The 144,179-nt window shown below is 46.0% G+C and overlaps 1 protein-coding gene across 1 annotated transcript; it reads right to left on the bottom strand.

The window, feature by feature from the left end:
* Positions 1-65,639: 65,639 nt before the first annotated feature.
* LOC308467630 (E3 ubiquitin-protein ligase LRSAM1-like) lies at positions 65,640-133,420 on the bottom strand. Its single transcript, XM_080989366.1, has 14 exons — positions 133,334-133,420; positions 132,873-132,981; positions 122,553-122,643; positions 115,619-115,754; positions 114,749-114,793; positions 103,098-103,168; positions 102,173-102,272; positions 100,904-100,991; positions 86,843-86,917; positions 70,248-70,328; positions 68,155-68,208; positions 67,709-67,807; positions 67,442-67,527; positions 65,640-65,989 (listed from the first exon to the last, which is right to left on the bottom strand). Exons 2-14 carry the CDS (start codon positions 132,915-132,917, stop codon positions 65,785-65,787), a joined length of 1,176 nt encoding a protein of 391 aa, XP_080845492.1. The 5' UTR covers positions 132,918-132,981; positions 133,334-133,420; the 3' UTR covers positions 65,640-65,784.
* Positions 133,421-144,179: the final 10,759 nt, after the last annotated feature.

The following is a 144,179-nucleotide window of genomic DNA, read 5'->3' as shown; positions in this document are numbered from 1 at the left end:
TTGGTTTGCATCTGAAAAAAAGGTGAAGTCTTTTTCCATTGGATTTCTAATTCTCCATATATCTGACAAATCAAATTTATCAGTTAGGTCAAAAAAAGTCTTAGGTAATCTGCCAGAATTCAATACCTTTGATCTCTGAGTCAAAGTAGATGCAACTCCATTCAAGTCCCCCATCAATATTAATTTATAATCCATATATTCAAAAAGACTTGTTTCCAGGTTCTTAAAGAATTCCGCTTTGCCACCATTAGGTGCATAGATTCCTAGTAAAAAATATTTTTCGCCTTGTGCTGTAATTTCAACTGCTTTTTGTCTTCCTTCCTCATCTTTAAAAGCCAATTTTGGATTCCATTTTTCCTTAATAAAGAAAACCACTCCTCTTTTTTTAACTTTGTCAGAAGAAATAAATTCTTGTCCCAATCTTTCGTTTATTAGCATTTTTCTATGTAATCTTGTAATGTGGGTTTCCTGTAAACAAATTATATCCAAATTCTGTGTTTCCAAAACATGATAAACTTGTCTCCTTTTTTGAGGAGAGTTCAAGCCATTTACATTCCATGAATAAATTCTCAGCGCCATAATGTCAAATTAAGAGGATGCTGCCTCCGGTCCCGACAGCTGTGAGCTTTGTAATCCAAGTTCCACTGAGTGCTTTTGCAGAAATCTGTCCTTGTCTCCAACAGTCTTTTTCTTTTGCTTTCTTCAGCCATTTTATTTCTCTTAGATTTATCATTCAATCCATTCACATTCCAAGATAACAATTTCAAAGTCATTTTAAAAAAAAAACAGTCAACTTATAAATTTGGTTTAAATTCGGGTAGTTTTGTCATCTGAGTCCTCTTCCTCTTCTGCCTCTTCTTCTTCCTCGTCCTCTGCTTCTTCCTCTTCTCCTTCCTTTTCTTCCTTCTCTTCTTTGTTTCTTTCCTTTCTCTTCTTTTTCTTTCTCTCTTCTTCTAGATCAAGCTCCATTCCTGCAAGTCTGGGATCCACTTGATTTCCTTCCAGCTTTCCTAACTCCTTCTCATATCTTCTTGAGAACTTCTTCACCTCTTGGATATCAGTTAGTCTAAATCTTTTGTCTTTGTAGTAAAAAGAAATCCCTTCAGGAAATTCCCACCTATGTTGGATCCCATTTCTCTTCAGCAGACCCACCAGTTGTTTGTATCCATCTCTTTTTCGTAAAAATCTGGTAGGGATTTCTTGCAGGGCAGCAGCTGAAGAAGGAGCAAAAAGGGTTTTCTTGTGTGTGTGTTTCTTTGTGGCTGATTAACTGCTCTCCCTGTGCAAAGGTCAGAGGGGGCAGGGTTTCTGTTGAGGCAGGTGATTAGCTGTGGGAGGAGCTTATCAGAGCTTGCAGGGCAGCTGTTGATGAAGGAGCAAAAAGGGTTTTCTTGTGTGTGTGTGTTTCTTTGTGGCTGATTAGCTGCTCTCCCTGTGCAAAGGTCAGAGGGGGGCAGGGTTTCTGTTGATGCAGGTGATTAGCTGTGGGAGGAGCTTATCAGAGCTTGCAGGGCAGCAGCTGAAGAAGGAGCAAAAAGGGTTTTCTTGTGTGTGTGTTTCTTTGTGGCTGATTAACTGCTCTCCCTGTGCAAAGGTCAGAGGGGGCAGGGTTTCTGTTGAGGCAGGTGATTAGCTGTGGGAGGAGCTTATCAGAGCTTGCAGGGCAGCAGCTGAAGAAGGAGCAAAAAGGGTTTTCTTGTGTGTGTGTGGGAGGAGCTTATCAGAGCTTGCAGGGCAGCGGCGTGCGCAGTTTGATTCATCTTTTAGATTTAGGGGAGCTAGTCTCAAACGTTTGTTGGGGGAAACCTAGGGGGGGGGTTGGGTTTTTTTGGGGGGGAGTTATTTGTCCTGTCTTCACGCTTTTTATGATGGAGGACCCCTGTAGCCACCCCCAATGACACGTTCTCAAGATGGAGGGGGAGGGAACAGCTGCAGTCGCCTGCGGTTCCTGCGCAATGTTTGCCATCTTGCCAAAGGTTGCAGGCAGCTTTACCTGCAGCAATTGCATGTTGATTGCCCTCTTAGAAGACAAAGTCCAGCAACTGGAGGAACGTGTAGCTACGCTCCAAAGAATTAGAGCGCTGGAGCTCTTCTTGGAAGCAACAGAGCACACCGTCTCCACCAAGGAGGAGACAGGGGACTCCCCTGAGAAGGAGGCTAGTTCACCAACACAGGAGCCAGATATATGGAGAAACGTGACTCAAAGAAGTAGGAGGCCCAGGGTTTGCTCTGATTGTTTAGAAATACACAATCGCTTTGAGGTCCTCTCCCCTAGCATGGAAGACGAAGAGCAGACTCCATTTGAGGATCTCTCCCTCATTACAGTCAATCAGGTATATGAAGACGAGCAGCAAAGTCAGTCCTCAGGGAATGTGCAGGCGACCTTGGAACGGACAGCTCACGGAAGAACCCCGACCAAACCTAAGAGGAGGCGTGTAGTGGTGATAGGGGATTCCCTACTGAAGGGAACAGAAGCAGTGATCTGTGGGCCTGACAAGATGTCTCAGGAAGTGTGCTGTCTCCCCGGGGCTAAGATCCAAGATGTAACTGAACGACTGCAAGGAATCATAAAACCCACTGACAAATACCCCTTCCTCTTGGTTCATGTGGGAACCAATGACACTGCAAGCCATAGCCTCTAGAAGATCAAAAGAGACTACGAGGCTCTGGGCAGGAAATTGAAGCAATTAAATGCACAAATTGTCATCTCATCTGTCCTCCCAGTTGAACGACGTGGCCCAGGGAGAGAGGGGAAAATAGTGGAAGTGAACAGCTGGCTTCGCAAATGGTGTAAACAGGAACGGTTTGGATTCTTAGATCACGGACTGCAGTTTCTTGAAGATGGACTTCTAGCAAGCGATGGGCTGCACCTCACAACGGTTGGGAGGAATGTTTTTGCCAAAAATCTCAGAAACCTCATCAGGAGGGCTTTAAACTGACTAATGTGGGGGAGGGAGACAGTGCTCCTGAAGGTAGGAGTCTATCAATTGATGAAGATGATCATCCAAATGTCATAGACCAAATGGAGCAAACAGCACGCAGACCTAGTGGTGGGAGGAAAAAATCCTTAAATAAGAGACACGGGGGAATGATTAATGGACTTCAATGTCTGTACACTAATGCGCAAAGCATGGGAAATAAACAAGATGAGCTTGAGCTCTTGGTACAGCAAACTAAATATGACATAATAGGCATCACTGAAACCTGGTGGGATAAGTCCCACGATTGGAATGTAATAATGGAGGGATACAATCTATTTCAGAGAAACAGACCAGACAAGAAAGGAGGAGGAGTGGCATTATATGTCAGGGATGTGTATACCTCTGAAGAGATCCAAGATTTAGAACCTCAAAGGCAAAGTGAGAGCATTTGGGTCAAAATTAAGGGAGAGAAGAATAACAGTGACCTCATTGTGGGAGTTTACTACAGATCCCCAAGCCAAACAGAGGACATAGATGATGCCTTCCTGGAACAGATGGCCAAGCATGCAAAAGGAAGGGAGATAGTAGTAATGGGGGACTTCAATTACCCGGATATTTGTTGGATGTCAAACTCAGCCAAGAGCATAAGGTCAAACAGATTCCTCACTGGCCTTGCAGACAACTTCATTGTCCAGAAAGTGGGAGAAGCAACAAGAGGAACAGCCATTTTAGATCTGGTCCTAACCAATGTTGATGACCTGGTTAGTGGGGTAGAAGTGGAAGGATCATTAGGCGCGAGTGATCATGCTCTTCTGAAGTTTACTATACAGCGGAAAGGAGCCGCCAAGCATACTAGGACTCAATTTCTTGACTTTAAGAAAGCTGACTTCATAAAACTTAGGGAAGTGCTGGGTGAGATCCCATGGACAGTAATAGTAAAAGGAAAGGGAGTTCATGATGGCTGGGAGTTTGTTAAGAGGGAGATAGTAAAAGCACAACGTCAGGCAATACCAATGAGACAGAAACATGGAAGGTGCCTAAAGAAGCCAGGGTGGCTATCTAAAGAACTTTTAACTGAGTTAAGATTAAAAAAGGATGTGTACAAAAAATGGAAAAGGGGGGAAACCACCAAAGAGGAATTCAAACAAATAGCCAGCACGTGTAGACACAAAGTCAGAAAAGCTAAAGCACAGAATGAACTCAGGCTTGCTAGAGAGGTTAAAAGCAACAAAAAAAGGCTTTTATGGGTATGTCCGTAGCAAAAGGAAGAACAAAGAAACAGTGGGGTCACTCAGAGGAGAAGATGGTGAAATGCAAACAGGGGACACAGAAAGAGCTGAACTCCTCAATGCCTTCTTTGCCTCAGTCTTCTCCGATAAAGAAAACAATACCCGACCTGAAGAATTTGGAGCAAATGATTCAGCAAAGGAAACACAGCTCAGAATAACTAAGGAGATAGTACAAGAATACTTGGCTAGTTTAGATGTATTCAAGTCTCCAGGGCCAGATGAACTGCATCCAAGAGTATTAAAAGAACTGGCAGATGTGATCTCAGAACCACTGGCAGTCATCTTTGAGAATTCCTGGAGAACAGGCGAAGTCCCGGCAGACTGGAGGAGGGCAAATGTTGTCCCTATTTTCAAAAAGGGGAAAAGAGAGGACCCAAATAATTACCGCCCAGTCAGTCTGACATCAATACCAGGGAAGATTCTGGAGCAGATCATTAAGCAAACAGTCTGTGAGCACCTAGAAAGGAATGCTGTGATCACCAATAGTCAGCATGGATTTCTGAAAAATAAGTCATGTCAGACTAACCTGATCTCGTTTTTTGACAGAATTACAAGCCTGGTAGATGAAGGGAACGCAGTGGATGTAGCCTACCTTGATTTCAGCAAGGCATTTGACAAGGTGCCCCATGATATTCTTGTAAAGAAGCTGGTAAAATGCGGTCTTGACTATGCTACCACTCAGTGGATTTGTAACTGGCTGACTGACCGAACCCAAAGGGTGCTCATCAATGGTTCCTCTTCATCCTGGAGAAGAGTGACTAGTGGGGTGCCACAGGGTTCTGTCTTGGGCCCGGTCTTATTCAACATCTTTATCAACGACTTGGATGATGGCCTCAAGGGCATCCTGATCAAATTTGCAGATGACACCAAACTGGGAGGGGTGGCTAACACCCCAGAGGACAGGATCACACTTCAAAACGACCTTGACAGATTAGAGAACTGGGCAAAAACAAACAAGATGAATTTTAACAGGGAGAAATGTAAGGTATTGCACTTGGGCAAAAAAAATGAGAGGCACAAATACAAGATGGGTGACACCTGGCTTGAGAGCAGTACATGTGAAAAGGAACCAAGAGTCTTGGTTGACCACAAGCTTGACATGAGCCAACAGTGTGACGCGGCAGCTAAAAAAGCCAATGCAATTCTGGGCTGCATCAATAGGAGTATAGCACCTAGATCAAGGGAAGTAATAGTGCCACTGTATTGTGCTCTGGTCAGACCTCACCTGGAGTACTGTGTCCAGTTGTGGGCACCACAGTTCAAGAAGGACACTGACAAACTGGAACGTGTCCAGAGGAGGGCAACCAAAATGGTCAAAGGCCTGGAAACGATGCTATAATGGTATGGGGTTGCTCGTGCGTAAGTTGCCGCCTCTCCTGGCTATGTTGCCTTGTTAAACATTTCTGTCTGGACAGCCCTTCAATTCGTGGCTGCCTCAGTCGCTAGCAGAATCCGTCAGTGGGCGTTTCTTAAACCTTTTCCAACATAAAAGTTGTTTGACACCCAGTCTCCTCCTACTTTCTCTGCGCGGAAGTCTCCTGCGCAGGGAGGGCATGGGTAGAGGAGGACCAGTGCTCTCCCCGGTGGTGTCCGGTGAAGAGTCTGGGAGCCCTCTCTCCGATTCCCCCATCTGCCCCTCCTTATTCCTGGTGTTGCACTGAATTGCTTCCCCATCTGCTGAGCTGCCTCTCTCCCTGCTGGGCCCTTCTCCAGCATCATTAGAGAGCCTCCCCTCCACCTCTAGCTCCGATGTCAGTTCCCTGACATCCACCTCCCCCCCAGGACCCCCTCCACCCCCGGCCCAACCTGTTGATCCAACTTCGTCCCTTTCTTCAGCCGACGATGCGGGGAACCCCCGGAAGGAGCTGTCGTCATCCTCAGAGCATTTGAAGCCCGCTTCCCACCCGTTCTGATCCCTTCCCACGGGGTGGGCCTCCCAGTCTGATTCTTCTTCCTCCGAAACCTCTCCTCCCTCCTCCTCGGAGGCAGGAAAACCCACAAAATCCTCTTCATCGTCTGTGGTTCCAAATTGCTCCTCCCAGAATCTCGCCAGTGGTTTGGGTTTGCCCGGGAACAGGCGGTGGAATTCCTCCACCAGATACCCATCATCGATTGCCTCTGCGGGAACCCACTTGTTTTCCGACCCGGGTTCTCCCTCCCAAGCTACCAAGTACTCCACCTTGCATCCTCGCCACCTTGAATCAAGTATTTCCGTGGCCAAGTGGTGGTGCTCCCTCTCTTCTACCTGCGGGTGTGTGGTGACTTCTCCCTCTTGCCCCGGGAATTCCCGCCCCTCCCTGTACGGTGAGAGTAGGGACCTATGGAACACCGGGTGTATTTTCATGCTGTCAGGCAACTTGAGCTTGAATGCCACGGGGTTCACCTGCTGTGTTACTTCAAACGGTCCCAGCCGCCTGGGCTGCAACTTCTTGCACCCCCCCTTAAAGGGTAACCCTTGGGTTGACAACCACACTCTGTCCCCCACCCGTATGGTTTCCCCTTCCCTATGGTGCTTGTCTGCCTGCCTCTTATAAATTTCCTTGGCCCGCTCCAAGTTCATCTTAAGTTGCTGGTGCAGGGCCTCCATTTCTTCCACAAACTGCTCTGCCGCAGGCACGCTCCAGTTTCCCTCCCCACTCCCCGGGAAGGCCCTGGGGCGACACCCATAATTGGCCATGAACGGGCTCATTCCCGTGGACACATGTTCAGCGTTATTGTACGCAAATTCAGCCAGCGCTAGTTTCTCCACCCAATCGTTCTGCCTCTCGCTGACGTAACAGCGTAGGTATTGCTGGAGTATACTGTTCACTCTTTCTGCTTGCCCGTTGGTTTCCGGGTGTCTCGCCGTCGAGAAGCCCACTTCGACCTGTAGCAAGCTCATGAGCTTCCTCCAGAACCGGGAAGTAAATTGTTTCCCGCGGTTGGAGATAACCCTCGAGGGAGCCCCATGCAACCTGAAGATGTGATCTACAAACAACCTGGCTGTTTCCTCTGCCGTAACTGCATGTGAGCAGGCTATAAAATGGCACATTTTTGTCAGTAAGTCAACCACTACCATGACTGCTGTCTTTCCCCGGGACTTGGGCAAATCGGTCATAAAATCAATGGACACCACCTCCCAGGGTTTTCCCGGCGTGGGTAAGGGTTCCAGTAATCCTGCGGGGGCAGCCCGCTCCCCCTTTGCCCTTTGGCAGCGGTCACAACCCCATACATATTCCCGTACATCCTCCCTCACCCTGGGCCACCAGAACTGCCTGGTGACAAGCATCATGGTTTTGTGCTGTCCAAAGTGTCCAGCTGTGGGATTGTCTAGCTCCGATGTCAGTTCCCTGACAGTACCCAAGTTGAAACCAGTCAAAGTTGGTGATCAGCAATAGCGCTGAATTCTGTGAACAAACTGGTTGGAAATGTTTGCACGCTAATCCAGACATGCTTTCACAGCCGTTCTATGACTCAGACGTTGAGGAGGAAGAGGAATTTGTTGCTGGGGACCGTGGTCCAGAGCAACAGGGTCCACCACAGGGACAGAGTCCAAGGCAGGGACAGTTCAGGATCCCTCAGAGGGGGGAACCTAGAACCCCTTCTCAGGCAGTTGTCAAGTCTGAGCCAAAGAGTGAGCCTTCCTCACCTGCTGGACCAGCTGTAAGGCCCAAGAGGCGCAGCAGGTCAGAGGGGGAAGACACTGAAGTTGAGGATGATTTAGCTGGACCCAGTGAGACAGAAGGGACACCACGGTTCACACTGAGAAGATCAGCGAGGACAAGGAGGCCTCCTGATCGGTATGATGCTTCAGACGTCTGGGTAGGTGCAGCCAGATGTGAACCTGAATCCTTCGAGGATATTCAGAGTTTACCTCAGGAAGAAGCAAATAAGTGGCACAAGGCAATGGACAAAGAGATGAGGTCCATGGAAGACCTAGGTGTGTTCTCGCTCACAGAGTTGCCACCGGGCAAACAGGCTGTGAGTTGCAGGTGGGTTTACCGTCTTAAACCTACTGACGCTGGAGAACAACAGTATAAAGCTAGATTAGTTGCTCGTGGATTCACTCAGAGAAAGGGAATACACTTCACTGAGGTGTATTCGCCAACCTCACGAGCGGAGACTCTGAGGACGCTTTTAGCTGTTGCTGCACAGAGAGGCTGGAAGGTAAACCACTTTGATATGGATGTTGCCTACCTGAACTCAGATCTCCAGGAGGAGGTGTACATGCTTCCTCCTCCGGGGTTTGAGATCTTGAGGCAGGGTGTTGTGTGGAGATTGCACAAATCCATCTATGGATTACGTCAATCAGCCAGAAACTGGAACATATGCCTAAATGAAGCCTTAGAAGAGCTAGGTTTCAGAAGAAGTGTTGCTGATAGTTGCCTCTATTTGAGAGGATCAGGTGCAACACAAGAGTACTTGCAGATTTATGTTGATGATGTATTATTCTTTTCAGAGACAGATAAACAGGCAGAGAGGTTTGCCAGGGAGCTAGGTAAACGGTTCAAGCTCAAGCAGCTTGAAGCTGTCAAGACTTATTTAGGTGTGGATGTTGTCAAAGCACAAGATGGAAGCTTCTTGCTCAGCCAAAGAGGCAAAATTGAGCAACTGCTTCAGAAATTCAGGATGAGCGATTGTGCGGGAGTGAGAAGTCCTATGGAGATTAGTTTTGTGAAGGACAGTCAGCAAGTAGAACACGCTGTGTTCGAAAATGCTGAAGTGTTTCAGTCAGCCCTAGGGAGTTTGCTGTACTTGTCCCAGTGGAGCAGACCAGATATAGCGTTTGCTGTCAATCTGCTCAGCAGGGAGGCTTCAAATCCTAGTGTGCAAGCCTGGAATGGAATCAAGAGAGTTCTGAGGTATTTGCAGGAAACCAAATACTTTTGGCTTGCAAAAAATTATCATTTGTCCGACAATAAATGTTGGAAATGTAATGAGACTGAAGGTACATTTTTTCACCTTTGGTGGACATGCCCAAAGATTAAGACATTCTGGGAGATGATCTATAACGAAATGAAAAAGGTATTTAAATATACCTTTCTGAAGAAACCAGAGGCCTTTCTCCTGGGCATGGTTGGCCAATTGGTGTCAAAGAAGGATAGAATTTTTTTTATGTATGCAACAACAACAGCAAGAATACTCATTGCAAAGTATTGGAAGACACAAGATTTACCCACCCGGGAAGAATGGCAGATGAAGTTGATGGACTATATGGAATTGGCGGAAATGACTGGCAGAATCCGAGACCAGGGAGAAGAGTCGGTGGAAGAAGACTGGAAAAAGTTTAAAGACTATTTACAGAAATACTGTAAAATAAATGAATGTTAGGAAAATGTTGGAATGAAGTTATATGGCTTTAGTAGAAATGTTATAAGGAATTAAGTATAAATAGATTAATAGAGTATTAAAGGGAAAAATAAGGTTAGAATGTGTTAAGATAGTTAAAGGATAGAAAGCAGAGGAAGATGGAAAGGAATTGCTGAAACAATTAACAGAAGTGGAATACAAAAAGGGAGGTGTGAGGAGGTCATTGAAATAAGTGAATGAAAGATAAGATATTGAAACTGTTTGATGTGTTTTAAACTGTTTTTGTTTTGTTTTGTTAGTTTAATGTGTTAGTGTTCTGTATTGTTTTTGTATTGTATTGTATTGTTTATTTTTTTTTGTAGTGTTTAAATTGCTGGAAAAGTAATAAATATTATTTTTTTAAAAAAAAGAAACCAAAGACTTTTGTCTTAGGTTGCCAGTGCAAGGTGAAGTCAAACTGACTTGTTTTGTGGACTCGGACTGGGCTAATCTTCAGGATCGCAAGTCAGTGTCTGGCCTAGTGGTGAAGTTTGGGAACTCAGTAGTTGGATGGAGGTCCAAGAAGCAGAGTCTTATAGCGCTCTCATCCACTGAAGCTGAGTTCAGTGCTCTTTCAGAGGTGTGCAGAGAGGTAGAGTTCTACGCTTGTTTAGTCCAGGAACTCTGCGGAGAAAATTGTCTGCCGATACTTGTCTTCGAAGACAATCAGCCATGCCTTCGTTTGGCCGAGACGGGTCAATTCAAGGCCAGGACCAAACACCTAGACATTCGCTTTCAGAATGTGTGTCAGAGTGTTCAGAAGGGGTTAGTTGCGTTGAAGTACTGTCGCTCCTCCAAGAACCTCGCTGATGGGTTCACAAAGCCACTCCCCTTCCAAAGACATGGGGAGTTAGAAGGTTAAATACCTGGGGATTAACATGACAGCAAAAAATGGGAACTTATTTAAAGATAACTATGAAAAATGTTGGGCTGAAGTGAAAAAAGATTTAGAAATTTGGTCAAATTTGAAGCTTTCATTGCTGGGCCGTATTGCTGCGATAAAAATGAATGTATTGCCTAGAATGTTGTTTTTGTTTCAAACTTTGCAAATTGTGGACAGAATGGATTGTTTCAAGAGGTGGCAGAAAGATATTTCTAGATTTGTCTGGCAGGGCAAGAAGCCCAGAATAAAATTTAAAATACTAACGGATGCAAAGGAAAGAGGTGGATTTGCCCTGCCAGACCTTAAACTTTACTATGAATCAGCAGCTTTTTGCTGGCTGAAAGAATGGCTACTTCTTGAAAACACTGACATTTTGGACCTAGAAGGTTTTAACAATGTATTTGGATGGCATGCATATCTATGGTATGACAAGGTCAAAGCACATAAAGCATTTAAAAACCACATTGTCAGGAAAGAGCTGTTTAATGTTTGGATAAGATATAAGGATTTGTTAGAAAACAAAACCCCAAGGTGGCTGTCACCAATGGAAGCGAAAGCCTTGAAAAAGGTCAATATGGAGGTCAAATGGCCGAAATATTGGGAAATTTTGGAACAAGATGGAGATAGACTGAAATTGCAGAGTTTTGAAAAATTAAAAAACAAAGTGCGAGACTGGCTTCATTATTTTCAGATAATGGAGGCATTTAAATTGGACAAGAAAATTGGCTTCCAGGTGGAAAGATCAAAATTAGAAACTGAACTGTTAGAACCCAAAACTAAGAATTTGTCAAGAATGTATAACTTGCTGCTGAAATGGAACACTCAGGATGAAACGGTAAAATCGGCTATGATTAAATGGGCACAAGACGTTGGACATAACATTATGTTTGCTTACTGGGAACAGTTGTGGACCACAGGTATGAAATTTGCGGCATGTAATGCCTTAAGAGAGAATATTATGAAAATGATATACAGGTGGTACATAACCCCAGTCAAGCTTGCAAAAATCTATCATTTGCCCGATAATAAATGCTGGAAATGTAAAGAAACTGAAGGTACATTTTTTCACCTTTGGTGGACGTGCCCAAAGATTAAGGCTTTCTGGGAAATGATATATAATGAATTAAAAAAGGTATTCAAATATACCTTCCCCAAGAAACCAGAGGCCTTTCTCCTGGGCATAGTCGGCCAAATGGTGTTAAAAAAGGATAGAACTTTCTTTATGTATGCAACAACAGCAGCAAGAATACTCATCGCAAAGTATTGGAAGACACAAGAACTTCCCACGCTGGAGGAATGGCAGATGAAACTGATGGACTATATGGAACTGGCGGAAATGACTGGCAGAATCCGTGACCAGGGAGAAGAGTCGGTGGAGGAAGATTGGAAGAAACTCAAAGATTATCTACAGAAACACTGCAAAATTAAAGAATGTTAGAGTGATGTTGGATTGAAAATAAGTGGTTTCCAGCTGTACAGGATAAAGTTATAGATAGACTAAGATTAAAGATTAGGATTAAAGAAGTTTAAGGAAATGGAAATTGTGTACTTAATAGGTAAAATTTTAATGCTATATTACATTAAGATTAAAGATTGGGATTAAAAAAGTGGAAAAGAAACTGCTGGACAAACAATTTGGCCGAGACGGGTCAATTCAAGGCCAGGACCAAACACCTAGACATTCGCTTTCAGAATGTGTGACAGAGTGTTCAGAAGGGGTTAGTTGCGTTGAAGTACTGTCGCTCCTCCAAGAACCTCGCTGACGAGGAGGTGAAGGACGTTATGACTAAGTGGGCAATAGACATCGGCTATAACATCGATTTTGAGAGATGGCTAGAATTATGGAATACTAACATGAAGTTCACGGCATGTATGGCATTAAGGGAAAATATGTGGAAAATGATATTTAGGTGGTACCTCACACCAGTGAAACTGGCTAAGATCTATAGGTTAAAGAACAAAAGATGTTGGAAATGTGGAGAAGTAGATGGTGACTTCTACCATATGTGGTGGTTATGCAGCAAAGTGAAAGGCTTTTGGGAATCGATTTATAACGAGCTTAAAAAAAATTTTAAATACACGTTTCCCAAAAACCCCGAAGCCTTTCTGCTAGGAATGACAGGTAAAGAAATCAAAAAAGAAGATAAGGTACTATTTTTATATGCCACAACAGCCGCAAGAATCATGTTAGTACAAAATTGGAAAACGGACGCCATACCTAATGTAAGTGATTGGCAGATTAAATTAACAAATTATGCCGAGCTCGCTAGAATAACAGGAAGAATAAGAGATCAAGATGAACAGAAATTTCATGATAACTGGATTAAATATTGGATATATATTGGGACTAAACTTTAAACGACACTGGCGGGATTGGAATAACTCTAACAGTAAAAGGTTATTATGTAAAAGAGATAAAATACGTGAATATAAAGTCTATTTGATACTTACCAAAGGAGTGGAAGAAAGTTCAAGGCTTGGCAGAGCCTAAAATAAATGTATTTATGATTTATGGAATGAATATATTATGTGTAATTTAAGTATTGGACTTTGTATAAGTTTATATGTATATATGTATAATACCAATAAAAATTTATAAGTAAAAAAAAAAAAAAAAAAGAACCTCGCTGATGGGTTCACAAAGCCACTCCCCTTCCAAAGACATGGGGAGTTTTGCGAAGGTCTGGGTTTGGGGTGACCAAGGGTCAATATTCCCCCTCAGGCGCGAGACAAGAGGGGGTGTTGGGTGTAGTGAAGGGTTAACCTTCTATGTCTCGAGCTTGAGGGGAAGGGCTTACAAAGGAAGTAAGCCAGGACGTTACGTCAGCAGCTTGTTATGCTGTGAAAGAGTGCTTTCGTTTTTGAGTTGGAGTGCGGCTTCCAGCCGAGAAAGATGTCTGAATTCTCTGGTGGAGTATTTGACTGTTTGGCACGTAAATAAAAAGCTTCTAGATTAGAAGAAACGTCTGGACTGATTTACTGTCCTTCTCACATTTCGCTGTGCATTCTGCTTCGTTTGCTTTCTCCCATGATTACGCTGAAAACAGAAGCTGGCAGACGTTTGCAGCGGGAGCGTAACTGGATGGAGAAGCAATAAATCTTCAGAACATATAGCACCATCTGTGTGCAAGGGGGAGCCTTCCAATTATTCAGCCGCCATGGCTAGAGACATAATGCACCTAGAAGCGATGTCCACCACTACTGGAACCCACAAAATACCTGAGTAAAATGGCAGGTTTTGTTCTTGTTTTTAATTTATTATTATTGTTCTTGTTGTTATTAATATAATTTGCAATCAAAAGATTTGGGCTAAGGACAGAACCAGCCAACCTAACTGCACACAAATACTAAAGCTGCAAAAGAGGAATAGCAGTTAGCACACATCCTTAATATGGGCTCCTGCTATAAAGAACGGGGGGAGGAGTGTGAACATGACCGCCATGCGGCCTGACATAACCCCCCCCAACCAGACAACTGAAAGCCATGCTTCTAAGATTTTTCAGTGGGTGGCTGACATGCGGCCTACCACCAGGGCGCCCTACACCCTCTTGGGCCCGGCGAGGGCCCCCCTCCCCGGTGCCGCTGCCAAATGAAAAGCCCCCCCAAGCAGCCTGTTGTCAAAGGAACCCGTGGCCCTCTCGGGCCTGATGAGGCACCTCCCACGGTACGGTTGGCAGCAGGGGAGCTATGCCATACCCCCACCAGCAAAACAAGCAGGTTGGCCCTTTAGGCCATGGCGGCGGCTGTAGAGGAACAATGCCCCCCCCCCCCGCCGCCGCCAAAGCAAACACAAAAGGCAAGGAGGCCACCACCGCAGCCTAGTCAGGCTCGCGCAGCCCACCCGGGCCGGCGGCAGCACCCCGGGCCAGTGGCTGGCAGAGGCAGGGGGCAACACCACCACCATTGCGCGCTAACGGCCCAGCTGGGGCCCGCAATGGGGGCTAGGCTGGCAGCGGCAGAGGAATGCCCTGCCGCCGCAAAAGGCAAACAGGCCGCGTTTGCGGCCTAGTCGGGCCCACGCCGCCTGCCCAGGTCAGCAGGCTCCCCAGACCGGCGGGAGGCTCAACGGGGAGCAATTCCCCCATCGCTGCAAAAGGAAGCCGGCCACGCAAACCCACCCGCTCGGGTCAGCAGAGCCCTGGACCGGTGGCAGGGGAGCAATGCCTCCCCCCCCACTGCCACAAAAAGGCGAGCAGGCCGCACTAGCGGCCCCGCCAGGGGCCGTGCCACCCGTTCAGGCCAGCAGCACCCCGGCCAGTGGCCGAGGAGCAAAGCTCCCTCCCACGCTGGCGACAAAAACCGAAAAGGCTGCAACATGCCCAACCAAGCACGCCAAAACTGCAGCCTAGTCTGGTGGAGGGGTTCAAATCCCCCCCCCATCCAGGCAAAGCAAAGAAGGCCGGCAACTTACCTCAATCTGGCCGCCTAGACACGCTCTTGATCCTGATCCTGGAAGGAAGAACAGCAAAAGAGGCTTGAACCAAGGAGTCAGCCTCTTTTCTTTTGGCCTTAGGCCCACTCCCAGCCAGCCAGCCATTGTCCTCCCTGACTGGGGGCAGGTCAAAGGCTGGCTCAAGCAGGTGGGTGGCACCCGCCAAGGTGAGCCCCGTTTGGTGCCGCAAACCCCGCCCACCTGTGGGGAAGGGAGGGCGGATATTCTGTTTTAGACTGCCTTTTCTGTGATGTAGTTATGATGTATCTGGGGGGTGGTCTTAGGTTACACCCCTTCTGTGACGTATGTATGATGTATGGAGTGGTGGTCTTGAGCTCCAGGGCAGGGAATTTAAAATGTCTATATAAGGCCTTGCATGCCATTCTTCTGGGTTCCTCTTCCCAGAACAATGCTTGTGAGGGGAGCATCCTGTTGCAACAGATCAATATCCATGGATCAGAGCACGCCAGGCACTCCTGTCTTCCACTGCCTCCCGCAGTTTGGTCAAACTCATGCTGGTAGCTTCAACAACACTGTCCAACCATCTCGTCCTCTGTCGTCCCTTTCTCCTTGTGCCCTCCATCTTTCCCAACATCAGGGTCTTTTGCAGGGAGTCTTCTCTTCTCATGAGGTGGCCAAAGTATTGGAGTCTCAGCTTCAGGATCTGTCCTTCCAGTGAGCACGCAGGGCTGATTTCCTTAAGAATGGAGAGGTTTGATCTTCTTGCAGTCCATGGGACTCTCAAGAGTCTCCTCCAGCACCATAATTCAAAAGCATCAATTCTTCGGCGATCAGCCTTCTTTATGGTCCAGCTCTCACTTCCATACATCACTACTGGGAAAACCATAGCTTTAATTCTACGGACCTTTGTTGGCAAGGTGATGTCTCTGCTTTTTAAGATGCTGTCTAGGTTTGTCATTGCTTTTCTCCCAAGAAGCAGGCGTCTTTTAATTTCGTGGCTGCTGTCACCATCTGCAGTGATCATGGAGCCCAATAAAGTAAAATCTCTCACTGCCTCCATTTCTTCCCCTTCTATTTGCCAGGAGGTGATGGGACCAGTGGCCATGATCTTTGTTTTTTTGACGTTGAGCTTCAAACCATATTTTGCACTCTCCTCATTCACCCTCAATAAAAGTTTCTTTAATTCCTCCTCACTTTCTGCCATCAAGGTTGTGTCGTCTGCATATCTGAGGTTGTTGATATTTCTTCCGGCGATCTTAATTCCGGCTAGGGATTCATCCAGCCCAGCCTTTCGCATGATGAATTCTGCATATAAGTTAAATAAGCAGGGAGACAATATACAGCCTTGTTGTACTCCTTTCCCAATTTTGAACCAATCAGTTGTTCCATATCCAGTTCTAACTGTAGCTTCTTGTCTCACATAGAGATTTCTCAGGAGACAGATGAGGTGATCAGGCACTCCCATTTCTTTAAGAACTTGCCATAGTTTGCTGTGGTCGACACAGTCAAAGGCTTTTGCATTGTCAATGAAGCAGAAGGAGATGTCTTTCTGGAACTCTCTAGCTTTCTCCATAATCCAGCACATGTTTGCAATTTGGTCTCTGGTTCCTCTGCCTCTTCGAAATCCAGCTTGCACTGCTGGGAGTTCTCTGTCCACATACTGCTTGAGCCTACCTTCTAGAATTTTAAGCATAACCTTGCTAGCGTGTGAAATGAGTGCAATTGTGCGGTAGTTGGTGCATTCTTTGGCACTGCCCTTCTTTGGGATTGGGATGTAGACTGATCTTCTCCAATCCTTTGGCCAATGCTGAGTTTTCCAAACTTGCTGGCATATTGAGTGTAGCACCTTCACAGCATCATCTTTTAACATTTTAAATAGTTCAGCTGGAATACCATCACTTTCACTGGCCTTGTTTTTTTGTGTTTTTTTTAAATGATATTTATTGGAAAAAAATTTTTTAAAGTTACAAAAGAAAACAAAGTAGAAAAAGAGAAAAAAAAAGAACAAAGAAAAAAAGCAAACCACATCCAACAATACAAATTCCAAAAAAAAAAAATACACCACAAACATTTAAAAACATTTAAAAACAAATCCATTATTCTCAAATCCTCAACTGTCATTACCTTCTTTCTTTGACCTCCTCCTCCCTTTTTTTGTTTCCTAGTTGTTAATTGTCGCAGCAAATCCTTTCCATATTTCATAATATTCTGTCATTACATTACCTTAAACTATTTTAATCTTATCTTACTATAAAAAACCTTGAAACTTAAAACTTAAATCTTATTTTTACCAACTTCTCATAACCATAATATTCTTACATAATTCTTTAAACATTTTTACTAAAGCCAAGTAATTTCATTCCAACATTTTTCTAACATTCATCAATTTTATAGAACAATCCTAGTAGTAAAAAAGGAAATAAAAACAATCCAATCTTCATCCAGCGTCCCTTCCTCCTGGTCCCGGGTTTTGTCAGTCCTTATTATCCCATCGATCTAGCGCATTAACCTGGTAACCTTATATCCGAGGCCCTTAAGTCTCTTCCATGTCGCTTCCGCAGCTCTTCTTCATATTTGTAACTGTATTTTCCCTTGTCTCCTGCTCGTTTCACTCGTGGGAACTCCAGCTTAACAATATTTTTGACCCTTCTCGACAGATCAGCCCCTTTTCCATAATTGACACTAAATTCCATGTGGTATTTAAAAACATGTTTCAAAATCCCTCCAAAATTAGGAGCCCCCACAATCCCAAACATCTCACGGCCCATTGCCAGACTTGAAAAGTCCAAACATCCCTGCATAGGGGGGTCTATCCAGCCCCCCATTTCCAAACCAAACCAAACTTTTTCTTTCCAAATCTGGCTTTTTCCAAGTTCATTTGTCAAATCCGAAAGCTCATATTCCTGTTGGGCCTGTTCTGTCAGGGCACACTCCTGATTTAATTCCTGGGTGGGCTCCACATATTTTCCCACTGCCTGTTCAAAATTTCCCACTTCCTGTTCAAAATTTCTAATCGAATCAGCCATCAAATTCGTCTTCTCATGTAGCTGTTCCAGTAGGGCATTTGTTTTATAGAAAGCACACAACAGAGCTTCTGAATACATTGTCCTGCAAGGTCAGATGTCTATTCCCACGATTGTAATCTGTAACAGCTGCCAGCTCCCCGGAGTTGGTTACAGTTTCACAGTCTCCCTCTAGGGGGAAAACTTCTATTTGTTCTTTCTTTTAAAGACAAGTCTAGCAACAAAGTTTCCTTTTTCAGATATTTTGTCAATATTTGTTCCTTTAAGAAGCGAAGGGGAACAATGGAGTCAATGTTTCTCTTCTTATAGCTATCTGTCAAAAACATTGTCTCTGGTCAATGAGGTTCAAAAAACGTCAGTCCTAACACCCCGCTCCAGGATCAGGACGGTGGAAAGTTACTTTACTTTAAACTCACTTCTGCAGGTTTAAACAGTCCGAAAAAATCCCCCCTCTTCTCCTGCTTCCGAAGGGGGTTCAACAATTTTAAATGATGAAAGTTAATCTTTTACAGGCGATTTTCTGAGCTCTAGTTTGCCATGTCTTTGCTTTAATCTATCTACAAAGAAACGGAAGGCTGACTTCCTGTTTAGACCTTCCCGTTTCAGCGCCAAATTAAGGTAAACTTTTAAGTCCAATTTTCCTTTCTGCTCACAAGTCCTTATTTAGAGTCCAATTGTCCGAATTTAGGTACTCACGGGTGATTATTTTAGAAGCCAGATTGTCCCAGGAAAAAGGCAGCGCTCTCCGGCAACGGCTGTGCGGCTTCGCTCCACGGAAGAAGCAGTTGACTCTCAGCACCGCGCCACTTCCCCCTCTTCGCTCCGGAGCCCATTAATGGGTTCTTTTGCGGGTTGGGGGGCGCTAAGGGTGCCCACCGAGTCCCATGGTCACAGGCTTCATCTGCCTGTGATTTTTGAATGGGTCCCTGCTTCGCCGTAGCGGAAAAGACCCGATTCCCATGGAGCTGGTCCCTCCAGTTCAGAGGGAATCCGCCATTGCCGATGGCGCCACCCCGGAAGACTTCCACTGGCCTTGTTATTTGCAGTACTTTCTAAGGCCCATTTGACTTCACTCTCCAGGATGTCTGGCTCAAGGTCAGCAACCACACTACCTGGGGTGTACGAGCCATCCACATCTTTCTGGTATAATTCCTCTGCGTATTCTTGCCACCTCATAGAATCATAGAATCATAGAGTTGGAAGAGACCACAAGGCCCATCGAGTCCAACCCCCTGCCAAGCAGGAAACACCATCAGAGCACTCCTGACATATGGTTGTCAAGCCTCTGCTTAAAGACCTCCAAAGAAGGAGACTCCACCACACTCCTTGGCAACAAATTCCACTATCGAACAGCTCTTACTGTCAGGAAGTTCTTCCTAATGTTTAGGTGGAATCTTCTTTCTTGTAGTTTGGATCCATTGCTCCATGTCCGCTTCTCTGGAGCAGCAGAAAACAACCTTTCTCCCTCCTCTATGTGACATCCTTTTATATATTTGAACATGGCTATCATATCACCCCTTAAACTCCTCTTCTCCAGGCTAAACATGCCCTTCCTCATAAGGCATCTGTCAGGGAACTGACATCGGAGCTAGAGGTGGAGGGGAGGCTCTCTAATGATGCTGGAGAAGGGCCCAGCAGGGAGAGAGGCAGCTCAGCAGATGGGGAAGCAATTCAGTGCAACACCAGGAATAAGGAGGGGCAGATGGGGGAATCGGAGAGAGGGCTCCCAGACTCTTCACCGGACACCAGTGGGGAGAGCACTGGTCCTCCGCTACCCACGCCCTCCCTGCGCAGGAGACTTCCGCGCAGAGAAAGTAGGAGGAGACTGGGTGTCAAACAACTTTTATGTTGGAAAAGGTTTAAGAAACGCCCACTGACGGATTCTGCTAGTGACTGAGGCAGCCACGAATTGAAGGGCTGTCCAGACAGAAAGGTTTAACAAGGCAACATAGCCAGGAGAGGCGGCAACTTACGCACGAGCAACCCCATACCATTATAGGTACGCAAACCGCCAGGCCTTGGAGCCAGGCTCATACCCTACAAAGATCATTCTTTTGGATCTTGGCTCACCTTTCTTCCATAGAGCCTTTGGAATTAGAACCCAGGCCTCACAGCCAAACACACGAAGGTAGTGCACCTTGGGTTTCTTTCCATGCAGCAAGAAATAGGGCGTGTTCCCTACACTTGAGTTGTACACTCTATTCTGCATATGCACCACATACCGCCAGGGTTCCGACCAGTACTTCTGGGGTAGCCCTGCATCCCACAGTACAGACAATACCGCTTCCTGTATCGTCCTGTTCCGCCTCTCCGCGATTCCATTTTGCTGTGGAGAGTAAGGAGTGGTCAATCGGTGGCTAATCCCCTTGTCCCTAAAGAAATCCTGCAAAGAAGAACCAGTGAACTCCGAACCCCTGTCACTTTGAAAACCACGCACTTTGGTGGAGAAGGTTACCTCAACTGCGGTGATCCAATCCCTCATCAGCTTAGCCGCCTCCCCTTTAGAGCGTAAAGCAAATATCCACGCATTTTTCGAGAAATCATCGATCAAAAGCAGAGAGAACTTTAATCCCCCCAGTGACTCAACTGACATGGGGCCACACAAATCTGGATGAATTAACTCAAAGGGTTGAGTGGTCTGTCTCTCTGACTTTGGATAAAAGCATGTGACAATCTTGGCTTGTTTACAAGCATTACAATCCAAGAATCTGTCACAAGCCTTGAATTTGCACCCCTGTGTCAGTTCAGGTGCCTTCTGGACAAATCCCCAATTCAGATGGGCAAATCTCCTGTGCCAGATATGTGGACAACCATCGTGGGGCGCTACATTCGCACATTGCCCCTTTGCATCTTCGGTGTCATCCTCAGTAGAAATAGGCAACTCTACAAGAAATAAATTGCCTTTGGACTGCACTGTGTACAAGTGCTTCCCATTCTTGGAAAACTCACATTGGGTACCTGCAAAAGACACACGAAAACCATCAGCAAGTAAATCATGCACACCTAACAAACAATTGGCTAAGCCTGGCACCGCATAAGCTTTGACCTCATGTTTAAGAAAGGAACAGTAAAAATATCCTGATTGTGTCAGCCTTCTTTTACTTCCATCAGCAAGAGTGACATATTTGTCAGTTTTTACTGTCCTGCAGTTCCTCAAAGGACCAGCAGATGGAACTAAAGTGTTTGTAGCTCCAATGTCAATGACGACAGTCAGAGTCTCTGGTTGTTGCCATTCCTGAAGAATTGCCATAGCAACACTCCCCTTGCTGCCCCCCTCATTGGGGCCTCTGCAGATGTCCTCTCTGGTTGTCACAGCAACAGGCTCCCCCCACCAGGGAGACTTGCCCACGGCCTTCACAGCTTCCGTAGATGCAACTCTCTCAGTTGCCTTGGAGACTGGACTTCTCCCGGCGTTCTCACGCTTCTCCGAAGCTCTTATCTGTGGTTGCTGCAGATGGCTGGCCTTGAAGCCTCTAGGAGCACTCAGCTTCCCATGGCTAGGCTCTGGCTCACGGCGTAAACAACACTTGGCAGCTTTTGGAGAAAGAGGCTTCTCTGAGCTTTCACTGCTCACTGCCCCCCCTCACAGGGCTTCCAGGACCTTTACCTGCACCCCCTCTGATGGGTACGGGGCTCCCGACTCTTAGCCTCTCTCCTGGCTCCTCACACAGACGCGTTGCAGCAGCCAAACTGCTCTTGGGCACAGCAAAAGCACCAGCAGCAACACCAGCAACAGTCCCTTCACCCCCCCGTGGGGGCTCAAGGCTCCTCCTAGCTTTCGATGAGCTCTCAAGAATCTGGCCAGTGCCATCTTGGCTCTCCCCCTCTGGTGCAGCCACCTCTTGGCCCTTGCTTCCCACCCCAGCTTCACAAGCTTTCTGGAGGGATTCCCAAGCGACCCTTGGCTGTCTGGCACCCTGTAGGACTGGCACAAGATAAGCTTCCACACTTTAAGCCAGAATTCTGAGCACACGTTGCTCCAATTCACTTTGAACTGCAGCCTTCTTCCCCTGTGCTTGCACAGCAACAGGCTGTGGGGGTTGCACTAAGTGCCATAGCTGCTCTCCCACCAGCAAGTATTCCATTACAAAAGACCATTCCAGCCAATTTTGGCTACTCAGTCTGTGACACGGCATATTAAACTCAAAGCCATGTCCCTGGGGCTTTGCCATGCTTTCCCTTTCCCTTCTGTGGCTAGAGTACTCACTCATTCTTGCCAAACGGGCATTCCGGAAAGTCTTGGCTCCGATGCTCCCTCTCCATCAGCCTCCTCCGATCTGCCCTCTGATCTCTTTGGCAGTCGATCAAGCTGACGTTCAGTCCTTTTAAAGCCTTTCAAGTCCTTTCTCACACTTTTGTCGTTGATCCATAACCTGTTCTGAAGATTTATTGCTTCTCCATCCAGTTACGCTCCCGCTGCGAACGTCTGCCAGCTTCTGTTTTCAGCGTAATCACGGGAGAAAGCAAATGAAGCAGAATGCACAGCGAAATGTGAGAAGGACAGTAAATCAGTCCAGACGTTTCTTCTAATCTAGAAGCTTTTTATTTACATGCCAAACAGTCAAATACTCCACCAGAGAATTCAGACATCTTTCTCGGCTGGAAGCCGCACTCCAACTCAAAAACGAAAGCACTCTTTCACAGCATAACAAGCTGCTGACGTAACGTCCTGGCTTACTTCCTTTGTAAGCCCTTCCCCTCAAGCTCGAGACATAGAAGGTTAACCCTTCACTACACCCAACACTATAGCGGGGGGCACTCCAAGAACCGCAGCAAAGGGCACCCCTAGCAATGCCGTAAAGGCAGCCAACAGAATTAAGAAAAGGGCCTTGTCTTCCGGCCGGAAGGTCCCACCTATGAAGTTAATAATCTCTAAGAAAAAAGTGAGGGATGATGGCCCCTCCACCTCTGATGCCAGGCCCATGAGGGCCCTCCCTAAGAAGAAAAAGCATGTATACCCGGAGGAGCTCTCTGCTGAGAGCGATTCTTCACAGTCCAGTGAGGACAATGTGCAGGAATTACTGCGTCAGAACCGCAGCCTGCAGCGTTGCTTGGCTCGGGCTGAGGAGCACTTAGATAAGTCTAAGTCACCTCGTCGGCGCTCTCGCAAGGGTAGGCGTAGGCATAGGTCACCTGTTTTGAGTTCATCGAACAGCTCCTCCAGCCCTGATTCGTGCAGAACACAACGCAGGAAAAAGAGGTTTTGCAGATCAAGGAAGCATGGGCGTTACTGCAAGAGGGACACTTCGGATTCTTCAGAGCTTTCAGGTACGTGTGATTCCTCCTGTGGTGAGTCGAAAGAACGATGCAAAGGGTACTGGGTTATTACCCACAAGGCCCCTGGCCTGCCTAGTTGGATTTGGGAACGTCGCCAAGGAGCCAAGTGGGGAGGATGGGCTTGATGCGAAAGGGAGGGTGCGGGCGTCAAACGTCAAGACCACGGATCAGCCTCCCGGCATCCGGCTTAAAAAGAATATTTGCAATCGCATTCTAAATGGGGAATTTGTGGATATGTTTTCACTGCTCTCCCCGGCTTTCGACAATTGGCTAACTGCTTTCACCTCTTATATGGGATTGGTGGCCGCTGCTTACCCCGATAGGGCTTGACACTTGGGTAACTATCTGGGCATCATCTTAAAAGCCAGAAAAATGGCAGGGGACTCAGCGGCTTTAGCATATAATGAGCTGTTCTGTGATAGGGCTGCTGAAGAACCCAAGGCGTGTTGGGACATCAAGGACAATGATCTTTGGTCCAAAGTAGTGGCTTCGGATCAAACTTCCAAAAAAGGGCTTTTGGGGAGAAGTCAGGAAAAAACCCCTCCAAAGTGCAAAGGGTGGCTACGTCAACATGTTGGGAGTTTAATAATGGGTTGTGCAGCAGGGACCGATGCCGTTTCGACCATGCTTGCGAGCGCTGCAGCGGTCCTCACTCACGGACTAAGTCTTTTCAGGCTAAGCCCCCTTTTTGCAGTTTTCGATAAACAGGATTGGGGAGTGGAGCCAAGGGTGCCAAGGGAGACTCAGGAGCCTCTACCTCTGGAGCCCAGCAAGCCAAGGCTGCCTCCCAAAAATGAGTTTTTTTTCCGCCCTAGCCCCAACGCCTGTCCGCCTCTCCGTGATGTTACCTTTGTTACAGGCTTATCCCAACAGGACAGCAGCCAACTACTTGGAGGCAGGGTTCTGTTATGGCTTCTGCATCCCTGTCTCCAGTTCACCGGTATCCAGAACCCCTTCCAATCAAAAGTCAGTAAGGGAAATGCCCCTTGTTGCATTTAACAAAATTGAAAAAGAGCGGCCTTGGGCAGGGTGGCCGGCCCTTTCCCGGCCCCACCTTTCAAAAAGTTTATAGTTTCCCCTCTTGGCATAGTGCCCAAAAGACTTCCTGGTGAGTTCCGCATGATACACAACCTGTCTTATCCTAGGGGTGGGTCTGTAAATGACGCCATACCGCGGGAGCATTGTTCAGTTAAATACGCATCCTTGGATGCAGCCATCAAAATAATCAGAGAATTGGGCCCTGGGGCCTTATTGGCAAAATGTGACATCGAGTCAGCCTTTTGGCTGCTCCCAGTTCATCCTGAAGATTTTTGGCTCCTAGGATTCAAATTCAGGGATAGCTGGTATTTTGACAAGGCTATGCCCATGGGTTGCTCTGTGGCCTGCGTGGCCTTTGAAACCTTCAGCAAATTTATTAAATGGGCCTTCAAAACCACATCTGGTTCCCCTTTTGTGACCCATTACCTAGATGACTTTCTTACTATGGCGGCCCCAGACTCCCTCAACTGCGCCCTATCCCTGGCTACATTCATGCGCCTTGCAGCTGACTTTGGCATACCTCTGTCTGCTGACAAGACTGAGGGCTCTTCTACTATCCTTTCCTACTTGGGTATTGAATTGGACACAATTCGGCAGTCATCGCACCTTCCGCAGACCAAGCTGGAATCCTTGAAAGCGTTGCTGGAGGCATTGCTTGGGGTTAAAAAGACCACCCTTCGCCAGGTGCAATTCCTATTGGGTCATCTTAATTTTGCATGTAGGGTAGTGGCACCGGGCTGTGCCTTTTGTGCTCGTCTGGCACGGCTCATGGCCAGGGGGGAGTAACCCCCCACCATCACATCAGGGTGACAAAGCAGATAAAGGACAATCTGAGGGTTTGGCTTGCATTCCTGCAGGATTATAATGGGGTTTCATTTTGACAGAAGAGCCTTAACCCTGGGGTGGAGTTCCAGGTTCATTCTGATGCTTCTGGCCACTTTGGCGTGTTCTTCAGGGGGCATTGGTGCGCCCGGCCGTGGCCATCTTCTTGGCACGCAGCAGGCATCACTCAGGATTTAAACTTTCTGGAGTTTTTTCCTATTCTAGTCGCCATTCAAATCTGGGGAACCCTCTTCTCGAATTCAAGGGTCTGTTTCTGGTCCAACAATCAAGCAGTGCTAAGAGTTATATCTAGGCAGTGAGCAAAGTCCCAGAGGGTCATAAGGGTCCTGCACCTGTTTGTGCTGGAGTGCCTGCGGCACAATATTTTTTTCACTGCCCGCTTTATACCTGGCCTTAACAATAACATTGCTGACGCACTGTCTCGTTTCCAGATGGAGCTTTTCTGCGAGCTGGCACCAGGAGCAGCCCAGTCCCCAGACGCCTTCCCAGACGATCTGTGGGAGATTGGAAGCGAGAAGTAAACCAGGGAGTATTGTCAGCATTAGCACTCTCCACTAGACGTTCTTATTACAGGGCCTGGGATGCCTTTGGGCCTTTTCGTGGCTCCACGACACTGTGCGCATCTGAAGAGGAGGTGCTTCAGTTCTTGGTGCTCCTAAAGTGCAAGGGCCTTCCCATAAAAACTTTAATGCTTTACAGGGCAGCTATTTCTTACTTTTGTAAATTCCATTGTTGGCCAGACCCCTGTGACAAGGGCCCTTTCTTCATTCACTCAAACACGCGCCCGTTGACGCGAACACAATTCACAGCAGTCTTACGCAAAGCCTTATCGGCTTGTGGCCTTAGTCTCCAGGAATATTCAGGGCACTCCTTCCGTATCGGGGCTGCCACTTCAGTGGCGGTACAGGGTTGGGACCCCGCCCACATCAAGGCACTGGGGTGCTGACACTCGGCAGGCTACAAAAGCTACATTCATCCCGGCGGCTCCTCCTTATCGCTTGCAATTTAATTGTCTTACAGGTTTGCCCACCATGAAGATCTGGGTTGTAGGGCACAGCATTGTCCATTGGGCAGTGGATTATGCATGGTCTCACAATCGTGGCCATAACCTTAACATCCACCCCAAGGTACGCATTTATTGGATGGCCCAGCGGGGCATGCGTTGGCAGAGCTTGATGCCCATGCTGCGTAGTGCCGCATCGGCACATGGCCCTCCAAGGGTCTTGATTATACATGTGGGGGAGAACGATCTAGTGGAACAAAAAGGCATTGCCCTGCCCCTTGCTGCAAGGGCAGATATAAAAAGCCTGCATGCCTTGTACCCATCAATGACTATCGGCTGTTCCAATCTCCTACCCCGTCTTCACTGGAGGGGGGCTTCCAATCCCTCTCACATCAATTATGCGTTGGGTAAAATTAACAGGGCCATGCGCAACACCATGCGGCAAATTGGTGGGTTCTCTATCCTGCATCCCACCATCACAGCAGATAGAGTTGACCTATTCAGGGGGGATGGAGTGCGCCTGACCCCACTGGGTAATGACTTCTGGCTCCATGACTTGCGACGAGCCCTTGGGGACTGGATAGACTTCAGGGTTTGATTGGTCCCCGGTTGTGGGACTTGGCGGCGAGGCCCCTTAGGGCCTCGGGTGGCGGTTTTTAGGCCTTGGCAAGGTAGCCTTTAGTCTAACATCAAGTCGGGGGGATGCATTCATGCTCCCTCCCCATGTGGTTTTGCTTGCAGGGCCTGTTAAAGGGCAAAAACCGGGAGTTCCTGGCCCTAGAGCGGCAGCATGTAGGTCAAACTCCCGGGACAAGGTCGGTGGAAGGGCATGCTGTGTAAGTTTGCGCTTTGCAGTCCCCTCTCACTGGACCTCATCTGCCTGCATATCCTCAGCCAGGCGGGCTGAGAGGGTTACCTGCCAAGGCCTGTGCCAAGTTTCCCACTTCGTAAGTACAATAAAGTTGTGGCCAGTTTGAACCCATACTCTGGTCTCTTGTGTTATCATTTGGGGTAAAGGGGTAGGCACCACAGACAGGGTTTAGCACGTGTGCCTGCAATATCCGCCCTCCCTTCCCCACAGGTGGGCGGGGTTTGCGGCACCAAGCGAGGCTCACCTGGGCGGGTGCCACCCACCTGCTTGAGCTGGCCTTTGACCCGCCCTCGGCCAGGGAGGACAATGGACGGCTGGCCGGGGGTGGGCCTAAGGCCAAAAGAAAAGAGGCTGACCCCTGAGCTCAAGCCTCTTTTGCCGTTCTTCCTTCTGGGATCACCCACCCACCCTCCCTCAATTAATATTTCTTGCCTTTTAATTTCAGCTTAGGTCGGCGTTCTTCAATTTAACAATTTCTTCTTTATAGGCTAATATTTTGTGTTCCAGGTCAGCGGGCGCTGCTGCGGTCGTAAGATGGTTGCTGTATTCAGAACCGGGAAGGAATTTTCCCTGCATTGGCAGGTTTCGCCTTCCCCGTAGCAATTTCGTCACAACTTCGGCGGTTTTAGTCCTTGGCAAGGTAGCCTTTAGTCTAACATCAAGTGGGGGGGGTGCATTCATGCTCCCTCCCCATGCGGCGGCGCGTGCAGGGCCCGTTAAAGGGCAAACCGGGAGTCCCTGGCCCTAGAGCAGCGGCATGTAGGTCAAGCTCCCCGGACGAGGTCAGTGGAAGGGCATGCTGTGTAAGTTTGCGCTTTGCAGTCCCCTCTCACTGGGCCTCAACTGCCTGCATATCCTCAGCCAGGCGGGCTGAGAGGGTTACCTGCCAAGGCCTGTGCCAAGTTTCCCACTTCTGAAGTTCAATAAAGTTGTGGCCAATTTGAACCCATACTCTGGTCTCTTGTGTTATCATTTGGGAAAGGGGGTAGGCACCACAGACAGGGTTTAGCGCGTGTGCCCGCAAATTTGAATGTTGTTTTTCTCCTGTCATTGTTTATCTCCTGTCTGGCAGGTTACTTGATTGGATTGCCTGGGGAGCCTGGGCAGTCTTTTGTAATGATAAATACTTAGTTCCTGGGCCAGGTCACAGGCTCACACCCTATTCATATCTTAAATGTGCCCTTAAGACAGGATTTGTGAAAGAAAAAACAATGGGGAGGATTTTCCATTTTCCTTTGACCTTGCAGAGAAAACATTTGCTCAGTTTAGGAATCAAAATGGTTTCAGGTCAGTCTTCCTGTGCTGATCTATGTACGTGCTTGGTTGGTACACTTATGAACATTTAACATATATCTAAGACCTCAAAATTCCTATCACATTATGTCTTGAATCTGTTGACATTTGGCTTTATTGGGTGCCTACTACTTCTAGTATTATGAGACAGAGAGAAAAGTTTTGTCACCTCTTAATTGCCTTTTCTCTACATGAATAACTTGCAAATGCTGCAACTTTTAATGGCAGTTTCCAGTTCTTGCCTTCAGCTGTTCATTAGGGCTTGCAAACCCTGGTGCCATACATATACCTAGACAGATGGTCAGATAGCTATAGGTCAAGAGATCATGGCAGGGATGAAACGGCCTCTCCTATCAAATGCTGCCATAGGCTATACTCAACCTGGGCTTGTCACATCCCCTCTGTGACCAAGCTCATCTCTGCCGCTCTTGCACCCTGGGCAGGAGTTGCTTGATTATAAAGCCGGTTCCCTCTGCTGCTGCTTAGAATCTGGACCCAGATCACCTTTTCTTGTTGGCTATGCTGTATCTTGGAATTGGGGCCAGCCCAATACATTTTGGCATCTGAAACGAACCACAAATAGTGCCACCCCCTGGCCAGGGAAGAAGGGGTGAGTGAAGTTCTGCATCAGGAATAAGAAGTGGAACAGGAAAGAGACACTTTCTGAATCACGTTGGCTGGGTGCAGAATGCAGGAGACCCCAGAGAGCAGGAAGGAGTGAGCCACAGCTGTTGCTCTCACCACAGCAGCAGCAGTGGGAGATGCATTCCTTGAAGGATGAATCTGCTGCCTCTGTGGATCCTGATGCCCTAAGCGGTTGCCTCACTTTGCCTCATGGGCAAACCAGCACTGCTTGGAATGTCTGGGATTATGATGCTGCCGATCCACTCAATATTTTCCCTCAATAGCCTTTGCTTCTTGGTAGATGAAAGCAAAGCACTTTGGAAGCCAGCTGGGCTCTTTACAATATGCCTTGCGTGACCCATGCAGCTAGATCGAAGCTGGGTTTGCTGGCAGTACCTTGGTGCCATTGCAAAGAAAGTCTGCAATCCTAAGCATACTGACAGCACCTAATGCATGGTAAACCAACAGGGCTCGTTTTGAGTAAAACCATTAGAGATGGGGCTGCTGGATAAAACTTCTCTAAACCTCCAAGTAAGTCCAAACCACTATCCTGAGAAAGCATTGGATTAAAAAAAGAAATGTTGCTGGAAAGCTGCATACAGATGCCTAAATTACTATTTTTATTTTTACTAATTAAATGTATCCCTCTCCTTTTGGCAACTCAGAGCAGCTTAGAAAATGCCTTGAATAAAAACCCTATACGTACGTGTAATGAGTATGAGTTACTCGTGCGTAAACTGGTGCCTCTCTAGGCTGATTTGCCTTGTTAAACCTTTCTGACTGCACAGCCCTTTCTGATCATGACTGCCTCAGTCACTGGCAGAATCCGTCAGTGGGCGTTTCTTGAATCTCTTCCAACAGAAGAGTTGTTTGACACCCAATCTCCTCCGCCTCTCACTGCGCGGGAGCCTTCTGCGCAGGGTGGGCGTGGGTAGCGGGGGACCTGTCCCCTCCTCACTGAGTTCCAGTGAAGAGTCCGTGAGCCCTCTCTCCGATTTTCCCATCTGCTCACTTTTGTTCTTGGTGTTGCGCTTAAATGCTTCCCCCTCCACTGAGTCGCCTCTCCCCCTGCTGCTGGGTCCTTCTCCAGCATCATCCAGGAGCCTCCCCTTCGCCTCCCGCTCTGATGTCAGTTCCCTGACAGTACGTTAAAACCAGGGGGGAAAGAAAAATACAGTACATTAAACCATTGAGCCATTGATAGTTAAAAGCCAAAGGCCTGGTTAAAAAGGAACGATTTTGCCTGGCACCTGAAGAGATGAAAATATGGTACCATGCAGGAATCTCTGGGGAGAATTGTCTCTGTGTACTAAGACCCACAAAGTGCCTCTTCCTCTTGGCAGAGAACATGTCTTCCCCAGGCTGCCTTCCCAGCCTCCCTACTTGAAGAAGACCAGCGCAAAGAAGACTGAGACAATGAGGAGAATGATGGTCACAGAGAAGCAAAGCCTCAAGTTCTGCACAGACGCAGGAGCCTCAGAGTCTTGGGAGGAGGCTCTGTGGGGAAGCTCCACCAAGACAGGGTTCTGTACTTCCTGCACATGGAACCAACTCCGGAAGCTCGGCCCTGAATGGAAACCCGTTGCTGAATACACTGGCACAATGCCACTGACAGTGAAGACAGGAGAGCCGGTCTGGTAGTTTAACTCCACGTCCAGAGTCAGGACTGAGTCACTGAGAGGCAGGTCCAAGGCACCCCGGGGAGTCTTTGCTGCCTCCCGGTTCCTCTCTGTCCTCCAGCTTTGGCTCTTTCTGGGGAGCCATCTCACACAGAAGGGCTTCATCGTTCCTCAAGGCCTGGAGCCCCGCTTCCGGCACAAGGGTCACCATGCAGCAAAATAGAGAAGGCCGTGTTCTGGCAAACCAATTTCCTCAGGCAGGCCAGGCAGAGTGAGGGGCAGCACCACAGCAACTTCGGCACTCGCCCACTCGAAGCCTCCTTGTAGGCCTCGTAGCAAATCCCACATTCTGCCATGCGGCCATCTGGCCGCAAATCAATGGCGGGAAGCAAAAGCACCTCTCCTCTCTTTTTTACTGCCTTTGAGATGGTTTCTTTGGCAGCTCCCCTGCTTTGGGATTCTGACTGAGAACCCCCATACCACAAAGCCAGAGACCCCTTAGACTGAGGAGCCCTCTGCCTATCAGCTCAAATAGTTCGGAACCTAGGGACAGACTCCTTCCAGGTGGCTTTCAAAGACTTCTGACCCAGCTAAATACCAAGGGCAGCGCCCCAGTGTGCTAATTGAGGGCTGCTGGCTGGCAGATAAGGGTGGGATCTTTGTATTCCAAAGCCACACCAAAGCTGAACTTTAATCCTTAATTGATGACTTGTTAACAGAAGCCGGCTTGTTTTGTTTGTTTCCATGGGGCTGGGGTGGGGTCAGTGCTGGGAACTGGCTGTGAGGCATGCCAGCCTAGGAATATCATTCATTGCTTCGCAGATTAAAAAACCAAACCAGAGCATGCTAATGCTTACAACCACATGCTCTCCAACATTTATTCGATGAAAATAGGGACTTCCCATTCCATAATGATAGTTGTACTATTCATACCCCACACATCTTACTGGGTTGCCCCAGCCACTCTTGGCAGCTTCCAACATACATAAAAACATCATAAAACATTAAACAAACTTCCCTATAGAGGATTGCCTTCAGATGGCTCAGGGGTCGGATAACTCCATCCCCTCCAACATTTCTTCAGTGAAAATAAGGGCGTCCTAAGGAAAAGTGTGACACTCCAAGATCAAATCAGAAACCAGGACGGCTTCTTTAAATCAGGAACGTTCTGTGGGATGTGAAACACATAGTCAAGTACAACATTCCTAGAATGGACATGCTAGGGGATGATTTGTACCAGTCAGGAGAAAACTTCCTGTTTCCTCCTGAGCTGGGACAAACTTCCTCTGCATGTGACTAGAGGTGAGCATGGCCTAACCTGGACAGAGGAGCACACCTCCTTCTGTTGCTTCTTCTCCATTTTTGTTTCTTTACGTGCGAGCAAAAGTGACTGCGTGTTCGCAGTCACTTGGGACTAACTCCCTTATGGGATAGTTCCACACACGCGCGCACACACACACATATATATATACTTTTGTAACCTAAGTCTGCCTTCAGGGATCCAACTGTGAACTGAATGAAGTGAATAAACTACTTTTATATTGACTTTAATAATATTGTTGTGTCTATTCTTTTTAAGAGGGTCAATAAGGGATCTTACCAGGAATCTTAAATAGAGAGGCTCAGACGAGCCTGCAGTAAGCAAACTGCTGTGCGTTTAAAGTGGAATGTTTAAACTCTGCTAAAATATAGAACTTGCTAACGCAAGTTAGGAAGGATATCATTAAACAATATATCCTCTTCTACTTCCCTGAACATTCCCACACATTCCTGGTAAATATGGACACTTGGAGGTTCTGCAACCAGTGCTATTTTTCTAGAAAAAGATGTGCCAGAACTCACCAGGAACACCAGGAACTTAGAATGGCAATGGTGCCCAGAGGCAGAGCTAGCTGCTCTGGCACCTGGAGCAATGCACTTGCTGTGCACCCTGGGGCAGGGCTAGCTGCCCACAGGGATGGGGCGAGCGTCCCAGGGAGGCGGCGCAGCAATGTCACCCCCCCCTCAGGGATGACACCCGGGGCAAGCCGCACCCCCCTTCCTCCACCAGTGATGGCGCCCACCTGAGACGTGCCAGAACTGAGTTCCAGAAAGTTCCAGCTGAAAAAAGCCCTGCTTCCAACATTATAATTATTGTACCAAAGAGCTTCAAAGCTTCTCTCTCTCTCTCTTTCACACACCCCACCTGTCACACACTCCAAACTTACATATTAGCAAAGGCTATTCACCAGGGTTGCCAGTTCAGACCCTTCCATTTCAGGTGTAACAGGGAGTCCTTGGAGCACCCCACAATCACCTAACCTTGACTCCCATAGGTTCAGGTCAAGCGTCACAAGAAAGAGACTTTAGCCAGGAGATAGAAACAAAACAGCAGCCAGTAGACCTGATCTTTCATGTTGCAACAAGACTTCCCACTGCCACAAAGACAAAGCAGCCAGAAGCCCCGATCAATGGTTACATCTGTATTTTAAAGTTTCCCATAATACATCTCAGAGTGCATCATCAAGACATCATAGATATGTCACAGTGTGGTCTCAGGTAGAACCTGAGATCCAGGCATACCCCTGTCACGCAAATATAGTCTTTCACACTTACTCCCATCCCAGTACAAAGGAAAGTATTTACAGTTCCTTGGTCCCTGAGTCAAATCAAATACACCCCTCTGTCTTGTCTGGCTTCTTCCCACTATGGGGTGGATAGGCATTGTGATTGAGGTGGTTATCTGTCTGACACTCTTGGGGCAGGATATCACTGGTCATGACTCCTTGGGAAGGCCCTGCAGATGTGACTGTACATATCAGGGATTATGGTGGGCTCACTCACCCCTCCCCTTATACCTCACTTCCCTGGGTCCTAAATGCCATTGGAACTGAGAAGATTGATACAATGAGTGATTTACTACGAATTTCAAAAGTTTTCCCAATGAGCCAGTGCATAAATACATTTATCATTGAATCGCTACATTTGGTATTGATACTTTTCCTGTTTTCCTTTGTTGGAGACCTGGGGCTCAGCGGGGAGTCACAGATGCCAGAGCTGAGCTTCCCTTACAGATGCAATGCCTTTGCAGATATGTTGCTGTTGTTTTTTCTTGTGTGATAGGAATTTTGAGGTCTAAGATATATGATTCATAAGTGTACCAACCAAGCACATACATAGATCAGCACAGGAAGACCTACCTGAAACCATTTTGATTCCCAAACTGACCAAATGTTTTCCCTGCAAGGGGGGGGGGGGTCAGGGAGCCTTCCCATTGTCTCAGGAATTGAGTGATCAACATTTTAATGAGTGACAGACTATCAGGAAAGGCAATCAGATAACCTGGCAAACAGGAAAAACAACATTCAAATTTTCTGTTTTAGACCGCCTTTTCTGTGATGTAGGTATGATGTATCTGGGGTGGTGGTCTTGAGCTACCCCCCTTCTGTGATGTATGTATGCTGTTTCTGGGGGTGGTCTTGATCTACAGGGTGGCAATTTTAAAAGTCTTTATAAAGCCTTGCACACCATTTTTCTGGGTTCCTCCTCCTTTCCTGCAGGTGAGGGGAGCACCCTGTTGCAACAGATCAATAAAGATCAAGCTTACTAGCTGCTTTGCTTCTCAATATTCTCTGGGTGGCCTCTGTTATTTTCTCCTGCCAATAGGGAACCTACGTAAGGACTCTATATGGGCTCTTGGATACCCCATAAGGGAAAAGGGCAATTTTTGTTTACAACACTTGACACTAGAGGATTTGGTTTGACAGGTGAAAAGGCAGAGAAATACCTCTTGTGTGGTATGTGTGTGAGTGAATTGTTTGCTGGTGTGCAGCGGAGACTCTTTATCTTTGTCTCACAGTGTGGCAAGGCAAGGCTTGTGAAGGGTGGGAGGTATCTCACCCCCCTTCCAATTTCCCAGTAACACAGGGCCCGAACCTGAGATGCAAAGACAGTCCCTGGTGATGTCTTGAGGTGTGCCCTGGAGATGGAGGCCAATTGAGGGAGGAGAGCAGAGGAAGGTAGGTAGGGACAGACTGAGAGCAGGCTGAGGTTGGTGGGGCAGTGTGCCATTCGGCCTGATGAACCAGTTTCAACTGCTGGAAAGTTAAATCACATCAATTGGGCACAAGCAACAAGGAGGATTCCAGGCAAAATAAGACACACCCCTTAAAGTCAGCATTAATTTTATAATGAATGATTTTAGAGTGTTGTTTGTGCTGTACTTTTGTACTGTTTTATTGTTGTTAGCCGCCCTGAGCCCGGCTTCGGCTGGGGAGGGCAGGATATAAATAAAATTTATTATTATTATTATTATTATTATTATTATTATTATTATTATTATTCTTTTGTGACTGACAGCATGGAGGGGAGGACCTTTCCCAGCTGCAACTGCTGCACCCCCTAAAACTCAGTGGCTTGGCTGGAAGACAACTTTAGCATCTTCGTGTAAACAGCAGTGAGGACCTGAGGCAAAGGGCAGTTGGTCGTGCATGGCACCTGAAAAAAGAGGACAGTCCAGCTTCCCAACCAAGCGTGAAAAACTGGGAGAATGCGGTCAAGCAACTTTGAAGCAGCTTCCCAACCCCTTCTTTCCTGCTCCCAAGAGCTGGGACTCATGATTTAACAGCTTTTAAATGGAATTATGTATTGACAAGACACAGGCTTTTTCTGCCATCTATTAATTCCAACTCTGGGGAGTCCAACTCTCCCTCCCTCCCTCCCTCCCTCCCTCCCACCCACCCCACACTTTTTCAGATGTCATGCTGGAGGAATATTTTGACTTGATTGATATTTTGGGAAATGGTTTGCCCATTTGCCCTCTATACAATTGGACAACTCTCCATCTATAATACCAAACTTGGCATGAGGGTTCCCAGGGTGGGGCGGCAGACCTTATTGCTGTTTGTATGTTGGGTGCCATTTTGATTCAAGATGGCAGACTGAAATCTCAGTTTGGCACGACTTTACCCGTTTTGTGGCATATGTTCAGCCTCAAGTAGAGATATGATCGCTAGATTCAGCTCAAGAGTGCTCAAGGTGTGTGTGTGTGGGGGGTCTTCATTGATGTTTGGATGTTGGGTGCCATTTTGAATCCTGGACAGTGCCTGTGTGTGTGTTATTAGTGTATGAGGTGTTAGGGGAGAGGTAGTACCTTTGGTGGAGGACACACCATGCTCCTTCTGTGGTAGTTTGTTCTCAGGGAGCCAGCCAGCAAGAAATCATATGGAGTAAGTGAAGTTAACTCTTTATTAGAAGAAAAAAGGCCTACTTGGGATGCCAGGCCTAATGAGCACAGCAACTCTTCTCAATAGGTCATGCCTCTATGAGGCAGTGGAGGAGCCTGAAGGTCCCCCACCTTCCCACAGCTGCCTAAATTTCTTCCTTCCCTGGATTCTTTTAAAGCAATCTGAGACTTTGCTGACATGCCTGTGTCTGCTCCTCCTCCTTCATACCTCTTCTGGTTCTGGTGGACCAGGGAGGTGGGAAGGGGAGCTAGTTCCTCAGCCCTGAAATAAATATATATTTTTTTCTTTTTTACAAGATGAAACTATTTATTCATTTAGGGTTCAGCCTAACTATCAATCTCATGGATTATCCCATAAAATGCTGCAGCTCTGAGCCAAGGGTTCCCAAACTGGGGTCCATGAAATTCATTCAGTTGGCCCATAAAACACAGGATGAATTCGAATTGAAATGCAATAAAATACAATGCAAAAAACAAAAGGAGCAATATAAATACAACAAAAAAATGCAACAAAAAAAGTACAGCACCATGCATTACAGCTGCTACAGCAGGCAGGAAGACCATTAAGTGGTCCACTGAGACTGTCAGCACTTTTCAAGTGGTCCACAGGGGGAAAGTTTGGGAACCACTTCAAACACACCTCTTTCTGCAGTTGCATCCAATGTAGCACTAGGTTCAGCTAGCACAAGGTTTCATGCATGTTCAAGAACTTGTCCCCCTCCCCTTGCCCAGTGTGTCCCCTAAATCTGTTCCGGGGTTCTGCCAACCATTGGTTACCTGCCCATCTGTCTACCCTAAGGGAACAGAAAGAGACAATGCAGTTTGAGTTTCATACCCAGTTTTTATTTCTCTGCTGGATACATGTGAGACAATCACATAAAAACAGACCAACACTGGGGGAAACAGAGATTCGTGCAAGACGTGCAATGATGGCAAAGGGGTCGTTGCTCCAGCTAAGCCGCTGCCTGAGTCCCTGGCAGAGGCCAATGATCCTTTCTACCAAGGGCAAAGCAAAAGTGGGCCATAGGCCTATATCTGATTTACATGTACAGTGGTACCTCAGTTTAAGAACAGTCTGGTTTACAAACTCTGCAAAACCGGAAATAGTGTCTTGGTTTGAGAACTTTAACTCAGTCTAAGAACTGAATCCGAACGGTGGAAGGGCATCGGCGGCAGGAAGCCTCATTAGGGAAAGCGTGCCTCGGTTTAATAATGGTTTCGGTTTAATAATGGACTTCCGTAACGGATTAAGTTCGTAAACCGAGGTACCACTGTAATGGTGTCTTCTTCCCCCAGGGCACCTCTGCAAATTTTGGCTCTGTGAGTGGGTGGAGGGTGAAGGAGAGCCTCTTTGCACCCACCGAAAGGAGCAACAGTGTGCAAGATTCTTTGGGAGAAAGTGAAGGTCCCAGCATAGGCAACCTGAACTTGTGAGTAGAGGGATTCGAACTCAGGCCTCAGGGTCGGTTCCTGCTGGGAAGGGAAGGTGATTTTGAAGCACCGACCCATTGACTGGCTCACCTGACATGGAGCTGGGGAACCTTTGGCCCTCTAGAGTGCATTGCACTATAATTCCCATCATCCCTTGCTGTTGGCTCTGCTGGCTAGGGCTGATGAGGGTAGGAGTCCAGAAACAGCTTAAGGGACCACAGGCTCCTCACACCCCATGGCCTACCACTTGCAATCCCACAAAACTAGACCCCAAGGCACAAGACTGAGAAACCCTCCCTGGAGGCCTTGCTGTGCTCCTCACCCCACAGCAAATGCCCAGGCAGTGACCCATCTCCCCTCCACTGCTTTGGGAGGGCCCAGACCCCCATCTAATCTGTGCTGCCCACACTGCACACCAACTGCCACACAGGTCTGTCTGGCCTTGCCCCTGATTTCCCAGCGGAGTTCTTCGGAGGATGTGGTGGCAATGGGAGCACAGCAGCAAGTGAGAGACGGGTGAAGCCAGCACAATCCCATGATGCAGCCCAGGAACATCAAACTAGAGTTGGGAAACCTGGTGGTGGGGAACTTTTGGCCCTCCATATACTGCTGAATGAGGTATGGTTGAGGGAGCTGGGTACATTTAGCCTGGAAGAGACTGAGAGGAGAAGGACTTCCAGTTTACTGCGGAGGCAATGGCGGAGAGCTTTGTGTCGTCGGAATAAAGGACGACACAAGTCCGGCAATTTAGGGGTTGAGGATGCAGCCAGGGCTCGGCGCCCCCCGAAACCCCCCCCCCATGGAAGAGTGGGGACCCTAAGGCTCCAGCAGAGCAGAGAAAACTCCCCCCCCAACTTTTCCCGGCTGCTGCTGTGCGCGGGGGGGGCGGGGAGGGGAAGAGGAAGAGGCTTGAGTTCACTCTCGGCTTCACCGTACCCTATTGCCGAAGCCACGAACTGCCACCTGAAGCAGTAGATCTTCCAATCAGAGGTAAAAGTCAAATACAACATTTTGAACTTTAAATTAGAGTCTAAAATCTCAATTTGGTGAAACAGAAGCAAAACAGGAAGTCAGCTTCTGATTTCTGCGGGTGAGCTCTGCAAAGGAATGTTTTTGTGAATGGGATACAGAGACTGACTACAGCACTGGAGAACTGATACATTTAACTTTCACTAGCTGAATGGTTATATTCAGAGGGAAATATACAGTAACCACATCAAGTTATCTGCTGGATTACAAAGTAGAAAATCCTACTGACAGCTGGAGGGACTGGAGCAGACGTTTAAAAAGAGGCAGAGCTGAAAAGGAAAAGGGGAAAGAAAGGAAACAAAGGAAGCTAGCAGTGAACTCTTAGCACATCTGGGGAACCCCCCCCCCCCAAAAAAAAGTGGGAAAGAGCCTGGAACAGCTTCCAAATTGATTTCAATACCCCAGTGACTGAAAGAGCCTGCCTAGAAAGAATTGTCGGTTGAAACTCCAGCACTTTGGGGAATTAAACAATAAGATAACTTGCCATGGAATTACAAACAGGGAATAACATGGAGATATAAACTTTGGAACTACTGCAAGCCAATACTTTTTGTGACATCCACAAAGGCAAAAAAAAACAAGCAGGTAAGTACAAACTGAAGAGCATCTTAGCCTCTTAAAGACATCAATTTGGAGCCAAATGGACCTAACTTTTCCTTTCTTCTGCATCCTGGATTTTTAAATTATTTTTTACCTTCTTCTCCCCCCCCCTTTACTTTTTGCCCTTTTAACTGTATATTTTATGTCGCCTCTCTTACTGGAATTTTTTATTTTTTATTTTGTATTATTATTCTTTTATTTTTCCTTTTTTTATTTCTGCCTTTCTTTTTGTAATATGAGTGTATGATTTGTTGTTGTTGGGAGGGAGGAAGCAGACAAGAGGGAAAGTGAAACAGTAGGAACTCTGGGGGGGGGGACTCTTATGCTTGGAGAGAATTGGATTCACAGGAGTGACCTTGAACACTTCAAATAATACTGGGAACCAACTGATAAGACATGGCGGGCAAGGAGGGAACAGTAACAACAAGGAGGGGAGTAGCCACAGCCGCGGCAGCTGTTAGAAGGCCACTAGTCCACTAGGACAAGCAGAGATAGGAGACAAAGGGGAGAAAGAGCAGACAGATCTTCTGGCACTGCAACTTTCTGAATTTAGGAGAGAAATGGTTCAGTCAATGCAGGATTTTAATAAATCTAACCAAACACTGATTGAACAAGTACGTAAGGATATAGAAAATTCAAACAGAGTTCTGAAAGAGCAATTTGGGATGCTGGGAGACAAAGTTAATAAATTGAAAACCAAGGTGGACAAACTGGAAAAAGTCAAAGAGGAGGTGGTTGAAATGAGAGAGGAACAAAAAGGGATGAAGGGAATTGTGGAAGGGGTTCAAGGGAAACAGGAAGAACTGGAGGACCAGATCCTCCTTTTGCAGCTAAAAGAAAAAGACAGGACATTACGCATAAGGGGATTGCCAGAATCCGACACACAGGCTAACTTGGAAACATACATTTTAGAGACAATTTTGGAGTGGATGGGGGAAAGGAAAGATTGGTTGGAGGGACTTTCAGAGAGCTGTTTCAGACTTTGGACACACAAAGGTAAAGAGAAAGGGCGGCCAGGAGATGTCTTACTAACATTAGTATATAAAAAAAATGAAGGATGTAATTCTTCAAAAGAGCTTTGAAGACAATCTCTTGGTTGCTGGACAGAAGGTGGACATTTTTTGAGAAAATCCACTAAAATTGAGGCTTAGAAGGACCGGATACAGGTTTTTAACGACAGCACTTAGGAGAGTAGACATCAGATATAAATGGGAATTCCCAGAAGGTATATCCTTCACATTCATGAAAAAGAGATATAGATTAACATCAGAATTCCAAGCCAGAGAGTTCTTTCAGAAACACAAAACAGGACAGAGGAGACCCAGTAGCAGAACAGAGAGCTGCTTTGGAGCGGCTGTCACTGGAAGGGGCAACACCCAAAACAGATATTGTAACTGACTCTGACAATGGACAATCTTAAAATTTTGAGCTGGAACATGAATGGTTTGAAAGGTAAATGCAATCGAATTGGACACGTAATAGCTAAACAAAAGTTTGTCTTCAAGAGACACACATTGCAAAAAAACACAAGAGGGTCTTAATTAACAAAAAACTAGGTATGGACTTCATCTCATCAGATAAAACAAAAAAGAGAGGAATAGTTGTGAGGTTTGGTGGTTATAGGGTTAACCTCTATGTGTCCTGCATCTGGAGAGGAGCTTCCCACATCCGGGAGCCGAGTTCTTTGTCTGTGTAATACTTTCACTTCTGACCAGAGAAGAGTCAGAGATGCACACTATGGTACCAGTCTCTGACGGAATTGTTTGTTTTATCTGTCTGATGTAAATAAAAGCTGTTTAGTTAGCAAGAAACAGCATATGGACTTTTCTCTTCACTCGCACATCAAGCACACGGGGCCGCTCTGCTGCTGACCCTGGGAATTTTGGTGCAGGGGAAACGTGCAGGACCCAGGCAGTTATTCAACAGGTTATGGAAGGCCCAGGCCACGTTGGTGCTGAGTGTGAGAAGGGAACAAAGAAGAGTCCAGCTCTGAGATCCTGCCTGCTGTTGTGAAGGGGCAGAGGCAGTCATGATTTCGCTGGTGAAAGCAGAGCTTGCTGCAGGAAGTATCTTTGAAGCAACCAGCTGGCAGAAGCGTGAGTAAGCTATAGCCCTGGGAAGATGGCGCAGCAGCAATCACAATCGCATGAGACTTTTAATGTTCCTTTTGAGTGATTGAATGGCCACAATTGGGAGGATTGGTCCAGGTGGATCAAATATTGGCTGATGGGCAAACAGCTCTGGGAGTGCATGCAAACCCCACTGATCCAGGCAGCAAATGGAGCTACTGAGGCAGACGTAGCTGCTGCTCTGAAGAAGGACCAGCGTGTGCTGAGCATGCTGAAGCAAAGCGTGGACGCTTTGCTGCTGCCCCATCTTGAGGGTCTCAAGACGGCCAAGGTCGCTTGGCAGGCACTGGAGAGGGTTTGCAAGCCCACAGTGGGAGCCAAGGGCTGAGAGGGAGCTGAGGGCCCGGTGGGGGCTGAAGGCCATGTTCCTGGAAGCTGTTTCTATGCTTCGACACATCTATGTGATGAACAGGAAAAGAGGCAGAGAGCTAGTGGAAAAGCAGACGCAGGCTGTTCTTTTGGAAGCTGTGCACCCAGAAACGGGGGTGCAGGGAGAAGCAATGAGTACTCTGTAAAGACTTTTGCTATGAAACGCTGTTACCGATGTGGCTCCCCCTCCCATCTTGTGAGAGACTGTCCGACAGAGGCTCAGGAATCCAGCGAGGCGTGGGAAGATACCCAAAGGTTCCATGCAAGCTGAAAGCAAAGAAAAGCCTTCTCAGTATCATCTTGCAGCTTCCATGGCAACGGTTAAAGACTGTTAACAGGAAGCTGTGCTGACTTTCGTCGTGGACAGTGAAGCCACCCACTCTTTAGTTCCATCTGCTGGGCTTCTTCGGAATTGCAAGGCTGTAAAAGGTGGACAATCTGTCTCGCTGGCAGATGGAAGCAGATGCTCCCTGACAATGTCTGGGACTTTGTACTGTCCATTCTTGGAGCATGAGATTCAAGCTTATGTGGTTCCAGAAATGTCCAGTTGTCTTTTGTCTGTCTCTGCATTAGTAGCTGACGGTTTCAGAGTTCGTTTTGAAAATAACATGTGTTCTTTTTCCAGGGGTGGGAGACGACTGTTCAGTGTTGAATGCAAGAACAGGCTGTTCGTGGTTGAAATACCTATTGCAGATGATGGTCCCACTGAGGTAACACAGGTGCAGTGTGCAAATGTCCCACCACATGATGGGTGTGCCCACTTATGGCACAGACGATTGGCACATCTGAATTGGAATTATTGTTGAATTGTTTCTTTAAATGTAAAGGTTCATCATTGTTCCACCCGATGTGTATGTCTTTAAGGGGCCAGAGCAAGGGCCAGAGCAAGATAACGAGACCCAGCTTTACAGCTGTGAAACATAGCAGGTGCTGCTGAGTTGTATTGATTAAGCTATGTTGGTAATTGGGTGTAGTATATAAGGAGCAGCACCTAGCTCTCCCATTACCCTGGGGGATGGGTTGGTGGATGGGTCTGGTTTGTTGTTGTTGTTGTTGTTGTTGTTGTTGTTGTTGTATTTAGTGTATAAGGAGTTTTTGTTTTTGTAATTAAAACCTTATTTAAGTTATTTTTGAGTCCCTTTTTAATGCATGGTCTCCCCAGCAAGCTCTCTGCAGCGCTACCATACTGCAAATAGCCAACATCTTTGGTTATGGGCCCAGCTGCTGAGTGGATGACTGCATATTTTTGGACTCTGAGAAAGGTTTGAAAACTCCTTCTCCTGTTAGCGTAGTTTTTGTGGGTCTGGAAGAGTTCCAAAATGGTTGACCGGGTTCCAGAAGCTGAGAAGGCTCTGGTCTTCCCACAGCTAACAGATGAGAACTATAGTTTATGGTCTTTTCGGGTGGAGGCGCTTTTGACCTCTAGAGAAGTATGGACCTATGTAACCGATGACCCTCCTAACCCTGTAACTAATGCTTGGTCGAAAGGAGATGCAAAAGCCAGGGCGATAATTAATTTAGCAGTCAGCGACTAGCAAGTAGTCTATATAAGGAATAAGAAAACTGCCAAAGAAATGTGGGGCAGTCTTGCAGCAGTGCATATTAGAAAAGAGACGGCGTCTGCATTGACGTTTTTCAAGCAGCTGTACCAGACGAAGTTGCAGCCTGGTGGTGATTTGGCAGCACACTTAAGACGTCTGGAGGCGATACGCGGCGAATTAATTCGAAGGGACATGGAGATACCTGATATTCAGTATGTTTTTATCATTCTTTGTTCCCTTAACGAGGACTTTGATGGTGTAGCTAGCCAGATATCTGCCGTTCCACCAGCACAATTAACTGTGGAAGGGGTAACGGCAAGATTAATGGGCGAGTTGAACAGAAGGGAGGCTTGTGCCATAAGCACTCCTGTTTCCAGAAAGAATGAGGAACGCCATATGCAAACTTGTGGTGATACAACTGCATTTAAAGATGCAAAGCGTTGTTGGTTCTGCAATAAGCAAGGACATTTTGCAAAGGACTGCCGAGCCAAAAGAAAGCAAAGAACTCCCAAGACTGTTTCTGTTCGACAGTCACGGTCGTCAGCTCAGCAGCCGGCATCATATAGTAGAGACAGAAACGAGCCCCGAGCTTTTCATGCTCGGATAACAGATTGTAAAAGAATTAAAGGTGCCAAGTGGAATTCTTTTATTGTGGACTCAGGAGCATCTCAGCACATTTGCAAAGATCGAAGCTTGTTTATTTCTTTCGAAGAGGAAATTGGTAATGTACATTTAGCCAATTCACAAGTCTTGCAGTCGCTTGGCAGGGGTACTGTTAAACTTGACTCTTTAAACATTACTATAGCGAACTGCATTTACTGCCCGTCAGTGGACAATTTATTGTCAGTAAGGTGTTTTGCTCGTCAAGGCATAACTGTGCGTTTCTTAAAGTCAATGTGTGAGTTTTTCGAAGGGAACAAACGTCTATTGTATGCCCGGGAATCTGATGGTTTATACAGACTGTATTTTTGCACCTACTCCCAATCGCCTATAAACTGCAGAGCAGCACAGTCAAGCCAGGGGTTGAGGAATGTAAGGCCACATTCTGGGTGTGTCCATGAGGCGCACAGAATTCTGGGACATCTGAATTTTGCGGATGTAATTAAGACAAAGAATATTGTTAATGGCCTCAACTTAAAACCATGTAAATTCTTTATGCAATGTCTATCCTGTTGCAAGAATAAGATTTAGGTTGCACGCAAGGGTAGGTGCTCAGATAGGAAAGTAACTGAGCCATTTGAGCGTGTACATTGTGATTTAGTTGGGCCACTCCCACCATCCTTAGGAGGTTCTAAATACTGGCTTACCCTGATAGACCAGTATAGTAGATATTGTTGGACTTACGCAATAGCTGAGAAGTCCCAAGCATTTGAGAAGTACAAGGTTTTTTGCAACTGGGTAAAAACGCACTTTAACAAACCTATTAAGAACCTGTTTTCTGACCGGGGCGGGGAATTTGTTTCTGAAGATTTTGAGAAATTCCTGGAAGCGCAGGGGACCACTCATGAGTTATCTTGCCCCCGAAGTCCCTGGCAAAATGGGCTTATTGAAGTTGTGCAGCGTGACCTGCAGGCAGGGGTTAAAACTTATCTGCACGATGCTAATCTGCCCAAAGCGTTTTGGGCTGAAGCACTCCATGCATTTTGTTATGTTAGAAATCGCAGTTATCATTCTGGTTTAGATGTCACCCCCTATGAGAAGTTGTTTAAAAAACGCCCTAATCTGAAATACCTACGCATTTGGGGTTCAGATGTAATTATGCATTATCCCGCTAAGCAGAAATTGGGTGAGCGTAGTGTTCAGGGAAAATGAATGGGCTACCAGCAGGGGGCGTACAGAATTTACATACCAGCAACTGGCAAATTTCATATTACCAGAAGCATGATACAAACTGTAAATTGGAATGGAGTTGCTGTTTGCCAAGATACTGATGGCATAGATAATACTGAGGAAGAAGAGGAAGAAGCAGCCGCAGCAGCAGCAGCAGCAGCAGGAAATGGTGCTTCTGAATTAATGGAAAAAAGACAAAAAGCCTGTTGAATCTGATAATTTGTTTGATGATTTAAAGTCACAGCCACCCGAGGGGAGGTTAGATTCTCTTGAGTTTTCTGACCGTGAGCTTAGCCTACAGGCATCTCTTCAGTCTGACAATGGTGATTTACAACCTGAAACTAGTAGTTCACTTAGTCCCATTAAGTCTGAGGAGTCTGACTCTCCTTCCGGACTGAGACGTTCAGATAGAAAGAGACAGAAGCCACAACGTTTTGCAGATGAACATTTTAATACTGTGTATGCCAATAAGGCGGTTTTTGAACCAAAAAGCTACAGTGACGTTCAGAATTTACCTAAGCACCAAGCTGTAAATTGGTATAAAGCTATGAACTCTGAAATAGCTTCTTTAAAAGAGCATAACACTTGGTCTCTTGTACCACAAACCCCAGATATGAGACTTATTGATTCAAAATGGTTTATAGAGTTAAAATGAATGACAAAAATGAAGTTGTAAGGTACAAGGCTGGATTAATCGCTAGGGGTTTTCAACAAATTCCAGGTGAAGATTATGATTTGTGTTATTCACCAAGTGTAAAATATGAAACAGTTAAACTTTTGTTAAAAGATGCATCAATTTGTGGAAAAGCCCACTACGCAATGTTTCTCTGCTCTTAAGAGAGTGGTAATGTACCTTAAACATACCAAACATTATAGGTTGCAGTTTACAACAAGTATTGACAAAGGTTTTGAAAGTTTCTGCGATGCATCTCATGCAGTGGAACAAAATAATTGCAGGGGTGTGTCTGGTATGGTGTTTTGTTATAACGGTTGTCCATTTGAATGGAAGTCCCAGACACAAACCATTATTTGTCTCTCCACAACAGAGAGTGAATTATGTGCATGCGTTCAGGCTACTTGTGATGTGGAATGGTATCTGCAAATATTTGCAGACCTACAGATGCAAGTAACACTACCAGTAAAAGTTTACCTTGATTCCCAGAGCGGACTCGCTATCCTGTGTTCAGAGACTAATACGCAGCGCACTAGAGTCTTAAGATTACGTTTACAGTTTGTAAAGAAACTAATTGCTGATGAAATGGTTGTATTTGAATATGTTCCAGGTGACAATCAAATTGCAGACATTTTTACTAAAGCTCTTCCAAAGGTTACACATGAAAGACATGTACAAAATATGCTTTGTTTTTGTTCCACAATGGTGAACCGCAGGGGAAATGTTGAATTGTTTCTTTAAATGTAAAGGTTCATCATTGTTCCACCCGATGTGTATGTCTTTAAGGGGCCAGAGCAAGGGCCAGAGCAAGATAACGAGACCCAGCTTTACAGCTGTGAAACATAGCAGGTGCTGCTGAGTTGTATTGATTAAGCTGTGTTGGTAATTGCGTGTAGTATATAAGGAGCAGCACCTAGCTCTCCCATTACCCTGGGGGATGGGTTGGTGGATGGGTCTGGTTTGTTGTTGATGTATTTAGTGTATAAGGAGTTTTTGTTTTTGTAATTAAAACCTTATTTAAGTTATTTTTGAGTCCCTTTTTAATGCATGGTCTCCCCAGCAAGCTCTCTGCAGCGCTACCATACTGCAAATAGCCAACAATTATGTCAAGAAGGTCCTGGGGTGCACAGAGGGGTGTGATAAGTTTTTAGATTGCAGAGACTGTAAGCAATCCAAGGTGAAAACGTGCACATACCCCAAGTCTGGCAGAGAAACAACCAGGCCCTTTGAGCTGGTGCATGCAGACTTGTGTGGCTCTATGCCAGTAGCCAGTCTGGGTGGGGCTAAATATATTTTGCTTCTTTTGGATGATTTTTCTAAGAACTCTTGGGTCTTCTCGATTAAACACAAAGGGGAAGCTGCTGCATTGATAAGACTGGATCGCAGCTGTAGAATTGAAAGTCTTTGCAAAAGTCAGAAACTTTCAGAGTGATAGAGGGGCGGAGTTTACTGGGTCTGTGCTGCAGAATTTCTTCCGCCAGAAGGGGATAAGTCACAGGCTGACAGCACCACACAGTCCTCAGCAGAATGGTGTTGCTGAACGCAAGAACAGAACACTGCAAGAGGCTGTGGCTGCTATGCTGTTTGATTCTGGGCTCCCACAACGCTTTGGGGCTGAAGCCTGGCACTCAGCTTCATTTGTGCAGAATCGCGTGTACAGTTCTGTTGTAGGGGACACACCCTATTTTCTGCTTCACGGTAAGAAGCCCAAGGTTCATTTCTTCCATGTTTTTGGCTGTGAGGCTTGGGTTCTTATACCAAAGGCCAAACACAGAAAGGGTGGCCCTAGGTCCAGGAAGATGATCTTCGTTGGGTATGAACCAGGGACCAAGGGGTGGAGATTTGCCTATCCTGATGGCAACCAGTCCCGGCTGCTTGTACGCAGCAGTGGTGAGTCCTGTGAGGTCCAGCTGTAAGGTTCAAAAGACGCAGCAGGTCAGAGGGGGAGCTCTCTGATGCTGGGGATGGTCTAGCTGGCCCTAGTGGGTCAGAGGGGGTACCGGAGCTCACACTGAGGAGATCAACCCGAACCATGAAGGGTATGTCGGGATCTCCACTCGGCCAAGCTGATAAAGCTCATCTTCCTCTGGCCGAGCCTTCGGAATCGCCTCCCAATGAATAATTAACGACCTGAGCCTTTGATGAGGCCTCAGGCACATTCCCGTTCAGCAGAGAATCAAAGCAGCAGAAGTGATGAGATTTATGGCTACATTGCTATGCTTTATTTCTAAGCTACACAGGAAGCAAAGAAATATACACCCTCTCTCTATGAAAGCAGAGAGCAACTGGAACAAAGGAACAGGAAACCATTAACGTCACATCCCGTCTCCCGTGAGACTTCCAATAGCCTGGAATGTCTCTGGAATGTAAACAGAGTCCTGTGACTCTAAGCAGCTGCTCAGTGGCAAAACAGAAACTAACATTCTCCCCCTTTCTGTGAACACCACTGGGCAGTGTGTCAGTACAATCTCAGTACAAACCCAATTTCTGTACATAGGTACAGTGTTGATCCTTTGGAACAACCTTGGATAATAAATCAGCAGAAATTTCTGAAAACATTCTCTAGCATGTTGCAGCTTCAATTGCAAGTGCTTTGTGCTTTGCTTACAACCTTCAGAAGTCAGCAAAGCCAAACATGCTTTGTTGTCCTGATAAACCTGGATTGGACACTTTACAGGAATTCTCATGTCTTTACACAATTGGAGCAACCATTCACAATCCACAAGTGAATAAGACAGTGCATTCAGTTCAGCTTCACAAGAACTTAAACCTACTGTTGTTTCCTTCTTGCACAACCAATCAAATGGACCCTGGTTGTACATGTAGCAAACTCCAGAGGTACTTTTCCTGTCTGTAGTGCCACTTCCAAAACTCGCATCAGCAAATATCTCAAGGCTACCAGACTTCTGAATGATAAATTTCAGTCTGTAATGCATAGTGTCTTTCAAATAGCGTGCTATGCGTTTCAGAACTTTCCAATCCTTAACAGTAGGATTGTTGACTTGTCTGCTTAGCAAGTTACGGCTAACTGCAATGTCAGGTCTTGAACATCTGACAATGAAGTTTAGTTTGCCTAGCACACTTCTGTACAGTGTAGTGTCAGAAAATGCTCCTTCAGTGTCATCTACCTGATAACCTGTTATCATTGGTGTGTCTACAGGGTTAGCATCCATCAAGTTTAGTTTGGTTAACACATCAGCAATTTTCTGTGACTGGTGTACTAAAATATTACCATCTTGGTCTCTCTCTATTTCCAGAGATAGGTAGTTGGTTACCTCACCAAGATCTTTCATGTCAAAGTGCTCCTTCAGTTGAGCTAGGGCGCTATTGTACATCTTGACATCCTTCCAAAAGTAAAGAATATCATCAACATAAAACAAGCAATACAGCTTCTTTTGCCCTTCCTCTTTGACAAATAAACATGGATCAGCTTTACCTTGCTGAAAACCTAGAGAAAACAACACTTCAGTGAGTTTAGAGTGCCAGCATCGTGCACTTTGCTTGAGACCATATAGGGACTTCTTCGGAGAACAAACAAATCCCTGTTTTACCTGTACGCCATCAGGTGGAAGCACCTAAGTGATTCACCTAAGGTTCCGTACAAAAATGCTGTATTCACATCGTGATGAGAGACATGTAGATTCTCTTCTGCAGCAAATTTGAGCATAAGCCTAATGCTCTCATATCTCACGGTGGGTGAGTAGGTCTCGTGATAGTCTTCACCTGGTACCTGTGAAAAACCTCTGGCTACCAATCTGGCTTTGTGTCTGACTATCTTGCCATTTTGATCTGTCTTTGCTTTGAATACCCATTTGCTGTCAAGCAGTTTCATTCCTGGAACAGTTGGAACTAGCTCCCATGTTTTGTTCCTCTCTAAGGAATCAAGCTCAGCCTTCATGGCAGTTAACCATGGCTCAGCATCCTTCGAGTTCAAAGCCTGGATCTCTTGGAAGCTTGAAGGTTCAAATACCTTCTTGGAGCTATTAACAGCAGTTACAGCTTTAGCTGCTTTAGCAAATTCATCAGCAAATCTCTTTGGAGGTTTACCTTTCGCGGCTCTTTCAGACCTGTGAATTAGACGTACGTCTTCAATGCTCTCCTCTTCTTTCTTAGGAGAAAAGTGACCTATAATGAACAGTGGTTCCTCCAATTCTCTGTCAGAGCCTTCAGAGGGTCACAGAGAGGCCTTAGCACTCTTGAAATCCTCTGAACCATCTGATTCAGATTCAGATTCAGAATCAGAACCTTCATCAGTGGGTATGGGGTTTTGTTGCTGTTTATCCTCAGACTCTTCACTGTCATCAGGATAACATTGGAAAATTCCCACAATCTCCCCCCACTTGGCATTGTACTCAACACTTCTAGTGAGTCTAACTGTATTAGTGTCAGTCATCATCACTCAGTAAGAACCTTTCTGATATCCTAGAAAGATACCACACAAACCACGTTTGCCTAACTTGGAGCTTTGTGGTGTGTGAACCCACATGTCAGAACCAAAAATTCTCATGTGCTTGATGAATGGTTTCTTGCCAAACATCTTTCCCTAGAGGGTACAACCAATGGGTGATGATAATCTGCGATTATAAGTATAAACAAAACAGCCGAGTGGTTCTGCCCAATAACTCTCTGGAAGATTGGCATCATGCAGCAAGTTTTTCAAGCCTTGAAGCAATGTTTGGCTTGCCCTTTCACAAAGTCCATTCATCCAAGAAGACCATGGACTTGAAAGGTCATGTTGAATTCCTTTCTCAGTCAGAAAAGCTTCAAACTGCTGAGAAGTGAAGTCTCCCCCTCGATCTGTAAACAAACATTTCACTTGCTTACCATGCACATTTTTCAACCAAGCACAGAATTCCTTGAACCTAGGAAATGCTTCTGATTTCTGCTTGAGACTGAACACATGAATATACCTGGAAAATGAATCTATGAGAACCATGGAGTATTTGGCTCCACCCAAAGAGGGTGTTAGAGGACCAACAAGATCAGCATGCACTACCTGGTATGGTTCTGTAGCTTGTCTACTAGACACCTTACCTTTTGCAGCCATTTTGACCTTGTTTGCGGCGCATGCCTTATTTCTTGGTGATGGTGCACTTCCTCTTCTTGAAGGAAACGTCTATGTCCTGTTAGTCAGCTGCGAGACGCTCAGTAGGTTGTGTGCATCATCTGGAACAAAAAGAACATTACGTATCGATGCATCCAAGCTGTGAAGAACAACCGTTCCATAGCCTTGACTGGAGATCGTGTGGTCATCCGCTTGATGAATTGCACCTTCCTGCGGAGTAAAGGACACAAACAGGTGTTTGTCTCGGCAGATGTGCCGGGTCGCTCCCGAGTTGACAATGAAGAAAGATCTAGACGTCTTCTGGACCTTTGGAGTGTAGCGTGAGACCATTACCTTGTATTGCGTTGTCCTGGACTTCTGACCTTTGCCTTTGCCTTTTCCATGCTTTGAGCTTTCGCTGCGCTGCTCTGTTGCCTTGGCCTTGGGATGTTTGCAATCCCTCTTTACGTGGCCTAGACGTCCACATGAGTAGCGTTTCACTGTCTTCAAAGCTTTGGCGCCATCTGGTGGTTGCACTGCATTCTGGGATGACGTATGTGAGGACTCCCACTTAGTGATGCAGCTAGCACTACGCCGATCCACTTCATTTAACACCACAGCAGTAACATGCACTACCGTTAGCTGAGCAGTAAGCGTAACAGCAAGCTGGCTGGCAATCGCTTCCCAACTTGAACCCAAAGAATGTAGAATCATGAAGGAATGCACAGCCTCTGGAAAGGTGATTCCACGCTGTTGCAACTCATGCCTGAGATTCTGCATTTCCATGAGGTGAGCATGTACGTCTGCTCCATCAACAAGTGCCATATCATGCAACTTTGCTTAAAAGAACAAAGAAGCACCTGCCTCCGTTCTTAAATGTGACTGTTGGAGACTGTCCCACATCTGTCTGGCTGAGGCCTTGTCACGCAAAAGACATAACTCTTCAGGGGACACAATAAGCATCAGAGTTCCCCTTGATTTGGAATCCTTAGCCTCCCATTCTTGGGTAACTGGAGCTGGGGGCTCGCGTCTGATATCACATTAAACAGACCCTCTTTTCTTAGCAGAGCTTCTGCATACTGCACCCAGTCCAAATAATTCCCTTTTGTGAGCTTTGGAATTCCCATCGCGAATTCAAGGGGTTCTGTTACTCTTGCACTAGGTATCTTGTGTCATTAAAACAGACTCTGTCTGTTTACAGGCAGCTGCGTTCCAAAAGCACCCTTCTTGAGGTCTCTGCATTACGCTGAACTTCTGCTGTAAACAGAGTCCTGTGCCTCTAAGCAGCTGCTCAGTGGCAAAACAGAAACTAACAGGGTAAACTGCCTGACAGGTTTGAGGCCACAGGTGTGTGGTTTGGGGTGGCTCAGTGTGAACCTGAAAGTTTTGAGGATGTTCAGAAATTGCCTCAAGAAGCAGCCAGCAAATGGCAAGAGTCAATGCAGAAGGAGATTAGCTCAATGGAGTCTCTAGGTGTGTTCTCCCTCACAACGTTGCCGGCTGGCAAACAGGCTGTGAGCAGCAGGTGGGTTTATCACCTTAAACCCACAGAATCTGGAGAACCACAGTACAAGGCTAGGTCAGTAGCCAGAGGGTTCACGCAGAGGAAGGGGCTGCATTACACAGAGGTGTATGCTCCTACCTCCAGAAGTGAAACTCTGCACATGCTCTTAGCCATTGCTGCACAAAGGGGTTGGAAGGTGCATCACTTTGATGTGGATGTAGCCTACTTGAACTCAGACCTCCAGGAAGAGTTATACATGCTTCCTCCTCCAGGGTTTGAGGTCAAGGGGCAAGGCATCGTTTGACAATTGCATAAATCCATCTATGGGTTGAAGCAATCAGCCAGAAATTGGAATGAAGCCTTAGAGAAGCTAGGTTTCAAGAGAAGTCTTGCTCATAGCTGCCTGTACCTTAAAGGCTCAGGTGAGTCACAGGAGATGCTTTTGATCTTTGTTGATGATATAGTCCTTGTCTCAAAGACATGTACACAGGTGGAGAAGTTTGCCAAAGAGCTTGGATAACGGTTCAAGCTCAAGAACCTGGGTGCAGTAAAGATATACCTGGGCGTGGAGATAGCTAGAACTGAGGATGGTAGTTTCTTGCTCAGTCAGAAAGGCAAGCTTGAGCAACTGCTTGAGAAGTTCAGAATGTCTGAATGTGCAGGGGTCAGGACACCCATGGAGACCAGCTACGTGAAAGACAGTCAGCAAGTAGAACGCGCAGTGTTCGAAAATGCTGAGCTCTTTCAGTTAGCTCTGGGTAATCTGTTGTATCTATCCCAGTGGAGCAGACCTGACATAGTGTTTGCTACCAATCTGCTCAGCTGGGAAGCTGCAAACCCTAGCATACAAGCCTGGAATGGTCTCAAACGTATGCTGTGTTACCTGCAAGATACCAAAGACTTTTGCCTCAAGCTGTCAGCCAAGGGCGACGTCAAGTTGACATGCTGGGTAGACAGCGATTGGGCGAATCTGGCGGACAGGAAGCCTGTGCCAATCTTGGAGATCGGAAGTCTGTATCCGGCCTAGTGGTGAAGTTTGGGGACTCTGTGTGCTGGTCCCGGGGGGGGGGTTACCGTGAGGCGTGGTCAGAGTCTGGTCCTGGGCAGAGGGTCTGGAGACTGTCCACCAAGGGGGAAGCAGGGTCCAAAGCAAGAAGCCGGGCGTGGTCGGGAACTCTGGAAAAACAGGTCTGGGTGCTGGCAGAAACAGGTTTCCAATGTCATTGCTCCCGCAACCTGGGACTGGGCTGACTGGCCTTTATCTCCTCTGGGGCCTAGGGCGGTCCCGGACCACAGGTGACTTGCCTCTCCTGGCCTTAAGGCGAGCACTCCTCCTGAGAGAACCTAGTTCCCTCCGCCTCTCTGCCCTGAGCCTCTGCAGCTCAGGAGAGGCTGGAGGGTTACTGAACCCAGAGGCAGCCTCACCTTCTCCTGACAGAGCTGGGAGAGGAGCACCTGCAGGCAATGGGTCCTCAATCACCCCCGGAGCCAGAGTGGATTCATCTGGTGTCTGCTCCTGAGGATCCGGCACAGGTGCAGGCCCTTCAGATTCAAGCCCCTGCCCCGACTCAGCCGGCCCTGGAGGCGGGGACTCCTGTGCAGTCTGGGATTCCTCCGGTTCAGCCTCTGAATCAGATTCCCAGGCCATCACACTTTGGTTGAGTGGAAGTCCCAGAAGCAAAGTCTCATAGCGCTCTCCTCTACTGAGGCTGAGTTCAGTGCGCTGTCTGAGATTTGTAGGGAATTGGAGTTCTATGTGTGCTTGGTTCAAGAGATCTGCAGAGAGGGTTGTTTGCCCGTCACTGTTTGGGAAGACAACCAACCCTGTCTGAAGTTGGCAGAGTCTGGGCAGTTTAAGGCCAGGACCAAACACCTAGACATTCGGTTCCAGAATGGGTGCCAGAGTGTTCGGTCGGGATTAGTACAACTGAAATACTGTCCCAGTGCAAAGAACCTCGCTGATGGTTTCACGAAACCATTGACCTTCCAGCGTCATGGGGAGTTCTGTGAAGGTCTGTTTTTGGGGTAAGTGGTTATGCTTACATTCCCCCAGATACAGGGCAAGAGGGGGTGTGAGGTTTGGTGGTTATAGGGTTAACCTCTATGTGTCCTGCATCTGGGGAGGAGCTTCCCACACCCGGGAGCTGAGTTCTTTGTCTGTGTGATACTTTCACTTCTGACCGGAGAAGAGTCAGAGATGCACGCTATGGCGCCAGTCTCTGACGGAATTGTTTGTTTTTTCTGTCCGATGTAAATAAAAGCTGTTTAGTTAGCAAGAAACAGTGTATGGACTTTTCTCTTCACTCACACATCAAGCACACGCTGCCGCTCTGCTGCTGACCCTGGGAATTCTGGCACAGGGGAAACATGCCGGACCCGGGCAGTTATTCAACAGTAGTTTTCTACATTAATCCTGCACTTGAACCCAAACTGATTCAAAAGGATGAGAAAGGTAGACTCTTAATACAAACTAAAATTCAGGGAGAGAAAGTGATACTGGTTGGCATTTATGCACCCAATGATAAAAAAGCAAATTTTTAAAAAAAATTAGAAACAGAATTACTTGAATTTGCAGACCAAAAAATGATCTTAATGGGAGACTTAAATGGAGTTCCTTTGTTAGAGAAAGATAGAGCTGCAAGGAAAAAAGAGACAAAAGAAGGTAAGCTACCAAAAACTTTTTTTGACATGGCTCAAAATTTAAATTTGATAGATATATGGAGTACAAAACATCTGTTTGAGAAAGAGTTCACTTATTACAGTCACGTACATGACAGCAGTTCGAGAATAGACTCTTTATGGATTTCCAAAGAATTGGAGACAAGAGTCAAAAAAATTGAAATTAATCCCAGAACCTTTTCAGATCATAATTCCTTGATTATGGAATTACAAAAGGAAAGCCAAATTTCTTTTAGATGGAGATTAAATGATGATTTACTAGATTATCTATTTTTTTTGGAGAAAACAAAAAAGGCCCTGACTGATTATTTTGAAGGACAGACAAAATTACATACGGTCTGGGATGCAAGTAAGGCAGTTATAAGAGGACTCTTTATACAACAAAAGTCATATAAAAGGAAATTAAGAGAGAAAAAGTAAAAAGAGATATTAGCAGAAATTACAGAAAAGGAGAAGCAGCTGTCAAAAAAAGCAAACAAAGAGGCAGTGAAACAGGCAATTAAAACCTTACAAACTCAATAGTCAATGATAGTTAATGAGGAAATTAGTTGGAAAATAAAAAGAGTGAAACAAAAATATTTTGAGCACGCAAACAAACCAGGAAAATTGCTAGCTTGGCAGTTAAAAAAAACGAACGAAGGAACTCCATAAATAAAATTAATCTAAATGGAAAGATCAAAGATAAGTCGAAAGAAATAAGGGTAGGATTCATAAAATATTTTTTAGATTTATATAGGAAAGGGAAAGAAAATCTCTCTAAAATGGAAGAATATATTAGAAGTAGTAATATATCACATATATAGGAGATGAACAAAGGATGATTCTTAACACCCAGATAACAGGTCAAGAACTCTTAGAGGCAATAAAAAGCTCTACGAATGGCAAGTCACCAGGTCCGGATGGACTCATGGCAAAATATTATAAAAAATTGAATTAACAATTAATTAACCCTCTGAAAGAGTTCATGAATGAAATATTGAACACAGGCGAAATTCCAGGAACATGGAAAGAGGCTTATATTACAGTAATCCCAAAACAAGATACAGATTTGCTGCAAATTAAAAATTATAGGCCTATCTCTCTTCTAAACAATGATTACAAATTGTTTGCAAATATATTAGCTAACAATATACTGAATGAGTATATACATCAAGATCAGGCAGGATTCCTCCCAGGTAGACAAATGAAGGAAAATATAAGGAACATTTTGAATATAATAGAGTACCTGGAGGTTAAAAATGAAAAGAAAGCTGCAATGATGTTCATTGATGCTGAAAAAGCTTTTGACAATGTTTCTTGGAAATTCATGACAAAGTTATTAGAGGAAATTAAATGTGGGCCTAAATTTTTAAAAGGACTATCAGCAATTTACTCAGAGCAAAAAGCAAAATTAATAATAAATCAGGCAATAACGGATGAATGCAAGATCCAAAAAGGAACTAGACAAGGCTGTCCATTATCACCATTGCTGTTCATTCTTGTATTAGAAGTTCTTGCCAAAAACATAAGAGTAGACAAAGAGATTAAAGGTAAAGGTACCCCTGCCCGTACGGGCCAGTCTTGCCAGACTCTAGGGTTGTGCACTCATCTCACTCTATAGGCCGGGAGCCAGTGCTGTCCGCAGACACTTCTGGGTCACGTGGCCAGCGTGACAAGCTGCATCTGGTGAGCCAGCGCAGCACACGGAATGCCGTTTACCTTCCCGCTGGTAAGCGGTCCCTATTTATCTACTTGCACCCGAGGGTGCTTTCGAACTGCTAGGTTGGCAGGCGCTGGGACCGAACGATGGGAACGCACCCCGCCGCAGGGATTCGAACCGCCGACCATGTGATCGGCAAGTCCTAGGCGCTGAGGTTTTACCCACAGCGCCACCCGCGTCCAAAGATACAAAGAGATTACAGGTGTTAAAACAGGGGGAAGTGAGTTTAAACTAAAAGCTTATGCTGATGACTTAGTGATAACAGTGGAAGACCCAAAAAATTCACTCCCTAAAGTAATAGAAAAGATTCAAGAATTTGGGGAAGTGGCAGGATTTAAGTTAAACAGGAATAAAACTAAACTATTAGTTAAAAATCTAAAAGAAGAGGGGGGGAAAGAATTAGAGCAAAGTACCAAGATAGAAGTCCATAAAAAGGTTAAGTATCTAGGGATTTGGTTAACATCAAGGAATATAAACTTATTCAAAAACAACTATGAAAAAATCTGGCTTGAGGTTAAAAGAAATTTAGATATATGGAGCAGAATGGATCTATCATTGTTAGGGAAAATAGCAGCGATAAAAATGAATGTGCTACCAAAAATGTTATTTCTATTCCAGTCAATTCCAATAATTCTAAAAGATGAACGCTTCAAAAAATGGCAGAAGGAGATCTCTAAATTTATCGGGGGGGGGGGGAGAGGCCAAGAATAAAATATAAGATAATGACAGATGTAAGGGACAGAGGCAGCTTTGCCCTCCCAGACCTTAAATTATATTATGAAGCTGCTTCTCTTGTATGGATCAGAGACTGGATGAAGTTAGAGAAACAGGAAGCATTGTAATTGGAAGGACACGATAATAGATTTGGTTGGCACGCATATTTATGGTATGGGAAAGCGAAGATACACAGAGGCTTTTACAATCATATAATTAGGAAATCATTAATGAGAGTATGGGAGAGATATAAAGATTTATTGGAACAAAAGACCCCTTGGTGGCTTTCACCACATGAAGCTTTGCTGCTCAAACCACTCGGAAAGAAAGGAAAGTGGCTCACATTTACTGATTTGTTATGGATCAAGATGGGAAATGGAAATTAAGAGATTATGAAGAAATAAAGGACCATTTTCAGAGTTGGTTACATTACCGACAATTATATGAAACATAAAGAAGACAATAAGAAAGGGTTTAGCTATACGACATCCAGATTTCAAAAAGAAGTGGTAGAAAGGAAAGTAAAATTGCTGAAAGGGGCATACAGTATCCTGTTAGAATGGGAGACGAAAGATGAAGAGGTGAAAGCAGTAATGATTAAATGGGCACAAGATGTAGGTCATAACATCATGATTGAAGATTGGGAAAGGTTATGGAAAATTGACTTAAAATTTACAGATTGTTATTTACTGAAAGAAAATTACATGAAAATGATGTATAGATGGTATATAACACCAGTACAGTTAGGGAAAATGTATAAAACTGGCTCAAATTTGTGTTGGAAATGTAAGGAAAAAGAAGGGACGTTTTACCATATGTGGTGGGATTGCAGTAAAATCAAAATGTTTTGGGAAATGATATACAATGAGCTAAAGAAAATGTTCCATTTAACATTTGTGAAAAAGCCTGAAGCTTTCTTATTAGGGATAGTGGGAAAAGACCAGCCAAAGAAACTAAAAAATATTTTTATGTATGCCACAACGGCGGCAAGGATGGAAGAATGAGGAAATCCCGATGAAAGAAATGAGGCAAGAAAAACTGATGGATTATGCGGAATTGGCAAAACTGACACACAAACTACGTGATAAGGATAACTGTGATTTCAAAGACGAATGGGAACCTTTTATGAAATATTTGAAGAAGCAACAAAATGAACTAGACTTTTTGGAAGGTTTTGAATAAACATTCACAAACTGTTTATTGTAATATATAGATAGACAACTTGAGGATCTTTACAATTTTATAACATGCAGATAGAAATATGTGTTGAGAAACCAGAGAAAGGAGCTGAGGGAAGTCCAGGGGTGGGGTGGGAGGTTGGGCTTTTTTTGTTTAGGGGGGAGGGGGAAAATAGAGGGGGAAAATAATAATAATGTGGATGATGTATTTTTGATAAAACCATTGTGTTGAAATTTTCAATTAAAACAATTTATATAAAAAAGAGAGACTGAGAGGAGATACTATAGCCATCTGCAAACTGCAAAAGCCACCGGAGATTAGCAGACAAACCTAACAAATGCACATTCTTGCTAGTTAGTATGAGAAGTGGTTAATACTACAGAGGTGTATTACTGAAAGGCAGATACTCAGATCATAGAAATATAATTGGCTGTGTGGTATTGTTTCCGCTCCTCTCCTGGATAGGAAGAAGCATATAGTACTTCATGTAGCTCTCACTCTCCCTTTGACTAGCGATGGATGCAGACATGCTTCTGCTAGCTTGAGTTTTAGGCACATGCATGAAGCCGGTTATACTGAAACTATACCATATTTTGCCTGCATGGTTTTTACTGCTACTGTTGCTGTGAACCTATGCATGATTATAAAGTAAGTAAATCTTACTTTACAAGTTGCTGCCTGTTTTTTTGTTTAAGTGGGGTAAGAAGGGGGAAGCCAGCTTACTTTGTTAGCTGGACTTGCTCAAAACAAAGTTTTATAGACTAATTCCTATGCTTTATTTTGTTTCAGCCCACAAACATGGGTGTGTGAAGGGATAAATTGCAATTAATATATCCTCTGCTACCTATTAAAACCCAGCCCACACAAATATCAGTGGCTTCAAGAAAGGAGACTCTGACATCAGGAGGAACTTTCTGACATTTAAGAGCTGTTCAACAGTGGAATGGTCTCCCTCGGTATGCTGTGAACTTACCCTTCACTGGAGGTTTTAAAGCAGAGGTTAGATGGCCATCTGTCGTGCATGATCTAGTCGAGATCTTTGCATTGCAGGGGTTTGGATTAGGTGACCCTCTGGGTCCCTTCCAACTCTACAATTCTGTAGTTCTGTTCTATATTTGTACCCTGCAGTTTCTCCTGACAGGGACTCAAGGCACCTTATCCCTTATCTGGAAGGGGCACAAATCACCATGAGCAAGGAATTGTGGGTAGGTGGGTGGAGAGGGATTACTGAGGCACATCCTCCATGACCAGGCATAGGCAAGGCCTCCCTTCCATAGGGTTTCTGCCAATCTCTCCCCTCTTGGTTTTCCTTGTAAGCGTGGGGGAACTTTAGGCTCTCCAGACATTGCTGAACTACAGCTCCCCTCAGGCCCAGCAAGCATGGCCAAAGGCCAGGGATGATGACAGGTGTTGTAATTCAGTCTCATTTGGAGTGGCAAACAATCCCCACACCTGCACTGGGACTAAGGCTTCCTGGCAGGCAAAACAACACTTCATTCTTCTGATGCATTTTACCTTTTAGTTATAAAATATTTGCAGATCCTTTTGGAGAAAACTGATAGAATAAAGCACTGTACTGTTCATGTTAGCTGACTTTGCTAAAAAGGAAAGACCTCACCTCTTGGCCATCCTGTAGTTCAGATGTAGGGAGCCTTTGGCCTTCCTGTTGTGGCTGAACTACAATTCCCATAATCCCTGGGTGTTGGCCACGCGTGCTGAGCAAGATGGAAGTCGTGGTTCAGCAATGCCAGAAGAAGCCAAAATGTTTCCTCACTCACCTGGCTCCAAGAGAACACAGGACGATGAGTGTGAGTGAGCGGTCAGGCAGTGAAAAAGGTGCTGAGATAAGATGGCGCCCGGCACACTTCCCCTGTGCTGATGGACGCTTGTGCCGATAGGAAAAACTTGAACTCTTAGCAGAGTTCTTAGCAGAGTTCTGCAGCGGTAGAAAGTGTTGCCTTGTGTGTGGATAATAAATCAGACTGAACGCAGGCTTCTTGCTAATCTCTGTTGGGTGTAGTGAAGGGTTAACCTTCTGTGTCTCGAGGCTGAGAGGAGGCGCTTACAAGGGAAGTAAGCCAGGACGTGACGAAAGCAGCTTGGAATGCTGTGAGCTGAGTGAAAAGTGAAAGCAGCTTTGTTGCGCAGCTGCAACTGAGAGAGAAAGACACAGAAATGCAGCTTGAATCAGATGGATTGTAAATATGCTATTTTTGAGCAAATAAAGTGCTACTAGAAAAGAAGAAACGTGTGGGAATTCTTTTACTGCCCTTCCAACACGGACGCTGTGCAATTCTGCTAATTGCTTTACGACCTGCAGAGGAGTGCAGGGGAGCGTGCCGGACGCCAAGAATAAAGCAATAAATCTACCTAACATGGTTATGGGTCAACGTGAAGCATGTGAGGAAGGGCTTTGAAGCTTTATTTGCTGATCGTCAGTTTGATCGACTGCCGGAGACTTCAAAGAGGCAGATCGGAGGAGGCTGACAGAGAGTGGGAGCCAAGAGCCATGACGTCCGGAGTTCACAGTTTGGCTGAGTGAGTGAGTACCTTTTGGAAAAGTCAACAGAAGGGGGGCAATGGCTCAGCCCTGTGAACATGGCTTTGAGCTTAAACTGCCATGTCAGAAACTGACTAGCCAAAATTGGCTGCAGTGGAGCTTTCAGGTGGAGCTTTTGCTGGTGGGGGAGCAGCTGTGGAATGTAATTCACCCCACACAGAATGCAGCTGGGAAAGCAGAGGCTAATAGGGCTGCAGAGCAAAATAAAGTGGAGAAGCGTGTGCTTGCTTTTTTGGCAGAAAGTGTGGATGCTCATCTGGTGCCTGTTGTGCTGGGTGCAAGAAAGCCAGAGGCCGCTTGGCTAGCACTCCAAGAAGCTTGTGGAGCTGGAGTGGGAAGCAAGGGCCGAGAAGTGGCTGCATCCGAAAGGGAGAGGCAAGATGGCGCCGGCCACATTCTTGAGTGCTGATACACAGCTGGCAGGAGCTGTGAGTCCCCACAGGGGGGCGAAGGGACTGTTGCTGTTGTTGTTGCTAGCAATGCTGCTTGTGCTTTTGCTGAGCCTGGGAGCTGTGTGGATGCTGCAACGTGTCTGTGTGAAGAACCTGGACAGAGGCCAAGTGTTGGGAGCCCTTCATCCATCAGAGGGGGTGCAGAAAAACGTCCTGGAGACCCCGTGAGCAGTGGGTGGGCAGTGAGCAGTGAAAGCTCAGAGACGCCTCTTTCTCCAAAAGCTGCCAAGAGTTGTTTACGTCGTGAGTCGGAGCCTGGGAAGCTGAAAAGCGCTAGAGGCTTCAAGGTCAACCACCTGCAGCAAGTAGAGATAAGAGCTTCAGAGTTGCGTGGGAACGCCGAGACAAGTCCAGTCTCCATGGCAACTGAGAGAGTTGCATCTACGGAAGCTGTGAAGGTCGTGGGCAAGTCTTCCTGCCGGGGGGAGTCTGTTGCCGTGACAACCAGAGAGGACATCTGCAGAAGCCCCAAGGAGGGGGGTAGTGAGGAGATTGTTGCCCTGGCGACTCAGGAATGTCAACAACAAGACTTTCTCACTGTAATAATAGACTCTGGTGCCTCAAATTCGTTGGTGCCATCTGCTGATCTTTTGAGGAATTGCAGGACAGTAAAAACTGAGAAGTATGTTACGTTTGCAGATGGAAGCAGAAAAAAGCTAACAGAAACAGGGCTGTTCTTCTGTCCTTTCCTTAAGCATGAAGTCAAAGCTTATGCAGTGCCCGGTTTAACTAACTGTTTGTTAAGTGTGCATGATCTATTGATCGATGGTTTTCAAATTTCTTTTGCAGGTGACAAATGTGAATTCTCCAAGGATGGGAAATACGTGTACACAGTGCAGTCTAAAGATAATTTGTTTGCTGTAAATGTGCCTTTTTCCACAGGAGAGGATGACACCGAAGATGCGAAGGGCCAATGTGTGAATGTAGCGCCCCACAATGGTTGTTCACATATTTGGCACAGACGCTTCGCTCATTTGAATTGGAAATATCTCCAGAAAGCACCAGAGCTGACACAAGGGTGCAAATTTAATGCTTGTGACAAATTTCTAGATTGCAATGCATGTAAACAGGCGAAAGTTGTGACATGCTCATATCCAAAGTCAGAGAGGCAGACCACGCAACCCTTTGAATTAATTCATGCAGATTTGTGTGGACCCATGTCTGTTGAGTCACTGGGAGGTTCGAAGTATTCTTTGCTTCTGATTGATGATTTTTCGAGGTCTGCTTGGACCTTCTCTCTGAAAACGAAAGGGGAGGCGGCTAAAATGATCAGGGATTGGATCACCGCAGTTGAGGTAACCTTTTCCACCAAAGTTCATGGTTTTCAAAGTGACAGAGGTGCTGAATTCACTGGTTCTGCTTTACAGGATTTCTTTAGGGAGAAGGGGATTAGCCACAGACTGACCGCTCCTTACTCTCCGCAACAGAATGGAGTCACAGAGAGAAAGAACAGGACGGTGCAGGAAGCTGTGTCTGCGATCCTGTGGGACGCAGGGCTACCCCAGAAATATTGGTCGGAGGCTTGGCGATATGTGGTCCATACCGAGAACAGAGTGTACAACTCTAGTGTAGGAAATACACCGTATTTCTTACTTCATGGAGAGAAGCCCAAGGTACACTACCTTCGTGTGTTTGGTTGTGAGGCTTGGGTGCTTATTCCAAAGGCTCTACGCAAGAAAGGTGAGCCAAGATCTAAAAGAATGATCTTTGTAGGGTATGAGCCTGGCTCAAAGGCCTGGAGGTTTGCGTACCCAAGTGGAGACCAGTCTAGGTTGGTTATCAGCAATAGCGCTGAGTTCTGTGAGCAAGCCGGTTGGAAACGTCTGCACGCTAATCCAGACGTGCTTCCACAGCAGTTCTATGACTCAGACGTTGAGGAAGAAGAGGAACTTGGAGCTGGGGACCAAGGTCCAGAGGGACAGAGTCCAAGGCAGGGACAGCTCAGGATCCCTCAGAGGGGGGAACCTAAAACACCTCCTCAGGCAAGTGTCAAGTTTGAGCCAAAGAGTGAGCCTTCTTCACCTGCTGGACCAGCTGTAAGGCCCAAGAGGCGCAGCAGGTCAGAGGGGGAAGACACTGAGGATGATTTAGCTGGACCCAGTGAAGCAGCAGGGTCACCAAGAGTCACACTGAGGAGATCAGCGAGGACAAGGAGGCCTCCTGATCGGTACGACGCTTCAAGCGTCTGGGTAGGTTCTGCAAGATGTGAACCTGAATCCTTCTAGGATATTCAGAGTTTACCTGAGGAAGAAGCAGGCAAGTGGCACAGGGCAATGGACAAAGAGATGAAGTCCATGAAAGATCTAGGTGTCAATGTTGAGCGTGCACAGGATGGAAGTTTTTTGCTCAGCCAGAGAGGTAAAATTGAGCAATTGCTTCAGAAAATGAGGATGAGTGATTGTGCAGGAGTGAGAAGTCCTATGGAGACTAGTTTTGTGAAGGACAGCCAGCAAGCAGAACGCGTTGCGTTCGAAAATACTGAAGTGTTTCAGTCAGCTCTAGGGAGTTTGTTGTACTTGTCCCAGTGGAGCAGACCTGATATAGCGTTTGCTGTCAATCTGCTCAGCAGGGAAGCATCAAACCCTAGTGTGCAAGCCTGGAATGGCATCAAGAGAGTTCTGAGGTATTTGCAGGAGACCAAAGACTTTTGTCTTAGGTTGCCAGCACAAGGAGTAGTGAAACTGACTTGCTTTGTGGACTCGGATTGGGCTAATCTTGAAGATCTCAAGTCTGTGTCTGGCCTAGTGGTGAAGTTTGGGAACTCAGTAGTTGGATGGAGGTCCAAGAAGCAAAGTCTTATAGCGCTCTCGTCCACTGAGGCTGAGTTTAGTGCTCTTTCAGAGATGTGCAGAGAAGTAGAGTTCTATGCTTGTTTGGTGCAGGAACTCTGCGAAGTGGATTGTCTGCCGATACGTGTTTTTGAGGACAATCAACCATGCCTGCGTTTGGCAGAGTCAGGTCAGTTCAAGGCCAGAACTAAACACCTAGACATTCGCTTTCGGAATGTGTGCCAGAGTGTTCAGGAGGGATTAGTTGCGCTGAAGTATTGTCCCTCGGCCAAGAACCTAGCTGATGGGTTCACGAAGCCACTCACCTTCCAAAGACATGGGGAGTTTTGTGAAGGTCTGGGTTTGGGACGACCAAGGGTCAATTCTCCCCTCAGGCTCGAGACAAGAGGGGGTGTTGGGTGTAGTGAAGGGTTAACCTTCTGTGTCTCGAGGCTGAGAGGAGGCGCTTACAAGGGAAGTAAACCAGGACGTGACGAAAGCAGCTTGGAATGCTGTGAGCTGAGTGAAAAGTGAAAGCAGCTTTGTTGCGCAGCTGCAACTGAGAGAGAAAGACACAGAAATGCAGCTTGAATCAGATGGATTGTAAATATGCTATTTTTGAGCAAATAAAGTGCTACTAGATAAGAAGAAACGTGTGGGAATTCTTTTACTGCCCTTCCAACACGGACGCTGTGCAATTCTGCTAATTGCTTTACGACCTGCAGAGGAGTGCAGGGGAGCGTGCCGGACGCCAAGAATAAAGCAATCTAACAATCTCTAACAGCCTTTAATGAGAAGAAAAACATCATAAATCAGTCCCGGCGAGAGAGCGGACATTCTTTCGTCTCTCAGCCAAAAACGAAAGGAAACTCACACACAAAGAAAGATTCCCGTATGTGAACCAAACCACGCCTCAGAATGTGAGACGTCACACAGAACTGTTTAACCCTGTAAGTTCTGATTCTCCTCACAAAAGGCTCAGGGGTCTGTTTCTTGGAAGTTGCAAATACGAGTGTCCACTTTCTCCTGCCAGGAAACCTGCCAAGCAAAACTGGGTGGAGGCTAATTTCTTCTGGAGGAGATGTTGCCTTGGCAGACTATCAAGGTCAATTACTGACCAATGAACCGAGAGGGATGATGAACCAAACACACACATACTCCACTAGTGAAAAACATGTAGTGGGTGGGACGAGACCTCTACCCAACCAGGGCTCTTGCTTGACTTATCCACCCACCCTTTGTGGGGTCCTTAATGCAGTCATCCCAGCTAGAGGGCACCAGGTTGGGGGTGGCAGCTTTAAAATGCTGGCCTGGAAAGAGTTCAAAGTGGTCTAGATTGGGAGCTGGATGCTGGACGGCTGGGAATCACCAACCACTCTCTCCCAGGGTGACAGATGGGACAGCTTCCAGGCACTTTTGCTCCACTGGGTGCTGCTGCAGCTCAGCCAGTAGTGGCCTAAAACCCAGCCACAGAAACACACACACACACACCAGCCCTGATTCGTTAGGTGGGCAGACAGCAGGGAATCTCTTCTCCTGTACTGAAGCTCCTAGAACCCACTCTGCCCATAGGTTGGGACTGGCATGTTTAAATAACCCCTGCCAGGCTGCCAGAGAAGATGTGGTGTTTGCCTGTTCCCCAAAATGTGCGGGTAGCTTTTCAGGAACTGCAAGCACCATTCTGCCCTCAGCCCAGAGATGTGCCTCCATCTTGGCCTTTGAGCAGCCACAGCCAACAGCTGAGAGTTGAGGAGGGGGGGAATTGCAGCCATGCTCTATGAGCAGAGGATGGTGATGGTTACGCAAAGAGCAAGGAGGTAGTGCATATCCCGGACTGGCCTACACAGCACTCCAAAAGAATCATTGATCCCACCCCACCCCTGGCAACCCAGTGCGCAAGGTTGAGGGGGAAGAAGCGGGCACATGATGGGAGTGACGCTATCCCCATGTGGGGCTATCCGCTGTGGAAAAGATGGATGCGCTGGACGATGTCCTTGCGGCACAGCGGGCAGGTGCTCAGGGCCTCGGAGCAGGTCTGGCAGCAGCAGGCATGGCCACAAGTCAGGAATACCACCTGGGCCTGGGGGGAAGAGAAGAAGAAGAGGAAGAGGCAAATGCTAGGACCACGGCTCTTACCAACAGCAGGGCCTCCTCGCCACCTGCCCCTTGCACACATGTTGTCAGAGATCAGGGTTTTATTCCAAAGTATTTTGATCCTGCGCTTCATCCTCACCACCATACCTGCACAAAAAAGCCTGCGAGAGCATCTGACAAACAAAACAGTTTCTTCTCTCAGGTTTGACATCTAAGACATAACACACAAGGAAAAAGGGATGGGAAGGAGGAGGAAAAAAGCAAGTTCAGGCACAAGATAAGAACATCAGCAGAGGATCCCTGTTGGATCAGGCCTTGAGAAACTTCACAGATTAGGATTGATGGGTTTTAGGAAGGCCTTCTATAGCTGTGGCATAGAGATGGAGTAGCATTCCATTGTGTCATGCTAATTCCCTGATGCCTCTGAGGATCACTGACTCTGCCTGGCATGCAGGTTAAGCTTTCAAAGCTCCTGGGTGGTGGTCAACCTACCTCTCGCTCCTTGCAGATCACACACTCACAGTGGTGGTCTTCTGGTGCTGAGGCAGAAGGAGCCATGGCGGTGGGGGGCTCTCTGCTGGTCCCCGGAGCAGCAAGCTCTGCCTCTTCTGCAGGCTTCAGCAACTCTGCAAGCAATTGGAAGGAGCTGGTCACTGAGAACAAGCAATTTTATGCAGAGTGGATGCTTTGCTGATGAGCTGGGCTGAAAGGGAGTGGAAGAATGTCACCCCCCCCCCAAACAAGCTCATGAGAGATGGCAAGGGGAATGGGGCTTGTGCCAAACCTCAATCCCTGCTCCGACTCTGTGCAAGGCAGCTTATGTCCTTAGGAGCGAGGATCCAGCAAGTTACCTGGGATGGTTTCAGCCACGGCGTGGATCTCTCGGGCCTTCTGGATGATGGAGTGCTGCAGGCCTGTCTCTGTGACCCCCATCTGGAAGAGGACATAAGCAAATGGCAGAGCGCAGAAAGGAGCCTTCTGAACAGCATGGTTCTCTCCCAGGTTTACTTTTATCCATTTCACTGTGTGTGGAACTTCTATATCAGTACAAATTACGGTCCAGTCCAGTGAAAGGTGGCGGATGCCCATCAAGACTGGCAGGGCGCCCAAATGGTAGGCGGAGCCAGAGCTCATGCCTGGCAGAGCCAGAGCCAATCGCAGACAGAGTCAACTCATTCTAAAGTTGTCCCCATCCTCCTCCCTGCAAGGGGCAACCCTGAGACTTAAGAGCAGGGTGAAGTTGAGAGGTTGTGCCACCTCCACCCCCTGGACTGGTTGTGAGAAGGTATGCAGGTGGGGGCTGGCTGAGTGAGGGCAGATTGAAGCTGGGGGGGGAGAGCACCCCATGTGCCCAGCCTCCAGTGGTGCGGCCCAGAGGAAAGTTCTGAGGGCTGAACAGAGAGGCCATAAAGGTAGCATCCGGCCCCTGGACCTGAGGTTCCCCACTCCTGCTCTAAACTTCCCCACGTACCATGGTCAAGTCACTTGGGACCATGGCACTTAGCATTTTGAGCTACATCCGGTGATGTGCAAAGATGGGAGTATACTGGTCGGCTGACAGGTCTGCCAGGAGCTCCACGAGCTGCCGTTCCAGTCCTTCCTCCTTCAAAGGAAAAGGAGAGCAGTGTTACCAGGTGGCCTCTTGACTGGGAAACCCAGACCCAGGAAGCCTGGAACCTGCCACAGGTGAAAGAGGAGGCCAGAACCATAAGGGGCTGCCAGACCCAGTGAAGCCTATGGAAGAGACGACCTTCTCCACCCCAGCACTTCTGCTAGCCAGTCACCTGCAGCCGGAGTGAAAGGGGCTTCTGGTCCAAAAGCCGCTGGTACTGAATCAGCCAGTAGTTCTCTTGCTTTGTCTCACTCTTAGTTTCCAGCTCCCTCTGCAAGGAAGAGAAACAGCCAGCCAGGGTGGTATAGTGGTTAGGAGTGTCGGACTAGGATCTGGGAGAGACCAGGGTTCAAATGCATGACTCCCTTGAGCTTCTGGGGGGGGGGGAGGTGGGATATACAATCAAACAAATGATCATCATGTGCAGCTTTTGCTGACTCCAAGAGTGTAGCCTGACACCTGGCCTCCTCCAAAGCACCTCTGAGAGAAGGGCAAAGCCACCAGGTGTGGAAACGGGCAGAAGGCTGAGCCTGTGTGTGTGTGTGTGTGTGAGAGAGAGAGAGAGAGAGAGAGAGAGAGAGAGAATCAGCCTGGCTCACAGGTGAGTTGTCTCCTTACCAAGATGGCCTGCAGCTCTTCTTCCCACTGCCTCTTCTCCTTCAGCAGCTGCTGCAGCAGGTGTTAGTTTCTGTTTCTCACTGAGCAGCTGCTTGCAAGTCACAGGACTGTGTTTACATTCCACAGTCCAGATACTGTTGGATTCTCACAGGAAAGGGAGACGGGATGTGACGTTACTGGTTTCCTGTTTCTTTTGTTCTTTCGTTTTCCTTTGTTCAGTTGCTCTCTGCTTCTCACAGAGAGGAGATGTATATTTCTTTACTCTCTGCATAGCTTAGTAATAAAGCATAGCAATGTAACACCATACCTGCCTCATCCTTCCGTTGTGGACTTTGTTGTTTTAATGCTCTGCTGGGCTCAAAGGAAGATGAGCCATATCAGCTCGGACGACCGGAGCTGAAATTTCTAATAGCAGGTAGGTGAGGGCTTGCTGCTGCTCTGCAATTGCCTCCTGAAATGCAGCACACAGGCATTAGGAAGCATGCACCATAAGGGCTGTGCAGCAGTGGAAGTGGCTGCCCCCAGAGGAAACAGCTGGCTCTTCCTCTTAGTGCAAGCCTTCCAAAGCAGAGGCTGCTCCAGCCACCTTTTGGGGGGTGCTCAAGCCTGCATCCACAATGGGGAACCATAGGATTCCTGGGATCTGAAGGCAGCCCTCCAGGTGTCTTTACCTGGCCTTTGAGACTCTCCCCAAGCCATGCCCTATTTCCCCAGGTTGCATCCCCCCACCCCAGGATGTGCCCATGAACTGGGATATAATGCTTCTTGCTTGCCTTGATGGAGATAGAGGGAGGGAGGTGTCTGCGTGTGAACCTCTGACTTTTCCCGCTACTCGAATGTAGCATACTGAACAAAGAGTCACACCAGTTGCTCCACCCACTTTTGCCTCTGGACCCACCCACCACTGGCATGGGGCCCCTGGAAGGCTGCCCATGAAGCAGTGCTGCTGTAAAATGTTCCCCACCTAGAAGGCTGCGTCCAAACATCGTCCTAGCTCTAGGGTTTGAAGTTCGACCTGGACCATCCTGGATGCACCCTCCCCCCATCTCTATATTCCACTGCCTGCTCCCCAACCTCCAGATGCAACACAGATTCAAAGGAGCTAAGCTGGGTCACACAAGCGCCAGAGGTTCCCTCACCCTCATACAGAACCTTCTGTTTGAGGTTTGTTTAAAGCAGGTGGGGAGGCAATTTGTTGTGGCCCTCCAGATGTTGCTGAACTGCAACTTCACGCAGCCCCAGCAGCCAGCATGGTTTCCAGCCAGGAGGAGATGGGAGCTGCAGTCCACCAACTTCGGGGGAGGGGAGGCAAAGGTTTCTCCCTTGCCTGGTTTACAACAAGGATGGCTAATGCAGAGTCCCCCAAATGGTTTTTGGCTACTCCCAAATTCTCTGCCCTCACTTGGGTGGATGGAAGCTGAAATTCTGCATCACTCCATTTGTTCTGCTAGCCACAGGGCAAAGATTTGCTCAGTTTGCTCAGCTCCTGCCCTGGCTTCAGAGATTTCAGCAGGCTTTGATCCCCCCCCCCTACTTTCGAGCATCTTTCTGAAACCCTGAAAACCAGAACCTTGCTTGGATTTCCCCAACCCACCACTTTCCCCCACCTTGTAAAATAAAAGCAGGGATACTAATTGTGATTAATACACTCTATCCTCCGCTGGCTAAGGAGAGCAAATGGAGAGGATGGTGTGCTCTCTGGGGATGTTGCTTTTGGAGTGGAGATTTGAGAACAACCAAACACACACACACACACACACACACACACCCCAAGCAAAACCAGCAAAAAAGGGGGGGTTCAAATTTAAAAATGTGGAATGCTCAGCAGATCTCAACCCCTTTTTCCTGTCAGCCCACCCACCACTTCCCCCTCTGAACACTACAGCAGGCTATTCCTAAGGATCCCCAGGTCTTCAAAAGCAGTAGCGTTTGCAGCGCATGCTAAATGAAGCCCCAGGAGGCAGAAACCAGGGAATCCCCCATCCCATCCCCCAAATTCCTGCCTCGAGCACCAAGACACCTCAGAAAGCAGAAGGAAGAGCAGGGCAGGAAGAACGTGAACCAAGGGAGAGGTCCAAAAGAGGGTGACGTACATGCAGCACCTCTGTGTCCAACTGCTGCCTCTTTAACTCCAGCTGGGTCAGCTGCAGTAACTCTGTCTCCATTAACTTAATCTAGGCAGAAGATGAAACAAAGAGGGGAGGGGGAGGTTTGTTTGGTTTTTACTTGCATCGGGAAGGACTCCACTCTCTGCTGTTCGCACCTTGGTCCTATAACTGCATCGCTGTGGTTTCTAGCACTCATTTGGCCCAAGGAGAGTTAAGCTGAGCACCTGGAGGTCTCTCCCACAGCACCCCCCTTGCCTGTCACTGGTGTGGGGCCAAGAGGGGTTTCATTCTGGGGAAGGGAGTCCTCATGGTGACCAGCTGGACGCTGTGGTGTGCAAACTGCAAGTGGGAACCTCAAGAACAGCCTTCACCCACCTGAAATTCTCCAGATGCTTTGGACCACAACTCTCATCAACCCTGGCCAAAGATGTGGGGATAAACAAAGCCCGCCGCAAAGAGTCTTTGGAAATGCAGCTTAATCCCCTACCCTGACAAATCATGATGAAATACCCTGCTCTCCTAAAACCAAGGGAAAACCTTATCCTGGGAACTGAGGTGCCCTTTCCTCAAAGGCCAGGTGCAAGCCTTCAGCTAAAGCAGGGCTGGGGAACTTTTGGCCCGCAAGATGCCGCTGAACTACAACTCCCAGCAGCCCCAGCAAGCACAGTCAGTGGCAGAGGAGTGATAGGAGTTGTAGTGCAGCAACATCTGGAGAGCCACAAGGTTTCACACACTTGAAATAGACCTGGACTGGGGGAAGCTGTGACTCTCCAGCTGGTGGCAGAGTACAACTCCCATTGTCCCTTACCACTGGTCATGCTGGCTGATAGGAACTGGAGTCCAGCAACAACTGAAGGGTCACAGGTTGCCCCAGCCTTGAGATAAAACACACACACACACACACACACACACACACACACACTTCACTCTAGAAGTGGAGGTAGCTTAGGAACATAGGAAGCGTCCTTATCCAAGCCAAACCACTGGGTCCATGTAGCTCAGGATTGTCTACACTGACTGGCAGCCATTCTGCAGGGCTGTAGGCAAAGAGTCTTGTCTCAGCCCTACCTGGAAATGCTGTTGGGGATTGAACTTGGGACCTTCTGCATGCAAAGCAGGTGCTCTGCCACTCTGCTATGGCTCTTCCCACTAGTTAGCTGGCCAGCCTAGGATCACTCGAGAGCAACTGAGCATCCAGGAGGTTTCTGAGAGAAACTGGATGCTTGTTATGTTAAGTTGTGGGTGAACATATCAGACGACACAGCGATTCTTCCAAAGCAGCTCTTTATTTGTAAGCTGGAACAGAACAGAACTGAGGAGCTCAGTCAGCCTGCTTATATAGAGCCCCAGAACAATGTAACTGTTGCAACTTTCTAAAACTATCCAATCACTGAACGTCACTTTCGATCCTTCATTTGCATACAAACTATCCAATCACTGAATGTCACTTTCGATCCTTCGTTTGCATAACTATCTACAGTATCCCCCTGCTGGCCCAGGGTGAGAACTTCAGTACATAACTGTTACGATATAGAAGCAATGCAGCCGCGAGCTGCTAGCTTGAAAACAGCACATGATGGAATGTTAGGACTGTTCCGTGGGAAACAGAGGGACAGTCAACTCACAGGGCAATGCACAGGAATTAGCTCAGAGTGTAATATGAGCTCTTCCTTTTGCTCTTGTACAGGAAGTGTTTCACTCTCGACTGCTGGAGCTTGAAGAGAGCAGTCATGTTTTTTGTAACGCTGGAAAGACAGAAATAAAGAAATATAAATACGTTTCTGTCTATCTCTTTCCCCTGCCCGGGGGGGCAGGAAAGAGGGGGTGTGTTCTTCTCACGCTGGGAAGGATCGCCTATCGCGACCTAGCCTGTATCCTGCTGGGGAATGCAGACAGGGAGGTCATCAGGAGATCAAGCCGGGTGCCTGGAGAGTTGCCAGTTTCTCCTAATAAAGGCTTGATTCCCGACATCTGGTAGCACGGAGCCGATGGCATCGATCCATGAAATCAGCAATAGAGGTTGATGGATCGTAATTCATCCTCTGCAAGGAGATAAAGGAAGATATGGTAGCGTGTGGATGGAAGCTACAAAAGATGGCCGAGCTCCGAAGCAGACGTTTTTGCTGATAAGCCAGGAGCAACGGAACCCCTAAGGTATGCTGAATTATGGACTAAAAAAGTGAACGCAGATTGATTCTTCTCTGGTTCACAAAAGCTGCTTTTTGGATAAAAAACCAGCACTGAGAGAGAGCCACATTCTTCACATTCCTGGGACTGATAAGGTTTGCTGCTCAAGCCTGGAATGTCCAGTTGCTAAGCAACGAAACGTCAGTAAAGTGGAAAGTTACTAGCCAACACGGAAGTGAGGCTGGCACAGTGAGAGGCTGGAAAAACACTGGGAAAACAGTGTTTGTTTTGTCTGCTATCTCACTGCTCTTGGAGGGACTTTCAAAACAGCCTGCGTTTAGCTGCCAAGTGCAACGCAATGAACAGCCAATAGACTCTTGGAATTTTACAGGCTTGAGAGTGAGAGCTGAGGCTTGGATTCAAAATGGATGCCAAGAAGGGGGAAGGCTTATCTTACCCACCTCCACTGACTAATGACAATTATTCCTCATGGTCTGTAAAGATGAAAGCCCTGCTTCAGAATCAGAGGATTTTTGGGGTTATTGATAACCCCATCCCTGCTGCTCCAACGCCAGGTTGGAATTCACAGAAGGTGAGAGCCAGGACGGCCATAATTCTGTGTATCTCAGATGATCAACTCGTGCATATTCAGGATTTGGAATACACGCGTGAGATTTGGCAAACGCTGTGTAGAATACATCAAAGAGATGCTGGTTCTTCAGCGTTGCTGCATTTTGAAAAGCTGACCAATCTAAGGCTAGCGCCTGATGGAGATGTACAAGCGCATCTGACAGAGATGAAATTCTTACGCCAGCAGATGGCGCAACGCAATTTCCCTCTCCAGGAAGAGATATTCTGCTTCATGATTATTAACAGCCTTAATTGGACTTATAAAACAGTTGCAAGTCAGCTTGGTTCTCTACCTGCCCGAGATCTTACGGCGGAGAGAATTTGTTCGGTGGTTCTGAATGAGACAGACTTGCTGCAATAGATGTCAAAGACAGGGGGAGAGAAGCTCGAAGTTCTGACACCCCCACTGCTACTGCTAGTGAAGAACAGGCTGTTGCTTTGAACGTTGTCCATTGTAACAATTGTGGACAGACTGGGCATCTTCAGCGGAATTGTAAGAAGCCACGTCAACAGAAAGGAGCTAAGGGGAGCTATGCAAAGCCTGAGGCGTCAGGCAAAAGTCGTACCAAGTCCCAGGTGAAACATGCAAAAGCATTGCTGTCAACAAAAGCCGAATTTTCAACGGAGAACACTTTTGTTCTTGACACGGGTTGCACGCAACACATGACATCGCGCCGAGGACTGTTTTCAACGTTTAAGAAGCAAAGCTTCACTGTGAAACAGGCCAATGGCCAGGAGCTGAAAGTGACCGGGTTTGGAACTGTGTATCTTGAGAGTCTGAACTTAACTATTAGCAATGTGTATTTGGTTCCTGATTTAAAGTTCAATCTGCTGAGTGTTCCGCAGATCACAAAGAAAGGACTGATTTTGTCCTATGATAGAGAAAGCTGCAAAATCTTCAAAGATGGAGAGCTGTATCTTTCTGCCAGAGAGAAAGATGGACTGTATTTGTTGACTTTTGATCAAAATGATTGCGTAAGTTGTAATGCATCTGAGTCTAACATGATTGCTCTTGCAGGTATGAAGAAAAACGTCCAGAAGACGACGCAAGTAACCAAAGCTTTTCAGAGAGTGTATGCTGATGTGATTGGTCCTCTAGCACCATCTAGAGGAAATGCAAGATATTATCTCTTTTTATTTTATTTTTAAAAATAATATTTATTATTTTATAGATTACAAAAAGAGAAAAAAAACAAGAAAGAAAAAACAGGGGGAAAAAACAAAAGAGAAAAGCATAAAGAAAAAAAAACAATACAATACAATATATAGACAATACAAAACACAACCTAAACTCAAAACTAAACACATTAAACTAAACTAAACAAACCGCCTCCCTAACCTTAACCCTAAATGAAACAAAACAAAAACCATTTAAAAACATACATCCTCTCTTTTCCATACTCTATCTTTCATTCCCTTGTTTCCTCTACCTCCTCTCACCTCCCTTTTTGTATTCCACTTTTATTAATTGTTTCAGCAAATCCTTTCCATCTTTCTCCATTTTCTGTGATATTGTAAGTAACGTATTTTTTAACCTTATTTTCCATTAAAACTAAAATACTTATATATGCTTAACTCCTTATAACATTTCTGTTAAGCCCATAAAAAATCATTCCACCATTTTTCTATCACTCATTAGTTTTACCATAAATCTATATATAAACTTTAAATTTTCCAATCTTCTTCCACCATCTCCTCTCCCAGGTTTCGAATTCTGCCAGTCCTTTCCGTCAACTCCATAAAGTCCATCAACCTGGTGATCTTATGTCCGAGGCTCTTAACTCTTTTCCAAGTCCCTTCTGCAGGTCTTCTTCATTTTCTTTAATGCTAAAGAGCAAATCTCGGGGAAACTCCAACCTGTCAATCCTTTTCTTCCTTCTGAACAGATCAGCTAAATTTCCATAGTTAAAGCTACAGTCCATAAAGTATTTCAGGGCATATTTCAAGATTCCTCCAGGTCCAAAGGCCCCCAAAACTTCAATCTCCTCCAGGCCCGAGTCCATGTCCCAAAAATCAGTTAATCCCTGCATAGAGGGCTCTTTCCAACTTTCCTTCTTTAATTCAAGCTGGGATCCATTCCTCAGAGTCTGACTTTTCCTAGATTCAATCATAGAAGGCCTCAACTTATAGTCCTCAATTTGCTTCTGTAAAGCCACAGATCTCACTTGTATTATTTTATGTTCAACAACAGCAGCATTCTCCTTCTCCTCCTTCTCCTCCACCATTTGTCCTGCCAAAATGGGTTCCTGTACCAAGTCCTGAATTATTTCTGTGTTGGTGTTCGCTTTTTGACTCAAATTGGTCACTTTCTGTTCCAAATTATCAACTTTAAAAGTCATGTCATCCATCTTCTTGTGAAGCTGTCCCAGCGAACAGCTTATCTTACATAAAACAGTCACAATGGCCTCTCCTGTCAACATTTTTAAATAGTCCAAGGTCACTCTCTGGTTCTCAGAATCCTTATCTGCAGCTGGAAATCCCCCAGTTACACTCCTGTAACAGTTTCAAAAGTTCCCTCTAGAGGGAAACAGTCTCCACTTGTATCAGTTCTTTCAGGCACCACTCAAGCATTAAAGATAAATTTTCAGTTACTTTTCCTCTTTTTTAAACGCAGAAGAGGACAATGGAAACAGTATCTTACTCTTATTTAGCTAGCTGTCAAATCCGTTCTGTCAAATGCACTCTCTCCAAACGTCATCTGGCAGCCCGTTCCCAGGTTCAGAACAGTGGTAATTTGATTTTTCACTCTCTCCTGCAGGCTCACTAGACCCAAAATTTCCCCCTCTTCTCCTGCTTCCAAGGGGGGTTTTGTGTTTTAAACCGGTGGAAATTTAATCCTTTGCCAAAAGCTTTCAAAGGCTTTAACTTGTAACGTCTTTGCTTCAGTCTATTTACAAAAACGGGAGGCAGACTTCCTGTTTATAACCTTCCCGTTTCAGTGCCAAATTAAAGTATTTAAGAATCAAATTTTCCGTTTTACTCACGAGTAGTTGTTTGAAATCCAATTGTCCACAGGAAAAAGTCAGCGCTCTCCGGCAACAGCAATGCGGCTTCACTCTGTGAAAGAAGCAGTAGATTCAAAGCACCGCGCCACTCACCCCACGTCGCTCCGGATCCCCAAAACAGGGTTTCCCCGCGAGTAGGGGAGGCGCAAAAGGTGCCAGCCGAATTGCAAAATATTATCTTGTGTGTGTGGATTATTTCTCTCATTATGTGTGGATATACATACTGCACAAACCACAAGAAGCCTTAGAAAGGTTTAAAGAGTTTTGTGACAGTTAAAAATGTTCATGATGCTAACATTGATTGTCTTTTCACAGATGAAAAGCCAGATTTTCTTTTGCAGGATTTTCAGGATTTCCTGGATAAGAAAGGGATAAGGCACAAGACTGCTGTTTCTGCAGGAGCATGGAACAAAAGTGTCTGTGTGCAAGTGAACAAAGAATTGCAAAATGGCATGAAGGCACAATTGCTGAGTTCACATTTGCCACATGAGTATTGGGCGGAATCGTTATTGTGTTATTGTTACTCTTGGTTGAGAAAGGTTTCAAAAGGGACTTCCGGGGTGGCGCCATCGGTAATTCCCTCTGACTTGGAGGGAACCGGCTCTGCGGAAATCGGGTCTGCACCGCTACGGCGAAGCGGGGACCCTTCAAAAATCACAGGCGGGTGAAGCCTGTGACCGTGGGACTCGGCGGGCACCCTTTGCGCCCCCCCCCCCCAATTGGCAAAGGAGCCCAGCTCTGGGCTCCGGAGCGGAGCGGGGAAGTGGCGCGGTGCTGTGAGTCAATTGCTTCTTCCGTGGAGCGAAGGCGCGTAGCTGTTACCGGAGAGCGCTGCCTTTTTCCTGGGACAATTTGGCTGCAAAACAACGATCCGTGAGTAGGCTAATTTCGGAATTAAAGGAACTTTACAAATTTTATGAATAATTTGGCACCAAAACGGAGAGGCATAAACAGGAAGTCTGCCTTCTGTTCTTGTAAACGGAGTAAAGCAATGAACTTGTAAGCGGAAACCCTAAAAGACGTCGGAAAAGGTCTATAATCCGAACATCAAACAAGCGATTTTCCACCCTTGATTGCAGGAGAGGAGGGGGGAAAGGTCTGGACTGTATTTTCCTGCAAAAAAGAGGAAAAGAAGCTAAAATCCACCCCTCAAAACCCTGGAACGGGTTGCCGGTGAACAGTAAGAAAGCCGTATTGTGAAACGCGCTGTTGCTGAAAGTACTTTTTGACAGTTAACTCTGCATCAGAGATACAAGTAAGATACAATATTCCTGCCTGGCTTCTCCTGGTTTTAAAGTAACAGCAAATAACTGAGATTGAAACTGTTGTCCTTTTTGTGAATTGGGGGGCTAAAGGAAAAAAAAAGTTAAGTACTTTAAGATACTTTTGACTGTTACTGTGTCCCCCTAGAGGAAGTTTGAAAATGCTACAATAGCAGTGGGGCCAGGAATTTTCCACTTCAAAACAAATTCTGATCGTGAGACTGACCTTGGGTTTTATCTTGAGGGTTATGGCAGATGGGAAGGAGAAGATAGATTTGTTACAGGAAAGAGCAACAAGGTCTGGCAGACTATTTCGCACAGAAGGTGGGCTGCAACGAAGAGCATCGACATCTGGGCCTTCTGGTTTACCAATAGTAACCTCATCGGCACAACCTAAACCCAAAGGAATGGCAGCTGAAGATGCTGTGGCTCAGGCACTAGGCAAAATCAACGAATCTTTGGAAAGAATAAGCAAACAAGTAGCCGAGGCATCGGGTAAAATAGACCAAAACACTACAAGTATTAATAATTTGGGACAGAAGGTAAATACCAATACAGAAACTATTCAGAAATTACTGCAGGAATCTACCTTAACACGAAAGACAGCCCAAGAGGCAAAGGAAATAGCAACTGCTACAGCCACTGTTGTAGAAGAGAAGATACCACCGATACATAAACAACTTGAAGACCACAGATCAATATTGTCTATGATCGAGTTGAAGGAAAAACAAACGAATTTAAGGATCAGGGCTGTACCCGAAGATGAGAAAGACAATTTGATTGACTTTCTTACACAGGAATTTGCAGACTTTTGGAACCCAGATTTGGAGAAGGATAGCTTCAAGATAGTGAGTGCCTTTAGGCTTGGAAGAGGAGGGAGGAAGAACAGGGTGAGAGACTGTTTGATCACCCTCCGAACAAAAGAGGAGAGAGACAAAATCTTGAGTCTGCACTTCCAGAAGACTTTGGAAATACACCAGTCAAAAGTGGAGATATTTAAGGACATTCCGAAACATCTTTTGGACCTTAGGTCCAAATACAGAGATTTGGTTGCCCTGTTGAGAAGTAACGGAATCATCTTTAGGTGGGAATTCCCTCAAGGCCTATCCTTTAGTTACAAAGGAAAGAAGATAAAAATAAGGACAAGACTTCCGGGGTGGCGCCACCGGCAATGGCGGACTCCCTCTGAACTGGAGGGACTGGCTCCGCGGTAAGCAGGGTCTACTCCGCTACGGCGAAGCGGGGACCCCCTCAAAATCACAGGCGGATGAAGCCTGTGACAGTGGGACTCGGCGGGCACCTTTAGCGCCCCCCCAATCCGCTAAGGAACCCACCAACGGGCTCCAAAGTGAGGAGGGGGAAGTGGCGCGGTGCTGTGAGTCAATCGCTATTTCCGTGGAGCGAAGCCGCATAGCTGCTGCCGGAGAGCGCTGCCTTCTTTCCTGGGACAATTTGGACTCTAAAATAAGCACCCGTGAGTACTTAGAATTTGAACAAATGGGATATCAAAATAAAGATTTGTGAGGACAGAATTGGACTATAAAAAAAATCTATTCAATTTGGTACGGAGCGGGAAGGGCTAAACAGGAAGTCACCCTCTCGTTCTTTTGTAAATAGAACAAAGCAAAGGCAATTTACACTAGAGCTCAGAAAATCGTTTTTAAAAGAGTGGATTTCAACATTTTAAATTGGGAATCTTTTTTCCCCCCGGACTATTTGAATAACTGCAAAAGGAAGTTATTTTCCTCCGTCCTGATCCTGGAGCGGGGTGTCAGGACTGACGTGAGTTTACCAAGATAACTGTTTTCTGACAGACAGCTAAAAGAAGAGAAACTTTGTGATTCCACTGTTCCCTTTCGCATTTTAAAGGAATATATATGGACAAAGTATCTTAAGTATTTGGGGGGGGGGAGGAAACTTTCTAGCAAAAATAAACATAAGTCTTCCCCCTAGGGGGAGCTTGTGAAGCTGTAACTAACTCCAGGGAACTTGACAGTTGTTACAAAATAACCGTGGGAAAGTATTTGACAGTGCAGGACAATGTTTTCAGAAGTCTTGGTCTGCGCTTTGTACAAAACAAATGCTCTACTGGAAGAATTACATGATAAGGTGAACTGGATGGCCATTTTGACTAGAAATCTTAAACAGGCAGTGGAATGTTTTGACCAGACTGTGGGAAAACATGTGGAGCTTACTCAGGATTTAAACCAGGAGTGTGTTTCGACAGAAAAGGAGGAGTATGTTTTGACAGAACAGACCCAACAGGAGTATGATCCTCCGGACTGGACAAATGAATTTGGAAAAAGCCAGATCTGGAAAGGGAAAGTTCGGTGTGGCTTGGAAATGGGGGGCTGGATTGACCCCCCTATGTTGGGATGTCTGGACTCTTTAAACATGGTAATGGGCTGCGACATGTTTGGGACTGTGGGGGCTCTCAATTTTTAAGGGCCCTTGAAACATGCTTTTAAATACTACATGGAATGCAGCGATGAATACGGAAAAGGGTCTGATCTGACGAGAAGGGTTAAAAATATTATTAAGTTGGAGTTACCACGAGCAAGAGACACTGTTAAGCTGGAGTTACCACGAGGAGATAAGGGAAATTACAGTTATAAATATGAAGAAGAGCCGTGGAAGGGCCATGGAAGTGACCTGAGGGCCTCGGACATAAGGTTACCGGGTTAGACTGATGGGAATAAGGACTGACAAACCCCGGAACCAGGAGGAAGGGACGTTGGATAAAGATTGGACTTGTCTATATCTTGCTTTTTCTCTTTCTTTATTATTAGAATGTTTTATAAAGTTGGTGAATGATAGAAAAATGTTGGAAGAAATTACCTGGCTTTAGTAAAGATGCATAAAGAATTATGAAAGAATATTATGATTATAAAAAGCTGGTAAGGTTAAGACTTAAGTTTTAAACTTTAAGGTTTATTTTATTATAGAAAGATAGGATTAAATTAGTCGAGGGTAATGTAATGATATAATTTTATGAAACATGGAAAGGAAAGGATTTGCTGAGATAATTAATAACTAGAATACAAAGGAAGGGAGGAGGAGGAGGTCTACGAAAGAAGGCAATGAAAAGAAGGGTCTGAAAATAATGAACTTGTTTTGTTTTTGTTTTTTATTCTTTTTTCTGTACTTTCTATTTCTTGTATTTTTACTTTTTGTATTTTTTTTTGTTTTTGTGTAATTTTTGTATCTTTTGAAATTTTAATAAATATCATTTTAAAAAAAAGAAGAAGAAGATAAAAATAAGATCAGAGGATGACAAAGACAGATTTTGGAGAGACCACGGAGAAGACCTGCAGAAGGAAGCTGCAGAAGACTTAAGAGCACTAGTAAGTGAAACTCTAGACATACCAGGTTTACCTCCTGAACTAAAAGACCACCTGAAGAAGGGGATACCACCAACAGATCAGGAACAGGCACTGGGTGCAGTTGGAGGAGAAGCAAAGTAACTACATCATGGCTCTGCAACTATTAAGCTGGAATTGTAATGGTTTGAACTCCCCTCAGAAAAGGAGATCTGTGTTTCATTTATTAAAAAAGGAACGATTGGACTTGATTTGTCTACAAGAAACACATGTAACAAGGCTACACAGGAAACTACTGATTAATAAAAGACTGGGTCAGGAGTTTATTTCATCGGACAAGGTTAAAAAAAGAGGGGTAGTGATTTATGCAAAGGAAAGACTATTACCGAAATTTATCTTCAAAGATGGCCAAGGAAGATTTGTGGCAATTGAAATTCAAACACAAGGAGAAAATTTTTTGATAGTGGGAGTATATGCACCAAATGAGGGGAAATCTGAATTTTTAAAAAAGTTGCATGAGACATTGATGGACTATCTGGATTATAATGTGATCTTGATGGGAGACATGAATGGAGAGGTATCTACACACATGGACAAGGCACAAAGACAGGTAGTCACTAAGGACGGCAGACTACCGAAAACTTTTTTTGAGATGACAGACAACTTGGACTTAGTTGATATCTGGAGAACAAAGAATCCCCTAGCTAGAGAGGGAACCTTCTTCTCTGAAGCCAAACTGACATGGACAAGAATTGACCAAATATGGGTAACTAGAGGAATGGCACCAAAGATAAGAAAAGCGGAAATCGGCCCAAAAACCTGCTCCGACCATAATGCTGTAAAGATGGAGATGAAACTAATACCAACTGGTTCCTTCAGATGGAGGATGAATGACACCTTATTTAGAGATGAAGAAGTGTTTAAGAAGGCCCAAAAAACCTTGAGAGATTATTTCAAGATAAACATGAACACCAATGTGGATAAAAGAGTAATCTGGGACGCAAGTAAAGCTGTTATGAGAGGGTTCTTAATACAACAGAATGCATTGAAGACGAGAACCCAAAATGAGAAGAAGGATAAAATTTTGGAGAAAATAAAGGAAAGTGAAAAGAAATTGAGAGCAAAACCAAAGTCGCAAGAGATTTTGAGAGAAATAAAGTTACATCAAGTACAATACATGAAAATGATGAATCAGAAGATAGAATGGAAAATCAAACAAATGAGACAAAAGACATTCGAGTCGGCTAATAAATGTGGGAAATTGTTGGCTTGGCAAATGAAAAAAAGACAAAAATTAAATACAGTTACTAATCTAGAAGTGGAAGGAAGGAATATACAGAACCCAGCTGAAATCAGAAATTGTTTCCAGAGATACTATAAACAACTATATACACAAGGGCCACAGAAAGAAATTGACTTAGATCGATTTTTGAAAACAAATGGATTACAAAAAATCTCCCAAGAAAATAAACTAATGTTGAACTATAAAATAACTGAACAGGAGATAGAAGATGCCATTCAGAATATGCAACTAGGTAAATCTCCAGGACCGGACGGACTGACTTCCAGATACTACAGATCTTTAAAAGAATGGCTAGTACAACCTTTGAAAGAAGTCTGTAATGAAATAATGGATGGGAAAAGGGCACCAGAGTCGTGGAAAGAAGCGTATATTACACTTGTACCAAAAACAGAGACTGAAAAGACGCAGCTTAAGAACTACCGCCCCATATCATTGCTTAATGTGGATTACAAAATTTTTGCAGATATTTTGGCTAAAAGATTAAAAAGAGTGCTACTGGAAGAGATACATAAAGACCAAACAGGCTTTCTCCCGGGTAGACATCTATCGGATAATGTGAGAAACATAATCAACATTTTAGAAAAATTACAAGTGAATATAAATACTAAAGCAGTTTTAATATTTGTGGATGCGGAGAAAGCCTTTGACAACATTTCTTGGAGTTTTATGAAGAAGAACTTGCAGGGTATGGGGGTAGGCCAAGGTTTTGAAAACGGTATAGGTGCAATATATTCTGAACAAAAGGCTAAATTAATTGTAAATAATGTGGTGACGGAAGAATTTAAGATAGAAAAAGGGACACGACAAGGTTGCCCAATCTCCCCATTACTTTTTATATCGGTACTGGAGGTTTTGCTGAATATGATAAGAAGGGACCAGTTGGTTAAAGGTATACAAGTCGGAGCCAAACAGTACAAATTGAGAGCATTTGCAGATGACTTAGTATTGACGTTACAGGAGCCAGAATCTAGTACCAAAAGGGTTTTAGAACTGATTCAAGAATTTGGTCAGGTTGCAGGGTTTAAACTGAATAAGTCAAAAACCAAGGTTTTAGAGAAAAACTTAACACCAATTGAGAGAGAGAGGTTTCAGAATGAGACAGGTTTAACAGTGGTCAAGAAAGTCAAATACTTGGGGATTAACATGACAGCAAAAAATGGGAATTTATTTAAAGACAACTATGAAAAATGCTGGGCTGAAGTGAAAAAAGATTTAGAAATTTGGTCAAATTTGAAGCTTTCACTGCTGGGCCGTATTGCTGCGATAAAAATGAATGTATTGCCTAGAATGCTGTTTTTGTTTCAAACATTGCAAATTGTGGACAAAATGGACTGTTTCAAGAAGTGGCAGAGAGATATTTCTAGATTTGTCTGGCAGGGCAAGAAGCCTAGAATAAAATTTAAAATACTAACAGATGTAAAGGAAAGAGGTGGATTTGCCCTGCCAGACTTTAAACTTTACTATGAATCAGCAGCTTTTTGCTGGTTGAAAGAATGGCTGCTTCTCGAAAACACAGACATTTTGGATTTAGAAGGTTTTAACAATGTATTTGGATGGCATGCATATCTGTGGTATGACAAGGTCAAAGCGTATAAAGCATTTAAAAACCATATTGTCAGGAAAGCATTGTTTAATGTCTGGATAAGTTATAAGGACTTATTGGAAAACAAAACCCCAAGGTGGCTGTCACCGATGGAAGCGAAAGCTCAGAAAAAGCTCAATATGGAGGTCAAATGGCCAAAATATTGGGAAATTTTGGAACAAGATGGAGATAGATTGAAATTGCAGAGTTTTGAAAAACTAAAAAACAAAGTGCGAGACTGGCTTCATTATTATCAGATAATGGAGGCATATAATTTGGACAAGAAAATTGGCTTCCAGGTGGAAAAATCAAAATTAGAAACAGAACTGTTAGAACCCAAAACTAAGATTTTGTCAAAGATGTATAACTTGCTGTTGAAATGGAATACTCAGGATGAAACGGTGAAATCTGTTATGATTAAATGGGCACAAGATGTTAGACATAACATAATGATGGCTGACTGGGAACAGTTATGGACCACAGGTATGAAATTTACGGCATGCAATGCCTTAAGAGAGAATATTATGAAAATGATATACAGGTGGTACATGACCCCAGTCAAGCTTGCAAAAATCTATCACTTGCCCGATAATAAATGTTGGAAATGTAAAGAAACTGAAGGTACATTCTTTCACCTTTGGTGGACGTGCCCAAGGATTAAGGCCTTCTGGGTGATGATTTATAATGAATTAAAAAAGGTATTTAAATATACCTTCTTGAAGAAACCAGAGGCCTTTCTCCTGGGCATAGTCGGCCAATCGGTGTTAAAGAAGGATAGAACTTTCTTTATGTATGCCACAACAGCAGGAAGAATACTTATTGCAAAGTATTGGAAGACACAAGACCTACCCACTCTGGAAGAATGGCAGATGAAGGTGATGGACTACATGGAATTGGCGGAAAGGACTGGCAGAATCCGAGACCAGGGAGAAGAGTCGGTGGAAGAAGATTGGAAGAAATTTAAAGACTATTTACAGAAATACTGCAAAATTAATGAATGCTAGAATGATGTTGGATTGAAGTTAAGTGGTTTCTAGCTGTAATGGTATAAAAGAATATGAAAAAATGGATTTTTAACAGGTAAAAATTTAATGCTATAATATATTAAGATTAAAGATCAGGATAAAATAAGGAGGGAAAGGAATTGCTGAACTAATAAATTGAACTGGAATACAAAAAAGGGAGGCGTGAGGAGGTCTGGGAAACAAGCAAATGAAAGATAAGTGACAGAAAGATTGAATTGTTTTTAAACTATTTTTATTTTGTATTTTTTCTTTTTTTTTTCTTTTTTCATTTTGTAATATTGTGAAAACCTTAATAAATATTTATTTAAAAAAAAGAGAGAAAGGTTTCAAAAGGTTTAGGAAGTTCTCCTTTTGAAAAGCTATTCCACAGAAAACCTTCTGTTGCCCATTTTATGGTTTTTGGGTCTCATGTCAAATCTGATGCTCCAGGTGGAGTAAAGAATGCTAGAGGCATTTTTGTGGGTTATGAAAAGGGTCTCTACAGAGTAATTTTGTCTGAATCTGGCCAGGTGATTCTCACAAAATTTCTAGAGAGTGCTCCTGAACAGGAGAGAGTAATTGTTCACACATTTCCCACTGAGGAAAATTCAGATGATGATGATGATGATGATGATTTTACTGATTACAGTGGTACTGAGAGTAACAGTGATAGCTCAAAGAGCTCAGTTGACACAGTCATTGAGAGGAAATCTCACACAATGGATAGACCTTCACAGGTGAAGGATGAACCACTGTTTACTATTGGAACTGGTTCTCCAAAGAGTCCTGAGACTGAACCAGTGAGCAGAGAGGATCAGCACCTCATACGCAGGTCCGAGAGAGTTACAAAGGGTGTACCACCCAAGAGGTATTCAAAAGAGTTTTCTAACTCAGCTGTAGCATGTGTTACTATTGTTGACAACTCAAGACAGGTTAAAGGTGTGTCTAAGTCGGAGACAAAGACACAACAGGGAGTTGCTAAGCGTAACACTACATTCCCTAGCCAAGGTAATGCAGATGCACTCATTCCTTGGAAGTCAGACAACCAGAGAGGTACACTGGGGAAACCAGTGGCGGGTAGTTCCAAGGGTGGAACTGAAACAACAGGGGAGTGTTATATATATAACAACTGTTTGTTTTCTTCTCTGGATCAAGCTTTGCTCGCAGCGCACATTGATTCATATGGGGGAGTATGTTACGATATAGAAGCAATGCAGCCGCGAGCTGCTAGCTTGAAAACAGCACATGATGGAATGTTAGGACTGTTCCGTGGGAAACAGAGGGACAGTCAACTCACAGGGCAATGCACCGGAATTAGCTCAGAGTGTAATATGAGCTCTTCCTTTTGCTCTTGTACAGGAAGTGTTTCACTCTCGACTGCTGGAGCTTGAAGAGAGCAGTCATGTTTTTTGTAACGCTGGAAAGACAGAAATAAAGGAATGTAAATACATTTCTGTCTATCTCTTTCCCCTGCCCGGGGGGGCAGGAAAGAGGGGGTGTGTTCTTCTCACGCTGGGAAGGATCGCCTATCGCGACCTAGCCTGTATCCTGCTGGGGAATGCAGACAGGGAGGTCATCAGGAGATCAAGCCGGGTGCCTGGAGAGTTGCCAGTTTCTCCTAATAAAGGCTTGATTCCCGACAGGAATCACTGAAAGCCACTTTCGATCCTTCATTTGCATACAAACTATCCAATCACTGAATGTCACTTTCGATCCTTCATTTGCATAACTATCTACAGTATCCCCCTGCTGGCCCAGGGTGAGAACTTCAGTACATAACATGTTACAGTTCAGCAAAACCACCAGAGAACAGGGAAGACCACAAACACCAGCACCTCTCAGGAAACCCTCTCCCTGGGCAAAAGAAAAAGCCTTTGGACCCCAGCTAGCCAAGTGCTAAGGGTCGGGCAGGGGGATAGCGCCAACAACCTTGCAAACTCTACCACCTCAAACCGCTGGCAACAGCTCACTGCCCCTGGTGGGGGACAGCCTGACCTTAAGAAGCAATGTGTTACATGTTGGCCAGAATGGATTTGACAAGCAGGTCAGAAACAAATTAAAATGAATGAAGAAACGTATACGTGACAACCAGTGTAATAATGGAGATCATGCTGTTCATGGGCTGCCGTGGGATGGAAATGCAAATGGAGCCCCTTCCCCCCTGCCCCCGGAGATGAGGCAGACCTTCCTGGGCCTGAGGGAGGTAGGGAGAGGATTCAGCTGTCCAGAGCCCCAGAGAGCTCCCCTTGTTCCAATGGCTTTGAGAAGGAAGCTGGACCAAGTGAGAAACTGTCAACTGTTCATCCCACCCAATCCCAGTCCCTGCAAACCCATGATTTCCACTCACCTGATTTCTGATCTGGCAGTGCATGAGGTCCCTCTTCACCTGGAGGGCTTCAAATGCAGCCTTCTGCATATCACTCTGAAAAAATAGAGCATGCAAGTTCAGGAGAGCACACCTGGCCAGTTGGGGAACATGTTCCAATCGGAATAACATCACGCCCCATTGTTGTGGGCCTTGAGAAATAGCCTAAAGATTTACTCCAGTTGCCACAAACCTTGCCTACTTGTAGACATTTTCTTTTTCTTTTTTCAATTTTTTAAAAATTGATTTTCACAAAATTAATAAACGCACTAACAAACAGACAAACATAAATCATAACCTTATTAAAACCAATCTTCTTAACATTGTTAAGTGACTTCCTTGTATCCCCCTAGTTGAATTTCAATGGATATCATTTTAACGGTTTTCCAAATCAAAGTTCTTAAAATCTTAACTTAATCACTTAACATCAGTCTTTCTTCCCAATTCAGCACTAAACATAAATAAGTAATGTGAGGAATTATTAAATCCTAAGCCTAACTGGTAATTGCAAGCTTTTTCCAATTAATTTAACTTAATGTATTTAACTAAGTAGTCATTAAATTTCGTCCATTCTTCCTGGTACTCCTCCTCATTCTGGTTGCCGACTCTTCCGGTCAGGTCGGCTAGCTCCGAAAAGTCCATCATCTTCATCTGCCATTCTTCCACAGTTGGTAGTTCTTGCGTTTTCCACTTCTTAGCTAGCAATATTCGAGCAGCAGTTGTGGCATACAAAAATAATTTAACATCTTTCTTGGGCAATTCCAAACCTGTTATTCCAAGAAGAAAGGCCTCTGGTTTCTTTATAAATGTATATTTCAACTTTTTTTTCCAATTCATTATAAATCTTTTCCCAGAAGTCTTTCACCTTGGGGCAGGTCCACCACATGTGATAAAAAGTTCCTTCTTTTTCTTTACGTTTCCAACATAGGTTATCACAGTTATGATAAATCTTTGCTAGTTTAACAGGGGTCAAATACCATCTCCCCTGTGGTGAGTGCCTGAGGGCCCTGCTCTTGCCACTTACCATCTGGCCTGGGGAGGGGCCTGAAGCCTCACAAGGACTGCTCTGATGCCCAGGAAGACTCCCCTGTGGTGAGTGCCTGAGGGCCCTGCTCTTGCCACTTACCTTCTGGCCTGGGGCGGGGCCTGAAGCCTCACAAGGACTGCTCTGCTGCCCAGGAAGACTCCCCTGTGGTGAGTGCCTGAGGGCCCTGCTCCTTCTTGCCACTTACCACCTGGCCCAGGGAGGGCCTGACAGGCCTCACAAGGACTGCTCCTGCCACTTACTATCTGGCCCAGGGTGGGGCCTCACAAGGATGGTTGTTGCCACTGATGCTGCTACTGCCCAGGAGGACCCGGAGGGGTGCAGAGTTCTTTTTAACATTTTTATTATTATTATTAAATATTTTCCTTTCCCTTTAGATTTTTTATATATGGGGGTGGGATGGATGTTTGGGTGGGCTTGGGAATTTGTTAGATTTTGATGAATTTGTAATTTTTGCAGTTTTTATTTATTTTGTTTTATTGTTTTCTGGGTTGGTTTTGTTTTTTGTTTTTATTGTTTTAAGGTTTTATTGTTTTAGGCTGCGAAAGAATAACATTAATTGCCATCAATGGAGGCTACTATGAGGCCTGGGATTGCTACCGTGGAGGGGCGAGGGAGGTATGGCGGTGGGGGCAGATGTTATAGGCGAAGGGGATTGAGATATGGATACGCTCGTACCCCTTCCAATCTGCGCCTCATCCCGAGGGATGAGGGTAGGGTAAGCAAGGATTACTCACCCCCGTCACTGGTGCTGTGCAATGCCAGGTCTATAGGCAATAAAATCGCCACCCTGCGAGATTGCTTTATCTCGCAGGGGGTTGACCTGGCTTGTGTGACGGAGACCTGGGTGCGCGAAGGGGCAACAGTTACCTTACGAGAGATGGCGCCCCCGGGTTTTTCTCTGTCCTCCACCAGTCGCGGACTGTGGGCCGGGGGGGGGAGGGGTGGCATTATTAATCCGGGAAGATTGTCCTTTCAGGGCTCTACCATCGCCATTGATCCCCGGCATTGAATGTGTTGGCCTAGTGTGGGGCTCCGAGGAGAGCTTGGCTGTCTGGCTGGTGTACCGGCCACCTAGCGCACCAGCAGCCACCCTGTCAGGCCTAGTGGAGGCGGTGGCCGGCTGGGCCTTGGAGTTCCCTAACCTATTGGTATTGGGGGACTTTAACATCCATGCTGATGCCACTCCCTCCTCACAGGCTCTGGACCTGGTGTCTTCCATGGCGACACTAGGGCTCTCCCAGTTTGTTTCGGGCCCCACACATCAAGCAGGCCACACGCTGGATTTGATCTTTGGCGTAGGTATAGATGTGATCATGTCTCCTTCGATGAAGGTGCCATGGTCTGATCACTACGCTCTGAAAGCCAGGATTGACTTTCCACCCCCACCCTGCTTAGGTGGCGAGCCGATTTGGGCTCGCCCGCAGAGGCTGATGGACCCTGATAGATTCCGCCAAGCCTTGCGGGACCTTGCTCCCCCTGGCGACTCATTGACTGAGCTTGTTGAGGGCTGGAATACCCAGCTCCTGGCAGCCATCGATGAGATTGCACCTAAGCACCCTCTGCGACCCCGCAGAAACCAGGCTCCCTGGTTTACCGAGGAGCTCCAGAAAATGAAGCGGGACCTCAGACGGCTAGAGTGAGTATGGTGGGGTGCCCGTGACGGAGCCTCAAGAACATCTTATAGGGCTTTTATGAAAACCTACGAGATGGCGGTGAAGGCTGCTAAGAGGTCTTACTTCTCGGCCTCCATTGCATCCGCTAGCTCTCGCCCAGCGCAATTATTTAGTATAATCAGGTCTTTAACGTCCCTTGAGGGACAGCCAAATTTAAATAACAATTTGACACACAGCTGTGAGGCATTTGCGAGCTTTTTTGCGGAGAAGGTCTTGTTGCTCTGCCATGACCTCCCTGCCAATTTGGATACAATAAAGGAACTGGAGGCCCCTCGACTGTCCTCGGGTCCAGTATTGGACCACTTCGACCGGATATCCCCAGCCAATGTGGACAGACTCCTCCGAGCTGGAAAGCCCACCACCTGTCCTCTCGACCCGTGCCCGTCTTGGCTGATTACAGCGTGTCCAGACGAGGTGCGGGCCCTCCTGGGGGATATCATCAATTTGTCCCTTGGCACGGGGACATTCCCAGGGGAACTGAAGGAGGCAGTGGTGCGCCCGCTCTTAAAGAAAACATCATTAGATCCTTTAGATCTATCCAATTACCACCCGGTTTCGAATCTTCCGTTCCTGGGTAAGGTGATTGAGAGAGCGGTTGCTGAACAGCTTGGTGGGTTTCTGGATGAAACATTGGCTCTGGATCCATTCCTGTCCGGCTTCCGCGCTGGTCATGGGACCGAGACGGCTTTGGTTGCCCTAACAGATGATCTTCATAGACAGCTGGATCGAGGCGGGTCGGGGCTGCTGATTCTTCTAGATCTGTCAGCAGCTTTCGACATGGTCGATCACGAACCTCTGGACCACCACCTTGCCGACGTGGGGATCCAGGGCACAGTCCTTCAATGGCTGCGCTCATTTCTCTCTGGTCGGGGACAGAGGGTGGCGCTTGGGGGGGAATTGTCATTGCGCCACTCCTTGGTGTGTGGAGTACCTCAGAGTGCGATACTCTCCCCGATGCTTTTCAACATCTTTATGCGCCCCCTCGCCCAGCTTGTTCAGAGTTTTGGGCTGGGTTGCCATCAGTATGCCGATGACACCCAACTCTATCTGTTGATGGATGGCCATCCTGACTCGGCCCCAGACACACTGACCAGATGTTTGGAAGCTGTGGCTGGATGGTTACGTGGGAGCCGGTTGAAGCTAAATCCTTCGAAGACAGAGGTCCTGTGGTTGGGACGGGACGATATGGGATTGGGGGGGCAACTCCCATCTTTTGCGGGGGCGCAATTAGTGCCAGCACCGTCCGTTAAGAGTTTGGGTGTAATCTTCGACACCTCCCTTTCCATGGAGGCGCAGATTGCAGCTGTAACAAAGGCGGCATTTTTTCATCTCCGCCAAGCTAAGCAGTTGGCTCCTTACCTCTCTCACCCTGACCTAGCCACTGTGATCCACGTGACGGTCACCTCCAGACTGGATTATTGTAACTCGCTCTACGTGGGGCTGCCCTTGAGACTGACCCAGAAACTCCAGCGGGTGCAGAATGCCGCAGCGAGACTCCTTACGGGGTCTTCGCTGCGAGATCACATTCATCCGGTGCTATACCAGCTGCACTGGCTCCCGGTGGAGCACAGGATCAGGTTTAAGGTGCTGGTTTTAACCTTTAAAGCCCTATACGGCCTAGGACCCTCGTACCTACGGGACTGCCCCTCCTGGTATGCCCCACAGAGAAACTTACGATCTTCAAATAAAAACATCTTGAAGGTCCCAGGCCACAGAAAAGTTAGGCTGGCCTCAACTAGAGCCAGGGCTTTTTCGGCTGTGGCTCCAATCTGGTGGAACACTCTGTCACAAGAGACCAGGGCCCTGCGGGACTTGACATCTTTCCGCAGGGCCTGCAAGACAGAGCTGTTCCACCAGGCCTTTGGCCAGGGCACAGCCTGACTCCCTCCCTGAGCAATCTTCACGGAGCTCTGGCCCAATGGTTGCCAGTGGCTTGAATTAATTAATTTTATAATGAATGATTTCAGAGTGTTGTTTATGCTGTACTTTTGTACTGTTTTATTGTTGTTAGCCGCCCTGAGCCCGGCTTCGGCTGGGGAGGGCAGGATATAAATAAAATTTATTATTATTATTATTATTATTATTATTATTATTATTATTATACATCATTTTCATTATATTTTCCTTTAACATTGTACATGCAGTGAACCTAACGCCTTTCTTCCACAATCTTTCCCAATCCTCAAACATTATGTTATGTCCTACATCTCTTGCCCAATCTATCATTACTGATTTAACTTGTTCATCCTTTGTATGCCACTCCAACAGTAACTTATACGTTTTAGACAGATTTTTAACTTTAGAATCCAACACCTCCGCCTCCAACTTGGATTTTTCAGAAGCAAAACCGTTTTTCTTATCTAGTTTATACAATTCATTAATCTGGTGATAATGTAACCAATTTAACTTATCTTTAACTTGATCAAATGGTTTTAGTTTGTATCCTTCATTATCCTCCAATAATAAATCTGAATCTCTCAACCATTTGATTTCCATGTTTAACTTTTTCTGGGCCTTCGCCTCCATTGGTGAGAGCCATCTGGGCGTCTTCCTTTCTAAAAGATCTTTGTATTTTATCCAAACATTGTACAACTATTTCCTAATTACATGATTTTTAAATGCATTATGGGCCTTTACCTTATCATACCATAAATATGCATGCCGTCCAAACACATTGTCGAATCCCTCCAAATGTAATACATCAGTATCTTCTAGTTGTATCCATTCTTTAATCCAGCAAAGCGCTGCTGCTTCAAAATAGATTTTCAAATCTGGCAGGGAAAATCCCACTCTTTCTTTAGAATCCGTAAGTAATTTGTACTTGTAGACATTTTCAAGCACAACTCCTATCAGTCCCAACCATAATGGCTTCATAGGAGGCAATTCATAAATTGAAATCATTATGTACAGAACAGGAGAGAAAACACTGTGTATATAAGCCAAAACAGAGTGATGGGCTGTGATGAAAAGGGCAAGGGAACTCTTTTGAGAACGCTTCCCCACAGCTTCCTGTTTCTGGCGGTGGGAAATGGCTGACTCCCACATGACCGGACCCCAGCTGTGCCGGTAATTCAGGGCTGATATGGGGGTAATTAGTCCTGACAGCCTCCCCAGGGTAGGGGAGGACTGCTTCGTAGACCCGCGGTTTGTCCGAGATTGCCGACCTGCATCAAGGTGCAGGCGGCAGGACACTGGGTCACAGAGCACGGAATGGCTGGCACTCCTTCGATGTCATTCTCATAGCTGGGAACATCTTTTTGGGAAAATGAATAGATTTGGACAATAAACAGACACGGACTGGATCGAAGAAGCTTGAGAAAAAACCTGCAGAGGTGTACAGTTCCTGGGGGTTAAGTTTGGACTTCAAAGAGATTCTCATCATGGTGTTTGGATTATGTTTGGTATGTTTTTATTCTCTCTACTTAACAATTACAATTGATTTTTTATGCCAAGCCTCATTAAGAACTTAAACAATAATAAAAAAGAGTACAGATGGACTTTTATTTATAATTAGGCATTTAACCGCTCAGCCTCATTTGGGACTTGAGGGATTTGACGGAGATGCAGGACGAGACAAGATGGCTCCCACCATATATGACGCAGCATGAAAAATTATATCTTTTCCTTTCTTTGAGACAAGCAGGAGTTGCGTGCTGATTGACTTTGTGATGAATCCAGATAACAACTTGGGACAATATACAGTGCAGCTGTTTGCAGAAGCTTTTTATATTCCTTATGAGCGAAAAAGAAGGCTAAGGGATGTCTAGCAGCCCCCCCTCTAGGGCCCGGAGGGGGAAGAGTGCGGCCTCCAAAGGCTGATCGATCGCCAAATGACTGATATTGTGGAACACAGTTTAATATTGCAAACAGTTATGCCTAATAACTTAATTTGGAAGGTTCTGGTTTAATAAAGCTCAAAAGGAAGGTTTGGACAATTAATGAGTTGCTGCGCCATCAAAGATAACAGATTTGGACAACATCCCGGAATTGGAACGGAATCAGAGGAAGCTGAGCTGATAAAGCCACTTCCGGGACCTGGCAAGGAGGTGGGGTTGCGGGCTTCACGCCCACTCCACGTGCGCGGGGGCTGGGTTGCAACCCCCGCGAGAACGAGGGAATCCCGGCCGCATCGTCCGCCCAGCCAGCCAATCGGGTGGCTGGAGGGGCGTGGCCTGCCCTATTTATTAGTTACTTATTTTCTGGACTTCCTCATACCTCCCTCTTTTGTATTCCAATCCAAATTGTTTGTCCAGTGGCCTGCCCTATTTAGGGCAGGCGCGACCGGGGCTCGCCTTCTTTTCGCCGCGCCAGCCATCACGTTTTTGGAGGTTTGTATTAGGTTCTTTTGTGCTCAATTTTTCCTAGGTCTCGTGTTGCAGGGTCGCGGCTTCCCTTGAGGAACTTTAATTCTGAAGATTTGTCTACGCTTCGCTCCTGTGACCATCTCCTGTGGATTGCTTGTCGCCGGTTCCTACTGCATCCGGGAGAGCTGCAGCAGCAGCCATTCCCTTAAGCCCGCTCGTCAGCTGAGCTTGCTGGACGCAGTTCGTGTATCCACACCGCCTCCTCCTTTGTGATTTCTTCGGCCTTTGGAAAGACGTGGAGAACCCGACTGATCAGGTTCTGTTGCTGGGGGTTTTAAAACTTTAATCACAAATCACGGTGCTTTGGGGCACCGCCTGGGCTCGTGCTGCGTAAGGAGGGAGGCTTCAGGGGTGCGTCTTGCGTGTTGTTTCGGCGGGTTTTGCATTTGGGGATTTTGTGTGTCGGCGGCTTTTGTATTTGGGGGTTTTGTGCTTTGGCGGCTGTTCTCTGCTTATTAGTTTGATTTTGCCTCCGCTCGTGTGCTGAAGCTAGGCGACGGGCTGCGCTGTTGCCGGGCTACGGGTGCGGCCACGTGGTTTCGGGGTGACCTCCATCTTGCTAGAGGCAACTCACGTAAAGAAGTGTTTCCTTGGCCAGCCCTTTATAGCAGGCAGCAGCACAACGGACAGCTGTAACGCTTCCCTGCTTATATAGTCTCCAGGCAGCAGTGCCTCCGAGATCCCTTTGTTCGTGCCAGTTTAATAGTAGCGCTCCGTTTTCCGCTCACGTGGCCTCACAGCAGCCGCCATCTTGCTATAGGCATCTGAACGTGGGAAGGGTTTCTCCGTAACCCCTCTTTTAGGGTGTTAACGCTTCCTTAGCAATAACGTGTCCCAGCGGAGCGCGTTCTTTGGGCATTTAACGCAAGCAGCTGCTGCCTCCGTGAACCGGATCGCTTTGTTGTTCGCTTCCCCACCCCTTCCAAAGTTTTTTCTAGGTTTCTGCCTTTTAAATCTTAATTGCCTTATTCTCGGATCCTGCCGTTTAAAACCGGATTACCTTTGTGTTAAGGGTTGTATAAATACTATTCCTTTCGCTAATATTAGGCAAAGGCTCGCCATTTTAATAAGGTAGCTCCCTTTTTCGGGAGTTAAATTTATTTAAGTTAAATAAATTCATCGCATTAAAAAATATAAATAATAAATAAAACAAAAAAATAAACAGCAATACATAAGGCTTAATTAGATAGCACAAAGGCAACAAAGACCTTCAGTATTTACTTCGTTGCATTAAATAAGCAGCACCTAGTAAGGCATTAGAGACTTCAATAAATAATTCATTCAGTGGATTTCAATTAAAGTCCTTAAGGGATTTAGGGGGCCTTTTTGCCAAGTCTGTCATAAGACAAGGGGAATTTATAGGAACTAGTACATGCTGTTTAGGGATTCTTTCTTTTGATCTCCTTTATATTTCTTACTTGTGGTTTGTAAAGGGCATTTTCCCTGTGGTTTGATTTAAACCTTGATTGATTCTTATGGTTCATGGCTGCCTTTTTGGTCTTTATTTACGCGTTTCTGTGCTAATAATTCATTGGTTAATTTCAATTAAGGTGCTCCAAAGAGTCTGGGAGCTCCTCGTCTTAATAAATATAAAAAAATATAACTCTCTCCTTCTGGTATTTCAATTAAATTGCATTCCTTCCCTCCCAGACCTTTGGGTTCCACCTAATAGTTTTACTTTATAGTTTCATCTTATAGCTTTGGCCCATAGCTCCTTGCTTACAGGAAGTACTCTTCTATTACTTTTGATCAGAATCCATAGGCATTCCTGCAGGGATTGACAATTTTCTGAGCATTTTGTATTAAAATACAACTGATTGAGGATTGGGTAGGCATCCTTGGCTTTCTTTCAAATTGCCAGTGCTGACATTGCTGAACTACTGTTGCATTACTTGCATCTTGCGCATAGAATTCTAAACCAGTTGGTGTTGATTTTACTGAACTAGGTTATTAAGGGTACCGAATTATAATTATGTCTGCTCAAGAAAATCAGCAGAACTCCGCTGTTTCTGGGGGGGCAGAAGGGAACCAGGAGCGGTCTCAGGCCTTGGTAATGCCATGTAACCCACAGGCATTTGCCCAGTTCTTCACTGTTTTGAGGCGTTTTATAGGCAATGCAAGCCTGCAGGCCAGGTGGCGGTGGCACAGGTGGTGCTCACGCAAGATTGCATCCCGGATACACCCCCTAGCGATTTGGACCGCCCCAGCACCTCTGCGGCCAACGCGGCAGCACTGAGGGCAAGCAATGACTCAACAGACCGGCCCAATACGCGATCACAGTCCTCCAGTTCAGGCAAGTCAAAAGGGGGTCAGAAGGGTGGCAAGAAGGGCAAGGCAAGTACTCAGGGCTCTAATACCACTAACCCACAAAAGGACGTAGGTCTCCCTAGTGTTTTTCAGAACCCGCCACCGCAAGCGGCACCAGCTGAGGGCGCCTCAGGCTCCTCTTCGGACGAGGTAGCGCAGGGGCAGCAAGACGCGCAGGTGCACAAGCACCACTGGATGGCCAATCAGGGAAGAGGAAAGAAAAGAGGAAGCATACATCAAAGAAAAGCAAGAAGAGTAAGCGGTCTGAATCGGAGGATGAATCAGGTACCTCTTCATCTGACTCAGAGAGCGATACTCCTATGGAGGAGTACTGGGGCCATGGGGAGGATAGTTCAGGTCTTCCTCTGTGGGTGCATGAAAGGAGGGCTAATTCATACCGCAAGTCCTTTAATGGTTCCTTGGAATGGAAGGACGGTGCACTAGTTCCGGATGTAAAAACATCCACAAACCTGTCTACCGATTTTATTCTTGGGAATCACTTATCCCAAAGAAAGAGAACTAAGATACTTAACGGTGACTTTATTTACAGATTTACGTTGTTACCACAGCTAAGATGACTGGTAAAGGGGAAAAGAAGCGTAGCTATGGGAAGCGAAGATACAGAACACCCAGGGCCGAACGTAATTTTGAAAATTGGTTGGACGGGTTCTAGGTGTTCATGGGCGTGGTCAGCGTGGCTTATTCCAAACGTGCAATGCATCTAATTGCTTACCTGGCCCATGTTAGGAGGGCGCGAGAATTGGCGGGGGAGACCGCGACACTAAATTATGATGAAGATTTCCGCAGAAACGCTTCTCTGTTATCTTCTACGCGTTGGGACTTGAGGGACCAAAACTATTGGTCGGAGCACGTTGGTCCCTATGTAGAAAAGAAGTCCCAGGAATCATCAAAATCCTGGAAGACCAATGCGAAACAGGGTTTGTGTGCGGCCTATCTGTAAGTATAGCCACGAGTGCGAGAGATGCCTCGGAAACCACCCAGCCACTGCCTGCATCAAAGGGAGGCAGCCCTTTCGGGGCGGGAGAGGCTTCTTCAACCAGGGTGCCAGGGGTGGCCCATGGAGCTCCATTCGGACCTCAGGGAAACCGACAGTAATTTCGATCTCGGCCTGGCGTTTTCTCCTATGAAGCTGACCCCGTTAAAAACCCTTTTGAATCTTTATCCCAACAGAACAGCTGCTTTGTATCTTTGGGGAGGCTTTAGTGCGGGTTTCAGGATTCCAGTAGCTTCCCCCCCCCCCAATTCAGGTGACCCACCAAATCAAAAATCAGTAAGGGAGATGCCTGAGGTCACGCGAAGGAAAATTTGTAAGGAAATTAAAGCAGGGAGGATAGCTGGCCCCTTTTTTGTCCCTCCCATAGAGGGTCTCCATATATCCCCTTTAGGCATCGTCCCTAAAAAAGCACCCGGCGAGTTTCACATGATTCACAACCTATCCTACCCAAAAGGAGGGTCCTTCAATGATGCGATACCCCAGGAACTTTGCTCCGTGAGGTATGCCTCCTTTGACCAAGCGGTTAAACTGATTCGCAAATTTGGAAACGGTGCGCTGCTGCCTAAATGTGACATTGAGTCTGTCTTCAGACTCCTGCCAGTACACCTGGAAGACTTCCAGTGGCTGGGTTGCAAATTTGAGGGGGCTTATTTCGTGGACAAGGCAATGCCCATGGGTTGCTCAGTGGCCTGTGCAGCCTTTGAGGCATTCAGTACCTTCCTGGACTAGGCGCTTCGCTTTAGAACAGGCTCTGAGGGTGTGTCGAACTACTTGGACGACTTTATCCTCGTAGCTGATAGTAGACATAAGTGCTCAGAACTTCTCGAAGCCTTCACATCTTTAGTGGGGGAGTTGGGCGTACATCTAGCCGCAAGCAAAACAGAGGGCCCAGCTACAACTATGGTTTACTTGGGTATTAAATTGGACACTGTTGCCCAGACCTCTAAACTGCCCAGAGAAAAATTGATTGCGCTCGGTGACCTTATTCGACAACTCCTCCCCCTAAGAAAAGTTACCCTCAGGCAGATTCAGTCACTGTTAGGCCATTTAAGTTTTGCTTGCCGTGTGGTTTCCCCTGGCCGCCCATTCTGCGGCCGCCTCGCGAGGCTGTTAGCAGGTCTGTGATCCCCTCATTACAGGGTTCGCCTATCAAAAGAGGTAAAATCCGATCTGGAAGTCTGGTTGAAGGGGGGGCCACTAGGGGGCGCATTGGAAGATGGCCAACAATACCATCTCTCCGACCCACACGGGGTAATTAAGAGGCTGCTATGGGAGTAGGCAGCCTCCCTTGTTGCCCCAAGGAAATGGGGAACACTGCCCTTGCCTGCTGTGCCCATAAATCACCCCCTAATTCGAAAGAAGGGGGTGAGGGCCCTAGGCAGAATGCCCCCGTGTGGACCTTGGCTCTCCTGGACGCTGTCTCTGATTGCACACTAGTTGCAGCAATTTGGAATAATTAATTACAAAAGAAGCAAATGCACATATTTCAAGTGAAGAAGGGGAGTGAAGTCTGCTAATTTAAGTGACCTCTGCGAAATACGACGACGGGCTGGAGAAACAGGAATATTTTACGATGAAGATACACCAAAGGCGGGGTATGCTGACAACGGGGCTGAATGGGGGGAGGAACCTTTTTTACTTTCCTTCTATGTGATTTACAAGAACCCCTCCTCATTAGAACCGTCAGTTGAACTGACCCAAGCAGGATGATTAAGGTCTGTGTGGAGATAAACTTTAACCAAAAGTATGCTTTATGGAGACCGAGAAGCAATAAGAGCTTTTGGGAATGGCGCAGCAATTAATTCGGAGTCGCCATCTTGCCAAAGGATTTATAGCCGGGAGGAAGAATGGACTTGTTTTCAGACTGCATTCCTAGTGAATCTCCTCAGAGGTTTTGAGAAAGGAGGCAGATTGGTGAAGATTAATGACGCTAAGACTGTTTTGATGTATGGAAGTGATGTTATATGGAAAACGTCTGGATATGGCTACTGGATAAAAACAATATATATCCACGCAGGATTACAAACTGTTCTAACCAGCTTGCGGAGACTATCAGAGGTCACAAAGAGAAAGGAAAAATATATGAAAATAACAACAAGAGATGTGGAAAAATAATAAGAAAGGACTGGATAGTACTATGAACATCATAAGGTTAGATTTGTGGACATTAAAACAGCAGTAAGAAGCAAGAAGTTGATTGGATCCCTTCAGAACTTGTAATATGGGTACCCCCAACAAAAATTTAAAATTTGGCTGTGTAATTTGGAATTTATGTAATTTGGTTTGATTTGATGTGATTGGTCGGTTAATAAAAAATTATTCTTAAAGGAAGTCTGGTTGAAGTTTTTGGAAAGTTATAACGGAATTTCCTTGTGGCAGGATAACATGTCACTGCAAGTTGACTTTCAGGTGCACTCAGATGCTTCAGGGTCTCTTGGGTTCGGTGTTTACTTCAGGGGGCAATGGTGTGCCCAGCGCTGGCCCGCAGTCTGGCAGGGGGGCCCCATAACCAGAGATTTAACCTTCCTGGAATTCTTCCCGATCGTAGTGGCGGTGCACTTGTGGTCTAAGGAATTTAGTAACCATAGGGTATGCTTTCACACCCACAACCAGGCAGTAGTATCAGTCCTTTCCAAGCAAGCCGCCCGGTCACCAAGGGTGGGTGCCCTTCTTCATTCCTTCATTCTCTTGTGCTTAGAGCTCAATATCCACTTTTCCGCCAAATTTGTGCCTGGTGTTAACAATGACATTGCGGATGCCCTATCTCGTTTTCAGATGGACCGCTTCCGCTCCTTAGCACCGGACGCACACCAGCTTCCTCAGCCTTTCCCGGAGCACCTATGGAGCCTTGGGAACTAGAAGTAATGCAGGGAGTATTAGCCTCGGTGGCGCCTTCCACTTTAAGATCTTATAATGGAGCTAGAATCAATTCCCCTCCTGTCAAGTCTGAGGTTCTTGCCTACTTAGTGCACCTGAGACGCTTGGGCCGCACCCCTAAAACCCTCAACTTGCAGGTGGCGGCAATATCATTCTTTTGCAAGGCAATTTATTCCTCTGACCCATGCACCGACTTTGTTGTGCGGAAGGCCTTGGAGGGCTGGCGCAAGCTGCTGCCCCCCAGCTGCGATAAGAGAAGGCCAATGTCATTTGACATCCTTTACCAGATTCATAAAAAGTTGAGAACTGTTTGCTGGTCTAAGTACGAGGCCTGCTTATTCTCAGAGATCCAGACTGTGGGGAGCTCCGAGAAATTAATAAATACAATTTGGACTATAATTTGATCTTTTTTATTTTAGTTTTTAATTTTAATTGAAGCATTATGATTGGATATTTAATTGGATGTTTTTTATTGGAAAATCAATAAAAATGAGTTTTGTTTTGTTTTGTTTTTAAAGAGAACACTTCCCACCCATGAGTGCTCCAAGAGTAACCTGGGGCCAAAGCACAGAAAGAACTAACAACTTAGATAGATGGACTTGGTATGTATTGCAGGGGGTTGGAAAAAATGTCCTTTTGTGCCCCTTCCAACTCTATAACTCTGATTCTCCCCCTCTCCCCGCCATACTTTGCTTTGGATCACCCTCTCCCATCCTGTATACAGAGGTGCCCTTTTTGCACCCATATCCAGCAAAATACCTCCTGTAGGATCTGGCTGATGGCTTTCTTCTGGTCCAACTCCTGCCAAGCTAGGATTTGCTGGAACTTCTGGTCCATCTTGGCTAGGCTACAAGAGAAAACATTCCAAGGGTTACCACCATTGCCTCTTGGGAGACAGAGGCAAACTGAGGGTGAGAGGCACTTTGGAAGACCTTTAGAGGCTGTCAGGACAGGAGCCAATAGTATCAGTACATTTGGAAAAAATCAAAGCCTGTCAGAGAACGGAACCAAACTAACTCCAGTGGGTTTAGGGAACAGAGCCAATATCCCAAGCGCACTCTCTCTCTCTCCCCCCCCCTCCACCTTTCTGGCTTACTCTAGCAGAGCCAGTGTGAGCATGGTGTTCTTGGGTTCTGGTACATGGGGATGGAGGGACCCCCCACCCCCATGCACACCCCCATGTCACCATCTATTGTCAGACTTCCAATCGCTCTAAATGACAAGTGATGTCAGCTGATCAACAGGTAGTGGAATGGCATCATGGGCCAAATTAGACTCCCTGGATGTGGGGAGCAAGACTGACCCATGTGCCAGAGGTTTCCCACCCCTGCACTCACATAATCTATACGTTGCTGTGATTAACAAAACAGAGGTTCTATTTATGTGGCAAAGAAATTCAGCTTCCACCTTTGCCAGCTATTCCACTAAAAATGAAAGCCCGCCATTTCCAAAGTGGCTTTGAGACTGAACGTTCAGAAGGGCTTCGCTTGCAGAAGCTAAGTGATGCTGGTGTTGTTCTGCAGGCTGAGGGCATGTGGTGGCCAGTGTGCTCTTTGTTAATCCTGTGGCATAATTTCTACTGCTGCTCTTGACAAGTCCAACAGACTGCGGCCCTCAGAATCAAAATGTCTAAGCAACTGGTTGCTCCGCCTTTCCAGCCAGAGCAGCTAGCGAGGTGAAAGCAGAAACATTTCACCTCATGTATAAAACCTTTATCTCGTTAATCACAGCAATACACACACACAAATAAAAACAACAGCATCACCTCCCTTTCTACAAGTACAGTGTTGTGGACTGAAAGTGGGAGAAGAATCGGGATCAACTCACCCCTCAGCCACAAGGCTTGCTGGGTGAGCCTGAGCCACTCACTCTCTCTCAGACAAACCCGCCTCACAGGATTGTTGTGAGGATAAAAAGTGGAAGGAAAGCACATTATGCTTCTTGGATGAAAGGTTAGATTTAAATAATAATAATAATATGGCCCCCTCCCCACAAAGCAGAGAAATGCCCCACTCTTTCTGGGAGTACCTGGAACAAGTCTGGTTGACAAGATCTTGCTGGCGTGACTCGTAAGCCACCTGCAGGAGCTTGTTCTTATAGGTCTCGGCCAGCATCTGTGGCATGGCCGCTGTGGAGGAAAGAAAATGCAGGACGTCAGGGCCCTGGAGTCTTCTCCTGAGCTTATTAGAGCCTGTTCAAAAACTGTCTCCTCCCGCACATTAGAATAGCACGAAAATTTTCCAGAGATCAGGAAGCAGCTCAGGAGGGCGGGGGGGGGGGTGTACAGGAGAGATCAAAGAGCAGAACTAGGGGTAGGTAGGGAAGCATTGTTTCTGCTTCTTGGGAAGGAGGAACCAAAATGTCAGTGCCTTTGTTGTTGATGGGGGAAGAAATACAGAGTGCATAAATCTCAATGGTGAAAAACCCTGGAGAGTTTTTGGGGATTCGTGCAGAATTTTGCGGGCCACGTTCTGGCTTAAGATTGGATCGAAAACATCCCAACAATCTCTTCCATGCACTAAGCCAGGGGTGGGGAACCTCAGGCCCCAGGGGGCTAAATGTAGCATCCCAGGTTTCTCTGTCTGGTCCCCAGAATCCTCTCCAAGACACAATGCCTTACTCTGGCCCTCTTCAAGGGCTTTTGCCTGGCTGAATTCTAAAAATACCTCGTTTGTCACGATGGAAGACAGAGAGGAGGTGTGTTTGTGCATGTGTATGTAAAAAATAGACTATGGTACAAATGGAAAAATTTACATTTGTAGTCCCACCCACTTTAGCTTCTGGCCCCACCCACCCTGGCATGTGGCCCCCAGATGGCTGCCCAAAAGAGAATGCAGCCCTTGAGTGGGAAAATACCCCACATTCTTTATGTAGAAATCAACATAGCCAGGAGAAGCAGTTCTATGCCTGGGGTGTAAAGGGTCCCACCCAGAACTTCCACAGCCACACTCACAGGCCACTTCCTTCCTGCGCAGCTGCTCATCCTCCTCCTGAGTAATGGCCATCAGCTGCTCCATCCGGATCCTGGCAGGGGAAAAGGGAGAGATTCAGCCACTGCATGCCCTTCCCTCAACTGTCAGCCAATGGCAAGGCCTGCCCTGCCTCTTTCATTGTTTAGATTAGACTAAAGGCTCATCAAACCTAGTGTTCCAGTTTCCAGCAGGGGCAGCTGGAAGCCTCTGGGAAGCCTGGGCATGAAAGCAGCGGTCACCTCACATTTTTATGCATAGCATGTGGAATTTTTCAATAGGATAAGACAAACTCTTGGATGAAAAGATGATAGGAACTGAGGAAGCCACCTTACGCCATGTCAAACCATCGGTGCATCTAGCTCACCATTGCCTACACTGACTGACGATGACTCTCCAGGGTTTCTGAGAGGGAGCTTTTTCCAACCCCACCTAGAGATGCCAAGGATGGTACCTGGGACCTTCTGCATGTAAAACAGGTGTTCTACCACTGAGCTATGGCCTTTCCCCAGTGGCGATCAATGGCTACAAGCTACAATGGAGGCAGCATGCCTCTGAATGCCACTGTTGGGATACTGCCAGGGAGACAAAGTCCATCATGGCCCCCAAGCCGGCTGCCGGACGATCCATCGATCTCCCGTAGTCACGCAGTATCAGCAATTAGTGACATGAGTTTCTAGAAATAGCTTGCCACATTCCAGAGCTCATGCACACTCTATCAGCAGATAATGCACAGCCAAAATCGCACTCAGGAGAGCATTATTTACAAGCTTATTCAGCGTTGATCAGAACACAGAAAAACATGACTGGCTGCTTTAGTGTCTACGACACAGAGAGAGAAACGAAAGCAACAGCAAACAAACATGCTGTGAACAGGAAATACGCAGACTCTGTGACTCTCAAAGCCTGCTCCCTTTTAAGGTGGAACGGAAATATCCTAACATCCTCCCCCTTTCCGTGTAACCTGTAGTACCTGTGGTTCAACCCAATTGCAACCTTTGTACGTAAACCTTAAGTTGTTCTCTGTTAACAACCTTAGACAACAGATCAGCAGGAATTTCATTTCCTGCCATGTAGGACACCAGAATGAGTCCTTTCTGAATACACTCTCTTGCACGATGTAGCTTAATCTGCAAGTACTTGGTCCTTTGCTTGCAACTCTCCGAGTTCAGCAAAACCAAACAGGATCTATTGTCTTGATACACTTGTACAGGACATTTCACAGAAACTCTGATGTCCTTAAACAGTTGCATCAACCATTCACAATCCATGAGTGAAAATGACAGAACATTGAGTTCTGCTTCACAGGAACTTAGGCTCACTGTCGTCTGCTTCTTGCACAGCCAGTCAAACAGACAGTGGTTGTACATGTAGCATACTCCAGAAGTGCTTGTACCATCCGTGGTGTCACTTCCAAAACTTGCATCTGCAAAGATTTCTAGACCTCCAGTCTTCTGACTGGTGAACCTCAGCCTGTAGTGCAAAGTCCCTTTCAAATAGCGGGCTATGCGCTTCAGAGCTTTCCAATCCTGAACAGTAGGATTGTTAGCATGTCTGCTAAGCAGGTTAGTGCTTACAGCAATGTCAGGTCTTGAGCATCTAGCAATGAAATTCAACTTGCCTAGAATGCATCTGTACAGCGTTGTGTCAGAAAACGCTTCAGCAGTACGATCTACCTGGTAACCTTGCACCATCGGTGTGTCTGCTGGGTTTGCATCAACCAAATTCAACCTGGTTAATACATCAGCAATTTTCTGTGTTTGGTGTACCAGAAAATTACCTGCTTGGTCCCTCTCCACCTGCAGAGAAAGATAGTTGGATACCTCACCAAGATCCTTCATGTCAAAGTGCTCCTTCAGCTGAGCTAGGGTGCTTTGGTAGAAAGCCTGATTCTTCCAAAACATCAGAAGATCATCAACAAAACATAAACAATACAGTTTGTTTTGCCCCTCCTCCTTGACAAACACACACCGATCAGCTTTGCCCTGGTGAAAACCTAGAGAAAGCAACGTCTCAGTGAGTTTCGTGTTCCAACACCTGGCACTCTGCTTGAGACCATATAAGGATTTCCGCAGTTTACAGACCATTCCCTTCTGTATCTGCATTCCATCAGGTGGAAGCATAAACAGCTCCCCCCCCAAAATCCCGTACAAAATAGCTGTATTAATGTCATGATGGGAAACATGCAGTTTCTTCTCCGCAGCGATCTTGAGCATCAGCCGAATGCTCTCATATTTGATGGTGGGTGAGTAGGTCTCGTGGTAATCCTGTCCTGGTACCTGTGAAAAACCTCTGGCAACCAATCTGGCTTTGTGTCTGACAACCTTGCCATTCTGGTCTGTCTTGGCCTTGAAGACCCATTTGCTGCCAACCAGTCTCATTCCTGGGACTACCGGTACCAACTCCCAAGTTTGGTTCCTGTTCAAGGAATCAACTTCAGCCTTCATGGCATTAAGCCAAGGCTCAACATCTTTAGAGGTTAACTCCTGAACCTCTTTGAAGCTTGAAGGTTCCCACACCTTCTCTGAGTTACAAAGAACAGCAGTTGCTGTCTTAGCAAACTCATCAGCAAATCTCTTTGGAGGTCTGCCCTTGGTCGCTCTCTCAGATCTGCGTACTAGACGCAAGTCTTCTGGACTCATCTCCTCTTTCTTAGGAGAAAAGTGACCAATGGTGAACAGTGGTTCTTCCAGTTCATTGTCAGACGCATCAGATGGTCTGACTGAGGCCTTTGCGCTCTTGTAGTCTGCTGTGTCATCACTGTCGCTGACACCAGCAGCAGCGCCGCCCACTGAGCTGGAATCCGAACTCTGATCATCATCATCATCATCATCATCCTCATCTTCCTCAGCATCATCTGCTTTTTTCACATCACCTTCATCTTCCTCTGGGTAACTCTGGAAAATTCCCACATTTTCCCCCCACTTAGGATTGTACTCAACACTCTTTGTGAACTTAATGGACTTAGAGTCAGTCATCCATACCCTGTATGCTCCTTTTTCGTACCCCATGAACAAACCATGTGCCCCACGCTTCCCAAGCTTGTTGCTTTGTGGGGTGTGTACCCACATGTCAGAACCAAAGATTCTCATGTGCTTGATGTTGGGTTTCTTACCAAACATCTTCTCATGGGGGTACAACCAATAGGTGATGATAATCTGCGATTACAAGTGTAAACAAAATTCGACAGAGCCTCCCCCAAAACTTATCAGGGAGATTGGCATCATGCAACAATGTTTTCAGTCTGGAGAAGGGAAGATGGCGACGAGGTAAGACGCATTTGCCGGAGTTCATTTCGAATCCTCCCTAAAATTTGTGCTGTGGCTCCCAGCCTTTCAAGTTTTTGCTGAAGATTGTATCAGGGTGTTGGAGCCCATGCCAGGAGTTCACATTGCTAATAACTGTAAAGCCTGCATCGTAAATCAGCTTTAATGAGCAGATAATTGCATTCTCCGGCAGCCTTGGAAGCAGCCTTCGACTTACTGGTTTTCCGCCAGCTCACATCCAGTTGTATTTCTATTTCTACTACCTTTTATTATCTTTTAAGCACTGCTATTTTAAAAGACTCATAATGATGGGCCAAGGCAAACGCCTAAGGGATTGTGACGAGGCTCTGCCCTCCCCAAGAGCCAAACAATTAAAAATCGACCCCCCCGTGTCTGACAAACGGAGTGACCCCATTGAACTCTGCTATAGGGTGAAAACTCAGAACCGTTTCTACCCTCTAATGTCTCCAGAAACAACGTCAACACCAGAGGAATTATTTTTACCCCAGACTAAAACTGCGGACGGCAAGCTTGGAGGAAGAGGGAGTGTCCCATTGAGGGTGGTGCAGGACGCTGGAACTGAGGACTGCGCAAGACAAGAACAACATGAACATCTCCATCTTGTGGTCAGAACCCTTAATTGCATATTCAAGAAGATTGATGTGCTAGCCTCCCAGTTATGTAACCTCGAACAGAAAATGGATAACTTCTGGTCAAAGTTTAAACCAACTGTAGATACGGGGGAATTGAAGTGCCAGAGGTCCTTGCCTTCTACCAAAAAAAGAAGTGTGATCCCTAAATATAAACCAAATCCTGCACTGAAACATCAAGCATTGTCCCTGCAACCTAAGAAAATCTGCCTAAACATCGGGGCAGGGTCACCAAGGTGGCTTACTCTGAGTGGGGTTAAAAAGCACCTAAGCAATCTCCTAAACATAGAAATCTCACAATGCGATCTCATTGCAGTATTACCTTTGAACCAGCACCTCGGGCAACAGAAAGTGATGCTTGCGTTTTACTCTCCAAGGATCCCTTCAGCTATCATCAGGCAGAAACCACTCTTGGCAAGGTACGATATCATCCCAACAAGAGTTTTTATGGATAGCATGATCCACCCCCTCCTACTTGCTGGTCACGGTACGGAGTGGACTCTGTCGGAGAGGTCGGGAGTACCTCGGGACATCGAGCCTCCTCTCCTGGAGGATAACCATCCGCACCGAAACTGGACTCACCCTACGTCCCCACGAGCTCTAAAGAAACCCACTGGCGCAAGTAATTCTCTGACCCCGCCGGAGGAAAGAGAGCTTTTAGCCACCTTTGGCGACCTTCCACCGAGAGAACAACAAGAAATAATTGATAGACTAGAAGTACTTAATCATCAGCTCATACATGTCCAGAAGAACGGAAAAGTCCTGCCCACTTTTCAGGATAACTCTGCCAGCTTTTCGGAGTCGTGGTTTAAGGAAGCAGGAAGTCTTCCATACCTTAGTCCAGCTCCTAAACCCATGCCTCCCCCACTTGTGGGCAAAACCCACCGACGCTTGGCAGACCCAGGTTTTGCCTCTCAAGTTGGCCCCTCATCCCAACTCTTGATAAATTTTGACTCGCCCTCCAAGAGTCCCCCGCTGAGGAGTGTAACTCAGAGTTCCTTCCACCAAAACAACTCCTTACCATCTAATCCATCAATGCCGGAACTGGAGTCCTCATACTCCCCTGAGCGGCATAGACCCGACATACAAACGGTACCAGTACGCCGAACATCCCCTGTACCTTTGCCAGCATCAGGTCAGGGGAGTGTCCCACCTACATCAAAAAATGGCCCGGATTTGATTGAAGACCCGACCGGACATATAAACCAAATGGTTTCATCGGCGACCTTTAGACCTTGCGGTGGGGCAGTCTCAGCAAATCCTGTGGAGTTTCCCACTGAAGTGTCCGCCCTTGGGTTAGCCAGCGGGAGACCCGTTTTGTCGCCCCAGTCAGAATACCTCACTACCAACTTCAAGACTAGGTACCTTCAGCAGGTGCCTGCTATGCAAAGTAAAATAACTGACTTTTTCGTGGGGTCTGCCTTGCCTCCAAAGGACTCACATCCCTCCCCGAAATGACAGCGAATTGGTTACAACAGGAACTCCCCCCTATCAGTCCTCAGCTGGAACATTGCGGGCTGGAGGGGGAAAAAACTTGACCCAGAATTCTTGGAGTATATTAACCTGTTTCATATCATCTTGTTCCAAGAATCGTGGGAAGTAGAGAGAATTGATCTAAATGGCTTTGAGCTTCTAGAACTCCCTGCCTGCCCCTCCCTGAAAGGAGGCCGCCCTAAAGGGGGCCTAATAATAGGCATCTCCCTCAACTTACATTCTAAATTTACTCTAGTACAGGCCTTGCCTCCTTACGCCCTTACCGGGCTGATTGCGGGGGAAAAGATCTCACTTCTAGTTACAAATGTTTACTTGCCACCCGGGGGTTCTTCCTCCGAACTGGGCTCTAAATGGGGCTCGCTAGAAGAGCATTTGCTCTCATGCTATGTCAAGTTTCCTAACACCCCGGCCATAATAGGTGGCGATTTTAATGCCCGCACAGCAGCAAATTGGGACTCGCTGACCAAAGCCAAATGGTGGGTTACCCCAAACATTGATAATTATGATCTGGAACATATCATGAGGAGAACTTCTAAAGACCAACGAGTTAATGAGGCTGGAGTATTCCTCTACCAAATGGCCATCCGTTTAAATCTGGTCCCCCTAAATGGCACATGCCTCCCTGATATTCCAGGGGATTTCACTCACCTGAGTGTTAAATCAAACAGCGTCCTCGATTACCTGCTGGTCTCCAGTGATCTACTTAAGTGTATTTCCACCTTTAAGATTGAGAATGTACAATCTAGTGATCATCTTCCCCTTGTAGCCAAGCTTTCCCTGAATTGGCAGTCGGAGGCCTATAGACATGCGACCCAGATGGTAACCAACGTATCTCTCCAAGTAAGAGGAATCAAATGGTCGGAGACCCAGGCTCAAAGGTATCAGGAATTCTTTCAAAAAGAAATCCTCGGACCCCATCCCTACATAGGCTCTGCCTCAGACGAGCATAGCATAGTGTTGAAACGCTTCCACCATCATACGACTGATCTTACGTCCTTCTTCAGGTTACCACCCAAAATATTAAATCGAAACGAGTATACTTACGGTGCCCCCTGGTATAACTCTCAGTGCAAACAAGCAAGACAGCGCCTTCGTGCTATATATAATGTATATAAGACCTCCGATGCATCTACTCTGCCAGCTAGTTATGCACAAGCCAAGCAAGTTTACAAACGCACGCAGAAAATTGCCAAACGTGAGTGGCAACATAATCGCTGGCAGGCCTTGATTACTGCTTCAAAGCCACATAGATCCAGGGAATTCTGGTCTCTGATTAACAGAAGGGTGAGGAAATACCCAAGGGCAGTCATCCCTGCACCGACATGGGAATTGTTCCTGAAGAAATGTTTCTCACAGGCAGATGCTCCCTCCGACCATCTGATGCATCTGTTTTCCCACCTACCTATTTGGCCTCCCACCGATCCTGACGAAATAGCCAAGCTAATAGCCCAGCTGAAATCGGGCAAAGCCCCAGGGCCCGACCTGATCCCTGCTGAAGCCATCAAACTACACCCAAAATGGTGGGCTGGCATCTTGGCCAAAACCTTCGACGCAATCAACGCTTCTGGTCTCATCCCCAAAATATGGAAGGAGGCCATTATAGTACCAATTCATAAAAAAGGTTCTCCAATGGAGCCGGAAAATTACCGTAACATCAGCCTCCTTTCGATCATAGGGAAAATTTATGCCAGCTTTTTGCTGACGAAACTATTGCGATGGGTAGATGAGACTAACCAGATTGGCCACGAACAAGCAGGGTTCAGAATTAAACGCTCTACAACTGATCATGCGATAGTTCTTTACCATCTGGCACGGAAGTACTCCTCCCCTCCCCGGGGCTACCTGTGTGCTGCCTTCTTAGATCTTAAGGCAGCCTTTGACAGCGTTCCTAGAAATATTCTTTGGGAGAAACTTGCGAAACAGGGCATCGATAGAAGACTCTTATGGCTTATAAATCAGCTCCACGAAGGTACCCTTGCCAGAGTGAGACTTACTCCTGCGGGCGACCTCACAAATTCGATACCAATAAACAAGGGAGTGCGCCAAGGATGTATATTGGCTCCCTGCCTATTCAATCTATTCATCAGCGACATGCGAGCACCCCTAGTCAACTCATCTCCAAGTACACATGCGCCTAGACTAGCGGATTACCGCTGTCCACTCCTTTTATATGCGGACGACGCGGTAATTCTATCTTATACACGTGTTGGACTAACCAGAGCTCTGAAGATCTTTGCCACGTATTGTCAACTCAACCAATTAACCATCAATCATGCTAAATCTAAGATTCTGATTTTCGCCAGAAGTCGGAGATTATACGAATGGAAGCTTGGTGGAGCAAAAATAGAGCAAGTCCTAAAATTTCAATACCTAGGAGTTATTTTTCAATACAATTTGGGGTGGAAAGCACATATTCAACACCTACTTAATAAGGCCAAAACTCTGTCATATGCGCTCCTCCGATTTTTCTTTTCGGATGGAGCTTTGCATGTTCCCTCGGCCCTAAAGGTGTTCAAGGCAAAAGTGGTTCCCGTGCTTGCTTATGCTGCCCCGCTCTGGGCCGTGATGACAGACCTTGCTCCTCTTGAGGCTCTGCAAAACCAATTCCTACGTCGGCTCCTAATGCTCCCCCTGTGCGTAAGCAACGCAGCCATGCGACTAGAATTGAAGATCGCATCCTTAGAAACTTGCCTGTGGAAGCAAGTCTTCAATTATTGGTTATCATTGTGGCATAGATTACCAGACCATTACCTTGCCCAATGCTTATGGCGAGATGAATTCTCCAGCCTTTGGACCAGTAGAATTCATGCCAAACTCCTGAGCTATGGAATCTCTCCCTTAGATTCCCTAAAACTAGATCAAATCACTGCTCAAAGACTGATCCGCCAAAGACTGGATGACATCGATTTACAGCGAAATTATATGCTGGGGGGAGGTGTTTGTTCGCCCCAGAACATTGGTATCACTTTAACTTACTGCGTTCCATCATACCTCTCCTCCCTTTCGACTGTTGCCCATAGGCTGGCCTTCACCAAAGCGAGGTTTAATGTTTTTCCCTCCAATGTCCTGAGACATAGATTCTCAAAGGGCCAAACCTCCGCCATGTGCGAATGTGATAAGGAGACGCCGGAGTCGCTTCAGCACATTATGTTCACTTGCCCCTTATTCAAGGTGCCACGGGCAAATTTGTTGGGATCAATCATACAGAAACTAGAGGGTACTCCACCAAAATTCCACCTTGCCCAAATCTTGCAGGATAAGGATACCCATACGACCCTGAAAGTGGCTAGGTTCCTGGTCGCTGTCCTTACCCAAAAGCGTTGCCAAGGAGCACCACAAGCTAATTAAGGCGTAGTATGCCATTCCATCTTATAGTATTTTAATGTTATAGTAGTGTTTTAGCGGCTGTTTTTTCCCACGTGCACAGGCTGTTATTTATGTCTTGTTTTTATCTGTATGGGCCTACGGCCGTAATAAATTATTATTATGTTTTCAGTCCTTGCAGCAACGTTTGATTCGCTCGTTCCGCAAGTCCATTCATCCAATGGCGATCTAGGCGTTGACAAATCATGCTGGATTCCCTTCTCAGTCAGGAAAGCTTCAAACTGCTGAGAAGTGAACTCCCCGCCCCGATCAGTAAAGAGACAGCCAATACGTTTACCGTGAACATTCTCCAACCAAGCACAGAATGCCTTGAACTTAGGAAACGCTTGCAATTTCTGCTCGAGCATAAACACATGAATGTACCTGGAAAAAGAATCAATTAGAACCATGAAGTACCTTGCTCCACGCAAAGAGGGCGCAAGTGGACCAACCAGGTCTGCGTGCACTAGCTGGTAGCGTTTGGAAGCCTGCCTGCTAGACTCCTTGCCTTTTGGAGCAACCTTCACCTTGTTCTCTGCACAAGATACACATTTCATGTGAAACTTACAGGGTTTGATGTTCAAACCCTCAATCATCTCTGGCATCTTGGCCAGTGCCTTCCAAGAGAGGTGACAAAACCTTCTGTGTGCATCGTGAATGCATCCTGCATGAAGAACTTTGTTAGTTTGTGCAACACAACAAGAATCAACATTAGACACAACAGCACCATTGTCATCATAAGTTATACAGAACAATCCATCCATAAACTTTGCATGCAAAATGTCCTCTTTGCCTTTTCTGATGACACAAACGCTCCTCTTGAAGGAAATCTCAAAGCCATGCCCAGTCAGCTGTGGGACACTGAGCAAATTGTCTGCAGCACCTGGAACATATAGTACATCTTTGATGGTAGTGTGCAGACTTGCCAGTCTCACAGTCCCTTGTCCTGCGATCCGCAAAGTCTTTCCGTCAGCCAGGTGGATCTCACCTTCTTGAGGTTTGAAGGAGATAAAGAGATGGCGGTCCTTTGAGACATGGCGGGTACACCCCGAATCAATAACAAACCTGGCCTTGGCCTTTGGAGCAGTCTTTCTGGCAAGCATAACCTTGTTTTCCACCGGCGTGGGCTTTTGCTGCTTGCCCCCCAGCTCCTGGCCATCAGACTTGCCTTTAGCCTTTGGTGAAGCTGTGCCAGCAAACAAAGCCTTGTTTTTCTCTGGCGTGGACTCTTCACCCTCCCTCTGCTTCTGGCCATCTGCAGGCATCTGTCTCTGTTTACTTCTAGCCTTCCGGTATCTGTGAGGATGACCTTGGCTCCCATGAGAAACAGAGCTCTCAGCTGCCGACTCCTTGGCTTCCCCTGGAGGCTGGAATGCTGCCTGGGATGACGTGACAGTCAGCTCGCCCTGCAGCTTGCAACCGGTGCCCTCGGCATCCCTGCATTCACTCGCATTCTGGGAAACAGCCAGGACCTTCGATGCAGTCAAACTCTGGGCTGGGATGATTGGCAGATGGGCTACTTTCAAAGCATTCCACATCTTACGTGCAGTCACGTTGCCAGCTAACGTTTTAATTTCCTCCAGAGAGACGGACAAGACTATTACGTCTATGGCCCTCAAATTCTGGGCTCGCCATCTATCTGTCAGAGGAACTGGAGGGGCTTCAGACACAGTATGCCACACTCCAAACTGACGCAGCAAACTTTCACACCATTTTGCCCAGGTCTGATAGTTGTGCCGATTTAACTTTGGACACTTAGTGCCATCATCTGAGGCTTTGAAAAACTCCATTCCAGGTTTTTACTTGAGCCGTCAGCCTTTATGCCTTCAAAAACTTCTTATCTCGGCAGCTCATAAATCACGAAGCCTCTGGCGCAGCTTCCAGGCCAATTAGGCCAGCCGGACATCAAAAGCTCTTGCTGCGACAAACAGAAAAGCCTCACTTTAGCTTTTCCCACATACCTCAACGCAGTCTGTCCCAGTCTTACTCTCCTGTAAGTGCCGTGAATCTGGGCCCAAAACCTGTTGTCGGGATACTGCCAGGGAGACAAAGTCCATCATGGCCCCCAAGCCGGCTGCCAGACGAACCATCGATCTCCCGTAGTCACGCAGTATCAGCAATTAGTGACATGAGTTTCTAGAAATAGCTTGCCACATTCCAGAGCTCATGCACACTCTATCAGCAGATAATGCACAGCCAAAGTCGCACTCAGGAGAGCATTATTTACAAGTTTATTCAGCGTTGATCAGAACACAGAAAAACATGACTGGCTGCTTTAGTGTCTACGACACAGAGAGAGAAACGAAAGCAACAGCAAACAAACATCCTGTGAACAGGAAATACGCAGACTCTGTGACTCTCAAAGCCTGCTCCCTTTAAGGTGGAACGGAAATATCCTAACACTCTTGGATGAAAAGATGATAGGAACTGAGGAAGCCACCTTACGCCATGTCAAACCATTGGTGCATCTAGCTCACCATTGCCTACACTGACTGACGACGACTCTCCAGGGTTTCTGAGAGGGAGCTTTTTCCAACCCCACCTAGAGATGCCAAGGATGGTACCTGGGACCTTCTGCATGTAAAACAGGTGTTCTACCACTGAGCTATGGCCTTTCTCCAGTGGCGATCAATGGCTACAAGCTACAATGGAGGCAGCATGCCTCTGAATGCCAGGTGCTGGGAACCAAGTGCAGAGAGTTGCTGGTGGTGGTCAGAAGATGCATCTGGTCAGTCACTGTGAGAACAAAATGCTGAACTAGACCGCCCATTGTCTTGACCCAGGCAACACTTTTTTATGTTCTCATGCAAAGGCATCATCCTCCCCACTCCTTACCCAGCCAAGAGCATCTGGGACACTCACCAGTCATTCTCCAGAGATTTGAGAATCTCAGAGCTCTGCTTTTGCCTAGAAAGAAAGCAAGGAGGGGAAAAAACGCCAGACGGCATTATTAGTCCTTGTTCAGTTCTAAGAGGAAGGGGGGAGCTCATGCAACCACCTGTCAGTCCAGCATGGAGTGGAACCTATATAAAGTCCTATATAAACTCTCCACTTGAACAAAATCATGGCTGAAGCAACAGGATGAAGGATCTTGGTAAAAGAAAAATTAATTCCGCTATGAAGGGTCTGCTGTTTCCAGACCATGACTCTTGGGATTTGCTTTCAAAGGAAAAATCCTGGACGAATTTTGGTAACATCAGGGATGTCCTGACAGGGCTATTCCTGTTTGACCTCTTAACTTGAGAGCTGAGAACCTCAGACCCAGGGGCTGAATTTGGCCCTCCAAGCCTCTCTGCCTGGTCTTTGGAACTCTCCCCAGCCAACCCCCTTGCCAGCCCTACTTAAATTCTTGAGTGTTTTTGTCTGGCTGGGATGTGCCCCTGAACTCTGATAATGCCTCTTGGCTGACTAGATGGGAGGATAGACAGCTGTGTGAGAGAGTTCCAATATATAATTTGCATGTGATGCTCCACCTATTTTATCCTCTGGCCCCGCAAACCACTGTCAAGTGGCCCCTGGAAACCTTCCCAGAAGGAAACATGATCCTTCAGTTAAATTTGTTCCCCAACCCTAACTGAACTCCTTGTCTGGAGTCACACCATCAGATCTGAAAATCCAGCCCAGGTGTCTTTGAGCCTTGGTGCAATAAACCCAGCCTGGGAGTGAAAACAGTCAAGAGTTGCAAGTGTAGCTCCCTAGCTCCTGTGACTGTTGCTCAACACCACCTCTAACTTCTGGTTCTCTTCCAGCAGGTTCTTGATCCGGCTGGAGACCCCTTGCTCCATCTGCTTCAGCTGCTCCAACAGCTTCATGCATTCTTCTCCTAGGCACTCCTGGTGCCGGGTGTCGGAATCTCCGCTCGACCGAGCTGATAAAGCTCATCTGCCTCTGGCCGAGTCCTTCGGAATCACCTCCGATGTGATTAACGACCTGAGCTTTTGATGAGGCCTCAGGCATATTCCCATTACACAGAGAATCAAAGCAGCACGCGGAAATGATGAGATTTATGGCTACATTGCAAAGGGTTCTATTATCCTAACTATGCAAACAAAAAAACCCACATCCTCTCTCTGTGAGACCAGAGAGCAACTGAAACAAAGGAACAGGAAACCAGTAACGTCACATCCGTCTCCCGTGAGACTTCCAACAGTATGGAATGTGTGGAATGTAAACAGAGTCTTGTGACTCCAAAGCACTGCTCAGTGGCAAACAGAAACTAACACCGGGTCAGGCCCTGCTCCAGCCTCACCTGCTCCTGCAAGCAGAGAGGATAACAGCATCAAAGGACCGTTTCCTTGATCTCCAGGACAGCCTTATCTCCCACAGAGGCCTCCCTGGACCTTGCGACTCGAGGGTAAGCCTACATCTGGATTCCTCAGAATGGCACATTTTCCCAACCACAATAAGCAAACGTATGAACCTCTCTCATGGGCAGTGGAGGCTGGTCCATCGGGGTGAATGGGGCACTGCCTCCCCAGCCTACCCTCCTACTTGCAACCAGTTCAGCGGGTGGCAGCACCACCCGCCAGCTTCTTCCTTTTTAGTCTCTGGGTGGCCCCTTGCAGAACTCAGCAGTGAGAATGAGGACAAAAGTACTTAACAGTCTCTACCTGTCATTGGCTCTGGCACCATCTACTGCTGGGCTCCCAGCCTTCTGCCCTACCAGTCCCAATGGGCATCAGTCATCACTGCCTACAGGGCAATTATCAATCCATCCTAGGATGACCTATTTCATTTTCTTTTACTTAGAAATATTTTTGAGCAGCTTAACCACGGAGCAACAGGAGGGTCCGGGGTGGTGGTGGAAAAGGGAGACAGACAAGATACCTCCTTCATGCTCTGGAGGATCTCCCCTTTCTGGGTGTGGCTCTGGTGCATGAGCTGGGCTTGACCTCGCTGCTCCAGATCCAATCAGTGCTCAAACTTCAGCTTCTCCTGCATCTTCTACTACTGGGAAGGACCAGCAAAGAGCCGCATCAGCACACACATTCAAGCATGTGAACATACTGTGGCTTGTAGTGTTCCTCCCAGTGCATGATGAGAGACAGGGCTTGTGTGTTCATAAACAGCAGATGGAAGTGAACAAACCTGTGTTTGGACTGTGTTTGGACTACAGACTGCAGGTGGGGGGGGTGGAGCTGGCCTAACTGAAAGCTCACCCACACAAAATATAGTAAGAGTTATCCCCCTGCATGTTTTTTGCTTGTTGTCATCTAGCCTTACAAATAAAGCTTTCTGAAAAAAAATCCCTCCCAATAGATAATCCCCATGCATGTAGAAATCTAGTATGCCATGGAAAAGTTAGGCTAGATATGCTACTTTTCTTTGGGGGGGGGTGCGTGTGTGAACAGAGGAGCAATCGTTGTATGAGCCAACACCTGCAGTTTGAAGTGGTATAGTCCAGACACAACTCTGCCACCTCATCTTCCATTGAATTTTCCTCTCTCCTTCAGCTGCCACCCAGTGGGCAATTAATACATCAAGCTAGAGCATAGAGTAAGATGGGATAGCGGGTGCCCACTCCATCAATTCAGCTGGCAAACACGCTCACTTTGAGCTCCTCCTCTCTCCTTAAACCCTTTCCTTTCCAAGCTGCTTGTTACGAGAACTTTGTAAGAACTAATGCATGAGCTTACTTGTTTGCCTCTTCTCTCTTCATTCCTTTTGTGCCATGTCTTAGATTATACACCTGCAGGTTAAGGACTGTTTGCTACTCATCTTGTGGTGCTCTGGCAACCATTCTGGCTGAAGCATTTTTTATTATTTCAATACTTTACACTGGGGGGGGGGGGGACCTGTGGCCCTCCAGATCTTGCTGGACCCTTAACCCCCATCAGTCTGAGCCAGCATGCCCAATGCTCAGGGATGATGGCAGCTGTACTCCAGCAACCTTGAAGGGCCAAAAGCTTTCCCATCCTGGCTTTAAAGCAAATGAATTTGCTGACTGAGGGAACTGAGCCAGATCTATTTTTCTTCAGATGGCACTATCATCATCATCATCATTATTATATGACGGCCACTCGTGTACGTAAATAATACTGTCCCACAGAAATTGGCAGATCCAGTGAAGAAATGGAACAAGCTGGGGGAGCCATCTGGAGGGCATAACAGTTTTCCATAAATTTGTTCTGAAAAAGGAGGAGAAGGAGAAGAGTTTGGATTTGATATCCCGCTTTATCACTACCCTAAGGAGTCTCAAATCGGCTAACAATCTCCTTTCCCTTCCTCCCCCACAACAAACACTCTGTGAGGTGAGTGGGGCTGAGAGACTTCAAAGAAGTGTGACTAGCCCAAGGTCACCCAGCAGCTGCATGTGGAGGAGCGGAGACGCGAACCTGTTTCCCCAGATTACGAAACTACCGCTCTTAACCACTACACCACACTGGTGATAGAAACTGTGCCACTAAGAAAAAAAAACACCTGAACTTCTGGGTTAGCGCCATCGGCAATGGCGGAGTTCCTCTGACCGAGAGGAACCCGCTCCGTGAAAATCGGGTCTTGCCGCCGCGGCGAAGGTGGAGACCCTCTAAAAATCCCAGGCGGAGGAAGCCTGGGAACGTGGGATTCAGCTGACACCAGAAGCGCCTCCCCTACTCGCAGGGAAACCCTTTTTCGGGGATCCGAAGCGACGTGGAGTGAGTGGCGCGGTGTTTTGAATCAACCGCTACTTTTACGGAGTGAAGCCGCACAGCCGTTGCCGGAGAGCGCTGACTTTTTCCTGTGGACAATTGGACTCTAAATAAGTACCCGTGAGTAGAACGGAAAATTGGATTAAGAAACATTTTAATTTGGCACTGAAGCGGGAAGGCTCTAAACAGGAAGTCCGCCTCCCGTTTTTGTAAATAGATTGAAGCAAAAACTTTGTAAGCTAAAGTCTGGAAAGTCGTATATAAAGGTCTAAATTTCCTTCAGTTATTACCACCAAAACCCCTCTTGGAAGCAGGAGAAAAGGGGGGGGGGGAATCTGACTGTTTAAGCCTGCAGGAGAGAGAGTAAAGAAAGATAAATTTCCACCGTCTCAAACCTGGGAACGGGGTGTCAGAGACAGAAATTTATGGGGAAGTTCATCGACTGTGAATGAAACGTCTTTTGACAGATAGTTAAAAAAGAGAAACAAATGGACTCCAATGTTGCCTCTTGCATTCAAAAGAAACAAAATATTTGAAAAATGAAAGTAATTTTCTTTTGTTGGTCCTGCTTTCAAAAGATGGATACAAATAGAAATTATCTCCTCTAGAGGGAGCTTGTTAATTTGTTGCTGGAGTCGATCTGGGGATTTCACAGCTGTAAGATTAGGATCGTGAGACCAGACTCTGACCTTGAATAAAAATGTGTTTAGAAGAAGTTTTGGTGCTTGCTTTTTGCAAGACAAGCGCTTTGCTGGAGCAGATGCATGAGAAGATGGATTTGATGACTGTTGCAGTTAAAAACTTTGGACAAACGGCGAATACCCATATAGAAACCATTCAGGAACCAGCCCAGGAACTTGTTTTGACAGGGCAAGCGCAAGTGCAGAAGATAATGGAGGAGGTTGCTGTTGAACCTCAAGTAACACAAATGGAGAGATCCGAGGCCTTGCAGGAGCATAAGCCGCTGTTCTTGAAGTTTGAATCTGGAGTGGACCGGGGGGGGGGTCTGGAGTTGTGAGGGCTCTTAATTTTGGAAGGACTTTGAAACATGCTTTTAAATACTTCCTGGATTACAGTGTTGACTGTGGGGAATGGGCTGATCTGCTGAGGGGAGATGGAGATATTTTTGGATTGGAGTCCTCCCGAGACCTACCCCCCAATGAGAAAGGAAAGAAATTAAGAAAAAGATCAACAAAAGACAAAGTAAAGTGCAGGTATAAACAAGATGATGATCTGCAGAAGGGACATGGAAAAGACTTAAGAGCCTCGGACATAAGATCACCAGGTTGATGGACTAGATGGAATGGACAAGAAGGACTGACAAAACCCGAGACCAGGAAGAAGAGACGTTGGATGAAGATTGGAAGAAAGTTTTTTTAAAAAAATTATTTTGAGAATTAGTGTAAAATTAACGAGTATTAGGAAAAATGTCGGAATGAAACTATTTGGCTTTAGTAGAAATGATATAAGGAGTTATGTACAAATAAGTATTAAGTTTTAAGTTTTAAGGTTTTTTTATGGTAAGATAAGGTTAAATAAATTAAGGTAAATTGAATGACAGAATATAGTAAAAGATGGAAAGGATTTGTTGAGTTAATTAAAAGGTTAGATCGTTAAGATAAATTATATAACAAAAATTGAGAAAGATGGAAAGAATTTGCTGAAACAATTAATTAAATTAGAATACAAAAAGGGAGGTGTGAGGAGGTCGATGAAACAAGTAAATGAAAGATAAAGATATGGAACATTGGATGTGTCTTTTAATGTTATTGTTGTTGTTTTTGCTGTATTGTTGTATTGTTTTTTATGCTTCTTCATTTATGTATTGTAATGTATGTTTTGTCAATTTTTTTTGTTTTCTTTTTCTCTTTTTTCTGTAATTCTTAAACTTTTAATAAATATCATTTAAAAAAAAACAAAAAAAAAAACCTATGCCAATGCTAAGAACCAGAGAACTAAAAAACACCTGGTGGATGAAAAAAAAAAGCTCAAGAGATCCAGCACTTAGCTGACACTCATGATGCACAGAGTCTCTTTAAAGCCACAAAGACCATCTATGGACCAATAAATCATGGCATATGCCCCCTACGCTCAGCAGATGGTACCACACTTCTAAAAGTTAAAGAAGCTATTGCACTGTGCTGGAAAGGACACTACCAACATCTCCTTAACCACAACTCCCCCATAGCTGCTGAGGTCCTCTCACAAATCCCGCAAAAACAAATTAGAGATGAGCTTGCTGTATCTCCAAATCTGGGAGAGTTGTGTACAGCTATTAACCAAGTGAAAAACAACAAAACCAGTGGACCTGATGGGATACCTGCTGAAATCTTCAAAGTGGGTGGAATTGAATTTACACAACAACTTCACAAGCTCATCAAAAAAATCTGGGAGAGAGAAGCCATCCCAGCAGACTTCAGGGATGCCAAAATTATCAATCTCTTTTTAAAAAGGTGACAGAACTGATTGCGGAAACTATCTAGGCATCTCTCTGTTAGCTGTGGCCAGCAAAATTCTTGCAAGGATCTTAGCAAACCGTCTCTTAACATTATCCGAGGTGACCCTTCCTGAATCCCAAAATGGTTTTCAGCCTTCCAGGGGGACAGTTGACATGATTTTCACAGCTCAACAACTTCAGGAAAAATGCAGAGAGCAAAACAAACCTTGGTACTCACACCATGCCGCCAGTTCTAGTGGTGCATCCAGCACCTCAGGGGCGCCCCTTGCTTGCTTCTGAGAAGAACTGGCTCTGCATTCCATACAAAATGTTGTTGTGCCTGCTGTTTGCTACAGAGACTGAAGATTCCTTCCACCAGGTTTTGGCCCTGCTCAAGAACCAGTTAAGCACTTCCATGCCCCATTCATTTAAACTGCTGAATAAACTTGGCCCTTCCATGAATCCCATTGAAATCTATAACATTATTCAGTTGTGTCTCAGCATATTTAAGGGAAATGTCACTATTACAAAGAGTTTGGAAGAAGAGTTTGGATTTGATATCCCGCTTTATCACTACCCGAAGGAGTCTCAAAGCGGCTAACATTCTCCTTTCTCTTCCTCCCCCACAACAAACACACTGTGAGGTGAGTGAGGCTGAGAGACTTCAGAGAAGTGTGACTAGCCCAAGGTCACCCAGCAGCTGCATGTGGAGGAGCAGGGACCCGAACCCAGTTCACCAGATTATGAGTCCACTGCTCTTAACCACTACACCACACTGGCTCTCACAAAAGGAGCCTGGGTTTAACTGGGTTTAACACAACCCACCCACTCATTCATACACACAAACACAGACACACACATACACACACACCACTTCTTACAGTTCAGGGGAGCCAGTGACCATTGTTAGGTTGCGTGTAAGGCACGGCTGGGAAATCTGTGGCCCTCCAGATGCTGTTAGGATGCCAAACTCCCATCGGCCCCTGCAGCTGGCATGGCCAGTTGGTCAAGGGCAATGGGAATCCAGCGACAGGATTGTTAATTTGGGGTTTTCATCAGCTGTGTGCCATAATATCACAATTATAACAAATAAAGGCTTGACATATCTCGCTTTGCATGTCATGAGTCTATCTCATATATTAGTTTCATCTTTTAAGTTGAATTACTGAAATAAATGAACTTTTCCATGATATTCTAATTTTCTGAGTTTCACCTGTGTGATGCACTGGGCAGAGCGCTAAAAATGAGTCAGGGAGACTTGAGCCCTGCTTGGCCACCAAACGCATCAAGGTGGCTCTAGAATTCAGCAAGCATGTTTTCATAGGAAGCCAGACCGTTGGTCCATGTAGCTCAGGGCCATCTACACTGGCTAGCAGCCCCTCTTCTCAATTCCATACAAGGTTCTCTTCCAGCCCTGCTTGAAGATGCCGGGCATTGAAGCTGGGACCTTCTGCATGCAAGGCAGATGCACTCCGATTGAGCTACAGCCCCTCCCTAGGCCCTTCATTCCAGGAGAGGAAAGAGTCTCAGAGGTATCAAGCACTGTTGGGCTGGTCCTCTCCACCCTGCTTGCACTAGGCAGGCCCTCTGCTCTGCTCACCTCCACACAGAAACTGCTGGATGGCCTCTGTGCCAGCGCTGCAGATGTCATTGGACGGGTAGGACATGGACGAGGCATCTAGGGTCAGTGTCTGCAGAACAGACAGAAATATAATTATTTTAGAACGTAAGAGGAGCCTGGCTACTGGATCAAGGCCCATCAAGTCCAGCATCCTGTTGCGTGGCGATACCCGCCCCCTCCCACAGATGGAATAAAGACACCGGACACCAGAATTTAAATTAATGGGCGAAAAATGGCCACAACTTTATTGATTACAGGTAAGAGCAGTATTGGCCTTAGACATTGGCCCTAACAGACTATCCGGTCTAACCGGGAAGGGTTAAGCACCAACAGGGGGAGCCCCCGAGATGCACATCCCTAGGTGCTCCCCAAGGGGTTACAGCTCGGGAACGCGCTTTAGGCCCTAGCCTCCGTAGGTTTCGGACGAGGCGACGCCCCCCGGAGTCCTTTAACGAACTACCCTTCAAGAATTGGGGGAGGTGATGGCGATCCTCCCCCCGTCCTCATTTGCATAACAATACCCTGGCCAATGCCTAACCGCCACACGAGCCAGGCTCACCGCCAATACCCTCATACCTGTAACCAATCCCCAATTCCCTGAAAAATGTCGGTCAGCCAAATATCGTTACCCGCATCAGAGAGATGCACACCATCCCCGCGATAGAGTGCTTCCTTGCTAAACTGGATGCATGGGTGTTCAATGACCCGCCCACCCATCGCAGCCACTCTACGCGCCACTGAGCGCTCCAGGATCCTCCTGGCTCTATTCACAGCCACGGGATTTGCGGCGTCCCGCCAACAGCGCCTCTCAAGCAAAGATGACCAGATTATTGTTATATTTGAATATGTAGCCAGCAACTCCTCCAGGTCACTGAAAATATTCCACATTAAGTCCACCCCTTTTCTATAAGCCAGGTCGTTCTCGCCCAGTTGGATGACCAGCGCATCGGGTGGGCCTTCGGCTGCAATTCTTTTTGTTACTGCCGGGAAGAATTCTTCCCAACGCATTCCACGCCGAGCAATCCAGGACACTTCGACATTGCTAGGGAGTTGCAGGTCATCGCACCAGCCCCTGGTAACTGCACGCAGTCTTGCCCAGTGTACAATACCGTGGCCAATGATCCAGAGACGCACCGCCCCGATACCTGAAATGAGAGAGTAAGAGAGCCGGGTCAGGGGGATTGATGGGGGAAGGGGGAGTTAACGTGGTTTCTGGATGTATCCCCTGTACGCGTTAGACTTCCACCGCCCCATGTCTGTTATCCTCTCAGCCGGTAAACCCATGTGGACAGCGGTGGTCGCAGCCCCAATGCGGAAAGAGTGCACAGCATACTCCTCAGGTGGAAGTCCAATGGCCGCGATCGCCTTGCGCATAACCCTCGTGAACTGGTGTTTTGACAGGTGAGAGCCATCAGCATGTATGAAGAAAGGGCCACTTGCTTTTGGTCTTAAGCACAGAAACTTTCTAGCGTCCTTTACCGGGCAAGGGCCATCCTTCTGAGTTGCCTGCAGGCGGATTAGAGCCCCTCTACCAAGTTGATCGGTCTTAGAGCTGCGGATTTTTAATATTACATCTGAGCTCGACAAGGTTACATCCTCTAAAAGGAGCCCCCTATTGTTACTAGATGGCTGGTCCTCACAGACCACCTCGCCTATGCGTAAGGCACCAAAGAAGGCGAAGGAAAATGCTGTGGAAAATAACCTGGCTTCATACCTGGACCAGCAGATGACCCTGAGCTTCTTACGAATTTGCATGAGTATGTCATAAGTTATGGGCCCTCTGCTGTCGGCGTTAGGAGGCCGAGACCTGCGCCAGCCCTCCAGCATATTCCGTACCACGAAGTGTGCACAGGGGTCTACTGAGAACAGGGCTTTGGAGAAGAATATTGCCACTGAATGAATATTGAGGGTTTTGGGGGCCCTACCTAGATCGCGGAGGCGCACAAGATATTCTATGACCTCTGACTTAGACGGGGGCCTGCCTGGTTTAAACCGCTCTTTTTCCTGGCGAAAAGATGTGAAATCCAACCACGCCTTGTTATAGGATCTTAAGGTTGAGGGTGCAACTGCTGACAATACTCCCTTTATTGCTTCTCGTTGCCAATACTCCAGAGGTGCTCTGGAAATGGCTGCGGCAGCTGCTGCGCATCCGGCGCCAATGAGCGAAAGCGATCCATCTGGAAACGAGACAGAGCATCCGCAATGTTGTTATCAATACCCGGAACAAATCTGGCAGAGGCATATAGGTTTAGCCGGAGGCAGGAAAGGACAAAAGGGCTACTCTGGGGGAATGTGAAGATTGCTTATTTAAGACCGACACCAGTGCTTGGTTGTCTGTCCAAAAGCAGACCCTATGGTCTTTAAATTGCTCAGCCCATATGTGAATTGCGACTACGATAGGGAAGAATTCTAAGAATGTTAAATCACGTAGTATGGGTTTACCCTGCCAGGATGAGGGCCATCGTTGTGCACACCACTGACCTCTGAAGTAGACACCGAATCCCAAGGAACCTGCCGCGTCTGAATGCACCTGGAAATCCGCTTGCAGGGCCATGCTATCTTGCCAAAGTGAAATACCATTATAGCCGTCTAAGAATTGCAGCCAAACCTGGAGATCTGATTTTACAGCCTTCGAGAGGCGCACCCTATGATGCGGTGACCGTAAACCTGCTGACAGCTTTGCCAACCATCCACAAAAGGGGCGACCGGGGGAAACTACACAGCACGCGAAGTTGAGGTGACCCAAGAGTGATTGAATTTGCTTCAGGGTAACCTACCTTAGGGGCAATATCTGTGAAATAAGCTCTTTTAGGGCAACCAACTTCTCGGTAGGTAGGCGAGAAGTTTGGGCAAGTGTGTTGAGTTCAATGCCCAGGTAAGTCATCGTGGTGACCGGGCCCTCCGTCTTCTCGTTTGCTAAAGGGACACCCAGCTCCTCAGCCATGGTCTTGAAGGCCTGTAGCAAGGCCTTGCGGTCATTTGCATTATTTGCGACCAAGTAATGCCCCACCCCTTCGGAACCAGTTTTAAATTTCAGCGCCCATTCCAGGAAGGTGCTGAAAGTCTCAAAAGCGGCACAGGCAATCGAGCACCCCATATGGCATCGCTTTATCAATGAAATAAGCACCCTGGAATTTAAAACCTAACCAACCATAGTCCTCTGAGTGAACTGGAAGAAGGCGAAATGCAGACTCGATGTCACATTTTGCCATAAAAGGGCCCCTACCAAATCCCCGGACCAACTTCACTGCTTGATCAAAAGATGCACACTTCACCGTGCACAGTTCTTGGGGGATAGCATCATTGACTGAAGCACCCTTGGGGTAAGAAAGGTTGTGTATCATCCGGAATTCCCCAGGGGCCTTTTTTGGGACAATGCCGAGCGGTGAAATATGCAGCTGATCAATGGGAGGTTCCGGAAATGGACCAGCCACCCTCCCGGCCACAATTTCTTTCTGAATCTTTTTCATAGCAATGTCAGGTCTCTCTAAAACTGATTTCTGATGGGGGGGCAACCGGAATTGGGGGTGAAGACAACTGGAATTCTAAACCCTTGGGAAAACCCCTCCCCTAGAAGAAGGGCGGCTTGTCTATTAGGATATAGGTTTAACAGTGTTCTTAGGGGTTGGAGCTTAATCGGAGAGTGAGCTAGGTCGAGGGACAAATTAGTAGCGATTCCCTGTTGACCCTTGGGCAGGTCCTGAAGCGCCAGAGGGGGCACCCCAGTTTCCCTGGTGGAGGTGACCCCTGCCGCCTCGAAAGGGCTGTTGTTTGCCCTTGAAGCAGTTAATAGCCGGGTGGCTACCTAAACACTTATCGCATTCGTGCAAGTACTTACAAGCGGTGCGCTGGCAGGCCCCTCTATTGAAATCCCAGCATTGTTTACGACGTTTGGCGTCCACCTTACCGGGTTTTGCTTGGTCATGAGTTTTCTTTTCGATGTTAGGCCCCACATGCTCCATCCAGTAGTTATTGTCCCTCTGATCCCAGCGCTTTGAGGACAAAAGCGAGGCATTCCTACGAAAATCCTCGTCGTACGAGATGGCAGCCTCATCTCCCGCTAATTCACGCACCCTTCTCACATGAGCCAGATAAGATGCAAGGTGCAACCCACGTTTTGGATAACCTCCTAAGACTATCCCCATGAATACCTGGTAGCCATTGAGCCAGTTCTCAAATGTACGCTCCGCCCGAAGGGTCCTATATCTTTTCTTACCATAATACCTATTTTTCTCCCCTTTACCCTTTATTTGTGCCGGCGGCAGCAACGTAAACATATCTACGAAATCCCCGTTCAGTATCTTATCCCTTTTCCTCTTAGAAAGGTGATTTCCCAAGTTAAAATCAGTAGACGAGTGAGTTGAAACTTTAACATCCTTGACTAGCGCCCCATCTTTCCATTCGAGGGTCCCATTAAAAAATTTTACGGTGCGAATTGGCCCACCTCTCATGGACCCACAAAGGGGCACCTGTCTCTTCGCCCTCCCCCCAGTAAGTCTCCATGGGCGCATCACTATCACCCTCAGAAGAAGTACCTGTCTCATCCTTGGAGTCAGATGGGTCCCTTCTCCTGCTCTTCTTGGACACGTGCTTCCTCTTCACTTTCCGCTTCCCTCCGCGGGAGCTACTGTCTCGCGGGGCTGGGTCATTAGACGCAGAAGCTGCCTGCTGGGGAGGCAACTCGTCATCCGAAGATGACCCTTCGGACGGACTGTGCTGGGCTGGAGTATCCTGAAAAACAGTAGGAACACCTTTTGCCTCCTGACTTGCATTAGAGGAGGTGGCCCTTGATGGCCTGGTCCTCTGGGTGCTGGCCTTAGGCTTCTGCGCCCCGGACTTGGCCTTCTGGGCACTAGACTTAGACTTCTGTGCATGTGCGGTTTGCAAACGTGTCTGGGGCCTTGCTTAGTCGTGCTAGACGTAGCTGAGGAGGGTCCTGCCCGGCCCTGCTGGCTGGGGGGGGGTGTCAGGTATGCAATCTTGAGGTAGCTCCACTATGGAAGACGTCGGGGCTACCGGAGGCCCGCATTGCACATAAAAGGCTTGAATTGCCGAGACGAGTTGCGCTATAGCTTGTGGGTTACAGGGTTCAACGGGCACTAGAGCACCACCCGACTGGGGTGTTTGAGCGTTGCCCCTGTTTGCCATGTTAAACCCCCAAAATATGTATGAGTGTGTGTATGTATGTATGTACTGGATTTGAGTATCTATCTATTGATTATTTCCGATTATTAATATTATTCTTCCTTTTTTCTATATATATAATTTTCTGCTATTTCTTTTTCTTTCTTTTTTAATATTTATTTATTTATAGTTTATTTATTATTATTATTATTATTATTATTATTATTATTATATAATATTTAATTATTCACCTAATGATTAAGCAATTATATTGGTAGTGTTGCCAACCAGCGGCTCAAAAATAAGGCAGCGGAGATGACAGCAAGCCTTTTAAAACTTTGCAATGACTTTCCCTCTATGAATAATTTAAAACGCAATAGCCAACACTGAATAAGAGTAAGCTGTGCCCTAGGGCCAGGAAAAGCAGTCAAAAAGCAAGCCTCTTGGGAAACAAGCAATGACTGTCCCTGTACCTTGCCAGATTAAATACAGCCCTGTAAAGTAACAAATGCTAAGCCTTTATATTTTATCAACCAAATGAATTAAATTGCCAGATTGAGTATAGCCTTATAAACTAACATATACTTTTTAATATATATAAAGGCTTATTTAAATTAATTAAAATTCCAATCAATGAATTGCTTTGGCAAGGCAAAGCTCCTTGGGGCACCTCCACACTTTAAGTAAAGCAGCCAAATGAAATATATTGCAGGAAAATATAAAGCCTTAAAACAATTAGAAATAAGCCTCCTATCAACCTTTAAAGTACTTCAATTAAAATTCCAACCAATGAATATCTTTGTCAAGGCAGAGCTCTTTGAGGCCTTTAATCACTTTAAATCAACCAAATGAGCTGTATTGTCAAATATATAAAGCCTTATAAGCTATGGAAGATCAGCCTCTTGTACGTCTGATTTACTGCTATTGTGAGCCAGCTAGCAGTGAATTATAACCCTCCTGTCCTGCCGCTATTGCTGCTGTGTTGTAAAAAGGCTGCCTGCCTAGCCTTAAAGAGAGAGAGACTTCACACGCTTAGTTGCCTATCGTAAGATGGCGGCCGCTTTAAAGCCACGTGGGCGGTTGCAAATGGCGGCCAGGGGCGGGCCCGTAGCTTAGCAACAGTGCCGCTTCGTGCTCAGCGATCAGACTAAACAGGAAAATAAGCCCCGGAGAGCAGCGAACAGCAATCAGGCTACAACAGGAAATAAACCCCGAAAATGCGATCAAGCTAAAGCTGGCGAATTAAACCGTTTTTTCACCCTGCGCCCCCCCTCCCGACTTCAAGCCCCAAGCCACAAAAACACTCCCTTGCAGCCCCACAAACCCCGCAAATGTGGCGGTGCTTAAAGCAAACAACGCTCCTTTGCAGCTACACAAGCCCCGCACACGCGGCGGTGCTCCGCTGCGCAGAAATTGAAGTTAAAATCTGAACCCCCAGTAGCAAAACCTGAATGAATGGGTGCGCTGCGTCCTCCGACGGCCAGGAAAGTAGCAAAGAGGAGCCGGGAAACACTGAAGAGAAGCCGGCGTGAGCTGTATCAGGCTCAGCTGGTGAGCGGCGACCGAAGGGAGGAAAGCCGATCTGGTCCTCTCCAGATAGCGAAAATCACGAGCAGCGCGGAGGCGCGAAGTGCAGGGGGAAGCCGGCTGGGGAATAGGAGAAGGCTCGGTCCGCGGCACCTTTAGAGCGACGATCCTTTAGAGCGGACGAAGCGGTAGGATGGGTAGAATTCCTCATAGCGTGTTGCGCGCAGCGCGCGGGTAGCCAGGAGCGGGGGGGATCGAGGAGCAATGACGACCAAAGAACCAGACCTGCAGAGGACCAGAAAAAAAAACCGTGTGGGTGAAACGAGCACAGAAACCTGAACTAGATACAAACCTCAGAAAAAGACTAAACCACGGCTGCTGCAAAGGAGGAAAAGGGGCGAGCCAGGGCTGCCCTGACCTTAAGTGCCCTCAGGTGGGCCCGCGCCCAGCACCAGCCGATTAGCTGGCGCTGCAGAAGATGAATACTAATGGGGATCCCTGAGTACTGCGGGGCTGGCGCCAGCCCTGCGAAAGTGTGGATGGGGGCGTGAGCCCGCACCCCCCCTTAGTTCGGGAGTGGCTATCTCACAGTGGCCAACCAGATGTCCCTATGGGAAGCCCACAAGCAGCACCCAAGTGCAACAGAAACACTCCCAAATTCTAGCAGTATGAGAGAGGGAGGAAACCACTTTCTCTGCATCATGCATAATCTTACAGGTGAAACTCAGAAAATTAGAATATCATGGAAAAGTTCATTTATTTCAGTAATTCAACTTAAAAGATGAAACTAATATATGAGATAGACTCATGATATGCAAAGTGAGATATGTCAAGCCTTTATTTCTTATAATTGTGATATTATGGCACACAGCTGATTAAAACCCCAAATTAACAATCTCAGAAAATTAGAATATTAAATCAAATCAGCAAAACAAGGACTGCAAATAGAGCAATATTGGACCTATGAGAAGTAGAAGCATGCATATGTGCTCAGTACTTGGTTTGGGCACCTTTTGCATCAATTACTGCCTCAATGCGGCGTGGCATGGATGCGATCAGCCTGTGGCACTGCTGAGGTGTTATGGAAGACCAGGATGCTTCAATAGCAGCCTTCAGCTCTTCTGCATTGCTCGGTTTCATGTCTCTCATCTTTCTCTTGGCAATGCCCCATAGATTCTTTATGGGGTTCAGGTCAGGCAAGTTTGCTGGCCAATCAAGCACAGTAATCCCATGGGCACTGAACCAGGTTTTGGTACTTTTGGCAGTGTGGGCAGGTGCCAATTCCTGCTGGAAAATGAAGTCAGCATCCCCATAAAGCTCGTCTGTAGAAGGAAGCATTAAGTTCTTCAAAATCTCCTGGTAGACGGCTGCGTTGACCCTGGACTTAATGAAGCACAGTGGACCAACACCAGCTGATGGCATGGATCCCCAAATCTTCACTTCACACTGGACCTCAAGCATCTGGCACTGGAAACTTCACACTGGACTTCAAGCATCTGGCATTGTGTGCCTCCCCATTCTTCCTCCAGACTCTGGGTCCTTGGTTTCCAAATGAGATGCAAAAGTTGCTCTCATCAGAAAAGAGGACTTGGAACCACTGAGCAACAGACCAGTTCTTTTTTTCCCTTTAGCCCAGGCAAGATGCTTCTGAAGGCGTTTCTTATTCAGGAGCGGCTTGACGAGGAATACGACATTTGAAGGCCATCTCCAGGATCCGTCTGTGTGTGGTAGCTCTTGATGCACTAACTCCAGCCTCAGTCCACTCCTTGTGAAAGTCCCCAACACGTTTGAATGGTCTTTTCCTGACAATCCTCTCCAGACTGTGGTCATCCCTGCTGCTTGTGCACCTTTTTCTTCCACACTTTCCCCTTCTGCATAACTTTCCATTAATGTGCTTCGATACAGCACTTTGGGAACATCCAACTTCTTCTGCAATTACCGTTTGAGGCTTTCCCTCCTTATGGAGGGTCTCGATGGCTTTCTGCACAACTGTCAGGTCAGCAGCCTTCCCCATGATTGTGCTTCCTACTGAACCCATTGCAGGTGTTATGGATTGAATAGCTACTGCACCTTTTCACAATATTCTAATTTTCTGAGATTGTTAATTTGGGGTTTTTATCAGCTGTACCCCATAATCGTCACAATTATAACAAATAAAGGCTTGACATATCTCGCTTTGTATGTCATGAGTCTATCTCATATATTAGTTTCACCTTTTAAGTTGAATTACTGAAATAAATGAACTTTTCCACGATATTCTAATTTTTCGAGTTTCACCTGTATATACCCCTATCATGTTCCCCTCCTGACATTTACCTGTCTTTCCTCTAACTAAAAAGGCCCAAACATTGTAACCTTCTCTCACAGGGGAGTTGCTCCATCCCTTTTATCCTCCTAGCTGCTAATTTCTGAACCTTTTCTAGCCCTGCAAAATTCCTTTTGAGGTGGACAAAAAAAGTTCTTTTGAAATGCATTTTAACATCATCCAAAATGCCTTCCTTGAAACAGATCCCAGGATGGCTCACAATAATGATGATGAAATGCAATAAAAGGAAAAATATAATCCCTCAGAAAACAAGAAAACTGACTGAAAGGCAGCCACGTAGAACCCAAAAGCTGGCTGAAAGCAAACAGAACCCCTTTCAAATTGCCCTGGTCAACAATAAAGTCTTAACTAATTGCTGGAAAAATTGCAAGGTCAGTGCCTGTGGAGCTCCTCTAGGAAGGGCATTTTAAAATCAAGGAGCCACTGCCAAAAAGGCCATCGGTTGTCTCCTGTACTAGTCCTACTCAGAGTAGATGCTTTGAAAGGTAACAAATGACTTTGACCCATTGATTTTGATGGGTCTACTCTGAGCAGAACTTAGTTGGCTACAACCTCTTCTCTTTTGTGCAACCCAGAAATGCAGTGGTCCAGAGTCATGGAAGGTTGAAGACCCATTACTATCCCCCCCCCCATGGCCCCAGTCTCCAATGTCACCCAATCCACATAAAAGGGGGTGTTTTAGCCACTGGGAAGAAGTCTTAGCCTTTGTGTTGATTTGAGCTAATCAGAATGAAAGGAAGAGGAGTCATCTTCTGAGGACTGGCTCCAAGGATCACTCTGGAGAAAGCAAGCAGGGAAAATACTGAGGAGAAAGAGTTATGCGAGCTCCACAGTTAAGCATTTTGGAACCCTGAAAACAAAAGCTGCTTTGGTTTCTAGAGAATAGTGTGAAAGTTCTGTTAGGTACAATGGAACTAATTATTATTACTGTCTAATTATAAAACTGTTGCATTTTAGAAAGGGATCTAGCTGTGAAGGGGCATGGCTTTGACCATCAAGAAGGGACCCTGCACTTCTGAACTGGCCACTAAACTACTGATGTAATCACAACACACTTCAGCAACAGACGGAGGAGGGTCTTAGTTGATGAGCAATGCAGGAGAAGTCTTGAGATTCATGCCCTTTGTACAAGGCTAGATTGGCACACAAGCTTCCCAGGAAGAGAAGAGGTGCCCATCCTATATACCCATCCTAGTATGATCTGAAAGAAGCAAAGCTTTCCTTTCCAGCTCCATATTGACCTCTTCCTCCCGCTCAATATGAATTTTGCATCACACAAACACAAACAAAGCAACAAAGCAAAAACTTCTTTGGGCACGTACCTCCAGTGTTCGGATGTGAGCCAGTGCCTGCAGCAACTCCTGCATTAGGTTTTCGCTGATGTCTAAGGTCCGTAGGCTAGGGAGGCTGGCAGTTCCTTCAGCTTGTTGCCTGCCAGAAAAGGCAGAATGTGCAAGACGCAGATATTAATGCACTTCTTGGATATATATGTGTGTGTGTGTTTGTATAATGGCTTGATGATGTCAGAAGTTTTATTTTCAATTCTTTTCCTATCAACCCCTAGAATGGAAAATGCTGCCCTGGGGAAGTCCCGTCTGGTACCAGCCTTGTCACTGCTTGGGCACCAGGCAACAACATTCTTGGTTACCCCAGGCGTTTGGGCAGATGCAGGAATTGGATGTTTTTACTACAACTATTTATAAATCTATTTTTGTGTGTTTTTATTAGTGTGAAATATGTTCCCGTATCCCTGCGGATTGCAGCCTGAGGCATTTCCTCCTACCTTTCAGATTAAGCGTCTGCAGCTGGACAAGGTCCCCTCTCGAATCTGGAAGGGCCTTCAATAGATTATTTTCAAAGTTCAGGACCTATCAAGGACAGAGAGCAGAAACAAGAGGGGTTGGTCTCCTTCCTGTTCCATTAGGGAGAGGCAGTAGGAGGTTCCTGTGAAATCCAAGTCAGAGGGTGCACTTTACAGTGTGCTGAGTCTCTTGAGTTCAGCAGCCTGGTCTTGAGGGCAGGAGACAAAATGTCTTGTTTTGATGACCCTGCTAAAACCTCAAGTGCGAAGATCCTCAGGTGAGCACTTGTAAGGGAGCCAGCCAGCAATAAATCACACAGAGTAAATGAAGTTAACTCCTTCTTAGAAGAAACAAGGTCAGCTGAGGGGTGTCAGACCTAATGAGCACAGCAACTCTGCCCCTATGAGGCAGTTGTGGAGGCTGAAGGTCCCCACATTCCCACAGCTGTCTAAATCTCCTCCTCCCCTAGATTCTTCCCAAGATCCTTCCCAAGCAATCTGATATTCTGCCAATGCACCTGTCTCTGCTCCTCCCTCTTTGTGCCTCTCCTGGTCCTGGGAGACCAGGGGGAGGGGAGCAGAGCTTGTGGCAGCAGGAGGGGTAGACATCTTGGTATCTTCACCAGCCTGACTCCGCTCTGCCTCTTGGTCTCCTTCCTGTCCTGCTTCTTCCTCTACTTCTGATTCTGGACTTCTCTCTGTCACAGACTCCCCCTGCTCACTAGAACCTGTTAGTGCTTCAGCTTTCAACACCTCCTCCTCCAGGCTTCTCCCTCTGACCATGCATTGTCGTCCCACCACCAATCCCCGGACTCTGAGAACTTTGTCCCTTGGGGGTTCCGCAGCAGGTGCCTCCCACCATACCTGTGTCCAGCCAGTCCATGGCAGCACCTTCTCATGGTCCAATCAACATTGGAAGCTTTGTTTGTGGTGACACAAGAAAGAAACTGCACCCCGATTGTAGCATTCCCTCCCAAGAGAGGTTAGACTGGCTCCCTCTTTGCTATCCTTCCGCCAATAGACGGATGGACCTTTGGAAACTATGGTGCAGATGATACTGATCATTCAGCTACTGTCAGGGCAAACTGGATTTTAACTGCTGGTTCTAATTGTGTTTTGATGTATTTAAGCTATTTTTTAAACTGGTCTGATTTTATTTGTATTTTACAATGATTCTTTTGAATGTTGGAAGCCACTTTGAGTCCCAACGTGAGAGAATGTCAGGATATAAAAACTTTAAAACAAACAAAAAAGCAGGAATGCCAGGCTCTTGGTATTCATAGAGACCTGGCCAATGAGCAGGTTTCACACTGGCAGCCAGTCACATGGGCTGATGTTCCACACAGGTTTCTCTGTGTTTCTGCTCTGTGATAACTCACCCAGCAAGGTCCTTTGTTGTTGTTGTTTAGTCGTTTAGTCCTGTCCGACTCTTCCTGACCCCATGGACCAGAGCACGCCAGGCACTTCTGTCCTCCACTGCCTCCCGCAGTTTCGTCAAACTCATGTTTGAGCTTTGAGAACACCATCCAACCATCTCGTCCTCTGCCGTCCCCTTCTCCTTGTGCCCTCCATCTTTCCCAACATCAGGGTCTTTTCCAGGGAGTCTTTTCGTCTCATGAGGTGACCAAAGTATTGGAGCCTCAGCTTCACGATCTGTCCTTCCAGTGAGCACTCAGGGCTGATTTCCTTCAGAATGGAGAGGTTTGATCTTCTTGCAGTCCATGGGACTCTCAAGAGTCTCCTCCAGCACCATAATTCAAAAGCATCAATTCTTCAGCGATCAGCCTTCTTTATGGTCCAGCTCTCACTTCCATACATCACTACTGGGAAAACCATAGCTTTTACTATACGGACCTTTGTTGGCAAGGTGATGTCTCTGCTTTTTAAGATGCTGTCTAGGTTTGTCATTGCTTTTCTCCCAAGAAGCAGGTGTCTTTTAATTTCGTGGCTGCTGTCACCATCTGCAGTGATCAGGGAGCCGAAGAAAGTAAAATCTCTCACTGCCTCCATTTCTTCCCCTTCTATTTGCCAGGAGGTGATGGAACCAGTGGCCATGATCATCTTCTTTTTTTGATGTTGAGCTTCAGACCATATTTTGCGCTCTCCTCTTTCACCCTCATTAAAAGGTTCCTTAATTCCTCCTCACTTTCTGCCATCAAGGTTGTGTCGTCTGCATATCTGAGGTTGTTGATGTTTCTTCCGGCAGTCTTAATTCCGGCTTGGGATTCATCCAGCCCAGCCTTTCGCATGATGAATTCTGCATATAAGTTAAATAAGCAGGGAGACAATATACAGCCTTGTTGTACTCCTTTCCCAATTTTGAACCAATCAGTTGTTCCATATCCAGTTCTAACTGTAGCTTCTTGTCCCACATAGAGATTTCTCAGGAGACAGATGAGGTGATCAGGCACTCCCATTTCTTTAAGAACTTGCCATAGTTTGCTGTGGTCGACACAGTCAAAGGCTTTTGCATAGTCAATGAAGCAGAAGTAGATGTCTTTCTGGGACTCTCTAGCTTTCTCCATAATCCAGCGCATGTTTGCAATTTGGTCTCTGGTTCCTCTGCCTCTTCTAAATCCAGATTGCATTTCTGGGAGTTCTCTGTCCACATACTGCTTGAGCCTTCCTTGTAGAATTTTAAGCATAACCTTGCTAGCGTGTGAAATGAGTGCAATTGTGCGGTAGTTGGAGCATTCTTTGGCACTGCCCTTCTTTGGGATTGGGATGTAGACTGATCTTCTCCAATCCTCTGGCCACTGCTGAGTTTTCCAAATTTGCTGGCATATTGAGTGTAGCACCTTAACAGCATCATCTTTTAAAATTTTAAATAGTTCAGCTGGAATATCATCACTTCCACTGGCCTTGTTATTAGCAGTGCTTTCTAAGGCCCATTTGACTTCACTCTCCAGGATGTCTGGCTCAAGGTCAGTAACCACACTACCTGGGGTGTACGAGCCATCCATATCTTTCTGGTATAATTCCTCTGTGTATTCTTGCCACCTCTTCTTGATGTCTTCTGCTTCTGTTAGGTCCTTACCACTTTTGTCCTTTATTACGGTAATCTTTGTACGAAATGTTCCTTTCACATCTCCAATTTTCTTGAACAGATCTCTGGTTCTTCCCATTCTGTTGTTTTCCTCTGTTTCTTTGCATTGCTCGTTTAAGAAGGCCTTCTTGTGTCTCCTTGCTATTTTTTGGAAATCTGCATTCAATTTCCTGTAGCTTTCACTATCTCCCTCGCATTTTGCTTGCCTTCTCTCCCCCGCTATTTGTAAGGCCTCGTTGGACAGCCACTTTGCTTTCTTGCATTTCCTTTTCATTGGGATGGTTTTTGTTGCTGCCTCCTGTATAATGTTGCGAGCCTCCATCCATAGTTCTTCAGGCACTCTGTCCACCAAATCTAAATCCTTAAACCTGTTCCTCACTTCCACTGTGCATTCATAAGGGATTTGATTTAGATTGTATCTTACTGGCCCAGTGGTTTTCCTACTTTCTTCAGTTTAAGCTTGAATTTTGCTATAAGAAGCTGATGATCTGAACCACAGTCAGCTCCAGGTCTTGTTTTTGCCGACTGTATAGAGCTTCTCCATCTTTGGCTGCAGAGAATATAATCAATCTGATTTCGATGCTGCCCATCTGGTGATGTCCATGTGTAGAGTCGTCTCTTGTGTTGTTGGAAAAGAGTGTTTGTGATGACCAGCTTGTTCTCTTGGCAGAACTCTATTAGCCTTTGCCCTGCTTCGTTTTGAATTCCAAACTTGCCAGTTGTTCCTTTTATCTCTTGACTCCCTACTTTAGCATTCCAATCCCCTATAATGAGAAGAACATCCTTCTTTGGTGTCATTTCTAGAAGGTGTTGTAAGTCGTCATAGAACTGGTCTATTTCAGTTTCTTCAGCAGCAGCGGTTGGTGCATAAACTTGGATTACTGTGATGTTAAAAGGTCTGCCTTGGATACGTATCAAGATCATTCTATCATTCTTGAGATTGCATCCCAGTACAACTTTCGCCACACTTTGGTTGTAAGTATTTTATGTTTTATCCTTGGCCTTTTGCCCCCTCCCCCCCAAAAAAATTTGAAATCTCTTTCTGCCATTTTTAAAAACATTCATCTTTCAGGATGACTGGTATTGACTGAAAAAGAAATAGCATTTTTGGCAACACATTCATTTTAATCGCTGATATTTTCCTAACAATGAGAGATTCATTCTACTCCACATTTTTAGATTTCTTTTTGCCTCAAGCCAAATTTTTTCATAGTTATTTTTAAATAGGTTTATATTTCTTGATGTTAACCAAATCCCTAAATATTTAACCTTTTTATGGACTTCAATCTCAATGTTTTGTTCTAACTCGGTTCTTTCTTCTTCCTTCATGTTTTAAACTAATAATTTAGTTTTATTCCTATTTAGTTAAATCCTGCCACTTTCCCAAATTTCTGAATTTTTTCCTATTACTTTAGGGAGTGAAGTTTTAGGTTCTTCCACTGTTATCACTAGGTCATCTGCATACGCTTTTAGCTTGAATTCACTTTTCCCAGTTTTTACACCTGTAAAAAGGAAGGGAGATAGTAGTAATGGGGGACTTCAATTACCCGGATATTTGTTGGATGTCAAACTCAGCCAAGAGCATAAGGTCAAACAGATTCCTCACTGGCCTTGCAGACAACTTCATTGTCCAGAAAGTGGGAGAAGCAACAAGAGGAACAGCCATTTTAGATCTGGTCCTAACCAATGTTGATGACCTGGTTAGTGGGGTAGAAGTGGAAGGATCATTAGGCGCGAGTGATCATGCTCTTCTGAAGTTTACTATACAGCGGAAAGGAGCCGCCAAGCATACTAGGACTCAATTTCTTGACTTTAAGAAAGCTGACTTCATAAAACTTAGGGAAGTGCTGGGTGAGATCCCATGGACAGTAATACTAAAAGGAAAGGGAGTTCATGATGGCTGGGAGTTTGTTAAGAGGGAGATAGTAAAAGCACAACGTCAGGCAATACCAATGAGACAGAAACATGGAAGGTGCCTAAAGAAGCCAGGGTGGCTATCTAAAGAACTTTTAACTGAGTTAAGATTAAAAAAGGATGTGTACAAAAAATGGAAAAGGGGGGAAACCACCAAAGAGGAATTCAAACAAATAGCCAGCACGTGTAGACACAAAGTCAGAAAAGCTAAAGCACAGAATGAACTCAGGCTTGCTAGAGAGGTTAAAAGCAACAAAAAAGGCTTTTATGGGTATGTCCGTAGCAAAAGGAAGAACAAAGAAACAGTGGGGTCACTCAGAGGAGAAGATGGTGAAATGCAAACAGGGGACACAGAAAGAGCTGAACTCCTCAATGCCTTCTTTGCCTCAGTCTTCTCCGATAAAGAAAACAATACCCGACCTGAAGAATTTGGAGCAAATGATTCAGCAAAGGAAACACAGCCCAGAATAACTAAGGAGATAGTACAAGAATACTTGGCTAGTTTAGATGTATTCAAGTCTCCAGGGCCAGATGAACTGCATCCAAGGGTATTAAAAGAACTGGCAGATGTGATCTCAGAACCACTGGCAGTCATCTTTGAGAATTCCTGGAGAACAGGCGAAGTCCCGGCAGACTGGAGGAGGGCAAATGTTGTCCCTATTTTCAAAAAGGGGAAAAGAGAGGACCCAAATAATTACCGCCCAGTCAGTCTGACATCAATACCAGGGAAGATTCTGCAGCAGATCATTAAGCAAACAGTCTGTGAGCACCTAGAAAGGAATGCTGTGATCACCAATAGTCAGCATGGATTTCTGAAAAATAAGTCATGTCAGACTAACCTGATCTCGTTTTTTGACAGAATTACAATCCTGGTAGATGAAGGGAACGCAGTGGATGTAGCCTACCTTGATTTCAGCAAGGCATTTGACAAGGTGCCTCATGATATTCTTGTAAAGAAGCTGGTAAAATGTGGTCTTGACTATGCTACCACTCAGTGGATTTGTAACTGGCTGACTGACCGAACCCAAAGGGTGCTCATCAATGGTTCCTCTTCATCCTGGAGAAGAGTGACTAGTGGGGTGCCACAGGGTTCTGTCTTGGGCCCGGTCTTATTCAACATCTTTATCAACGACTTGGATGATGGACTCAAGGGCATCCTGATCAAATTTGCAGATGACACCAAATTGGGAGGGGTGGCTAACACCACAGAGGACAGGATCACACTTCAAAACGACCTTGACAGATTAGAGAACTGGGCCAAAACAAACAAGATGAATTTTAACAGGGAGAAATGTAAAGTATTGCACTTGGGCAAAAAAAATGAGAGACACAAATACAAGATGGGGGACACCTGGCTTGAGAGCAGTACATGTGAAAAGGAACCAAGAGTCTTGGTTGACCACAAACTTGACATGAGCCAACAGTGTGACGCGGCAGCTAAAAAAGCCAATGCAATTCTGGGCTGCATCAATAGGAGTATAGCATCTAGATCAAGGGAAGTAATAGTGCCACTGTATTCTGCTCTGGTCAGACCTCACCTGGAGTACTGTGTCCAGTTCTGGGCACCACAGTTCAAGAAGGACACTGACAAACTGGAACGTGTCCAGAGGAGGGCAACCAAAATGGTCAAAGGCCTGGAAACGATGCCTTATGAGGAACGGCTAAGAGAGCTGGGCATGTTTAGCCTGGAGAAGAGGAGGTTAAGGGGTGATATGATAGCCATGTTCAAATATATAAAAGGATGTCACATAGAGGAGGGAGAAAGGTTGTTTTCTGCTGCTCCAGAAAAGCGGACAAGGAGCAATGGATCCAAACTACAAGAAAGAAGATTCCACCTAAACATTAGGAAGAACTTCCTGACAGTAAGAGCTGTTCGACAGTGGAATTTGCTGCCAAGGAGTGTGGTGGAGTCTCCTTCTTTGGAGGTCTTTAAGCAGAGGCTTGACAACCATATGTCAGGAGTGCTCTGATGGTGTTTCCTGCTTGGCAGGGGGTTGGACTCGATGGCCCTTGTGGTCTCTTCCAACTCTATGATTCTATGATTCTAATCTCTTTATCTGCTCTTATGTTTTTGGCAAGTACTTCTAAGACCAGGATAAATAATAATGGTGATAATGGGCATCCTTGTCTCATTCCTTTTTGGATCTTACAATTATCTGCTATCACCTGATTTATAATTAGTTCGGCTTTTTGTTCTGAATAGACTGCTGCTATTCCTTTTAAAAACTTAGAACCGCTTCTGATTTGTTGTAACAGCTTTAGCATGAACTTCCATGAAACATTATCAAAAGCTTTTTCAGCATCTATAAACATCATTGCCACTTTCTTTTCATTTTTAACCTCCAAATAGTCTATTATATTCAAAATATTCCTAATATCCTCCTTCATTTGTCTTTCTGGTAAAAACCCAGCTTGATCTTGATGTATATATTCATTTAATATTTTTTAAAATCTATTAGCTAGAATATTTGCAAACAATTTGTAATCATTATTTAACAAGGAGATAGGTCTATAGTTTTTAATTTGCAGCAAATCTGCGTCTTGTTTTGGAATTACTGTTATATAGGCCTGTTTCCATGTTTCTGGGATTTCGCCTGTGTTCAATATTTCATTCATAACATCTTTCAATGGGTTCACTAATTGTTCATTTAATTTCTTATAATATTTTGCCGTAAAGCCATCCGGGCCTGGAGACTTGCCATTTTTAGAGCTTTTTATTGCCTCAAGCAATTCTTGCATTGTTATCTGGGAGTTAATAATGTTCCTTTGTTCTTCTTTTAAATATGGCATATTGCTACTTCTGATATACTCTTCTATCTTAAATGTTTTTTCTTTCCCTTGTCTATACAGCTCAGAAAAATATTTAACAAATCCTTCTCTTATTTCCTTCAGCTTGTCTGTGATTCTGCCATTTATGTTAATTTTATTTATGGAGTTCCTTTGTGCACTTTTTTTCAACTGCCAGGCTAACAACTTCCCCGGTTTATTTGCGTGCTCAAAATATTTTTGTTTTACTCTTTTTATTTTCCAGCATGACTAAGCCACTTCTGGCAAACTAGAGCAGCACACGGAAACGTCGTTTACCTTCCTGCCGGAGCAGTACCTATTGATCTACTTGCACTTTTGATGTTCTTTCGAACTCCTAGGTTGGCAGGAGCAGGGACCAAGCAACGGGAATCCCCGTTGTGGGGATTCGAACCACCGACCTTCTGATCAGCAAGCCCTAGGCTCTGTGGTTTAACCCACAGTGCCACCCATGCTGGCTGGGGCTGATGAGAACTGCAGGGCAACAATGTCTGGAGGGCTTTTGCCCATTGGACAAAGCCTGTACTAATCCATTGAAAACATGCCCCTTACCTTCTTCTGCAAGACTTTACAGGTCGCCTATGCTCCATACGGAAGCTAAAAGCAGGCATAGGACAAAACCAAATGCTGGTCAGATAAAATGTTATTGTGAGGGAGAGGGGGGAATCAGAAAAAACCACAAAAGAGATACTTTACGCAATGGCCATTTTGACTTGGGGCATATTACTATTATTTATCAGATTTATAGGCCCCCACTTTCTGCCCAAAGGAGCCCAGGGTGGCAAACAAGAAGCACTATAACCATTAAACCATATAAAAGCAATTGAAATGAAGACACAAATGCGGAAAGATCTCTGCTTTAGAAGGCTTGTTGGAAGGTTATCACAGGCACAGAACAGACAACAGAGGCAGCGCTTGTCTGATATTTAAAGGGAGGGCATTCCAAAAGGCCCTGTTCCTGTATTGTGCAGAACAGACCTCCTGATGATAAGAATGACAAGGGGAAGAGGCTTGAGATCACTCCTGGCAACAACGCAGCCCCCTACAGAAGCTATGTCACCAGAAGCAGCAGATCTTCCTAATTAGAGGTAAAAGCCAATAAAACAATTTAAAGGCGCAATTAGACCCTAAAACTTCAATTTGGCAAAACGGAAACAAAAGAGGAAGTCAGTTTCCAATCTTTGTGGACAGACTCTGCAAGGGAACTTTTTTGTGAATGGGACTCAGACTCTGTTTATTGCTATGAAGAATTGCTACAGCTAACTTTGACTGGGAGGATGGTTACATTCTAATGGCTTGCAACTTTAACTGTATCCAGTTACCCAGTGAGATATAAGTGAAAGTCTACTGACAGCTGGAGGTTTAAGCAACTTTATAAAAAAATTGGAGGAGCTAAGGAAGAAAGGGGGAAGAAAAGACAGGAAGCCTGCAGGGAACTCTTGCACATTGGGGGGGGGGGGTAACCTTCAAAATAAAAGTGGAAAAGAACCTGGAACAGCTTCCCAAGTACTCTAAAGTACCCCCCCCCCCAAAAAATGAGAGAGTTCTCCAAATAAGATTTCTTAACTAAAACCTCAGCTGCTTGCGAACTGGAACTTTAGTTGCCTGTGAATTTGTGATCTGGAAAACAAGACTATGGCCGTGGGATTAAAAATAAGAACCAATTAAAAGGACCTACAAGTTCTGGAATTATTGCAAACCACCACTATTTGAGAGACTATAAGTAGATAAGTATAATTTAAAGAATAATTTCTTCTCTGCTGGTTTTTTATTTGTTTTGTGCATTCCTTTTGTTCCAAGACAATACTGGAAATTGGACTGGCCTAACATATTTTTTAATTCACCTCCCTTGTCCTCAGAATATTAATTAACTGGTTCCCCCCCTTATTGTTAAATACTGTATTTACACATTCTATGTTACATGTTTTATTGAAAGTTTTACCATATATATATATATATACACACACACACACACACACACACACACACACATTCTTTTGCTTCGGGGATAAAAGTGAATGTGAAAGTGTGACAGGGAGAGAGATAGCTGACAAAAGGGAAAGGGAAACTGGGAGAAAGCTGGGATAGCTGTACGGCCGAACAGACTCAGAGCTTGCAGGTGTGACCTTGAACAACTCATACAATACTGGGAACCAACAGATAAGAAATGTTGGGGCCAGACAGAATAACAACACGGAAAACAGTAGCTGCTAGACGGGCCAGTGTACAGCTTGGCAATAATGAGGAAAAGAGCGAGAAAGAACAGACATCCTTTTGCACTGCAGCTTTTAGAATTCAGGAAAGAGATGATGAAATTAATGCAAGAATTTACACAACAGGTCCATAGTGACATGGAAAAATCTAATTTATCATTGAAGGAACAAGTACACAGAGATATTGAGAACTCAAACAAAGTTCTAAAAGAACAGTTTGGGATATTGGGAGATAAAGTCAGCAATTTGGAAACAAAAGTAGACAAATTAGAAAAATTAAGAGAGGTCACAGGAGTAAAGGAGGAACAAAAAGGTATGTCAGGATTGGTACAAGGGGTTCAAGAGCAACAGAGTGACTTAGAAGATCAGGTTTTACTTTTGCAATTACGAGAACGGGACAGGACGCTCAAAATCAGAGGACTACCAGACTCTGACTCTGAGCCAGTCCTAGAGACATATGTGACACAGGCAATTTCAGAGTGGATGGGGGAAAGCACAGATTGGCTGGATGGTTTAGTTGAAAGCTGTTTCAGGATTAAATAGTTTCAGAGCAGAGAACGGAAGCAGCCAGGAGACATTTTGTTAACACTAGTGACAAAAAAAAGCGAAGGATACAATCCTTCAGAATAGCTTTGAAAATGATCTTGTGGTTGCTGGGCAGAAAGTAGGCATTTTTAGAGAAAATCCTCTGAAATTGAGATTAAGAAGAACAAAATACCGGTTTTTGACAATGGTTCTTAGGAGAGCCTACATTAGATGCAAATGGGAATTCCCTGAGGGTATTTCCTTTACATACATGAAGAGGAGATATAAACTGACATCAGAATTTCAGTTGAGATAATTTCTGGAT

The sequence above is a fragment of the Podarcis pityusensis genome (genome assembly GCF_964106645.2).
Source record: "Podarcis pityusensis genome assembly, chromosome: W".
Lineage (NCBI taxonomy): Eukaryota > Metazoa > Chordata > Lepidosauria > Squamata > Lacertidae > Podarcis > Podarcis pityusensis.
Note: the sequence above shows the minus strand (reverse complement) of the source record. Positions and strands in the feature narration are given on the sequence as shown.

Coding starts and splice junctions, on each gene's coding strand:
- LOC308467630 (XM_080989366.1), bottom strand. CDS start 132,917: ATGCAGGAGTTGCTGCAGGCACTGGCTCACATCCGAACACTGGAG. Junction 114,794..115,618: donor CTGCTGGAAGAGAACCAGAA/GTTAGAGGTGGT, acceptor CTTTCTTTCTAG/GCAAAAGCAGAGCTCTGAGA. Junction 68,209..70,247: donor TGGACACAGAGGTGCTGCAT/GTACGTCACCCT, acceptor TAACACCTGCTG/CAGCAGCTGCTGAAGGAGAA.